The sequence below is a fragment of the Arachis hypogaea genome, chromosome 5, assembly GCF_003086295.3.
Source record: "Arachis hypogaea cultivar Tifrunner chromosome 5, arahy.Tifrunner.gnm2.J5K5, whole genome shotgun sequence".
NCBI classification, from domain to species: Eukaryota; Viridiplantae; Streptophyta; class Magnoliopsida; order Fabales; family Fabaceae; genus Arachis; species Arachis hypogaea.
In genome coordinates, this window is record NC_092040.1 from 5,376,502 (window position 1) to 5,516,454 (window position 139,953).

The following is a 139,953-nucleotide window of genomic DNA, read 5'->3' on the forward strand; positions in this document are numbered from 1 at the left end:
ATAATTCTTGTCTATAATCTCAAAAACCCCAAAATAACTCACAACCAATAACAAGACACTTTATTGTAAATCCTAGGGAGAACGACCCGAGGTTTAAATACTTCGGTTATTAATTTTAGGGGTTTGTACTTGTGACAAACAAATTTTTGCATGAAAGGATTATTGCTTGGTTTAGAAACTATACTTTACAACGAGATTTCATTAGTGAAATTCTAAACCGTCAAAAATCCGATCGTCAATAACATTCTTAATTTCTACAAAAAACATAACAAATTATTAGTCAACTCATTAACAATTACTAACTTACTATCATAAATTATTTTACTCAATCCTTATAAAACTAATTATTCTAAGTTCTAAAATTAATTATTAATCCTTAAAATTATTTATAACTAACTACTAATAAAAGTAATTACTAATACATATATTCCTAATCAAAATTCTCAGCAATATTACAACAACTAGAATAATATCTAATATTAATTACTCATTTACTATCATTTAAACATTTTTTCCTCAATTATAAAAAAATATTAATAATCAGTATATACCATCAATCATTTTCTAACAACATTAATAATAATTAACTTGCTAATAATGATAATTACAATTAAAAAAATTTAAATATTCTCATAATAAAACCTAACGTTTGATGGATGTATGTGTGTGATTGTGGGGGCAAGCGCCCCCACTATAATTTGAAATTTTTTGAGTAGTATATGATAATAATATTTATTTGCTCCCATTAAATTATTAAATTTGACCCCGCAATATTTTTTTATTCAATTTTTGGTACTTCACTTTCAATTTAAGAATTTCATATTAGATGTTATTAGAATTATCAATTCTCATTTTAAATTAAATTTGTGTTTTTTCTTAAAAATCGACTTAAAAGAATATTATTTATCTTTTTTTATATTAGTTTTATCTTTTTTTTTGTAACAACTGTATTAATTGAAAGAAGTTTTATTATGAATCTCAATAAAAATTGGTTTCTAATTTTATGAGAAATAAATTTTTAAATAAGTATTTACTTGTATATATATAAAAATAATACTACACATCCAAGTCTTTTTATGAACTAAGTCTAACCAAGTTAAACAACAAGACTTAGAATAATGCTAGTCATAACTGATTTTTATTATCTTAGACTAACTTGGTTGAATTTGATTAACAAAAAAATATAAATGTATTGCATCATTCTATATAAAAAGAAAGATATTTCGATTGTTATTGTTAAAAAAAAAAAGATTACTTAATTTTTTTAAAATATAAAACCTAAATAATAAAACTCTAAATTATATGTTATTATTTAAATTAATATTTTAGTGTTTTAATTTATAAATTAGATATTTTAAAAACTAATTATATTATATGTACATAAAAAATAACCACCTGTATATATATTGAAATAAAAAATATACATTAAAAATCAATTAAATAATATATGTATTTATATACATATATATAATAATTAATAAAAAATTTGATAACTAATTTTTATGTACACATAATATTTTTATTATAAAAATTATTATTATGTTATATATATATATATATATATATATATTGCCCACACTATTAAAATTTTCTGGATCCGTCACTGCTAACGTGCTTTAATAAAAATAATACTACTAATTATTCAGTATTAACAATTTCTCACAATAACAATAACATTTAATTTCATCCATAACATTTATAGTTAATAATTTTAAACGGATTTTAAAAAAATTAATGTTCTTTTCAAACATGATTATAATAAAAAATAAAAAAAATTACATTCTTTATAAAAAATTTCTATTATTCTGTTTACATTTTAAAATTCAAAAACTAACAAGAATAATAATAATTAATTTCCTAATAATAATATTTATAATTAAAAATTAGTAAAAAATTTCAAAAAATCTAACAAATATTGAAAAATACTAATAATCATTTTATTTATGTTTCTAAATTGCATTTCTAACAACAATCATAATAATTAAATTTCTAACAATAATAATTATAAACATAAAAAAATTTAAAAAATTAAAAAAAATTTACATAATCAGGATCACTGAAAAATAAATAAAATAAAACTCAGATCGATCAACATCTTTAATTTTATGTTTTTTTGGCATGATTTTTTTTTCTTCCAACATGCAAGACTTCACTCAGAAACGGAGAAAGAAAGAAGAAGAAAGTGGGAGTGACATTGAAAATGAAATCTGAAAGTGATTATAATTGGATGGTGAGAGAGTTGCATGGATCTTTGTTTGATTTCAGGGAGAAGTTGGTGCGCGACGCGTCTCTAGGCTGCATCAAATCGGACCGTGCGTTTGGTGAAACGCAACTGTCCGTGTGGGGAACGGGAACTCGCAGGTAGGGGTGGCAAAGCGGGCCGGCCCGCCCCAACCCGCCCTGTCCCGCCTAGGCCCGCCCTATAAACAAGGCAGATTGGCCCATCCCGCCAACTAAAAGGGGTTCAAAATGCTAGGCCGTCCCACTTTATGGCGGATCGGCAGGTCGGCGGCTAGCCCGCTTGACTCTTTTTTTTTTAAATAAAATTCATTAAAATTAACCAAAAAATAATAATTAAAAAATCCAATACAAATAAAAATTAGTCAAATTATAATATATTTTTTATTTTTAACTTCAATAAAATGGTTCAAAATAATATTTGTTAATAGAATTATCTTTATTTTAAAAAATAAGTCACATAATTTGAGCATATATATACGAAATTGTAAAATAAAATAAATAAAGTTAATAACTAAAAGAAGAATAAAAACAAAAAATAAAAAAGTATTTAAAAATTCTATAATTATTAATTTTATAATAGTTATCACTCTTTTATTTAATAAAAAATTTTAAAATCTTTGGCGCCCAGACTGACCCGTCCCGCCCCGCCCCGCCAAAATTCGTCAATTTGGCGGTGCGGGTTTGGCGGATTTTTTTAAGTTGGCGGGCTCCAAATCATAGTCCGACCCGTCCTTTTTAGCGGGTTTAGTGGATCGGCCCGATAGGTTCAATCCGTTTTGCCATCCATACTCGCAGAATCCGAGTTGTGGTTCTACTAACACCACAAAATTGTGAAGCACCTCTCTCCTACGTGTCAGAGTCCAACACCACTCATGCATCCATATGCAAATTAAAAAGCAGAAATTTCGATCGGAAGAAATTACTATTGATATTTGAAATTTTATATATATCACGCAAAAAAATAATTAAAAAATATGAATAATAAATAAATTTTTAAGAAATTAAAAAATATGACAAAAAATAATAAAATAATTTTTTAAAAAATAAATTATTATTTTGATCTTTAACGTTTAGTTTTAATTTGGTATCTAACGTTTTAAACGTCTTACTTCAGCTTTAAAAGATTTTGAATTTCTTATTTTATTATAAAAAAAATAAATATATTTAATATTATCTCATAATTAAATTTAAAATAAATAATTAACATATTAAAAAATTAATAACATTTGATTTTGATAAGTAAGTAAAATTGATTTACCAATAATCACTAATATAAATTTTTTTTCTGAGTCTAGAGTGTTAATAATTGATTAACAGGATTTGATTTTTCTTTTACATGTTATCTAGATTATTTTTTTATGAATAATAGGCTTATTATTGTAATTATCTTTTAGTGAGAGTACATAAAGAGTACATAATATATAAGTATAGTCACCAAAAAAATATATAAAGTGTAATAACTCAACAAATATTTTTTAAAAAAGATTTTTTATTCTCACTAATGAGAACAATTCATTTTTCTCAAAAAAAAAATTACAATGATAAACCTGTTATTAAAAAAAATGAGTTAATGTCCATGAGAGTGAAACATTTCTTTTCACTGCTCTAGACGGTAGATAGTGGAGAAACGTCCCAATTCAGGAACCACTTGGTTCTTTTTAGAATTGAAGCAACAAAAGTCTGAATTCAAAGAAGAACTTTATCGCATTCGTCTCGAGACAGAGGAGCGTAAAGCGCATACTAAGGAAACAGGCACGCTAAGGACTATATCCGGAATGCACTGGCGTTGCCACCGATTTCTACGCGGCCGGACCTAAAGAAGGTGAAGAAAAGAGAAGGAGTCGAGCCGCCGCCGACGACACATTTTTTTAGGATTTTTTTAATTTTTTTATTCAAATCTTTTTTTGTTTAATTCAACTGTACAATATTAGAATCAGAGTTGTATAATCAGTACGGCAAATCTTTCTTTTTTTCTTATTTAATTAAAACTCAGAAGTTGTGAATAAAAAAAATGTTACTTAGATTTTTTAACTAATAATAAGTTTATTATTGTAATTATTTTTTTGAGAAGAATGAGTTTTTTTCATTGTTAAAAAGAATGAAAAATCTCTTTTAAAAAATAATTGTTGAGTTATTGCATCTTATATACTATGTATTATTTATGTACTCTTATTAAAAATAATTACAATGATAAGTCTATTATTGATAAAAAAAAATCTAGGTAACACCAAGCTGTAATGTTGATGGTTTGATGAACTAAAAAGGATTTAAAAAAGAAAAAAAATGAATTCTTCTCATTGTTGTTAAAGAGAATGAAAAATTCTCCTTAAAAAATATTTGTTGAGTTATTATTATGTACTCTTATTAAAAAATTACAATAACAAGCCTATTATTGATAAAAAAATAATCTAAGTAACATTACAAAAAGGGAATTGACAAAAAAATGTATTATAAAAATATTTGGTTATGTTTTTTAATACACAAAAAAATATGATTTAATAATAACGTTGTTAACTTCTACGTTAGTTATTTTATTAACTATTTGTATCAAATTTAATAATAGAATAATATTGAATCGTTTAAAATTTTTGGAACAAAAATAAAATATTTAAAATATTAAAGATTAAATTAAAATTTATTTTAAATGTTAAAGATTAAAATAATATTTTATAAAAAAAATTTAATAATAAACGAATTTTATATTTGACATAATGTATATTTGATTCTAGTTATGGGATTATTTAGATAAATATAAAAAATGAAATAAAATTTAGGAACGACATCATGAGATAAAACGAGACGGATGTGGTAGTTACTTTGGAAGAAGTTAAGTCGACCGTTTTCAGTATGCATTCTTTTAAGGCGCCGGGCCCTGATGGGTTTCAAGCTTTATTCTTTAAAGAATATTGGGAGATTGTTGGTTTTGATGTTTGGACTATGGTTCGTCATGCGTTCTCTGGTTTGGATATGGATCCAAGGATGATGGAAACTCTTGTGGTTCTTATTCCAAAGGTAGAAAACCCGGTTTCCATGAAGGATTTCCGACCAATTAGTCTCTGTAATGTGGTTTACAAAGTTATAACAAAGGTCCTGGTCAATAGACTTCGTCCCCATCTCAAAGAGATTATTGGGCCCCTTCAAGGAGGGTTTATCCCGGGGAGAGGAACCCCAGACAACATCATTGTAGCACAAGAGGTTCTCCATTTCATGAAGAAGACAAAGTCAAAGAAAGGCACCTTGGCCTTTAAGATTGATCTGGAAAAAGCGTACGATAGAGTGGATTGGCGATTCCTAAAACAAACCCTGGTGAGTTTTGGCTTTCCTCCTCCGACAGTCAATCTAATTATGCGTTGTGTCACTGCTTCCTCACTGTCTATCCTCTGGAATGGGGATAGATTAAATAGCTTCACTCCTAGCAGGGGTCTTAGGCAAGGAGATCTTATATCACCGTATGTGTTTGTATTGTGTATGGAGAGACTGTCTTGTTCTATTAATCAGCAAGTTGATAAGGGCTTGTGGAAGCCGGTTGCGGTTTCTAGAGGGGGTCCAAGAATTTCTCATTTGATGTTTGCCGATGATTTACTTCTTTTCTGTAAAGCTGAAAAACAGCAAGTTCAAACTGTAATGGTAGCTTTGAAAAATTTCTGCAGAGCCTCTGGGATGAAGGTTAATGTGGAGAAATCTAAAGCGCTATGCTCTAGGAATGTTTCAGCAACAAGAAAAGAGATTTTCACTGGAGTCTCCTCCATCAGATTTGTCCAGAACTTGGGCAAGTATTTAGGGGTGAACCTTAATCACTCTCGGGTGACACGTGCAACTTTTAATGATGTTCTGGACAAGATTCGGGGAAGGCTAGCCAGCTGGAAAGGGAGATTGCTTAATAAGGCAGGTAGACTCTGTTTGCTCAACTTGGTAGTGACTGCGATTCCTACTTATCGTATGCAAGTATCTCTCTTCCCTAAAGGGGTAACTAATAAGATAGAATCCATGATGCGAAACTTTCTATGGAAGGGTCAAGCTGATGGTAGAGGCCTGAATCTAGTTAACTGGAAAGTGTTGGTCACCCCTAAGAAGTTTGGAGGTCTGGGAATTAGAGATCCTTTTTGTGCCAATATTGCTTTTCTTGAAAAAGTAGTTTGGCAACTTTTTCACCATCCCGATAAGCTATGGGTTCAACTATTGACGGAGAAATACCATTATTCTAAGGATGATTGTCTTAGTCGGTCTCGAGAAAGGGGATCTTATGTTTGGAAGAGTATATGTCGAGTTTGGGATATCCTGAAGGAAGGTTTTATTTGGTGCATTGGGGATTTGGAACAGAACTTTTGGTTTTCTAAATGGAGAAGAGAGGGGCGACTGTGTCAGGAGATGGATTATGTTCACATTTCTGATTCGGATCTCAGGATCTTGGACCTTTGGTCATCTGGACAGTGGAACCTTGAGAATATCTATTCTCCTCTGAATCAATCTCTGCAGAGCAACATTAACTCTTACAACCCAGATGTTCAAGCTGGTTCAGAGGTCGGTTGGTGTTGGACTGGTGCGGTTTCAAAGGTTTATGATGCTCATAGTGGTTATTTGTGGCTCAGTAAGAAGATGTTTAGTTGGGAGGATAGGGGTAATTGGCTTTAGCTTTGGCGTCAACATGTTCCGGAAAAGCACAAATTTTTGGCCTGGCTATGTCTTCGGGAGGCTCTTTCTACTGCTGCATTTCGTTTTAGGAGGGAAATTTCGCACACGGATAGCTACCCACGATGTTTCTCAGGTCAGGAATCGGTATTACATTGTATTCGGGATTGTCCAAAAGCCCAACTTGTTTGGCAAGCTTTAGAAATCTCCGATCAACCAGTGGATTTGATGAGTTGGTTCTTACATAATAGCAAACAGCGCCCCTTTAGATTCTTTTCTGGTCTCTGGTGGATTTGGCGTTCGAGGAATAACGAGATCTTTCATCCTCACGACCATTGGACCACAGACAAGGTGATTGGTATGGCTTTGTCCTTGGAAAAGGAGCTCCGAAATATTTTTGAGTTGCAACGACTGTCTATCACCTCAACCATTAGTGGCTCTTGGATTCCCCCTTTAGTAGGTACCTTTAAAATTAATTGTGATGCTAGCGATCTTAGCAGTGGTGCTCGAGTTGGTTTTGCTTGTGTTAGCAGAGATTGGAAGGGAAGGTGGCAACGAGGCTGTCTGGAAACAATTGAGAGTCGTAGCATTTTGCAAGGAGAGTTGTTTGCTATTTGGAGAGACTTTCTTTTAGCATGGGACTCGGGACAAAGAGACATTATATGTAAGACAGATTGTGTGGAGGCTTTTACTATTGTCAATAATTTACAAGATTGCTCTGGGTTTATTGATCCTTTGGTGTTAAAAATTCGAGATATCATGTCTTAGAAATGGCGTGCTAATCTTCGGTTGATCTTGAGAGATGTAAATACAGTAGCAGACATCATGACAAAGACCGCAATGAGAACCCTTTCTCCCCAAGTGAAGCTTCCGTTGCCTTAAAAAAAATTTGAAAGTTGTATTCAGTGGAACTACTTTTCTTAAGCAATTTCTTGTTTTTTTTTTTTCGTTCTTAGTTTTTGTTTATTTCTCTGAAATAACCAAAAAACTGAGACGGATGTTTTAATACACCCAGCTGGTCCAAATATTAATTACCTACCCGGGCCCATTACCTGCCTAATTACTTGCGGATATTTTTATTGATCTAAATGCAAACTTGTAATATTTTAAAGACTTATGAAAATAAAATACAAATTACTAAAAAAAACATGTTAAGTTTTAAATATAATTAAAGTCATCATATTACAAATTTTAAATGTTCTTAAAAAATTTAAATCCATCAAACTAAACTAATCAAATATAATAATCTATTTTAACATTCATCTTCATCCATGTATGTTTTGGGTCGGTATGAGTAGAACAATCATACCCTCATTTAAATAATTTCATAAAAGTATAACTTGTATTTGTTCAAAAACTGAATCAACAATTGAAAAATCTGTTTCTTTTAAAAAAGAGCAGATTAGATTATATTAAATTTTTTTTCTAATAAAATTTTATCACTAAGTCTCTTTTCCATTTCATTAACTTACATAAAAAACAAATCACTTGGTATAAAATTATAAAATTTTAACGATAAAAATATTTATTTTTTATATTTAAGAAAAAAAGCGTATTAAATTTTAATTTTTAATTTTTTTATATTTTTAATATATCTTATTGTTTTTGTTAATAATTTGAATTTTTGAGTGCCATCTTGATCATTTACCCATTTAAAAGAATAAAAATGTTATTTATACATTAAAATTAGTTACTAAAATCAATTATTAATGTATTTGTGTATAAATATATGTATAATTTAAAATGTGTATTTATATTCTAATTTATATTTTATACTGATGACTGATTTTGGTGACTAATTTTAGTGTACACTTAGTATTACTCTTAAAAGAATAGACTACAAAATATTAAGTAAAGAGAGAAAAAGAGAAATGCTGCACGAAAGCTTAGAGATTGAATCAAACAATTCACTCATTTAATGGCAAACATGGGTTAGCTTTGTGGGGCTAAACAACAAGCAGAAGAGATGATGCTTGAGATCGACTTAGTTGATATCTACAGCTACCTCATCGAAAGACAAGTTACTCACTGTCACTGATACGAATGAATATCATAATGTATTCAGCAATATAGAAAATTAGTAGATGGACCGGTTAAGATTGATGGTCAACGCTGTAATCGAATCGAATAGCCTATTATTTGACTACAAACCCAGGTGAAAGTATCTCGGAGAAATCTAGAGACAATTAAACTATGTCCTTAGCTGTATTTGATTAAAATTTATTTACTTGATGAAATTTTACAGCAATGAAATAATTGTCCAGACCCTCCGCCCCTTAATGGTGATGCCAAAATGAGGTGGTGGCTGGAGCGAGCAGGGCGAATAGAGGCTTTTGCTAAAAGTCTTTTTGTAAAGATGCGTAAATGTCTTTATGCGAAGACATTTACGTGTCGTATTATTATTGGACGTATTAATAAATCTATTATTTTTAAATTTTTTAATAAATTAAAATGAAATCGATTTTTTATTTTTTTTATAACAATAACAATAAACCTAATTTTTTAAGGGATTTAATTGTATTTTTAAACTTTTACGAATTTAAATGTTCGAAAAACAAAAAATTAGGGATATAATTGTTTTTTTATCAACAAATGTAAAGATATTGAGTTTAGATGGTATAATTTGATCGGATGAAATCAGGTCTAATAATTATAATGCAGACAATTGAATTTATTATTGTTGCTATAATAAACCGATTTTGTTCTGATTTATAATAAAAAATAAATTATTAACCGATTTAATAAGGATGTCCAATAATAATATTACATGTGTGTACATTTAAAAAAAATATTTTTAGTGTCTTTATTAAAGTAATTTTTATAAAAAAAATATAAAGGATAAGGATCTAAATTAATTTTAAAAAATTTTATATTCAACAGTTTGATAGTTATAATTTTTTATTTTTTAAAAGTTTTTGAAAATTATTTCATCGATTAGATTAGTTATTCCATTATTGTAAAGAGGACTAATCTATCGTTTTATGATGATATGTTTAGCTAATTTAATTATTTAATAATAAAATTTATTAAAAATTAAAATTATCTGTCTGACATGCATATTAAAAATTAATATTATATAATCAATAAAATTTATTAATTTTAATTAATAAAGATATTTTTATAATAAATTTTAATAATATAAAATAAAATGATATTTTTAATTAACAAAATGTTGACTAATATTAATAAAAAAATAATAGTGTCGAATATTTTTCTATTAAAAATGACAAAATGAACGATAGATAATTTTTGAAAACTTTTAAAACATAAAATTTTTTTAAAATATGTCTAATTTAAAATTTATTGAAGACTTTATAATTATTTACTCAAATGTCTAATTTTATTTTTTTCAGATATCTTTTAGTAAACTTTTTTCTATACCTAACTTGCTCCGGGGTTGCGTCGTATATCGATAATATATTATTTTAATGTTTGTTAGAAATGATATCTTTTTTATATTAGGAAAAGAAAGAAGATTATTCTCTTGTTTTTTTTCGTCTTTCTAAAGAATTCCTTTGAAACCTATTGATTGGTTGAAAAGAAAGAAGATTATACTTTGTCGCTCCTTTTTCAGCTTATCGACATTTCCTTTTCTCGGAGCATGACCAACACAAACTACTGGCTATTCTTCATATATGAATGTTAACTTAGAGTGGAGCTTCAATTACATTCATGGTATCTTTGCATGTTAGGTGGCTATGGATCCACTAGGCTGCTCATTGTTCACATCTTGTGTATAGCTTTGTGCATTATTGATTATTCACTCATTGCTCTTTCTTTCTTTTTTTTTTCTTTTTCTTTTTCCAAAATTTGCAATGTTATCATAAATAATTTCTGTATGAAAAGAAAATGTGTAATGCATTAATATTGGTCATTGGTAAAATTTACGGCTAATTTTTTATATTAGATAAAAAGACGTGTGTTATGTTAATGTTGAGTTATTTTGATTAAATAACTCACAATTTAATATAGGATAAAAATAAGACTATAAGAGAATTTTAGAAAGAACAAATTTCTGAATGATAAAATTGTGATACAAGATTGCATGATGACAAAATTCTTTTCAAATCGTCATTCACGATTTGTGTGCACAATAATTTTCTTTTTAAATTGCGATTCACGAATTTTATTTAACCACTTTTCAATTCAATATGTGTGTATTACACACCTATTAGTCAATAATATACGAGAATTACATCACATTTAGCATTATGTAAAAAATAATTAGCGAGAATTCTGCAGTGACAACAACATTTTCCAACTTGCAAAAAGCATAAAAGATCAATAGAAAGTTTCTTGTAATTAACTTGCGAAATACTTAAAAAAAAAATATTTTTCCTTCTAGAATTTAGACCAATAGTTATTCTTCACAACTTGCAAATTGTGTTAGGTCGTTTCAGCCACTTTTTTAATTTAGATATGAAAGGAGGAATGGTGTAGAACATAGTTATGAAGTGTATGGATACTTTATACAGTTGTGGTGTTAAGAGCAAATTGGAGTTTCCGATTGGTATTTAAAAAATTAAAAAAAATTGTATTACACAAATCGGACCGTCCGATTTGTATTTTAAACAATTAAAAAATTTAATATTAAAATCGGATCATCCGATTTTTATTTTCAAAATAAAAAAAAATTTAAAAGTACAAATCGAATCCTCCGATTTTTCCTCCCACACAAATCGGACCATCTAATTTGTATTCAAAATTTTTTTAACAAAAAAACCGTGCAGTCCGATTTCTTTACGTTATGATTCAGAAAAAATTATCCCATATTCATGTCTAGCACCACCCATTGCTATAGCCATGCACAACACACACAAAATCTGCATATCCAAAAAAATTAGCCAGTTTTAGCAAGTATGAATATACATTTTCTTTTTGCAAGTTAAAAAAAAGGTCTATATGTAAATATTTTACCTAATTGACTCATTTTAGTAAAAAAAAATACTAATTTTGAATTTATATTAAAATGTTTTATCCTTATTTTTTATATGTACTTGTTCTATTATGTTATGTCTATATGATAGAAAGTACTAGTACTTTCTGGCTTGGTGAATTATAACTTATTACTATTGATGGTAAAGTTACCTAATACTAATAATGATTCTGATTGAAGATTGATGGAAGTTGAATAACTAACATTAGTTGAGGATTTTAACAAATTAAAAAGAATGAGAAGTAAGAAAGAAAAATGGAGTGACATGACAAGTTGGAAGGAGAAGTGAAAGGTGGTGGACCAAAGACGGCAATGGACATTGGACAACAACTAACATTGCTGGCAGTATCCATTTGGTTTTGTTGGACCCAATATAAAAAAAAAAAATATTATTTGTATTTTAAAATTCAATTTTTTGGTCAATTTTGTAAGAATTTATTATTATTTAATTAATTTAAATATTCATTTTTATAAAATCAAAAAATTATTTATTATTTATTATTTATTATTTTAAAAATAAATTAAAAGATAATATTTAAAGAATATCTAATTATACTGTGCTCTTAACTCCTAATCCTCGTATCCGCGTATGTCGTTAGTGTGATTCATCCATTTATGAGTAGCTAATATATCTTCGCAATATCATCAATCAACCATGCATTGATAATGCGAGTGTTTTAGGGGAACAAATTATCAAAATATTGGGATGATAGAGGTAGAAATAAGAGTCCAATTCGTATTATTTTATCAGTGTAAATAAAGATGAAATTTATAAAGTTGGTTTCTATGGTAGTATGGTTCAGTTTATATTGCCGTTTGTATGAATTCTAGAAGAAGCCGAAGCACATAGACGTTTTACATGCTATCAACTTCTATTTTCATGAGAAAGAAATTTAAACCAAGATGTATGTATTAACTCCGAACATGCACTGTGTATATTTCTTTTTCCAATGTATAACCAAAGTATTGAAAATAACAAAAAAAATTTGGAGGCAACAAATATATATTATTGAAAAGACAAAATATAGATAAGTGTTTAAATTTTCATAATGATCTCTTGGATTTACTATTTTTTAAATTTAATTTTTTATGTTCTAGTTACATTATAATAATTTTTGAATTAAGTGAAATCGAACTCCAAATTTCATAAATTCAACAAACACATGGATAATTTAAGGCTCTAGAGATTATCTAATTAACTAATCTAATGTGACAAAAAAGTGTCAGAATATTTCTACCTTTATCAAGTCAATGCCAACAAAAATTTAAAAATGATTATAATACCCAAAATTCAATCTAAAAAATTACTATAATGTAACTAAAATATAGAGAATTAGATTAATAAAAGTTATAAATCAAAGAGACCACTATAAAAATTCAATCTATATACATATGAATGGCATCAAATTCTTTTGGGCAGTTGTCCCTCCTTGGTCTGTGATGATTCATCGCTGTTTATATGTGATGTAATTAATTTGTCAATATAATACACAAACAGGACATGTTATTATTTTTTCTTATTTTTATGAATTGTATTATAATATTTGTCATATATTGAATTTTTTTATTTATAGATTTAATTATTTCATTAGTTTTTATAATTTTATCAAATTTACAACTAGATTTTGATATTTTTTTAATTAGATTCTTGTTCTAATTTTTATTTTATAATTAAGTTACTTCTGTACAAAAAATATTAAAATTAATAAAATATTTTTTTAAAAAATATATGGTTAAATATCTAATTACATTTTCATTTGTAAATATCTTCAATTTGTAAAAAAAATATTTTTTTAAATATTTTGTTAAGTCTAATATTTTTTTTATATTAACAAAAACCTAATTAAAAATTTATAAAAAATATAAGAATTTAATTAAAAAATATAAAAATTTAATTATAAATATAATAAAATTATAACTATCAATAAAATAATTAAAGCTTAATTATATTTGAGCCTTTGCATATTTTTCAATTGTTTTCTTTTATGCATTATTATTTTTTTCATATTTATTACATTTTGTATAAGAAATATCCATAAAAACAACAAGAGGAAAATATTGACTATAAGAGTAAAGACATTTCTTTAATATGTACTTTTATAACTTATTCTTTGAAAATATATTTTTATTCAAGTATTCTTAATAATTAAAAATACTTTTTATTAAAAGTCTATTGAAGAATATATAAAAAATTCATTTGTAAACAAAAAATGTTACCAAAAATCAATTCAATCTGACTCTGACTCAACCATGAATCTAACCTATGCAGCAGTATTCTTTACCAAGTTATGTACTATAATTACCCAGTGTGAAGTGCAGATCAGAAGGCAATAATTGAAGCTGATTAAATTAGTGAAAACCAATAAAGTCCAAAAAGCTGAAGAGAATTTAGCAACGCACATGATGTGAGGGTGAGGGAAAGAGTCAAGTAGTCAACGATTGGGCGTAGCAGAGAATCATTATTGATTGGGTTCTCCGGTTTGCCAAGAAAGGAAGCAGAGCAGCGTATGAGAAGGGAAGGGGAAAAAATCTGCATGTCCATTAGAACCACGTGGAAGCAAACAAAACGTTATGTGTGTTAATGTAAGCCACGTAGCGTTACACGCGTTAAAACTCTATCGGCGGCTGCATCGGCCTGAAACGCTGGACATCTCTGCTTATCATTCACTTCTCTTCTCCAAACAAGACACGGTCGTGAATATACCAGCAGTAAAATATTTGTATATGACCAATTTGGTTAGTCACTGGTTCGGTTAAGCAAATACTGGGAGATTCAAATTTCGTCTTATATATACAATAATTTATTGATTAATAATAAATATTTAAATAAAATTTAAATTCATGACGAATTAATTTTTAATTTATAAAAATTAAAAAATATTCAAAAAAATTATTTGTATATGTATTTTCAGTTTAAAATAAAATTTTGCTATTATTATTATCTTTTTAAAGTATATTTTCAAAACATAAAATTACTAAATCTTTTAAATTTTGTGTTCTATACAAAATTTAAGATTTTACTAGGACTAATATTTATAGTTTTATCAATTGTAATAATATAACTCTATAGAAAATAAAATTAGTATTGATTATGTTAATTGAATTTTTTAAAATACTGTTTTAGTTCTTATATTTACACTAAGTCATAATTTCATTATTGAGGTTTGAAATAGTTTATTTTTATAAAAGTATTTTATTTTATTTTTTATTTAAAGTAATATTTTCATTCAAAAATATTTTTTAATATCTTCTTTTAAGTAGTAATAATAAAAAATAATAATTGATATAAAAATGTTTAAAAAAAAGATGTTTTGTTAAGAACAAAATTAAGATTTAATACAAATAGTAAAACTATCATTTAAAAAAAACTAAAAAGGCTTACTTTATATTATTGTCCTTAATATTTTAAAAAAATTTTAATACTATTTATAATATTTAATTCAAGAAAATTATTGTAAAATATTTTTCTAGAAGGAAAAGACCATTTAAAATATTGTTTTACTAATATATTAACTAAAATATATTTAATTTAAAAAATTAAGTGCATCAAATATTTTCAAAAATAAAACTATGCCACCTGAACTATGGATTTGGTAAATTTAACTTGTTAATGTCCTTAATATGTTGCTAATTTTTGAAAATTTTCACTATATAACGGAACTTTAATAAGTGATTTATTGTTGTTTTAATAAACAATTTCATTTTCCAACTTCCAATAACAGCAATGCAGGACAATTATAAATAGTTATCAAATCCCGAGAAGCACTCAGTAGTAAAATGAAAATCATAACTCTCATTTATTTAATTAAACGAATGGCATCATCATTCATCATGTCAGTTTCGGGAGGGGGACCCAAAGCTTCGAATTTTGCAAAAAAAAAAAGAGAAAGGTGGAGTGTGGGGCCCAGATACAATTTGGGGAAGAAAAGGACGAAAGAATCTGGGAAAAAGCAGTGACGTCATTGAAGAGGTGGAGTGAGAAGCAAGCTTTTTTTTTTTTTTTTTGGGACATGAGTGAAAAGCAAGGTTGAAGGGGAAAAGAGAAACCGTGGGTTTTGGTTTTCGGGGCGGGAAAAAAAAAAAACTAGTGCTGCTATTTCTGGCACTTGGGTGGTTTCGTTTTTCTCACTCGCATTTACGGCGCGTGACTAACCTCTGCACTCAATTAAGTAAATAGTACTGCTTTCTAACTCTGTTTAACGGGTCGTTCCAGCCCATTTGAACCCACGTATCAAATGGGTCGGATTTACTATTTATATTTTTATAAATGTGCATGATTGTTAATAGAAAGGAGTTTGTAATGAGGGGAAAAAGTAAGTACTTTATAAATAGTTTTATTTAATCTAGAATTGATTTTTTGTGAAATGGAGAAATATAAATATTTTGTTTATAGTATAATTGATTTTGCATTTATAATTATAAAATTCTGGTTAATTGAAAAATGAAAAATCATCTAAAATATACATAATTTATTTTGGTGCAAAAAAATTATTGTAGTCCCATCCTAAAGGGTTTCTAAACATGCAGTTGGCTCTTTGTTTTTAAAAAAATTTGTAGGATAAGATAGATGTACAACTTAAACTTAACATATTTAAATATAATTTTCGGTCAATATATTAAGTTTTTTTTAAATAAAAAATAAGAAGTCTTAAATCCGCAACTTTTAGATAAGTATGAAGAGTATAAAAAGACTATATTATGGTTTGTTGACAATTAATATATTAAATTATCAATAACTACCTATGATACGCAGATACGGGACACAACACGATACGAGACACACCAACACGCAAATTTTAAAATCTGATAAGATACAGGAACACACATACATATAAAATATAAAGTATTTTTTAGATAAATTGTAATAATATTTTGATATTTTATTGATATTAAAATATAAATTAATTTTTTTAATTTTTTAATTATATTAAGTATTTAAAATATGTTTTGTTTTAATAAGTAATAACATATACTATATCTAAATTTATTTCATAAATATATCTTAAGAATAAGACTGGACACTCTGACACGTGAGGGTATTTAGGTGTGTCTAAGCATGTCCGAAGAAAATTTTTTTATTTTTTATTAAGACAGGATTGGACACAACAGACACGCGTGTCTGACGAGTGTCGGTGAGTGTCGTATATAAAATGTGTCCGACACGCAGACACGGCAACTCAGCGAAGTATCCATGCTTCATAAATAACTACTATTTTAAAATATATGAATAATTAAAGTCAAATTCTATAAAGTTTACCATAAAAACAAAACTCTAGAAAAATTGACTTGCTAATTGTCACTATGTCCCAACATATTTGTTCTTTTATAAATCGAAAATGCTATTTTGATAATTGAGTTCTATAATTCATCCAATAGCTCAAGAACATTCTATATAAATTTGCAGAATTAATTCTTAAATTGGTCCTGAAAAGATCATGCAATTGTTATTTTCATTTTCGAATAATTTTTTTAATCAAATTAGTCTCCAAAAGATTTAACATAAATCGTATTTGTCATTCTGTTAATTGTTTAACCCATTCTGTTAACGTTGTTTTACGTGTAGCATTAAGTGAAATGACACCATTTGTGGTAACAATGAGTTATGCTTAAAATGACGTCGTTTCTTACTTCCTCAGCCTCCATTACTCTTCCCTCAAAAAAGACAAAACAAACACAAAGAAGAGGAAGAATCGATGACCGTAGAAACGGCGGAGGCACCCCTTCATCGGCAACGCTTTACCGACTACGACTGCGCTTGAGCGGCTCGGTCTCTAGGCCACCATTGTTTGGGCGTCCTGGGCTCAGTCTTTTCCTCCCAGTCAAGAGAAACAGAGAGAGAAGACGAAGAATCAACGATCATTGGAATAGCAGAGATGTTGTCATCGACTAAAATCACATTTCATTATAAATTAGTATTACCCACATCCATTGTTTATGATAATTGATTTATTTCTCTAACCTTGTATAAAAACTTTATACTTGATGAGCATAGTCAAATTGATCAAATTACTCCACATATCCATGGATTAAATTAACGAACATAGCCAATTAATCATGGTAGTAGTATTATTTTTTGTTGGGTTTTTTCTCTCCTTTGTGAGGTCCAAGCCCAACTTTTTTAGGGGTGTATTCTTGCATCCTAGTGTCACAACCCTAATTCAAATTTTGGGATCATTTGAGAGAAAGAGAGTAGCCACCAAAGAGAGAAAGAGAAGGGGGAAAACAGAATTCCTGTTTTTGCCCAAAGCAGTAAATTTTAAATGACAATTTCTCAGTTGTTCACCGTTGGATCGGCTTTAAATTTAAACTGCGTGTTTCTATCATTTTGTTCTTCATCTGGTCGGTGGAGATGTTGATTGGAGATTTTCAGTGAGAGAAATTGGCTTCACAAGAGAGAAATTAGGTTTTCCATTTTTACACAGAGCAGCAATTTTGGAACGGCAGTTTCTCATTCTTTTACCGTTGGATCAACGTGAAATTTGGACTGTAGATTCTTCACATCTTGTTCTTCATTCTGAACGGTGAAAATTTTAATTGGAAGTATGTAGAGGGAGAAATTGGCTTCGACAGCAGCTATATTTTTGGGTATATTTCATCTTCTTACTTCTTATTTGTGAGCTTTGATGCTTTGATATTTTGACTGGTTATATACAGGTTTTTGTGCTTTGTTTGAGACTCTCTTGTACCTCATTTGATTATAGTGGAGCTATTTCATTAGTCTGGACGACCCGTGATTTTTACCTCTCACATTGAGGGGGTTTTCCATGTTAAAATCTCGGTGTGTTCTTGTTATTGCTTTACTTGCTATATTTGCTTGTTATAGTTGCTACCATATTGAGTTGTGAGTGCTTCCATATTGTTCTTGTGTTGGATATTTGTGTCGTTTTCGCTGCTAGGCTCTTTCATACGAGAAACTGAGAAACTGCCATTTGAAATTGAGAAACGTAAATTTCAACAGGCTAACGAGATGTCGCATTATGCTAGGGCGGCTGACTTCGAGGTTAGTTGTGTTCTGTTTGTTTAATCTAAGTATGTAGCCTGAAGCAGTTATGCGGTGCCTGAAGCAGCTTCAGCACCTTGTTGTACGACTATTTCCAATCCTTGTATATTTGTGCAATTGCCTTCTGTTTTTTCATCCACACCTTTCTGTAGGATGGTTTGAAATAATAGCTTGCCTGCATCGCACCTTGCAAAACTGGAATACTCACAGAGGGGTTGGACTGAATCAACGGCAATATGACCCTGTAGATTAGACTGCTGTCTAACTGATGATGGTCTTGAGACATGGTGCGTGCTAGACAACTGTGCGCTCCACCAACCCTCCGAACCTCCCTGAACACAACAAAACGGTATTGCTTCAGGCATATCTCAAACCTACTTAATATATAATACAGAAGTATTAAAAAGCACAATTAAAGTTACACTTACCAGTATCCGAGGTTCTGCCAAAAGGCCAACGGAGGCTCCATTGACACCCACTTTCAGCTTGAAGACACTGCACATGGTACTTTAATTGGTCTAATTCGATCATCCGGTACTCCGCACTCCTGTGAATATTATAGTTTTTCACACCCTGAAGCACTGTCTCTCAGTTTTTGAACCTGTGGCCGACCTAAAACTCTACCCGCCGTATGGGTTGTAATTCTCTTCACCCGTATCAAAAAACGGAGTCCTCTCATGCATGGCGTCTAGATCCAGGCTGTGATAGTGACTTGGCACTGCCGATAGCGTCGGAATTGGGTGAGGTGGCAGCAGGACATGGCGCGCCACAGTCTGGGCAAGTGTCTCCGGAACAAACTCATCCTCATCCCCACCATCGGACGAATCACTATCTGCACTGGCCGCCACGTAATCATCTTCCAACTCCTCCTCGCGCTCCTCTGCCTCATTCACTGTAATGGCGACATGAATGGCGACATGAATGGTCCTGTACATAGGTCGAGTGTACGGAACCACCACAACCACTATGTCTCATCTCGGCGAAAAGCTCCATTATATGCTCCACCATGATCCTCCCATGGATGTCGAACATTAGTCGCACATGCTTGTCCCCTTGAAGTTGGAATAGTCGAAACTGGAAGACTACGTTACCCACGGGTGCCAGCAACCTATACGCCACCCTTCCGATCTCCCTCACTTTTATACCACCGAACTTGCTCAATATCAAACTCTTCCAATTCGGCAACGTATTCACACGCTGACCGCGAAACAATATCGGATCCTCACACTCAAATGTCACCCGTTGTCGCTATTTCTCATATGATAATTAGGATAAACAAGCACAATTATGTATGGACTGTTACTGGCCATTAATGCCTTATTTTCGTGAGAAAAACCAGACATAAAAAGGATAGAAAATGTTTGTGAAAAATATCAAAAGTTACACATCCTTTTATAGCTGTCAATTTGTCTTCTATCTATTTCGTTTACACAGTAAACGAGATGGACATTTCATGTATCTCACTTACAGAATTATATATATATTTCGTTTATACTGTAAATGAAATAAGACCGAAAAATTTAAATCGATAAATATTTTTAAAATTATTGATTTTGATAATTATTATATTTATTTTATTTATAAAAATAAAAAATCCGCAAAACAGTCTATTACAACTTCTAATAGTTAAAACATTTTAGTTTAAATTTGTGATATTGATACTACCTAGAAAAAGTGCACATCATCTTTTATTTTAAATATAAAAATCAAATCAAATGAAAACAATTATGTTCTTAGATTGATTACGAGGGTGATCACTTCTAGAGAGTAGAGGTTGTGCCGGTCAATGTCGGGCGTCGAATAGCGCAAAATGTTTCCAAGTCACAATGAAAATGATGACGATGATTTGAGCGAGTTACTACCTGAAAGGTACCTCAACTTTTTAAAAGTGTAATTATTTTTGGGTGTTTTTAAAAGTTTAGTATATTAAACTTCTAATATTTTAGACGCGCTTAAAATTAAGTAAATTAATATATCTAAAGTTTAATATATTAAGATTAATTTATTTGTCAAACGCATGTTATATGTATTATTTATTTAAATAAAATAATTACTTAAATACAAGTTTGTTTACAATATAAGAATACCTTGCTGTTCATTATTTTATTAGTACCTCTCATGAAAAATCCCTTGTTCTATTTTTATATTTATTTATCAACCATGATTTATTTATAATTTGAAATTCTTCGAGCTGAAGTATATTGCCACTTCAATCAGGATTCAAGCCGGTTAATGGTATCACGAGACATTTGTGACGGAGTAGGACGGTTAATGGCATCAGGTGCAAGAATGGTTTGATTATAAATTTTGAGTTAGTTTTGAAATTACAAAAAAATGTTTTATTAGCAGAATACTACAGCCTTCGAGAATTTTTATAAAGTCATGTTAAATTAGTCAAATTTGTAAATAATAAGGTCCATTCCAATAATAACTCTACAAAACGGTTTACGCAAAGTCTAAAGTCTAACATAGCTCAGTTGAAAACACAATCCAACATTGTGTAAGGGAAGGAGGGATGGTTAGTGGTATTAAATTATGAGTTTAGTTAAATATATATTTTAAGGAAACATGTTAAAATATTATTTAATTTTTATAAAAAATATAAATTTAAAAGTAATTAATAATTTTAACATATATCTTTAAAACATGCATTACTTAAAACCCATATATTACAGTAAACTATTAAAATCAATATTAATTTTAAAAAAATATTGTTGAAAATGTCTTCCACTTTCGATAAAAATAAAATATTCTCAAATATTAAGCAAAATAAAACATCTTTAAAATATTTTAAAATATGACAAAAATAATAACTTTTTTTATAAGTGACAAACATAATTAACCTATATATTTGATCTAAGATTTTGTGTAAATATTTAAAAATATATAAAAATAAAATAAAAATTTGATCTCTAGAATTTGTATAAAAATATTATGAACTATAATAAAAAGAATTGCAAAAAAATTTAACTATACATAAAAAATGATAAAATTATCTTTTTTTATTTATATTTAAAAAATTACATTAAAATTTAACTTTAAAATATATTTTGAAAATATATATGTAATATTGGTTTTCTATTACATTATGAAATATTTTTACAGTTAAAAAGAATAAAGATATTTTTATTTTTTTATCAGAAAATTGGGAACGGATTTATCCCTTGTACTATACTACTATTAGTGTAGCATAGTAATTAATATGTAGTACTATACTGCCATAGGAGTATTATTTTGACAGCGACAAAAGTAAAGAAAGGTTATGGTTAGTGGTTGAAAAATTTGAAGTGAGGAGGTGGTCATAAATGGGGGAGGCAGGTGGCCCGTGGACCCAGTAATTTACCATCTGAGAAAACCACACACCAAGACATTTGACATTGGGCGGTGGCTTGTATAACTTGTGACCGTTACACCTACGCGCTTTGCGCGAGTTTGGAGGGGTCACTCTTTCTTTTCTTTCCTTAACTTAACCCACTACGCTTCGACGTGGACAGGAAGGGGGGGACATGTGCGGTTTGGTCGCACCTGGGCCCCTACCACTTCGGACACACTCAAATACTCCTCAACTTGCAAAGATCTTTCCCCTTCTTTCTCTATGGGACTATAACCCCCTCCTACTTTCTCTAAATCACAAAATTGCCACTAACTCAACCACCCCACAAACTCCCTCACAATGGCATTATTGAAATTGTTTCCAATATTAGTGGTAGCTGTCTTCACCCTAGCTACCATTGCAAATACTTTTTTTTTTCATTTGGTAATTTATTTATCATTGCAAAGCCGAATGCTTTTTTTTAAAAAAAATGAGAAGTAAAACTTGAATTTCGAGATTTTTAGATAAAAATAAAAAAATTATATATTCTATTTGAGTTATAATTTGTTGGTATTGCAAATCCAAATGTTGAATAGGCTTAATTAAATTAAAAGTATACTATGTGATTCAAGTGTTAGGCAAATTTTTAAACAAAAAATCTTATGCTCCAAGAGACAAAGACGGATTCTTAACGACAAAGAAGGTAAATAAAAGGTTTCATTTTTGTATATGATTATTGTAAAAGTTTACAGCAAAAAAATAAATAAATTTTTGATTTTTTGATTCATAAATATTTAAGTTTTTAAAAATTTAAAAATATATTTAAATTTTTAATTTTTTTAAAAATTAGACACATCAATTTTTTTGTTAATTTAAATTTATTAGACCTAATAGAAAAATCAAATGTGGTTATTCGTTATTCTGATTTGGCCGATACATAGATGCACATATGAGAGTGTTTTTAAAATAAAATAAATTAAACTCAAAAATTTATATATTAAGATCTTGAGAAGGTGAAAGACTTAAATATATTTTTAAATTTTTAAAAATTTAAATGTCTACACACTAAAAGGTTAATGATCTATTTGTCATTTTCTTCCGTTTATATTAATATTTTTGTTCTTTTAAAGATATTTACTCTTAAATATAGTGATTAATTTTTTTATTATAAATAATTTCATTTTAAGACAATATATTTGTTTAATTATTTTTCTCAATTTTTTTAACACAATTAATATGAAACTTAATTAGTCTTGTTTATGTATAATTAATTAATGAGACATCATAGTTAAAAAATAGATTTATTTTTAATATTAATAATTAAGTTATGAATACATACAAATTGAACTAAAAAAAAAGAATATAATAAATAAATAATTATTTAAAAGATGTTTTTAGTTCAAAACTAGAAAAAAGGATCTTAATAGTTAAGGTGTTTTATGAAAAAAAAAAGAGAGTATAATTATAATTTTCAATCAATGTATTTATAATGTTTTTCATTACAAAAAAAAACACCTAATAAAACCAATATAAAATGGGAATATAATTTAGTTGAAGGGGCAAATGCAGGCATGTATTTTTGGGCCGATGGATTCATGACTAGGACGGATTCTGATAAGTTGAAAAACCAAGGATTGCCGTTGTTTATTATAGCCCCCACTTTTGTATTCCGCATACAATCAACCACACTCTATAACTATCACCCTTTCTTTCTTCTTCCCCCTTCACCACCTACCTTCAACCTCCTTTTCTTAAAAACCACCCTCCCATCACACACTCTTTCTCTTTCTCAAACAAACGCATTTCTCTTTGCGAACATGGCTGCTTCAAATAACCAGAGACATTGTTTCTTTGACGAAGACGATTCTGTGGTTGACACAGAGCCTGGCCATTCAGGTCACAACTACTTCCAATATCAACACACCCTTGTTTCCAGGACTATGGGATACGCTACCTATTACAGAAACCCTGGCGTTAGAGGAGCACCCTTCTCGCTTTCTTCGCCGAGATCTGCCGCCAGATTCTACGATGCAAGATTCGAAGATCACCAACCTCACTTCCTCCATTCTTGTTTCCTCTGCAAGAAGCCACTCGGGGAAAACAGAGACATCTTCATGTACAGGTTAGAATCAAGATTCAAGAATTCCAGATCCCTTTCCCCAATTCCGCAATGGATTTTTGTTATTTTAGATTTAGGGTTTGGATAGTTGGAATCTGATTTTGAAATTTGATGGCAGGGGTGACACTCCTTTCTGTAGCGAAGAGTGCAGGCTAGAACAGATTGAGATAGACGAAGCTAAGGAGAAGAATCGGAACCTTTCTTCTTCCATGAAAGCTTTGAGAAAAAAGGAGCAAAGAAAATCCACATCACCAAACAGGGCTCAAGAGTACTCTTTCCGTACAGGAACGGTTGCTGCCGCTTAGATGAAAAAACCAACCACCTCGATGCAATTTTAGGGTTATCAGAGAGAGAGAGAGAATACACTAAAAAAACAACAGAAAAAAGAGAAAAGTAAAAACAAAAAAAGAAAAAGTAGAAGAGAAGGTGTTTCTTTTTTTTCTTTTTTTTAATTTTGGGGATAGATCTTTCTTTCTTTCATCGAAGAAGGTTCGAGAGAGAAGAGATCCAGTTGTGGAAGTAATTTTTGTTCATCAAGCTGTAAATGTTACGCCTGTTCAGAAGAGTGTGTGTACTGTAACGCTTGCGGGATCCTCTCTCCGAAATGGCTTATTTTCTGGGGATTTTTTTTCTTTTTTGGGGTGGGAAAAGTATACCAAACGTTTTGGTTTTCTGCTACTTTCATGTAATGTATTTACTGTTATGTATGTTGTCTCAAAAATGTTTCATAATTTTAACGAAGAAACTGAATACGAGCTAAATTTCCTTCTTCTTTCTTTTGTTCTCTCTTTAATTTTTATTTGTTCATGATATTGGTTTAGAGAAGAAATTGATAATAATACTAAGAAGAACAGAATCTGATTCTACCGTTTACTAATTACCATGGTTGTTGATGATTGTATTCAGTTCTTTTACTCTCTTTCCCATTTGATATTACATTCGTATTCTGGAGTCACAAAAGAAACACAGCTGCTAAAAATTTCTTTCCATTTCAAAATTAAAACCCAAAGGTAAAAGGTGTGAAGTTCATTCAGCACATCAATCTTGAGACAAGTTCCTATAGCTCAGTACCTCAGTGTACTTTTGGCTTTTTTCGGTTACTAAAATATTTTCTAAATATATATACGATGCTCTGGTCCGTACGGTAAGACATGAAACATGTCTAAGTAGTTGCTGCTGTAGAGTGCTATGAGTTCTCATACCTGTAAGCAATCATCCATCTTCAATTTTATTTTGTTTTCCCCTCAAGAACCACAAAATTAAAGTATGATGAGGTAAAGTAAAAAGTGTAAAACTCCATTTAAGATATCATCTTCAATATTCATGTAATGAAATCCAATTATTCTCGGCTGTATGGGGTGAGCATAGCATCCCATGACCGACGGCGAAAGCAAAGCATACTTTCTTTAATCGCTTATATTAATCAAGATATTTAAGGCAGCTGAAACTGAAAGGCAAAAAGTTATAAACCCGTGACATATTTGGTTAAAATAATGTTAAATGGTTACTTCAACTTTAAAGAAGAATAATAAAAACTCCACATTAGTTACTTCCAAGTTCCAAAATATGTTCGGTGGTGGAGGGCATCTAGAGAACTTAAGAGAAGTGAGTATTAATTGTCATTGACTTATTTCTAATGGTGAAAGGCCAAAACCATAGCTTCATTGTCCAATAACTTAGCTTCCCAAACCCAGTTGCCAGAACCGTTGCTGCCAATTACTTTTCACCATATATTCTGTTGCCATTGGGTATTTTGGAATTAAATGTTCTAGCCCTTATTTGACCTGTCCTATTTTCTTGTCAAGACTTTTTCTCCTGTCTTCATTACCCTTTGGTAAAAATAAAATTTCGGAATATAGCATAGTAGTGAATAAAAGTTACTTCTTTGTTCTGATCAAGAGCCATGAACATTCTTATCATTATTGTTTGGCTACTTGTTATAACGAAAACATCAAGCTTTTGCAAATTTATCCCCAGCAACAGTAGCTGAAATGTGAGCGTGATAGTAATTCAGGAGGGGAAAAAAGTCATAAACTGATAATAGAAAACATGGTGCTAATAAGCTTAAAACATTAGCAAAAACGTCTTTTGCGGCATCAACGTTAACTCTGAGACGCATCGGGCTTTGCAGAAATAAAGCTAGAAATGGACGCTGTTTTGAACCCAGCAGTATTGAAGGGCCTAAATGGCGTTTACCTTGCGAAGAGGCTTTTCCATGATCCACATTTTTCTCTTATTCGTTTTCAAGTGGGTCATCCCTCTTTCCTCAACCCACCCACTCCCCCACCAAAAAAGGCCTTTTAATTTCCTTTTGGTGGAGCGTCTAGTGGGTCTATTTCAATAAATAAACAAATTTGTAGAATGAACGGCCTTGGCCCCGTAAGAGATGGTAATCAACCTCAAATATTGAACACACGGTCTTGGTCTTGCTGCAGTGGTCATCTCTAAAATTTAAATTTTATTTTAGAGAATAAAATATAATTTTTTATCATTAATTTTATAAATGGGATAAAAAATAAACATAAAAAAAAACTATTCAAAAGTAAAAAATCACACTTTATTTTCTAAAGTAAAATTTAAATTTTAGAAAATCCAAATCCCGTATGGTTTGCAACAAGTACACTCGGATTCGAGATTTAACTAAGCCAAATAGCGGATAAAATCTTTAAATACTGTGTGTCTCGTATTGTGTTCCGTGTTTATGTGCAGTTTATATGGAAATAAATCCCCTCCAATGAAAAAAAACCCGTGAAAGAATAAAGTGTGATATTTTACTTTTAATTCTCTAAGTAGGACTAAAATTAAATAAAAGAAAAAAATAATAAAAAATTAAATTACACACTATATAACATCTAATTTTTTTCACTGAAAAGGATCCACTCTCCACTCTCCACTCTCCAGTTTATGCATATGATGATGAAGTAAACCTTTGGTTTTTAGTATCAAATTTAAAATTAAAAATAAATATTGATTAAGAGAAAAAGGTTTTAATTTTTTCATGAATTAAACACATAAAATATCTAGTCACCAAATTTTTTTAAAATTGTTAGTTGATTTTTGTTGAAACTTTTTATTGATAATATTTTTAGCAAATAACATGACCCTTTTAATCTTTTATCCTAATAAGAAAGCTTTCGTCTTAGTTCTTAGTTCTTACTCTACTTTATTTAATACAGATACAGGTAGTGGTAGATAGACGCATCGACGTCATGGTCATGGTTAATATAATAACAGCGTTATACAAACTTCTGGCTACCCACGAAGGCCACGGCATGCAAGGTGGCGAGCTGGCCTGCGTTGCTGGCGTTGTGCCGGTGTCAGTGTTGGGCGCATCGCGCCACGTTCATAATTAATACTACCATCCTTGCATTAGTGTGCCACACCGTTTTTTCTCTTCAGTTTTTTCTATCTTTTGCTTTAAAGATACGTATTCATTTTATAAATTAATTTTTAATAAAAAAATTAATTTTCACTTTTTTTTTTCAAAATTGCAAATACAATCCACCATAATATCTTCTTTTAAACAAGTAATTGCCACTCGTATTAGGTTTTATGGTTTTTAAACATATTCTTTATTGCTAAAGAAGTTTAGAAATTGTCACATCTCACATGTTAAAAGAAAGAGGAATTTAACCTTCTTTGATATTTTGGGGCACCACAATTAATTATAAAACTATATTTGCAGTAAAAAAAGAGCATTAAGTTAGTTTGTATTTCATTCAATATTTTATGATAAAAATAATGTAGATATTTGTGGGTAAGTGCAAATTAAATTATCAATTTTAATTCATTTTATAAATACAGGACTTTTCATCGAGAACCGCCTCGAGGTATTCCGTATTCGCATGTGCTGTAAGCAAATTAAGAATAAAAAAGCTCGCCGTTTCCAGTGCGGTCTGCACCTCAGTATTACGCTTCTGTTCAAATGCCATCTTAGCATAACATGACCTCACGTGGTCAAATGCTCCACGTGCTCAACTCTTAATGGTTAAATAAATTAGTGTAATGTACACCCTCATTTCACAGGATCCACACTCTTGCTGTACCTTCCAGTCCTCATTTTATTATTTTTTTAGATATTTATTTCTTTTTTGATGAAGTATACAATAACGAAGACGTGGCATTAAAGCTCCGTATCACTCATTTCTTGTGCGTTTTTTTTTCTTCTTGCTGCTTCTTCTGATAAACCTCTTCGTCGTCTTCGTCTGTATAACCATCACGATCATCGCTGTAATGAGTACATGATCATCACAGTGGAACAAGATGCTGGAGGATCAGGTAGCGTACCTCTTGCAGAGGTACCTTGGCAATTATGTCAGAGGTCTCAACAAAGAGGCTCTCAAAATCAGTGTCTGGAAAGGTTCGCTAATTCCTCAGTCCTCGTTTTCTTCCTTTCGTTTCTTCTTTTTAATCACTGTTCGATTGCTTCCTGTAACAGTAGTTGCTAATTCTTTTTATTAACTCCACTGCTGAGTTGAGATTAGTGTGAGGCTGAGTTTGTGAGTAAACTGTAGTGGTTGAAATTGATATTGAGAGCACGATGTTTATATTCGATGAATCGAATTCATGTCTTCAATCTGTTGACTGTGCTGGCACAATCGAAGCGATAATGCGCCAGTGATGTATTAGCAACTTTTGTTTGAAATTTTTTTCCCTCTCTGGTGAATGTGAAATTCATGCCGTAGTTTAACTGGATATAGGTGAATGAGCGGTAAAAACGGCAATGAACAAATGATTTTGCGATCAGCAGATGACACTTAGCTACATTGCTTGTTCAATGTTGCTTCTATATTTCTCAGTGTGTTGAGATTTGCGAAAGATGAACACCACTTCACGTTTTATAGCATTTTAGGATAAACTAGCCTTGTTGCTAATTGTGTTCCTTGCCGTAGATATTGGACCAGGTTTTAAGTTGGTCGCACAAAACTTGTTGCTAATTTTGTTACTTGGTCATATTTTTTACTTGCTACTAATTTAGCTGATGTCCTCACACTTGATTTTGTTACATTTATCTATGGTGAATGGAATTATCAACCACTTCTGAAAGAGTGTAAACCAACCTTTAGGAGAAAAAAGAAATGGATATTTCAGTACTTGATTTGCTTTAGTTGTCTTGATCTATTGGTGTGTTGTTCCGAGGTGAATGCACATCTTTGGAGATGATTAAACTGTGGCAACGTAGAAGTAATACACTAATAATATTGTACTATCTTAAGATTTTGAAAGATCCTATGGATATACACGCTTGTCTGCCCTGTCATCAAATTTACTTAAAGCATTCTTGATCTCTTTTGGTCTTTATAACTGGTGACTAAAATATGACACAGGTGATGTGGAGCTGAAGAATATGCAGCTTAAGCCTGAGGCTCTAAATGCTTTAAAATTGCCAGTGAAGGTTAAGGCAGGTTTTCTTGGATCAGTGAAACTGAAGGTTGGTGGTTGGTTAACTGCATCTGATACATATATTTTGAATTGTGATATTGTTGAATGGTCAATACTCCTGTGTTTTTTCTTATGGTTGTAAGTTACTTAACACATGTACACATATTCACATTTTTGCATTTCTTGTTCTTTTCCGTTTGCTTCTGTAGTAAATCTCTTTGATCTAGTATTAGAATAGAGGAAAATAAGAGAGTGGGGAAGAAGTAAATGTCAGGAAAAGGGGGTGGGTCGGGGGGGAGGAGGAGAGAGAGAGAGAGAGCTTAGAAGTTGGAAAATATGAAGAGATAGCTTGTATCTATTTCTCAACTTGGTGCCTTCATCATTTTCGGTTAGGAAATGAAAAGTTGAGATAGCTATGAAGTTCGAAGGCATCTATTTCAATTATTTCCATTGTGAAATTTGTCTTTTTGCAGCTCCCTTTGCTAACATTGTGGTTTAACCATATATTTCATTTAACATTTTTTCCTATGGGTTTTTCAATTATTTATTTATTATTTTTTAAAAAATAAATTTCAAATGTTTTTTTTTCATAGTTACGAGGTTAGATATATTTCCATCCCTATATTTTTCGGTAGGTGTTTGTGCCCTTGACTTGGAGCAATTTCCGTTGGTTCTTTTGCAAGGCTTTTGAAGAATGAGGCATCTATGTGTGTGTGTGTGTGTGTGTGTGTGTGTGTGATATTTTACATTTTACTTCTTTTTATTGCTGTTTATTTTTTATTATTTATATCTATTTTTTGTGTTGAAGGATACTTATAGTTGTATTTGTTAGATATATAATTATTCATGTACCTCTATCTAACGACTTAGCCTTAAGGAGAGATGGTATTGTGACATGATATCAGAGCTTCTATGATTAAAACATCTAGAGTTTAATCCTTGCTCCCATTTTCCTAAATAAAGATAGAGTTTCTTTATAAGTAAAAAAGAGACCTGTACTTATATATGACATTTATTTGTTTCATGACAGTATTGCATGATTTTTTACATTTTCCTTCTTGTTCTTGCTGTTTATTTATTTTTTTTTTTGTATTGGAGGGTACTTTCCATCCTTTTACTTGTAATTCACTTTTTCCCTTCCTATTGGATCAAGTTCCTTGTATCCATATAAAGAGAATCTGGGTTTTTATGCTTATCTTAACTTATGCATAAACTGAGCAGGCTTTTTAAGTAGCACAATCCTTTCGATATAAAGCGATGGTTATATTTATATTTTTGCTTTGTTAAAGGTTCCATGGAGTAGGCTTGGCCAAGATCCAGTTTTGGTATATTTGGATCGCATTTTCTTATTGGCTGAACCTGCAACTCAAGTTGAGGGATGTAGTGAGGATGCTGTCCAAGAAGCTAAAAAGAGCAGAATACAGGTCAGAAGTTTGAATTTGGTCAACAGATAATTTGTTGCTAGACAATTTATTTGCTGAAGAATACTTACCTCTCTTTTGACAAACAGGAGATGGAATTGAAGATATGGGAGAAGTCGCAACAGTTGAAGTCTGAAATGGTATCAGCTTTGTTTCATTTATTTGTTTGTTGTTAATAGCAACTTGTTATTATTGTGAGTTGAAAATTTCACATTATGTGGTGTCCAACCAAAAATATCTTGCCTAAAATAAGTTCAGAGGTAGTGACAGCCATCTTGTAACATTTTAATTCCGCCAAATGTGCCAAAGGACTGTGAAACCAGCACCATCATTGCCACAAAAGTTTTCTTCTCTTGGCCAAAGTCTCTTGAGAATCTGAAATTGTTTAAAAGTTGGATCACACGCCCAGCCCGAGCCTCATAGAAACTGCAAACAAAGTATTCCCTATAAAAGTTGCCAGTCAAGACTGAAAGAAACTTATTTTCTGTTCAGTTACATGCCAAAATTCCGAAGTAGTATTTATATTCCCCCCCTTCTCTTTTAATAAATTTACTATTATTTATGTATTTCATGTCCTACAAGGGTCCATTTCTTTCTCTCTCAGTCTCAGTCTCTTTTTCTTTTTCTCTTTTTTTTTTTTAAATAAAAACATTCTTTAAAAGTCAAGCAATATGTTGTTAACTTTTTTTACTTGTTTAAATTCACAGATTATAAATGCTCAAGAAGTCAAGTTAGTGAATATTGAGAACGAAATACTTTCCAAAACACTCTAAAGAAGCACCTATTACTACATATTGAAATTTATTTTAACTTATTCATAAATTATTTATCAATAATTCTTTTCAAAAAGAACTTAAATAAGTTATTTACTCAAATAGGCCCTTAGTGAATTGGGTATACATTAAGGTTAACTAAGGGATTTTGGGGGAACAAGTGCTTTCATTATAGTTTCCTTGCACATATGCATGCCATATTATTCAGGAATATGTACTCTTAATGCCTCCTTTGGAGCCCTGTGTATGTTACTAAATATGTGCGTGGATGTTTGTGTATGTTCAAGAATAACTTATATTGACTTTTATATCTTGTTTTATTTTGAAGAATACATCATGGTTGGGATCCCTCATCAGCACAATAATTGGAAATTTGAAACTTTCAATTTCCAATATTCACATCAGATATGAAGATTCGGAGAGGTAGAGGAGGGTTTCAAATGTTCTCTTGATGGTAGTTTTAGATGGTACACAGTTTCGTATATCTTTCTTTAGCCTAATATAATCTGCCTTGTAGTAATCCAGGGCACCCATTTGCAGCTGGTGTTATGTTGGACAAACTCTCAGCCATGACGGTAGATGATACTGGGAAAGAGACTTTTATTACAGGAGGGGCACTGGATTGCATTCAAAAGGTTCTAATTTATCTTAATATGAATTGATATCAGCTGTCATGATGAAATCGTTTTGTACTGCTTTATATGCTTGTATCATTCTAGTGTAATGTTTCCTGCAACAAACAGTAGATATCAAGAAGATTTTGTATTTGAAGTTTCCTAGGGGTGAAAATAAGGTTGTTATATTATTGATTCTATGTATAATCTTTTTTATTTGCTTCTTTTAAGGAATTGTGTTACTTACCAAAGAATCATAGTTACCAGAAACCGTAGTTAAATCCAGAATTGCAATATGATTACATTCTTGTTCAAAGGTCCATAATGATTATTTCCTTTCTATAGCTATTATGTTGCTAGTTTTTTTTGGTGTAAAATATATTTTCCTTATTGTTTTGCAGTCTGTTGAGCTTGATCGACTTGCTGTTTATTTTGATTCTGATATTATTCCATGGCATATTAACCAAGCATGGGAAGACTTGCTTCCTTCAGAGTGGTTTCAGGTATGTATTTGGTGGATAGTAAGGGCCGAGGGTTTTCCTTTCTCTTTCTCCCAACCTTCTAAACTTAGTCCTTTTCTGTTTCTGTATATTATGGATGTCAGGAGAGTGTGTGTATACAGTTTAGAAGGTTCATTGGAACTTCTTTGCTTTTTGACAACATTAGTTTCTCATGTGTTGTGATGCTATTGGTCTCTTTAGATGTGTTTCTCTATGAGATATACAGTGTGTTAGGCATGTGTTCTTACCTGGCTCAGTTTACTCGGACGTGCATGTTTTCATTTGCTTCTTTTCTTTTAAAGATACCTTGTCCTCTACAGAAATTGCCCACCTGCATGTGCACACGCAGGGATAATAAGGAATGAACCTTTTTGGAATATTCCGGTAAGTTTGGTTGTGAAAAGATACTATTTTTGTGGAGCAGATTGATGGATAATCCTGCTTGGGATATAGATGCTCTATCTTGATTCTTTAGTCATGCAGATTGTGTTTAGTCCACTTATTAACCAGAAAAGTGGTAGAATCTCACCTAAGGTGGTCTGCTCATGTAGAAGACAAATTGAAAGATTGAAGGATGGCCAAATTTTAGGGATGTTTAAATGGAATGCAATTTATTTGGACATATGAGGACAAAATAGAAGTACAGAAGCTTTAATGTTCTATGGTTTGGGATATTTACCCTTTGGCGTGGGCTATGGAATGAAAGATTGAAGGATGACCAGCTTTTAGGGATATTTATAATTTATTATGCAATGCAATTTATTCGGACTTATATGGATAGAATAGAACTACAGAAGCTTGAATCCATCAGTTATCAACATATCTTTGATATTCAGTATCCTCATCAAATTTTTTCAAAAATTCAGGTATTTAAATTTGGAACTAAAGATGGGAGGCCTGCTGATAATTTATCAAGGAAACATTCATACATTCTGCAACCAGTAACTGGAAAAGCAAAATACTCCAAGCTGCGGCAGAATGAAACTACTGATAGCAAGCAGCCTTTACAGAAGGCAGTTGTCAATTTGGATGATGTTACAATCAGCTTATCTAAGGTTCTATTGATTCTTATTCTTTGCTTTCTTTTGCTTCCAGGGATTGTTAGTGGGGTAATCTATACAGTTCTATCTTTGTAGGATGGTTATAAGGATATTATGAAATTAGCAGACAATTTTGCTGCATTTAATCAACGTCTGAAGTATGCCCATTTTCGTCCACTGGTAGCAGTTAAAGTTGATCCAAAGTCTTGGTGGAAGTATGCTTGTAAAGCTGTATCTGACCAGATGAAGAAAGCGAGGTAATTTACACCCCCCTATTATGTTCACAACCTGATGCAATAGATGTCAAGATACAATTTGTGAATGCTAATTGCTCTAGATAAAATACGGAGCTTGCACAAGTAGCCCACAATTGAGGAGGATAATATGATGTGAAATAACAACAGTGACGAGTAAGATATTACTAGTCCCCATCCTAGAAACAAGTTGATACTCACATCTTTGTTCCATGCATTAGCTATAATATGGCTTCAGAATTCAATCCACGTGCTTAAGATTTTTTAATAAAATTTTTTGTATGATTTTGATTGTTAAATTAGAGAAAACAAGAGAAAAGAAAGGGTAGGAGAGAAAACGAAGGTAGTAATAGCATTGATCTGATCTCAGGATATTTCTGGTCTAAGATGACTTAGATTGTCATGTCCATTTCTTGACCTGAGTTTTTTTTCTAGTTTTTAGTGTATTCTTCAAACCAACCACCTACTTTAGTTTGCTGTTTAAGCTTCAGAATATTTTAGGGACATTCTCAGATTAATATAAGAACTTCATGTGTTGTGATGGGAATTGATCTTTATTTATCATATTTTCAATACACTTGTTTTATTAAGAATATTGTGTTACTGTCAGTGGAAAGATGTCCTGGGAGCAAGTTTTAAGATATGCAAGCTTGCGGAAAAGATATATCTCTCTCTATGCTTCACTGCTCAAATCTGACCCCAGTCAGGTGACAATCAGTGGCAACAAAGAGATCGAAGAACTAGATCGTGAACTTGATATTGACCTTATACTGCAATGGAGGTACTTTAGTTTCAACTTTATCTTAATATTTAATATTGATTACTCATATGGAAAAACATAGTATATACGGTCATTATTAGTTGGCAGGTATAGTGTGATGTTAACCGTCAGTTTGCATTCTGCATACATTTCCTAGGTAACTATAGTATCAGAAGGTAGGCTCAGGTTTTCAAGGTAGATTATATTACATCAATTTGAATCTTTAGCCAGCCGTTATGTCAGAAACTGGTTAAAGAAGTTTGTAATGCTACTTTTATAAAAAATCTTGCGTGTTTGCTGGTGTGAGTGTCTATTAAGCTTCTAGTATCGACTGTGTCTATTTTATTGGCTGAATTGAATGATGCATAGCAACCAATCTTACAACCAGTTTTAGCAAAGTCATGTTACAAAATTATTATGTCATTTCTTGGTTGCTACTTCAATTAAGAAAATCTTTTGTGGAAATTATAATCGCTTTCTTTTCCGACTCTGACACGTTGAGTTCTTGTCTTAGGCTCTGCCTTGATAATTAATAAGTTCACTTTGTAGGCTCTGTATTCAGGTGAAAGTTCCATAATGATTTCTTGTCGTCATTGTCTATTTGGGTTCAACTAAAATTGTAATATATAGTAGACTTTGGAATTGTCTTGTTTCCTGTTCAACTTTGGAAGTATTCCTACTTGATGCAATTTACAGAATGTTGGCTCACAAGTTTGTGGAGAAATCGGCTGAATTGGATCTTAACTTGAGGAAAAAGAAAGCAGGGAAATCTTGGTGGCCATTTGGAGGGTGAATATTTTGTCTTCAAATATTCCATCTCTCATAATGACAAAGATTTTTTTCTTTTTCTTTTTAATATAGTTTTGACAGTATTGCTGATGTGTGATCACATACACTGGCAGGACCAGTGAATCTCCTAAAGAGGGAAGTGAGGAATTTAATTTCACCGAGGAGGATTGGAACCGATTAAATAAAATAATTGGGTACAAGGAAAGTGATGATGGGCAATCTGTGACTAGCAAGGCAGATGTTCTTCACACTTACCTGGTAGTTCACATGAATCATAATGCCTCAAGGCTTATTGGGGAAGCCAAAGAGCCTGTTGCTGAATTATCATGTGAGGATCTCAGTTGCTCTGTAAAGCTTTATCCAGAAACCAAGGTCTTTGACATTAAGTTGGGCTCCTATAAGTTATCATCGCCAAAAGGTCTCCTTGCAGAGGTATGACTTATCCTCCTCTTGTTCTTCTTCCTTTTTATGCCTTTTGTTTTTGCAACTGAATTTTCTCCTTACAATTGATGTTAATTTTGTTGATTTATATTTTATGCTTAACAACACAATTGTGGCATAATAGAGTTAATTTGAGCTGTTAGGGAATCTATCCTAGCTGGCACTTCCTATAACTACCATAACAGCTTCTAGACTCTTCTAGATTTTTTACTCAGCTAGACACTGCCTTAGTCGACACATCTGCTGGCTGCTTAGTTGTGGGAATATGAGCAACCAGTAATTTCCCTTCCATGACCCTCCTTTGTTACAAAGAACAGATTCAACTCCATATATGTCGTTCTATTATGCAAAACCAAGTTGCGAGCTAGCATTATAGTACTGAGGTTGTCACAGTAAACCATTGGTCTTGAAGTGGGAACCTTCAGTAAAGTGAGCCAAGTTTGGACCTAGATGAGTTATGCAGTGAGGTCTATCATGCTTCTATATTCTGCCTTTGTACTTGACCGAGCAACAGTAGGCTGTTTTCTGGACCACCAGGAAATGAGGTTAGGTCCTAGATAGACATAGACCCCTGATGTGGACTGCCGATCATCTACATCTGTAGCCCAGTCAGCATCACAGTACCCTCGCAGATTCAGGTTCATTGGTCAGGGGCTGGTCGGAGCAGAATTCCATGTTCCTGGGTGCGAGTAAGGTACCGGATAATCCTTTTCACAGCCTTCCAGTGCTCTCTTGGGGAGAGGACATAAAATTGGCACACTTTATTCACATTAAATGAAATTTCGGGACTTTTACCAGTAGCATATTGCACGGCTCCTACAACCAATTTTTTCTTCTATACAATAACAAGAAAAAAAAAATTTGTGGTATACTCAATCTTTGTTCTTTGACCTTTCAGAGTGCAACTTCCTGTGACTCGTTAGTTGGTGCCTTCTATTATAAACCTTTTGATGATAAGGTGGACTGGAGCATGGTTGCCAAAGCTTCTCCTTGTTATATGACTGTAAGCTGTGAATATTAATTCCTATTATCATCGATTTGACTATTTTCTTTATATTATATTTTTTAAGTTTTTGGTTTAGTTGTTTACTAATTTGTTGTTAGAATTTTGACAGTATATAAAGGACAGCATCGATCAAATTGTGAAGTTCTTTGAAAGTGATACTGCTGTAAGTCAGACCATAGCACTAGAAACTGCAGCTGCTGTGCAGGTACTATATAACATCGCTGCTATTTTAAAATTGTTTTGGAATAGTGAGAATTATATATTAATTTGAGAGTCCTAGTGCATGAGACAGCGATACTTCATTTGAGTTGTGAGCGTTCTGGTCCAACCAAAAGCATCAAAGTGCTGCCACATTGCATACTTCCATAACCGTTGCCTTCTTTTCTCCAAAGCCTGACCTTAAGAAACCATTTGGATATAAGGATACTCCTAACTTCACAATAGCCTTGGAAAAAAATTGTTTCAAATATACCTCCTCCTGAACAAGTGGTGCATAGTTTCTGAATTTGAGGAGAACATTGCAAAGTCCGGAGATAGATCAATATGAGGAGAAGTAGTTAGCTAACCAATTGTGTTAATCATATCACATTTCTTCTATGGTGGCAAAAGTCTTGCCTTTAGAGGAAACTTTGAAAGTAATATTCGGTTCCAAATTGATTCATCCAAATGTGATATCTGGTGATTTTGTGTGCGATGTAGGAATTGGAAGGATTTACAAATATGTAATTTGAAGGTCCATTGTATACTACGTTATATTTTTTTTTAGATAAACCATGTACTGTGCTTATCATCCCAGTCTCCATAGAAGCATGTGTTTTATTGTTGTTTCTGTTATAGGGATTACATTTAGTCCCTCCTCTCCTGCAATAAATATAAGGCTTAAACCTGCAGAGGGGCGAGGGCAAGTGAGTCCAAAGATGTCCACAGTTTTTGTGTTGTTACTTCATTTTTCATAGTATATCTTACATAGTTGTAAAGGTGGAAAAAGTAGAATTTATTTTAGTCCTGGTGGAGAAAGATGTCGATTTATGTCATTCTTGTTCATGTAAAGAAAATTCTCATTGGGCGGTATATTGTTCCCAGATGACAATTGACGAAGTGAAGCGCACTGCACAGCAACAAATGAATAGGGCGCTGAAGGATCATGCTCGGTTAGTTTCTTTATAGTCTTCTAAATTTGGATTATGCATGTGTGAGATATTGTAAAACTGCCTATATATTTGAGCATGAAATTGCCCTGTATGCTGTTCTTGTTGAAGTATGACAATAGAATATCACTATTTTGATTCTCATCTAGAGCAACTTATACTAGACCCAGTATTACTGAAGGGGTTAATAGGGGAATCTGACGGATGAAATACACAACACTCCAGCTCTCCTAATGATGAAAAGAAAACAGTGATTTATAGGTTTATTGACATAATCCCAACGAGGAATGGAAGGTATTAGTTTGGTATTTTGGAAAATTTGTATATGAGTCTATAATATCATCTGGTACATTTTTTTGGTTAGTGAAATATACTGAAAAATAAAAAGGAATGGAAGGTCCCTTTCGTGGTGATAATGCAACATTGCTGTTGGTTATGTCTTACATTACAATTTAGTACAGTAGCACTTGAATTTAACATTTCTACTGGGATTTTTAATAATGATTGATGTGTGTTCAAGATATTAAGCTGAAGACAGCTAGATGCAAGTTTATTAGCTCTTGGTTTTGAGTTTTACTGGATAGGACAATGGAGACCCTGGATAGTTTTTACACGGTTTTCTAATAGCTCGTTCCATTTCTTTGTTCGCTCCTCAGGTTAAAGGGTTTCTTCATGGAAACCTTTGTGCTAATCTTTATTGTTGGTCATCTGCCAGGTTTTCGTTGAACTTGGATATTGCAGCTCCCAAGATTACTATTCCTACTGATTTTTGTCCCGACAATGTGCATGCTACAAAGCTTTTACTTGACCTAGGAAATTTGATGATTAGTACCCAGGTTGGATATTCTTGATAATTCTTGTAATATGTCATTTTAAATTTTTAGGGTGTTGAATTTGTTTAAGTTGTTAAATGGCATAAGAAATGTTTATGCAGGATGATCATGAACAAGAATCAACTGAGGGGAATATGTACCTGCGATTTGATTTGGTCTTAAGTGATGTATCAGCATTTTTGTTTGATGGTAATTATCACTGGAGCCAAATTTCTCTGAATAATTTAGCCTCTTCTACCAGCAGTGGTTTCTTCCCAATTATTGACAAATGTGGCGTCATCCTACAGCTTCAACAGGTGTTATTCTTTACCTGTTGAAAATTTTGAATTGTTAGTGATGAGTTCTCTCATTATGTTGAGGATTCTAATTTGTTTCTTGTGATCAGATTCGGTTAGAAACTCCATATTATCCTTCAACTCGTGTTGCTGTGAGGCTTCCATCATTGGGCTTCCATTTTTCACCTGCAAGGTATCATCGACTGATGCAAGTGATAAAAATCTTTGAAGGGGAGGATGATGACAGTTCAGAGTTTCTTCGTCCTTGGAATCAGGCGGACCTTGAAGGTTGGTTATCTCTTCTGACATGGAAGGTAATGGTCTCTTGCATCCTGCTTGATTAGATATTGAATTTTTTGTTGTTCATTTAGTTTCATAATCTGATATGCAATATTATTCCTCTTAAACAAAATTGCCATAGGGTGTGGGAATTAGGGAAGCTGTTTGGCAGCGGAGATATTTTTGCTTAGTTGGACCTTTTCTCTATGTACTTGAGAGTCCTGACTCAAGGTCTTACAAGCAGTATGTAAGGTGCATACTCTTCCTCGTATCTTGTTATTAGATTCTCTGTGTACAGTGTAATTTTGTTGATATGTTGGAGCTGATAGTACATCATGCTCTTAGAAAGAAAGAAGAGTAATTGTCTAAAAAATAAAATGCATATATTTGTTTGTATTGTCCATTGCATGTATATTTGTGAAGTGGTTATTATAATTTGTATCTTAAATATTGGTAGTAACCTCTAGATGAAGTTTTGACTAAGCAAGTACCAAATATTACATGAACTATTTCGGCACCTTCAATGGATCAATTTTCCATGGATATGCTATTAGATCAACCACGTAGGGAACAGAAGTTTCAGAAAGTTATTCTTTAATAATACTGTTTTATGAAAACTTGTTCATTTTTAGACAGTAGCAGTTAGGCACTACTGTGTGCTTGTCAACCATTTTTCTTTTTATGACTCAAAATTATTTCGGTTTATATAAAAAAAAGTTTTTACAATGAATAAATTTGAAATGAGTTAAATAAGAACAATTTGAGTAACATATGAATAAAATGAGAAAAAAGTTCACCTTCAAATTTCAAAATAGTAGAGGAAAGAGAGAGAGAAAAAGGGGGGGGGGGTATTGTGTAGGAAAATATGGTAAAGTGTGGAAAGGTGGAAGGAAACCATGAGTCCTGAAAAAACTTGTTGATCGTGGGTTTATGATAAAATAATGTATATTCACTTATTTAACCTTGTGGTCAAGTTGTTTCTCACATTAGAGTCGTTGGATAATTTTTTTTTTGGGGTATAAAAGATAGAGAGAAATACTTGTACCAAAAAGTCAGTTATTCCCCACAATATCCTTTATCTATTGTTATAGATATTGACATAACTACTGCTATTTTGTGCCATGTTAGTTTGGGTTTTCAAGTTGTCAACCCCGGGCCCCACACCCACCCACAGAAAAAAGGGGCAAAAAAGGTGATAGTTTTCATGCATCATATAGCCTCTGGCGTTTAAGCATATTGAGAGAGATTGCCACTTTATTTAAGAGAGTTTTTCCATTGAACTTTTTACTAGATAAAGGTATTCCCTCTGTTGCGCTTGTTGGTCTCTATTAAGTGGATTTGCATGGTGGCTGCAACTCATTCACACAATTGATAAACGAGTTCGGTTGTTTATTTTAATTCTTTATTGTTCTTTTCTTAGCATGTGCTTGAGGATTGTATCTTCATATTTTCTAGTTTCTGTGTATGTTATTAACACTGCCTGTAATCTGATTGCTATAGCCTACGAGGAAAACAGGTATATCAGGTTCCACCAGAATTTGTTGGTAATGCAGAGCGTGTTTTGGCTGTGTGTAGTCCTAAAAGGTCGAACAATAAGGTAATCACTCTTTGCCTAATGTGTATAATCTAGGGATGAAATCATTCTGTTATTTCCAAGGAAGTAATAATAGTAATTAATCATGCGTAGATTGTTGAGGATACGAATGCACTGATTTTACGTTGTGAATCTGAGGATTTAAGGAAAACCTGGCATAGCCGCTTACAGGGGGCTATTTATTATGCATCGGTTTGTTACCCCTTCCCTCTCCCTTTCCAAAATGTTTGCCTTATTTTCCATAGTTTTCAAATATGAATTATTTGTTGCTTCATTATATTTGTGCAGGATTCTGCTCCTATATCTGGTCTGTCCGAAACCTCATCAGATAATGAGGATACTGAATCAGAACATGATAATCAGGGTGTGACTGAGATAGCAATTGCTGAGAGATTGTTTGTAGCAGGTGTTCTTGATGAATTAAAGCTTTGCTTCAGTTATAGCTATCAGGTTAGCTTTTTTGTATCTGGTTAGTTACTTTAGTTTTAAATCTGAATTTCCCATGTCCAAAATGTGCTTCTTTCTGTAGTCTGGTCAGAGCTTAATCAAGGTGCTTTCAAGTGAAGAAAAGCATTTGTTTGAATTTCGGGCTATAGGTGGTAAGGTAAGATACATAGTCTGTTTTTTGCTTAACTTGATTATATATTCTTCTCTTTTGATGTTTTAATATTATAACAGGTAGAGCTTTCTATCAGAGACAATGACATTTTCATTGGGACTATCTTGAAGTCTTTGGAAATAGAAGATTTGGTTTGCCAACGGTCCCAGCCTTGTTATTTGGCTAGATCGTTCATTGGGACTGCGGATGCACATTCATTATTTCATGATACTATGGGGGAGGATGTACAAAGTAGTGAAGTAATCCCCAGTGAAACTGATGATAAGTTTTATGAGGCACCTGAGACATTGACAGATGCTGCTGATTATCTTCTGCAATCACCTGTAGGAACACCGGCGAATGCATCAAGTTCCCATCAGGAAACTAAATATAATTATTCATCATTGGAACCCCCAAAGTTTAGTCGCATTACTGGACTTCTGCCGTGTGATGCTCCTGCTGGTACTATGGAAGTTGAACTTAGTGAAACACTGGAGAGTTTTGTAAAAGCACAAATTGTTATTTATGACCAGAACTCTACTCGGTATAATAGTGTAGATAAGCAGGTGGGTGCCTATGAGTAATGACAAAATGACATTCTGTTTTGTGCGGGTTCATAGCTAATACTTTACATATTTGATTTCAGGTGATAGTGACTTTGGCTACCTTGACATTTTTTTGTCGTAGACCGACGATCCTTGCAATTATGGAGTTTGTTAATTCTATAAACATTGAGGATGAGAACCTTGCAACATCAAGTGACAGCTTGTCAACAACCATTGTAAAAAATGATGTGTCAAGAGATGCAGATGATCTACATGACACTGCTGTTGAGGAACATGCTGTTAAGGGCTTGCTTGGAAAAGGGAAATCTAGAATTATGTTCAATCTGACGTTAAAGATGGCCCAAGCACAAATCTTTTTGATGAAGGAAAATGAAACTAAGCTTGCTTGCTTGTCACAAGAGAGTTTGCTTACAGACATCAAGGTGTTCCCTTCCTCCTTTAGTATTAAAGCAGCGTTGGGAAATTTGAAAATAAGTGATGACAGCCTACCTAACAGTCATTTATATTACTGGGCATGTGATATGAGAAATCCTGGGGGCAGATCTTTTGTGGAGGTGCTTCTTTTCCCTATCTTACAATTTTAAATTTTAGCATGTGCGATCCATGCATGAAGTTTTAAGTGCTATTGTTCACTCTACATAGTTGCATTTGGATAGAAGGGAGTGGTATTATTGGTAGAGGAAGAAAAGATGTCTTATCCGGTCATGGTTTGAGGAGGCTTTTTACTCGGTTTTTCCCCCTTCCTTCCTTTTTTGGTGTTTTGCACATGGTTTCTTTGGAGTTGTGGCAGAATTGCAGATGCACTGGCAGACGATTTTTATTGATTGATCTGTTTAGGGGAGGCATATGAGATATTTTTATAACAAAATACGATTAACTACATAGTAACAAATAAAAATGATGTGCAGCCAAGCCCTTTGGTTTATAGGAAATGGGAAGTTACATTTTTATTAATTGATCTGTTTAGGGGAGGCATAAGAGATATTTTTAAAACAAAATACGATTAACTACATAGTAACAAAGAAAAATGATGTGCAGCCAAGCCCTTTGGTTTATAGGAATGGGAAGTTCCTTCGAACAGCTGCAGGGATGGATTATTATTATTATTATTATTGATAAAAAGAAGAGATTGCACACATTATGAGAGAGAGAGAGACCAAAGGGGTAGAAGGGTCTTTACCAACTTAAGTTAGTTAGGGACTGTTAGGGTGGAATCTATCCTAGCTGGCAACTCCTATAACTGCTCTAACCTAGGCCCTTCTAAATAGACACAAAGGCAAATGATGAGCCTCTACTTTATAATTCACACAATGCTTAGTTTCAGACTTTCAGTATCACGAATTTAGTACTAAATATATGCATGACTGTGCAGTTGGAGTTCATGTCATTCAGTGAAGATGATGAAGACTATGAAGGTTATGATTTTAGCCTCTTTGGTGAGCTTTCTGAAGTGCGGATTGTTTATTTGAATCGATTTGTGCAAGAGGTATTTGATTAATTGTTTTAAGTTCTGTGTACTTTATGGATATCAGGTATAAGATTCTGCGTGTAAAATTTGAACAGGTTGTTGGCTATTTTATCGGTCTTGTTCCTAGTAGCCCAAAAAGTGTCGTCAAAGTAACAGATCAAGTGACAAATTCTGAGAAGTGGTTTTCAGCTGGTGAAATTGAAGGATCACCGGCCGTGAAATTTGATCTTTCTCTCAAGAAACCCATAATTTTAATGCCTCGGAGAACAGACAGCCTCGAGTAAGTTGGAGATTTGGATTTCCATTGTCACTTCTAACTTTTATTGCTAAGTACTAAGTTTTGCATCAATATTGGATCTGACGTAGTTGTCATATAATTGATAGAAGACCACTCACTCTAACAGCATAAGCGGTTGTGGTTTCATTGTTTTAACTTATGTTGGTGAAATTTGTTTGTCACAGTTTTCTGAGGCTTGATATCGTTCATATAACTGTGAAGAACTCTTTTCAGTGGATTGGTGGAGGTAAAAGTGAAATGAATGCAGTACATTTGGAAACTTTGACGGTCCAGGTAAGATTTGTTACTCATAATATGGTTAGAATGGATCATCAATTATCGTGCTGGACGGTTTGAGAATAGTAGTTCCCTTCCTGAAGTGGTCACCTCACGCTTTTTTTGTTGTTGTTGTGACATCCTATAGCTCTTTTAATCAACTGGTTTCTGGCATGCAGGTTGAAGATATCAACTTAAATGTTGGAACTGGAACTGAGATAGGTGAAAGCACAATTCAGGATGTGAATGGTCTATCTGTGATTATTCATAGGTCACTCCGAGATTTACTGCACAAATTTCCGAGTACTGAAGTTATAATCAAGGTGATGCATACTTCTTTCGGAGTGAATGGAACCAGTATAGCTAATCTTTCAAATGTCGATGCCATTATTTCCTTTATTTTCCTCTTTCATTATACTCTAACATTATTGTGTTTCTACAGATTGAAGAGTTGAAAGCAGCAGTATCAAATAAGGAATACCTGATTATTACTGAGTGTGCTGTATCTAATTTTTCTGAGGATGCACATATTCCTCCAGCTCTGAATCAAGATTCCTCCATGACATCAAATGACACCACAGGGGATATTGTCCCTGAGGCTACAAATGGTGTTAATTCGAGGGCTATGAATCTTGAAGCCTCTATTTTGCTGAAAGTGTCTGTGTCCGTAGACCTTGTTGAATTGAGCTTGTATACGGGGGTAACCAGAGATGCATCTCTGGCCACTGTACAGGTGCGTTATTATCTTTTCAAATGGATATGTTTTTAAGTTGCAACTCAGGTTTTTTTTGTTTGTTTTTTTGTTTTGCCTTGTTTTGTTTTCTCTTCAGTTGCAACAGTTCTTTTTTACCCTTTAAATCAGTTTCCATATAAAAGGGCAGTCCGGTACAAAACATCCTGCATTAACCTCGTAAATTCATCACTGTCTATTCTACTACTTGAACCCAAGTGAGAGTATATACAGAAGTAATTTTAAATTATGTTCTGTTTATTTGTTGCTCCTACAATACAGTGGGCCTGTCATAGATTAACCCTTAAATGTAAGGATTAAATTGAAAATTAGTGTCATATAAATTTATTCCAAAAGTATTTTTGTTGCTTCATAGTATGTATTGTGATTAGATCTTGAATTAATGTGTTATACCTCTAAAGCAATGATCCAATGAATAGAAATCGGGGATCATATTGAAGATGTTCATATGTTGAGTGACTACAAATTTTTCTTTTGAGACCTAACTAAAAGTGTAACTATTGTCATGAAACACTTGTCCCAAAAGCTAAGGGTGCGTTTGGTTTGCATTTTTATTTTCTGTTTTCATTTTCAGTGTTTTCTGGATTTTGTGAAGGAAAAAGTGAAAACAATAAAATCCTGTTTTCTGTTTTCACCTCCTATTTTCACTTTTTCCTTCATAAAATCTAGAAAACACTGAAAATGAAAATCGAAAATGAAAACGAACGCACCCTTAGGTAGAGGGGTACATGAATAGTTATATCTACCATGCCCCCACACGCAAGATTCTCTTTTGGGCTTGAAGTGCGAATCTTTTCATGGACCTTTTTGGTCTGTTTTGTTTGCTTTATGCTTAAAGTTCTTTCTTTTGGTAGGTAACAAGGATTGAATTCTACGCATTTTAGTCATAAAAGCTCTGATACTATGTGACGAAACTAATACTGAAAAGCATACTTAGGTATACACGAATGGTTATATCTATAGCTACTGAAATTTATTATTTTTTTGTTTTTTAATTAGAAGAAAGAATCTCACATAGAAGAGAATTGTTTATTTTATTTTATTTTATTTTTTTAAATGTTGTGGCCTCAAATGAATTCCAAATATTTTGTAACTTGATTAATGGTTTGAAGCAATTTTTTGGTTGAGATTACACAAATTAGATTGGTTTGAAGAAATATAGTGAATCAAAGTAGCTACCAAATTAAAAAAAGGGGTAGGATATGAATCCTCCGATGTAAAAATTTCACAATCTTGTAATGTCTTCATTTTCAACACTGATGAAGGTGGGAGGCTGGAAGTGAGTCAAGCGAACTCATGAGCCAGCTCGAACTCGACTTATTAATAACTCGATAAGCTGAACGTGTGAGTTGGTGAGCCGAGCTTGAGCTTGGATTTTAGCTCATAAATTAAATGAGTCGAGTTTGAGGTTGGATAAGCTCAGCTTATTAGCTCGTGAGCTGGTTCGATTATGTATATAATATTAAAAGTATAGATTAAATGCATATAGGATATATATATATATATATATATATATATATATATATATATATATATATATATATATGTTCTTAATTGTTTAAAATTTTATAATCATTTTTTATATATAATTTTGATGTAGGACATAAATAAAAAATTTATAATTGACAGATAGACAATATATTAAATTTATTTTTTTAATGTTTTTTAATATATATAAGTTATAATTTATTGATATAAAATTATCGATTATGTTCCTATTATTTGAGTCAGCTCGTGAGCTTTCGTTGAGCCGAGCTTGAGCTTACGAAATAGGCTCGTTAATGAGCCAAGCTGTGAACTAAGCTTAATTTTCGTGAGCCGAGCTTGAGCTTGGTCCACTTTCAGCCCTAGGTGGGACCATCTAATCAATGATGAAAATACACACACGACAAGTGTCATGTGAAATTTTCACTTGAAGATCCATTCCCAAAAAGAATCAATTCTCATGTGGCTCAGCTCTTCATTTTCTGCTGTGCAGGTTAGTGGTGCATGGCTTCTGTATAAATCTAGTACAGATGGAAAAGGATTCCTCTCTGCAACTCTCCAAGGTTTCAGTGTGTTTGATGATCGTGAGGGTGTTGAAAAAGAATTCCGGTTAGCAATAGGAAAGCCTGAAAATGTTGGAGCCAGTCTTCGAAATGCTTTTTCTCATCAGCAAAACCAGGACTCAGTGAATAGTAGCATAGTCAAAGAGAATGGTTTCCCAGTTCCAACGATGCTAATTGTTGATGTAAAATTTGCTCAGGATTCAACTTTTGTTTCTTTGTGCATACAGAGGCCTCAGTTGCTGGTTGCACTAGATTTTCTTCTTGCTGTAGTTGAGTTCTTTGTTCCAACAGTCGGCAGTATGCTGTCATATGAAGAACACAACATGTCTCACATGCTGGAAGCTGTCATTATGGATCAATCAATCTACATACAACCATGTCCTGAATTCTCCATCTCACCTCAAAAGCCTTTAATAGTTGACAATGAAACTTTTGATCATTTCATTTATGATGGCCATGGTGGAACCTTGTATCTAAAAGATGGACAGGGATTTAATCTCACAGAAGCTAGCTCAGAGGCTTTAATATATGTTGGAAGTGGGAAGAAGTTGCAATTCAAAAATGTTGTTATTAAGGTCAATGGGCTTGTTCCATCAAATTTCCTTTTAAAAGTAAAAAAAAAAAAAAAAATTTTAAAGAATCACTTTATGATTTGAAGATACATGAGTATGCCAAAATAATGACATAACATAACATTGATGAATACTTTGGTTTTGTCTTTGCAGGGTGGACAGTACTTGGATTCTTGTGTTCTTCTTGGAGCAAATAGTAGCTACTCAGTTTCAAAAGAAGACAATGTCTACTTGGAAGATTTTGAAGAAAGTCCTTCTGAAAGGTCTTTGAGAGGGAACATTCTTGATGAACCGTATCAAAGCAATGCAGTTAACAACTCCACAGAATTGATCATTGAGCTTCAGGTTAAGTGTTGCTGTAGTTTAGTATTTGTGCACTCATTTATGCGATTGCGTCCACTTGTGTTTATTAACCATAGCTTTGTGGGCTTAAAGTTTGATATTTACCAACACTTAACAGCAAATTTGATACTTACAGGCCTCAGGGCTCTTTAAAAAGAAGAAAGAATTCAATGAATATAAGTTCAGCTGGAGATGCAGTATAATGTGTTGCTAACTTAAGAGGTGAAAATTGGAGATTATACCTTCTTACTAGACACATGATGTAGGAACTTTAGGTCCATCATATTCATACCAAATATTGGAAAATAGAGGGAGATGCAACAATAAGATAGCAAGGTGGAGGAAATGTTGAGTATTGTTTGTATAGGAAACTGTTATCCAAGCTTAAGAAGGAATTTATATATAAAACTAGCAAATTTGTATGAACCAGGTTGTTGGGAAATAAAAAAAAACAAGAATATAATCTCAATGTTGCAATGAGGATGAACTCGAGATGATAGAATTTGGAATTGTTGTGTTGGAGAAAAGTTGGGATAGCACCTATAACCTATTCTCATTTAGGTCTGTCTAGCGTGGTTTGGTCATGTAATGAGAAGACTTATAAAAGATTTGTATGTCTGATAGTGGGCAATTGTAACAAACCCAATAGGAGCAGGGGAATCAGGAGTGAAGGGAATAGAAGTTTCCAAGATTCCTCCCTTACTTTTTCACTACAGCTGCAAAAATAGAAGGGGTAGGATGGGGAATAACAGAACAGGGAATCAAGTTGTGTAACTAACTTGCCACGTGGATTAGGAGATGAGGGAAGCATGAGAGAGGGATTTTGGGGGAGAGAATGGACAGATTTGGAGTGAGAATGGAATAGGAGTAGGAGAGAGGCTGGCTCTCTAATTGCAGCCCTGCATATCAATTTCTCTGTGTACTTCTGCATTTTCTATATTCAATAAAGTATGGGTTGAGATCATCTTGATCAATCCCTCTTTCTATTTTTGTGTGTGTGTGCTCTGTCAGTGCAGGTACCAGTTCAATAAGTAGTTCAATAACTAATTATAATCATACATGAACCTATAATATAGAACTTAAATTTTAATGTTATGTTCATAAATATGGTATATGATAGGACAAAATGATGTTTGGTCTATGTAATCAGTTCCTTTTATCAGGAAAACTCATAGTTGTTATGTAAAACTAGTTTACTTTTTCTTCCAAGGGAATTGAATGGAAAATCATTTGGTTAAAGAGGATAGCTATCATGCCAATGCCAATGCAATTACTGAAAATAGTAAGCTGCTATACTTAGGGTTAGGTTTTCTTTTTTTTTTTTCCCCCTCTCATTCTTTGTTCTCCCTTTTGGGTTAAAAAAAACTCCAGAAACATGTTTGTATTGAGACTTTTATGCTGAATATCTGTTTGCGCTCTGCTAAGATTTGGTTTATGATGCAGTTGATTATGCAATTTTAAGATTTCAGTAGTGTCTAGTCTTTCGGTTTATAGGACTTTCAGATTTTAAATTGTAAGCGGTGGTTTCTTTCACCCTAATTATTGTGTTGATTTTCCGACTATATGATGCATGATCATTTCTTTATAAGTATGGCACCAAGACTGTCTTATGACAACTCATAAGGGGCAATGGTTGTCATTTCCACGTCCCTCTTTAATTCGCTTGTCTTACTATTTGATTTAGATATCCCATTGCAGGCTGTTGGTCCAGAGCTTACCTTCTATAATACATCAAAAGATGTAGGTGAATTATTAAACCTGTCAAACAAACTCCTACTTGCACAGTTGGATGCATTTTGCAGGTGAACTTCTCTTCTGTTAATTGCATACATATTTTATTACTAATATTCCTTCTACTTTGACCATTTTGGAACATCGGGTGTGTTTATGAAAGCTGAAAGATTAAACTTATTTCACTAATTTTTTGGTATATAGTAATTTATGTGATAAATTAATTGTTGTTTGGACAATATAGCTGAAAATTTTAAAACAATCCCTTTGGCTGTGTGTGGTTCCAGATGTGCAAATATCTGTATTAAATATTAGATAAAATAATGCTCATGATATGCTCTTTATTTTGGATAGAATTACTTTTTGTTGGTTACCTTTTGGTCCCGTTCTCGTCATGTTATTTGACATGCACTTGAAAGAACATAATATAAGAACATTGTGAATTTCACTAATAATCAACCTGCACAAATAACCCACAATGTACAGCAACCTTGCAATTATTTCCCAATAATTGACCAATATTAATTTGCCTTAATTTATAGATAATTAAATCTAATCAATATCTTCATGTAAATAATGGAAATAAATCTGAACAAAATTTACAAGGAAAGAATGTTTGGTAATGTCAATGCTTCTCCTCAATAGGTTGATGGATACCCATGATTCTTAGATTGCAAGTAAATTCTTGAAATTGTTCTGTAGGCAGGCCTTTAGTCAACAGATTTGGCAACTAATTTATTAAAGGAACATGTATTGTGGTTATTAGTGCACTGATCAACTTCTCCTATTGAAATGTGCTTAAGGAGAAGTTGGATGTGGAACCTAGAGGGAGGTGGCAATTCTTGAGGTGGTAAACTGGTAATTCTTGTGTGGGTTTGGGTTTAAGAGGAAGAAAACTAGAAAAGACCTTCAGTACTTCAACCAAGTCTAAGGAAAAATTAACATTTCACGCACACTATTTAAATATATCAATGAAACTCTAAAAATAACAAATAAAATAAGAACAATAATATAGATCAAATGCAATTTTAACATATTTTCTTTAGACAAATTTTAATTATATTTTATTGGTTATTAAATATTTATTGTTTTAAATTACTTTAAAAAACTATCCACTAGCGTAGGCATATTTTTACCAAAATAATTAGAAAAAAAATATACACACAAATTTAAAAATACAATGAGGAAGATAAAAAAAAATGAAAGAAGTGATTTGTTAGTTGTTGTTTGTATATGTGGTATATCATTGGGTGGAGTGCAAATTTTGAGTTGAGGTGGAGTGCAATTTCTTCACTCATTTCCTCTTTACTTTAGACATGATGTGTTATCATATCTCTGATGTTTTCATCATTATTTCTTTGACTCATGATCATTGGTACATATTGTGGGGAACATGAATATGTTTTTCATTTTCAACAACTTATGATAGGTTACGTTCTTTCTTTGAATATGCACTGTGTTTTTGCTTGTCCTTACTTATCCCTGATATTTTGCTTTTTGGGTGCCTCTAAAAGGATTGTTTTGAAGGGTAGCAATACTGAGATGAGTGCAGACATTCTTGGTTTGACTATGGAAAGTAATGGAATCAGGATTTTGGAGCCATTTGACACATCCTTGAAGTATTCAAATGCTTGTGGGAATACCAATATACACTTGTCCATTTCAGATATTTTCATGAATTTCACTTTCAGTATCTTGAGACTATTTCTGGCTGTGGAGGATGATATATTGGCATTTTTAAGGATGACATCAAAGAAAATGACAATGGTTTGCTCACACTTTGACAAAGTTGGAACTATAGAAAGTATGTTTATATTCTCTATTTTGTTTCTACTTTTGGTAAAATTTTTGAGAGCGTGCTTAAGACTAGTCATATTTATTGCATCACGCAGATTCTCGTACTGATCAAACTTACGCTGTTTGGAGGCCTCATGCACCTCCTGGTTTTGCCGTACTTGGTGACTACCTGACACCACTGTCAGTCAAAATTCTTGATTTTTATTTACCTCCATATAGAATTTTTACTTTTCCTCTTCCGTGCTGATTTGAATGTTACTATGGTGTATTTGCATAACAGAGACAAACCACCAACAAAAGGAGTTCTTGCAATAAATACCAATTCAATCACGGTTAAGAAACCTGTTAGTTTCAGATTGATTTGGCCACCTTTACTTTCTATGGGAGGTGCCGAAATAGGCAGTTCTAATTTGTCATGGGAAACTGAGGAGACTTGTTACTGTTCTATTTGGTTCCCTGAAGCTCCCAAAGGTTATGTTGCACTAGGTTGTGTGGTTACTCGTGGAAGCAAACCACCTCCTTTATCTTCTGCTTTCTGCATCCCGTCTTCTTTAGTCTCTCCTTGTCCATTGAGAGATTGTATTGCAATCAGCACCACTGATATGTAAGTGGAATTTATCTTTTGGTGTTTTATTGTAACATACAAGTCCAGATTATACTTCTGTAATATTAAATATTAAATATCAAACATCTTATTTAATGCCAATATTAGTGCCTTGTGCTATGGTATATTTGGTTTATACAATGATTGAGGTGTACACTAGCAAATCCGAGACCAATTAGGTTAGTAAGACACAACTTTACGCAACTGTAATATAGCTTTCAGTTGTTAAAGTTCTTGAGTTTTTGGAATTACTGCTATCTATGCTATATAGCCCAGCCAACCTTGACAAAAGTATAGGAACTACCAAGTATAGACTCCACTATAAGTTGGAGGATGTGATGCATCCTGCCAGAGTTGTCTTTCAGATATCTCTGTAAAATGTAAATACGTGTAATCTACTGTAAATTCAATGTATAAAGATTTTGAAGTTCCACTTCAGTTCTCAAAACTCTTTCAGACACTCACACTTGCACTTTTCTGTCTACTTTCTTTAATTTCTTACCCACTAGACACTTCATCAAAGACTGTATGTCTTGATTGCAGGTTTTCATCCAGTGTGGCATTCTGGCGGGTAGATAATTCTGTTGGCACTTTCTTGCCGGCGGATCCTGTTACTCTTAATTTGATAGGTAAAGCATATGAGTTGCGTTGGGTTAAATATGATTTTCTGAAGCCAGCTCTAGCGGCATCAAGTAGTATGGATTCTCGTGCTTCTTCTGGTAGGCATCAAACCTCACAGCTTGAGCAGTCTTCTGAAGGAAATTCTAATAGGCGCTTTGAGCCTGTTGCTAGCTTTCAGTTAATTTGGTGGAATCAGGGATCACACTCAAGAAAGAGGGTATCGATATGGCGTCCAATTGTTCCTACCGGAATGGTGTATTTTGGTGATATAGCTGTTAGAGGGTGTGTATTTCACTTTTATCTGCTCTTTCATTTAACTTTATGTTTCTTAATCTTGCTCTCTACAAATTATAGAGAACTAATGTGGATCTGCTTTTTAGGTTTGAGCCGCCAAACAACTGTATTGTTTTTCATGAATCTAGTGATGAAAATATTTATAGAAACCCCATCGATTTCCAACTTGTTGGACAAGTAAAAAAGCAGAGGGGAATGGAGAGTATATCATTTTGGCTTCCACAAGCGCCTCCTGGTTTTGTTTCCTTGGGTTGTGTTGCATGCAAAGGAAAACCAAAGCAGAATGAATTAAGCACACTAAGATGCATGCGCAGTGATTTGGTTACAGGAGATACTTTCTTGGAGGAAAGTGTATGGGATACATCCGATGTCAGGCGTGCAAGAGAACCATTTAGTATATGGGCTGTGGGGAATGAGTTGGGGACTTTTATTGTCCGCAGTGGCTTCAAAAGACCCCCAAGAAGATTTGCTTTGAAGCTAGCTGATTCTAGTGTGCCAAGTGGTTCAGATGTTACAGTCATTGATGCTGAAATTGGAACCTTCTCAACAGCACTTTTTGATGACTACGGTGGATTGGTGAGAATAAAAACTCAGTTTGGAGTTATACATATATTTCTTCTCTGAATATTGGTAACTAATAAGCTTGGTTTTGTCTAGGGTTGAAATTTAAATGAATTAATTAAATGGGTGAATTCCTTGCTTTTTGGCTGCAAAAAATATGTTGATTTGATCATTATATGCCCAATTTAAAGAATTGTTTGTTATAGATATGGTTTATGGTAAGATATAGTTGCATTGTGTGATCCTTGAGAAGACCCCACTTAGTGTAAAAATGCTTTTTTGTTGCTGTACAAGATTATGTGAAGTTCTGTTGTCTTTTCTAATCCTTTCTTTTCTGAGTTTCTCTTGGGGTTGCATTAATACATTTTACACAACTCTATTATTTGACATGCCAAGTATCAGTTCACTCATTTTTGTTTGAAAAGAAACTTGACAAGAAACATTTAGAAATTGCTGCAGAAATGGGAAGTGTTGGTCATCTTTCTTCCTCATTTTAGTTGTTATAGACTCGGAGATAAAGATCTGGTTGGACTCTAAGGTCCAAGCTGCTTTCGATAGCAGTTCAGTACTGACCATTTGTCCACACCAACCTGAAATTTTAATGCAAATATTTTCTGGGAGATTTCTTTCTGTGGAAGACTTTGTAATGCATGGATTCTTTGCCATGTCTTAGCTGTCAATTTGTGGTCCTTGATATGACCAATCACTGATTTCTATTATAAAGTTTAATTGTCTTAACCTTTTATAATTTCTCTATTGACTTTGATTCCTTTTCTTTGAATTTGGCAGATGGTTCCTTTGTTCAATATATCTTTGAGTGGCATAACATTTAGTTTGCATGGAAGAACCGAGTATCTGAATTGCACTGTCAGTTTCTCCTTGGCTTCCAGGTCATATAATGATAAGTATGAAGCTTGGGAGCCACTTGTTGAGCCGGTGGATGGATTTTTGAGGTTAATTGTTCTTTGTTCCCAAATTATTCTATTCTTGTGCTTAATGTTGCCTTCATTAAAGTGCATGATAGGGAATTCAAGCAAGCCTTGTGGGTAGGTTAGGCATCTTGATTCTCCCTTTGGCAAGGTGCATAATTTTTTTAAAATTCAAGCCCACCCTTACCTGGGATTTAAGCCCCATTGTGTCCCATTTTTCAATTCCACTTTGCCAAAACCACACCTTGCCTCTACTTTTCCCACTGGACAAACCAGCAATGCCTCTATGTTGTCAAAATTGCTTGTTGAAGTCATTTTATTTATTTATTTGCCAAAAATTACTTTTAGGAAAAAAAATGTCCTTGCTTGTTTTAAAATTATAATTATAAGTAAAATATAGTTCCTGTTTGGTTCTTGTCTAATCAAAAGCTACCTGTAGGTACCAATATGACATCAATGCTCCGGGTGCGGCATCTCAGTTACGTTTAACATCGACTCGAGATCTGAATTTAAATGTTTCAGTTTCTAATGCTAATATGATCATTCAAGCTTATGCTAGCTGGAACAACCTTAGCCATGCTCATGAAAGTTACAAAAATAGAGTAAATTCCCTTTAATCTCTCTCATTTCTGCTGCCCAACTCCCTTGAGCCTGTCTCTATCTTTTTCATTGTACTTCACTTTCTCATTACACTTTTTCATTTGTTTCACCTTTGTGTTAATGTGGTTATCTGACAGGATGCATTTTCTCCAACTTCTGTTGGAAGCTCTATCATTGACACACTCCACCGGAGAAATTATTATATAATCCCACAAAACAAACTTGGGCAGGATATTTTTATCCGTGCTACTGAAGCTAGGGGTCTCCAAAATATAATTAGGATGCCATCTGGGGATATGAAAGCTGTTAAAGTTCCTGTGTCGAAAAATATGTTAGACTCTCACTTGAACGGGCAACTCTGCAGAAAGATTAGAACAATGGTGACTATCATTATAACAGCAGCACAGGTAGGGTTTTGGTTCTTTTAGTATATTATTTATATTTGATTGTGGAATTATAGCAGTGTCCTTTTGAACACCAATACTGCTCTGTTTGTCGTCACTAACTTGCAAATTTTTTTATATTTCTAATGAAGTTTTCCAGAGTGGAAGGTTCAGATTCCCAGCAATATACAGTGGCTGTCCGCCTATCTCCTAACCAGAGCCTCCCCCCTGATGCTTTAGTTCAACAACAGAGTGCACGCACATGTGGAAGAAGGGCTCATCATTTATCAGATTCAAATCTGGAGTTTGTCAAGTGGAATGAGATATTTTTCTTCAAAGTTGATTCTCTGGTATTTAATTGTTATTGTTAGTTGCTCTTATTTATTATTTCTGAAGTTCATGTGTGTTGGGATTCCCGACTCATTCATTTTCATTTCCTAATTGCAAAATTCATTTGGAATATGTAATTTGGGTAATTTTGTGTCTTCAATGCGTGGTCGGACTTTGGTGCTGTTCTAATTAATTTTCGAAATTGTGGCTTGCTTATGGCCAGCAAAGTTTTGTGTCTGTTTCCTTACATAATATGATTCGGTATATGCCCCTTGATTTTGAGTTAGCTTCATGGATGTGGTTTGGAACTTGCTAAGAAGTTGCAACTATTTGCTTTTAACGGCTTGTTACTTACATTATGCTTTGGGAATTCTATGCTTTCCTTGAGAAGTTTTGGTTCCATCAAGTGGAGTAACATTAAAAAGTTGTTACCTTTGTTGGATAAGTAGTTAATTGCATCTTTTCTTGTAAGTGGTTACTTTTGCCGGATGAGTATTTAATTGAATCTTTTCTTGGTAAAGCTTATTTTCTAGTTATTTTCTTTCCTGAATTATTTTCCACGAACGAATGAATTTTGTGTTACCAAACACATGCCATCACTTTTTTTTTTTGTAATATTTTCTATTTTGCATCCATTTGACACCATTCGCTTCTGCTCATTTTTGCAGGATAACTACTCTCTGGAATTAATTGTTACAGATATGAGCAAAGGTAGTTCTTTAAAATTCCAACCAGACCTAAGTGGCATTAAATTTGTTTAAATCGTTGTAAAGTATTTCTCCCAAATTGTTAAGCTATTAGACAATGGCACATAATTTGATTTACTTAAATGTTGTGTGTATATATATTTGGTATTGAAAAGCTCATACCTTCAATACCCCACCCCCCACCCCCCAACCCCCTTTTTCTATTCTTTTGGTTTGTTCATTTTCATATTTGCAGGTGTTCCTGTTGGGTTTTTTTCGGCTTCCTTGAACGAGATAGCAAAAACTATTGAGGACTTCTCATATGTCCATAATTTTGCCAATAAGATGCACTGGATAGATTTATCTGCAGACAACTCCATGGTGAGTGTTGTGTGTGAATTCCCCCCAATCCCCCCCCTTTTTTTTCTTCGATGTACTTATCTCAATGATGTCATGCAGAACTTTCAGGATAATCATTATGAGAAGTCTGTACGAAAATTACAATGTGGTATACTAGTGCACAACTCTGATGTTGAGCATACTAATCAGCCCAATAATTATGATGGCCGTAAATCTGGATTTATTCAAATTAGTCCTAGCAAGGAAGGTCCTTGGACTACTGTGAGGCTAAACTATGCTGCACCTGCCGCTTGTTGGCGGTTAGGTAATGATGTTGTTGCCAGTGAAGTTAGTGTGAAGGATGGTAACAGATATGTGAATATCCGGTCTCTTGTTTCTGTTCGTAACAACACAAATTTTATTCTTGAATTATGCCTTGCACCAAAATCTTCAACAGAAAAGGTGAATTTGCTGAAAGATACAAATAACTCTGAACCTATCCTACCAGAGAAAAACAGAGTTCATACAGATGAGTTTTATGAGACTGAAAAGTTTACTCCAGACGTTGGTTGGGTTAGTTGCTCAGGTTCTCCAGGGCAGCATATGTCAGAAGTGGGAAAATCCCAACAGGTGACTGATTATAGCCTTTCTTTCAATAAGAAACTGTTTCCTAGCAGTTTTCTCCTCCTATTGCATATGAGCGCAACTTCTCCTTCCTTTATCCTGCTGGTCAAACCATAATTAAAATCATCATATAATTCTTGTAACTTTCTTGTGACCTCTCTGTTAAACATTGGAAAAGAAAATGTTCTTGGGAAAATAGAATCCGTGGTATATGGGTTGCTTCACATTAGGTCGCATATCAGTTAGGCATGTAGCTGAAGTGCCCTTTGTAGTTGATTTGCGCAATCCTCTCCCTTTAAATTAGCTTTTGTGGTAATTGGTATTAGTTCCAAATCTAATCATAATTCAAATCCATAGGAAATTTCAAAATAGAATAAACATTAATATAACCCTTATACCAGCCTCTATTAAGGATATTGGTTAGAATTACCCGCCAGTAACTAGCTACATGTTATAACTATATCTATATGTTGATTTTTCTTCCAGTTTTTGTATTTTGGATGGAACAGTTTTCTTGCGTATTGAGCGCAACAAACATTTCAAAGGAAAATGCTTTTAGCTCATAGTGCATAAGGTTTTCATGTTCCAGAATTTGGTGACCTTAAAACAATACAGGACATGGATATGATAAGCCAATGTGAATTTAATGCAGTGAAACATTAAATTGTAAAAAAAATAGTGGCACAACTATGATACATCATATGAAATTAGCATGAAATTAATATGAAACGAAAATCCTAGACTAAGAAGATAGCTGTGCATGTAGAGATATAACTATACATGTGTCAAGTCCTATCAGCTTAAACTTTTGGAAGAAGTGGTTTCATGACAACATGTAGCTCAAGTTATTATAAAATACAAAATATATCCATTTATGTGTCTCTTCCTATCAGCTTAAACTTTTGGAAGAAGTGATTTCATGACAACATGTAGCTCAAGTTATTATAAAATAGAAATGTAATAAAGTAACTATTTATCTGATTATTGAAGTTTATTCATTTACATTGTATAAAATTCAAAGTGTTGAAAGTTTATAAAACCCAATAATTATTTTAAAGTTGGTTTAATTGCTTTGGAGATAAGTTTCATCCCAAATGACTTCAATTGGTGCTTGGGTAACCCTTTCCCTATGAGATTTAAGTCTGTTACAAAGACCAATATATGTTTTAAATTCAGTTTACAAAGACTCAATATTTTGTAGGTCCATATAGTTTCACTTGAGATGACTTCATAGGTATTTGGGTTCTCCTTTCCTTATGAGCTAGTTTCTGGGATTAAGTTAGAGGGCTAATTATTGCCATGTGATTTTGCTGTGGTGGTTGTTCTTTTTTATAGAAGAACATGAGTGTAGCAATTTCATGTGTCCTGTTTTCTTTTCATTCCCTATAATCCAGGTTTTTACTGGAATTGATCTACCACAAGGCTGGGAATGGATTGATGATTGGCATTTGGATACAAAAACTACTATTACTTCAGATGGCTGGATTTATGCCCCTGATGTGGAAAAATTGAGATGGCCTGAATCCTTTGATCCAAATGATTCCCACAATGCTGCGAGGCAGAGGAGATGGCTAAGAAGCAGGAGGCTAATAGCAGATTATTGTGTGCAGGAAATTTCTGTTGGGTTGCTGCAACCCGGAGAAACTCTTCCACTTCCTCTATCTGGCTTGACACAATCTGTACAATATTTCTTGAAGTTAAGACCTTTCACTCCGACGAATCCCAGTGAATACAATTGGAGTTCTGTAGTCAACAAACCTGGTCAACCACAGGATGCTGGTCAGCAGGGGCAATGCTCAAGGTTATGTGTTTCGGCTCTTTCAGAGTCGGAAGAACTATTGTGCTGCAGTGAGATGCATGGAACTTCAGATGGCTCCCACAAGTTGTGGTTCTGTGTAAGCATACAAGCAACTGAGATTGCAAAGGATATGCATTCAGATGCTATTCAGGATTGGTGCTTGGTAGTCAAATCTCCACTACTAATCAGCAATTTTCTTCCCCTTGCTGCTGAATATTCTGTTCTTGAAATGCAACCAAGTGGCCACTTTCTTCCATGCTCGAGAGGAGTATTTTCCTCAGGAAAAACTGTGCATATATACGCTGCTGATATTAGGAACCCTTTGTTTTTATCATTGCTTCCTCAGAGGGGTTGGCTCCCTATACATGTACGGGCTTTTGTTCCTTTTCTTTTCTTTTCTTTTCTTTTTTGTTACATTGCCGTTATGGTATTAATGTTCAACCCTTTTTTTCTCTCTGAGCAGGAAGCTGTTCTTATATCTCACCCTCATGGGATTCCATCAAAAACAGTTAGTTTGAGAAGCTCAATATCTGGAAGGTTGTAAATATTCAATTTGTTTTTCAGATGCTTAGAACATCAGTTATTTAGTGCATCCTTGTTCTTAAAATTCTGAGTTTGACAATATTTTTTATATACACATTTGAGGGGCATATTAATTTACAGCAAACCTGTCTTACATGCCTCTGCTTTACAGGGTTATCCAAATCATTCTGGAACAGAATTATGAAATTGAACACCCCTTGCTGGCTAAAACAATTAGAGTCTATGCTCCTTATTGGTTGGGAGTAGCAAGATGTCCTCCACTCACATTTAGGATTCTGGTCGTGTCGGGAAAAAGACATATGGCAAAGATTACATCTCAGGTTGAGATTAACAAGAAAAATGCATCGATACTTGAAGAAATAACTGAAGAGGAAATATATGATGGCTACACAATTGCATCTGCTCTTAACTTTAATGTGTTGGCTATCTCAGTTGCTATTGCTCACTCAGGAAATGAACATTTTGGACCTGTTAAAGATCTTTCTCCTCTTGGAGATATGGTAATGTATAAATTTAACTGTTTAAGAAACAAGAATTCATTGTAGAGATGTTTCTCATAATTAATTTCTTATATGCATAGGATGGCTCGTTGGATGTATATGCATATGATGCTGATGGCAATTGCTTGCGGCTTTTTGTTTCTACGAAACCATGTCCCTATCAATCTGTTCCAACAAAGGTTGTTACAGATGATCAAACTTATGTACATGTTTCCACATAGTCCAGTTGTTATAATCTTGTATTTGCAATTGTCTGAACAGGTAATATCTGTCCGGCCATTTATGACTTTCACAAACAGGCTTGGACGAGATATATACATCAAGCTGAGCACTGAAGATGAACCAAAGGTCCTGCATGCATCTGACTCAAGGGTATCTTTTGTGTGTCGGGGAAATGGACCTGAAAAACTCCAGGTTGGCTATAGTTCATATTTGATATATTGCAGCAACAGAATTAATACCAATGACTTGTTGCCGGTTCGAAGGCATAAAGGCTATCTCCCCTGATGTGTGTTATGTGTGGGGCAAATTCAGAGTCCAACTCACATCTGTTTTTGCATTGCCCAATAGCTTTTTCTTTATGGAACAATATGTTTAGCATTTTTTATGAATGTTGGGTGTGCCCTGTAACCCTAGACCAATTTCTATTTACTAGGTTTGTTGGGTTCTGTAGTCGAAAATAGGGAAAATATTTGTGGCGATGTGCAGCTTTTGCCACTATTTGGACTATTTTATTGGAGCATAATGCACTCACTTTCATGAAAGATTTTCTGGCAAGCATGTTTTAAGGGATACTATTAGATGCTTAGCATCTAGTTCGTGTAAATCTCACGATCTTTACAGAGTAATTTTCCTGTTGGACTTGTTGAGAGACTATAAAGCTATGCTTTATAGATAAATCTTGTGTTTTTTTGCTTCTGCTTCTGAGAGGGGATTCCTTATCCCCCAATTTCTATTATCCTTCCCCTGATCTAATTTAATTCACATTTCTCTTTGTGGAGGGAAATTGTTACATTTCAAGTTTTGAATTTTTAATGGTATAGTTATGTGTTGTATTATTATGAGTAAATTTGAATTATTGGGATTTTGTTGCTGTTTGAATATGGTTGCATCATTGTAAAAGTAGACTATTTTGTATTACTAACAAAAATAATAGGGCCTAATTAATTTATTATATTAGAGTTGTATAATTGTGGGTGAACATGAGCAAGAACTGCCATACCTTAGTATGTCAAATGAGAGATTATTCAAGGTATACTAACAAAATAAAGCATGGCCATACAGTTCTGCATTATTCGATGACCATTGGTGATTTAGATGTTGTTCTCATCGTATTAGTTATTATCAATTCTTGTCATCCATAATCTATTGTTTAATTCTAATTATACAATTTTGATTATTTCAGGTGAAACTAGAAGACACTGATTGGTCATTCCCTCTCCAAATTCCAAGAGAAGACACACTTTCTCTAGTTTTAAGAACACATGGTGGTACTCTTAAATTTTTGAGAACTGAAATTCGAGGCTATGAAGAAGGATCCCGTTTTGTTGTGGTATTCCGCCTCGGATCAACTGATGGTCCCATCAGGTATGCCACTGGTGTAATAATATATACATCTAGTTAATTGGAATATGTATATATGGCATAATGGCTTTCCTCAAGCTACATAAAGGAACTCACGTAAGGGCATGCTTATGGGTGCATTTAAAAACAGACATGCATGCTACATTTGCTGTCTTTACAAACAAGTTTTTATGGGATATGATTTGCGGTTTGGCCTCTCATGTAGTTTCTTGTCATATGCCCCCCCCCCCCCCCCCAAAAAAAAGCGCGCGCACTTCTCTCTCTATCACTCTCGATATTTCTTGTCATATCTATCTAGATCTGCTTCTTTGTTACAGAATTGAGAATAGAACAACAGACAAGCCACTTAGTATTCGACAGTCAGGATTTGGGGAAGACGCCTGGATTCATTTGCAACCACATTCAACAATAAATTTTTCTTGGGAAGATCCATATGGCGATCTCTTTTTGGATGCTAAGCTTAGTTATGTTGATAGTAGTCCATTATGGAAAGTTGATTTTGGAAGGACCGAATTATCTTCTGCAGAGCTTGGGTTGCAATTTGATATCATTGATGGGGGAGATATAATAACTGCCAGGTTCAGAGATGATAGCATCCTGAAGTCAAGTTCACATGAAGATATAAGAGGTTCAATGGCTGGTGGAAATAGGAGGGTTTCTGGGGTTCAGGTCGATATGCAGAACAGTGCTATACCTTTTGAGATTTTAATCGAATTGGGAGTGGTTGGAATTTCTATGATAGACCATAGACCAAAGGAGCTCTCTTACTTATACTTGGAAAGGGTCGTCTTATCATATTCAACTGGATATGATGGTGGAAGAACAAGCAGGTAACAACACTTGGTTGGTTATGTTAATATTATGAGTTTTTTGGTGTAAGCATGACAAGCTACACAAGAGTGTGCTTGTGTGCTGCATGCATAATCTTGTGTTTGTTCATAAATACTTGTGAATCTTTTACTTATGGTTCTGATTATGCACTTCATTTTAATTTTTATTGGGTAGATAAGATACTTTATTGATTTTGATTAAGAACTAACAATATGACAAAAAATAATTTTGAATATCTGCGGAAAACAAGTTTTAGCTTATGTTTTAGGATTCTGTTGGGAGGATGTAGAACTTCTTTATGAGTAAAGTATTTTGAGTCTCTGAGACCTTTTCCTATCGAAATATTATCTGTCAATTTAAGTGTTACTTGATTATGCTAGGGTTCCTGCTTTATAGGACCTATACCTTTATGTTGCATACCCTGTTACTTTTTAATATTGAATTCTGATCTCTACCTTGTGGTCGGTAGTTCCCTCTGTTTATGACAATCTATCAATTTTATTTGACAAGCTGCGCACTAAGAAACTATAAGGTCATAGTGGTCATATGTAGTTATGTACCGTTGTTCTGTTTTCTATTTCATATTTTGTAAGATTATTATGAATGCTTCATGAAATTGATTGTCAGACACTTCTTTTACAGGTTCAAGCTAATTTTTGGTTATTTGCAACTTGATAATCAGCTTCCTTTAACATTAATGCCTGTGCTCTTGGCACCAGAGCAATCCCCTGATGTGCAACACCCAGTGTTCAAGATGACAATTACTATGCAGAATGAGAATAAAGATGGTATTCAAGTTTACCCATATGTTTACATACGGGTATGTTTTACCTTATTTGATGCTAAAACATGATCTTGGATATTCTAAAATATTTAAATATCGGGCTATCTATTATTCCTTTATATTTGACCGACACTATAGGTAACTGAGAAATGCTGGAGACTTGATATTCATGAACCTATTATCTGGGCTATTGTGGACTTCTACAATAATTTGCAGCTGGATCGATTACCTAAAAGTTCAACTGTCACAGAAGTTGATCCAGAGATACGTTTTGAGTAAGAACCTTACTTCTTTTTTATGTCTTCTTAATTACAAATCTTTGCATTTTTTATTTTTTATTTTTTTCTGCCGAGACTTCCAAGTATATTCTAGCTAGTTATATTTTTTGTTGGACTTCCAATTTCCTTCATCAGCATCAACCAGGCTCAGTGCTGTCCGCTGGCAAAGCATTCATAATCTAATCTTCATTGAAAGGCTATACATCTAAATTTTTCTCTTACAATATTGCAAATTTTGTGTGTGCACTCACGTCTATATATATATATGTATATATATATATATTGCGACATGCGAAGGATGTTTGGTTATTTCAGATGGTTGGACAAACAAAGGCCCTCTTTAATAAGTCACTTGGAATATAATCCATGCAAAATCCTTTTTTTCTGGATTAGTTAAATTGCATCCCTTAGTATTGATTAGCTTATTGTTTTTTTTTTTTTTTACCATGGTTAAAAAGGGCTTTTTCATGAATACCTTCATCAAACAAACTATTCCAAGGTTGCTCTGTACAGCTTATTTAAATCTAATGCCCCTTTTCTTTTGCATGAATCGGATCTTTTATGAAAGGAGGAAAATGCATCTACTGTTTTTGCATTATATATATATATATATATATATATATATATTCTTTCTTTGTTGCCAAAAATAACTCATTGGTTTTGTGGCTTTGTTTGAGTTGGCCTTAATAGAAATTAGAACGTTTGTGTTGGAGTTTGAGGTTTCCTCAGTAGGTAGCATTATGCAAATATGAACAAGGCTTAATAAGCTGTTGTGCCCTGGTTAAGCTTGAGATGGGATAGCTCCTTCTACTCAAAACTAAAAGTGATTGATTTATGCTAGTATTTATATGTTATATGATTTTGGTTGAAAAGAGTGTGATTTTTTTAACTTCATCTTTAATCTTGCAGCCTAATTGACGTTTCAGAAGTAAGGTTGAAGTTGTCCTTGGAGACTGCACCAGGACAACGACCTCATGGTGTCTTAGGCATATGGAGTCCTATACTTTCAGCTGTTGGTAACGCCTTCAAGATCCAGGTAAGCTATCTAATCTAACATAGAGCATTGCCTGATATTGTGATTGTCATTCACACTAGATTCTCCTTGCCCTTCTTTTTTCTTGAAACTGTTGTGTAAAATAGAGATCAATACCAATAAAATTAAAGTGTTAACATGATGTATGCTGTTTTTTTTTAACCCTTGTCTTTTTGGGAGTTATATTTTCTTCCAAGATTGGGCCCTTATAAGTACTATAAAAGAGGTAGCAACATTTGTTCCCATAAATCGTAATGGCCTACTAAACATCACATATATATACATACCACCTTGCATCTCTCTCCTTGATATACTGACACCTCAATATGCTCCTAATTCCTTTTTACATTTTATGTGATCATGTCAAATTTCCTTCCTTTTCTTAAGAGAAGGGGAGCCTCAGAGAAACAATTGAGTTGTCTCCGTGTGATCTCAAGGTCACGGGTTCAAGCTGTGGAAACAACCACTGATGTAATAATGTGGTTAGACTGTGTGAATTACACCTTTTGGGTGCGGCCCTTCCCTGGATCTTGCGTTAACGCAGGATGCTTGTGCACCGGGCTGCCTTTTTTATTTTTACTTAAGAGAGGAAATATGTACTTAGGATAGGATAGTGTGTTCTCCAAAACAAAGGAGGGAAACAAAGATTGAATGATGAACTTGGAAAATGAGCTGTCCAGTCTGCTTCTTTCCTGGAATTAATCCCTTGAGAAGAACATAAGCAAAACTCCAAACAGGAAGAACTTTTTTGGCCACAATGCAAGGATTGTGTCAGCTTGTGGTACTTGCAACATGTTTGTTTCATTGTGAATGCATAATGCATGCACTTGGCTTTTAGTCCAAAAACTTAGTCTACACCACAGTTCATCCTTTCATTATTTAGCTACATTTTCCTCAATCCAACGCCATGGCTTTCAGAGATATGAGGTGACTCTGTAAATTAATAATGATAACACTATTTTCCTCCTTCTTCAGGTACATCTGAGGAGGGTGATGCACAGAGACAGATTCATGAGGAAGAGTTCCATTGTTCCCGCCATTGGAAACCGTGTTTGGAGAGATTTGATTCATAATCCTTTACATTTAATATTTTCTGTTGATGTGCTTGGTATGACAAGTTCAACGTTGGCTTCTCTTAGTAGAGGGTTTGCTGAGCTTTCCACAGATGGACAGTTTCTGCAATTACGGGCAAAGCAGGTAAGCATCTTTATTCTAATTTCTTCTTTCTTATTTTTTTTTATTATCTTAATTTTTTGGTTTTGTAATACCATGCAATCTAATGTTAACTTCCTTGTGACAGGTTAGATCAAGGAGAATCACTGGGGTTGGCGATGGGATTCTTCAAGGAACAGAAGCTCTTGCCCAAGGTGTTGCCTTTGGGGTCTCTGGTGTAGTGAGGAAGCCTGTGGAGAGTGCCCGACAAAATGGTCTCATAGGATTGGCTCATGGGCTTGGGCGTGCCTTTTTAGGTTTTATTGTGCAGCCAGTAAGTGGGGCACTAGATTTTTTCTCATTGACTGTTGATGGAATTGGTGCAAGTTGTTCCAAATGCTTGGAGGTTTTCAACAACAAGACCACCTTCCACAGAATTAGAAATCCTCGGGCTATACGTGCAAACGGAGTACTTACAGAATATTGTGAGAAAGAAGCTACTGGGCAGGTGCGTTAATTAGTTGCTTTACTGTGAGTGTTCTTAACTCCATAACTTCTCTAAATGTGATCTAAATGACCTCAAAAATGAAATTTACTAAGAAAAGGCACCATTAATGTGAACTACATCACCTTGAAAACCATTTCAAGTTTGTGGGTTTATTTTTCTCTCTCTCTCGTGTGTGCGATATTTTTTTTGGGCAGAGTGGTGATCTTCCGCTTTATATTTTTGTTTATATAGCTGCTAATCTCGTGTTTAAGCAGAACTTCTTGAGGAAGTTACATTATCAATACATAAAAAATGAGCTCCCTCCTGTCACCGTAATAGCTGCTAAGGCTTTGATCTGATGATTGAATTTATTGACTACTGTATCAAGACACAAGAAAGAAGTTTCACTAACGAGATACTTGGTAACTGTGATGCAAAACATTGGCCTCGTAGCCTATTTCAAGGTTACAAGAAATAATTTTAGGAGGGCGAGGGTATTTCCTTCCCTTGCAATCATGTAATGTATATGTAGCAACAAATTGGTATGAAGCTTGCTTTCTTTCTTTCTTTCTTTTTTTTCTTTTTGTGAAATTAGAGACGTGTTATGTGAGAAGAAGAGCATCCGGTGTCCACTTACAAGGTGTGCATCAATATGCATATCAAAGTTGAGTCTGGTGTAGATGCCTACCACATCCAATTGCTTTTGTTGTTTATTTTTAAAGCTTCTGTGTCATTAACTGTAAATTTTATGTACTATATATTGTGCAATACTTTATATATGCGTTCTTTCTCATTTTTTGTTTTCTGGATTTTAGATGGTGCTTTACCTTGGAGAGGCAAGTCGGCACTTTGGCTGTACTGAGATTTTCAAGGAACCTTCAAAATTTGCATTGTCTGATTATTATGAAGAACATTTTATTGTTCCCCACCAGAGAATTGTTTTAGTTACCAATAAACGAGTCATTCTGCTGCAGGTTAGTTCAAGGTACTTTATTCATACGGTTTGTTCTCTCATCTAGAGAGTAACTTAATTGATTTTCCCCTTCTATCTAGTGTCTTGCTCCTGACAAGATGGACAAAAGACCGTGTAAAATCATGTTTGATGTGCCTTGGGATGAGTTGATGGCACTGGAATTGGCAAAAGCTGGTAGCAGCCAACCTTCTCACTTAATCCTACACCTGAGACACTTCCGGAGATCTGAAAAGTTTGCTCGAGTGATAAAATGTAATAGTGTGGAAGAATTTGAAGGAATAGAACCCCAAGCTGTTAAAATATGTTCAGTGGTGCGTAGAACATGGAAGGCATATCAAGCTGATATGAAGAGCTTGGTTCTGAAAGTAAGTGATAATACAAACATTCATTTCAGGAAGTGGAATAGAAATTTTGACAGAATTATTTATTCTTACTTCCAGGTTCCTTCAAGCCAAAGGCATGTACATTTTGCCTGGAGTGAAGTGGATAATAGAGAACCTCGTACATCTAACAAAGGCATTATCAGTTCAAGAGATATTTCATCACATAATGCAACATCTGATGATAGACGGTTTGTTAAACACAGCATTACTTTTACAAAAATCTGGAGCAGTGAACAGGAATACAAAACCCGTTGCTCGTTATGCAGAAAACAGGTTCTTTAATATTCTCCTTTACACAATCCTGATATTAATATCTCTCAAGTATGCATTTGTTTAGGAGGTCATAAAACTAAGTAGTGTTTTTTTTTTTTTTTTTTAAGTCTAACAAGCCATCTTATGTTTCAGGTCTCAGAAGATGGTGGAATATGTAGCATTTGGAGGCCTGTGTGTCCTGACGGGTAATGATCCATCTCATTTTCACACATTATTCCCTGTCCCCATCCGTCCTCACCCCCTGAACTGATCAGATTCCCTCACGCTTCCTATGAATTGAAGCAAAAATGAAACGTTCTCTGCCATTTCTATTGATGTAACCGTTCTACAAGCATTAAGGATTCGGATTAAGCCATGTGGAATTATGAAATCCATTTTTGTTACGATAAGCAATGCACAAAAGATGTGCCTTTATGTAAGTATTTGTAATGCAAAATCAATTTTATGTTTCCAGATACACATATATTGGGGATATAGCTCGTGGTGGCATCCATCCTCCAAATGTAGCTGCCATTTACCGCAAGGTTGATGGACATTTTGCTCTCCCGATGGGGTATGACCTGGTAAGACTATAATTAATGAGCCTGGCAATTTTTTTTTCCAGCTAACCAAGATGTTATGAGTGGAAATTTGTGGCCAAATTTTTATGTACAACGAAGTTAAATCAGTTTTCCCTAAATGCTTTTCAACCAATAGCAGATACGTTTTTTCTTAATTTTTAAATTAGTTTCCGTATCAGTTGGTATTTTCTTGCACATTTTCAGACGATACCAGTGGATGTACTATAGTAGAGATGACATTGATTTCAGTGCACTTCTCTATTGTTCTGCATATTTGTAATTTGTCAGTTGAATCAGACACGATCTTATTGTTCAAATGTCATCTTATAAAGAACAATGAGTTTGACTATGTTTTTTGTTCTTCCCACAATGCTTGCACTATGATGGTGGACCGGATCAAATTTGGTATCTATTTACATTTTTCGCCTAACAAAGGATTGATGCCTTCCGCAGGTGTGGCGAAACTGTTCAGAGGATTATGTCAGTCCAGTATCAATTTGGCACCCAAGGGCTCCAGATGGGTTTGTTTCTCCAGGATGTGTTGCTGTTGCTGCTCATATGGAACCAGAGCCTGATCTTGTATACTGTGTTGCCGAGTCATTAGTGGAGGAAACAGAATTTGAAGAGCAGAAGGTTTGGTCTGCACCTGAATCGTATCCATGGGGCTGTCACATTTATCAGGCACAGAGTGATGCATTGCATTTTGTTGCTCTAAGACAAATCAAGGAAGAATCGAACTGGAAGCCCATGAGGGTCCGCGAAGACCCTCTTTGTCCATTACAATCATCATAAACAATTTTTTTGGGTTAAGGTTCTTTCTTGGATTGCCCCTTTCTAAAGAATACAGTATTGTAAGTTGGACGATCGTGGCTGTGTTACTTGTATGGTAGCAACTAGGTAGTGCTTTGCTTGTAAAGGCACTAGTATGCGGGAGCGCAAATGCAATTTCCCTTCTTTGCTAAGGACTGGAGAGCATTGCTATATTGCAAAGACGCGTTTGGTGGTTTATATTTCACCACACAGATATTTCATATTTGATTGTGGCGTCCACCAGTTAGTTATACGGTTTACACACTACACTCGAAAAAGGGCTAGCTCGTGGGGTATGCTTTAGAGATTCATTGCTTGGTGACTCGGTTTGAACATACATGTTGTGAGCTGTTGAAAGATTGTCTTTTATCTATAGGATCAGTTGTAAATGCGCATATCAAATTTATGTATAGTGTTTTCTTGGCTGATTTCATTTTCAGAATTGTAATGTACGATAGCATTTTCATTTTATATAAGTCAATATCTGTACGGTGCTTATGTAGTCCATCTTCGTTTGGTGAGAATTGAGATAAAAAGAAAAGCCCGCAGTTAAAGCCTGCATGATCTCTCTCCATTCGTGAAGATGGTGGCATCCCCAGCGCACTATTATTCAAACAAATAAATGAATGTGGATTATCACATCCCAAAAAAAAAAATGTGAGAAAAAGAAACACACCCACACGTGATGGGAGCTAAAAGCAGCTAAGCTATGGAAACAACTGATAGTGAAGGTATGATAGGTACTAGAAAGAGAGAGAAGATGAAGCTAGATAGAGTGAGATATTTCTCTTTTTTTTTTTTTTTTTTTTTTTTGACAGAGACAGAGTGAGATATCTGTTATTTGATTAGAATGCGAAAGTAATGGATCTAGGTTGGCTAGTAGTCATTATACAGGGGACTAGTGTGTCGATACTCGATAGCTAACTTAACAATAGCCCAACCACTTCTCCACAGTAGAGTGATAACGGCATAATCTCTAACTTACTTTCTCTAATTTTGGCTAATATTGTTAAAGATATAATCATTTTATGTGTCTTTTTTTATCAATTTAAGTTTTTTAAAGAAGTAATTTTATCACATGATATTTTTTTTTACAAAGTCATTTTATGTGTTCATGTGTCTTATAAAAATTTAAAATTTATGTGTCTACGTATTTAATATCGTGTCTTATATTTGTGTCGGTATTCATATATTATAAGTAGGAAAGCTTTGGTCCTGTACGAATTTTAAAATTAGACAGTTATATTTAATTTGTTTTTGTTGGTCGAGGATGGAATCATGGAATGTTTATTTTAGTTTCACATATTGATAATACTACCAATCATTATTACACGACTAAATTGGTTTTTTTTTGTCATAATTTTGTGTCACGGGTGACTAATTGGTTTAGTTAGGAATTTTTCCTTTTAGACAAAAGAAAAATTCAAACACAAGTTTTTAGTTTAATATTGGTTTAAAAAAATTTGCTCTCAAATTTTTTTCTAAATAAATTAGCTGAAAGAGTGAAGACTGATTAAGTTATTTATATTATTAGCCATTTAGCCCTACGTTTCACTTTGAATAAACTATTTGATTACTCTAATTTATATAAAATAGAAGGACAAATCCAATGTTTTGATAATTCTTTACTGTAAGCTAAAATGCAAGCTTTATTAATGATATCATCAGTAATAGAGACTTTGTTCAACTAGATAAAATGACTATGAAGATGCTTCAGTTAGTTATACCTACCTCTGCCTCCATGCAATAATTTTAAATCTACTTGGCGCTACATACAAATGTAGCACGTAGCAAGTGAATAAATTGTTTAGTTAGGTGCAGAGTGAGAAGAAGCAGGACCACAAAGGCAAGCAAACTACCCCAATCCAATTCCAATCCAAGCAATTTCATTAGTCATTATAGCCATATGAATACCTACAAATATAATAGAAGTAAATGGTAAAATTTATTACGAAAAAAATATAAATTTTTTAAATTATTCGTCAAAAGATTTTTTTAATTAAATTTATCTTTTAAAAAATTTAAATTGATTATATTACTCTTTCTATCACTTTTGTTGCTCATAACATTAGAATTTGCTTATATTACACATTAAGGGCTTGTTTGGGTGAGCTTCTAAGAAAAGATCTTTTTTCGAGTTATCTTTTTTTAAAAGATCTTATAGAGAAGTAAAAGTAATTTTATGTTTGGATATCTCATGTAAAAAGGTCTTTTTATCTATCAATTATGTTTGGGTATAACAATATAAAAGTACTTTTTTGTTTATTTATTACATGAAAAACATCTTTTTTTTAAGGAAAAAAGATCTTTTAAAAAAAGATGTAAATTACAGCTTCTCAAAAAAGATCTTTTTTTGATTTTACTAGTGCTTTTACTTTTACTACTAGAAATTTGCCAAACACGTTAAAAAATAAAAAAAGATATTTTTTCATTGAAAAAAGATCTTTTTTTAACAAAATAATGGCGCCCAAACATGCACTAAGTAACATCATAGTAACCTGATGTCCTAATTGGCTATTAATACAATAATTTATGAAATTAAATTAAATCAACTCTAAATTGAGGAATTTTAATACCTCAAGATTATTTTTACTTTGAAATTGATTTGATTTAATTATATAAATTTATTATGTTAGCAGCTAATTAGAACGGTTATATGTATGTTGTGGTCAGTGTAGTGTTATTATTTAATATGTCACATCAACAAATTTTAATATTGTAAATAACGAAAGCGACAAAAAGACTAATATAATTAATTTAAAATATTAAAAAAATTAATTTAAAAAATCTTTAAAAGACAAATATAAAAATTGAGTGGTATTTCAGATTGGGAGAGTATTGGGAACCAGTATTAATTGTGTACAATGTGTATAATAAATTAAAAAAATATAAAATTAAAATTAGATCATTAATTAATTATTTAATTTAAAATTTTAAAATTAAGATTAGTATTTAAATTCATTCACACTATGTACGATTATTTCTAATCTACGTTCAAAATTGACCGTCATCTTCTCCGGTTTTTACCTTGCGTCACTGAATTCCTCCGGCCATACCGAGGCCGCCGCATCCTTCCGCCGACACTGTCCTCACCTCCGCCGGTCAGCCCGATGCGCCTTGCCCTCCGACGCTCAGCCTAACGTTGCTCTTCTTCTTCGGATCCAAGCATGGTTAGCTTTTTCATTATTTGAGTCCTATGCTTCACAAGGTAAATATTTAATGCGTTTCCCGACCGGAGAAGTAATTTTTGGGGGAGAAACTATGCGTTTTTGGGATCTACGTGCTCCCTGGTTAGAACCTCTAAGAGGTCCCAATGGTTTGGACTTGAGTAGACTTAAAAAAGACATACAGCCTTGGCAAGAACGTCGTTCCGCGGAATATATGACTCATGTGACTATTCCTTCAAAATTATGTTTCACCACAATAATAATTTTTTCTATCTATTCATCTTCTTCTTCTATTTTAATGATCAATTTAGGATGGTCATTTTAGTAGGTATACACGGATGATTATTTTATTTTTATGTAGATGATTATTTTGATTGGATTGAGTTTAGTTATATATAATTAAAATATATTAGATGTTCAATTCATTAGGTATGCGGATGATTATTTTTATCCGTAAGTGGATAGTTATTTTTATTAAGGGTGAGTGGCGTGTGGCAAACCAAATAGCGATAGTGAAATGAAATTATTATTGATGAAGGTGGGTGGTTGCCGATTGTAGATAGTTATTTTTTTGAAATAACTAACCGGATTTTTTAAAAATTTAAAATTTAAAATTAGAGAATTTGAAATTTAAAATTTGATGTGAAATAACTGAGTAAGAGTTTTTAAATTTATTATTTCGTAGGTAATTTTTATTTTTAACTCATATTGTACACATTGTACAAATATTTCATTGTCTGTCTACTCTATTGAACTCTTTCAGATTTTGACCTTGACCACTTAGCCAATATGATATAGCAAATTAGCAATACACAGTGGGAAAACATAAAACACATAAATACATAATAGACCAATAAGATTAAAGAGCAATACCACTACCCGAAACGGCATACGTGTTGTGGATAGACCTGAAAATTGAGCACATTCATAAACACACACGCTGCCAAAATTACAGTAAAAACTAAAGGTCCCAATTTGGATGCGACTTCCTCACACACTGAAAGCTAAGCGCCTAAGCCAATAAAAACCAAACCAACGAAACATACCTTACTCACTTCTCAGCTCTGACACAACCCAACCGTACGCCACATCCCATTTCACTCCTTTCTTAAGTTTCTTCCTTTCATTCGATTCGTCTTTTCAGTTTTTCTCTTTTCGCTTTTTCAATTATTTCGCTCCTTTTTTAGTTGTTTTCCTCAGAAGACGAAACGAACATGGCGGAATCGGTGGAGCTTCCGAGCCGGTTGGCAATCCTTCCTTTCAGGAACAAGGTGCTGCTTCCCGGCGCCATCATCAGAATCCGCTGCACTTCTCCAACCAGGTTGGTTCCTCTACCACTTCAGCTCCCTCACATTCATTTCTTTGGTCGCTGAGAAAAATAAAATGAAATTTATGTGATTCAATCGTATTTTGATTCTCCGAGCTCAAAAATCCTTTCTGTGATTTTGCATTACTTAGTCTGTTTCATTAGGTAACTTTGTGCGGAGTTTCCCCTCGCGCTTTTTAGTTGATGTAACCATTGTGTTGTGGATGGACTCTGCTAACTACTGCAATGCGTTTTCCTGTGCCTATATGTTATAGTTTCCGAGTTAAACTTTTTCACTATATGGCGTGCATGTGGATGTGTTCTTGATTGAATATGCAGTGTGAAGCTGGTGGAACAAGAGCTTTGGCAGCGAGAAGAGAAGGGGATGATTGGCATCTTGCCAGTTCGTGATGCTGCTGAAGTTAAGCCAGTGGGTCCCACTATGTCTCAAGGTGATACATTGCTTGGTAGTTTTCTTTTTTCCATTTCTTTTAAAGGAAAAAGGAGCATATTGTCATAATGGTTTTGTTTACTTTCTCTTGTAATCGTAGGTCTTGATTCTCTAGATCAAAGCTCAAAACTTCAAGGTGGTTCATCTGATTCTCATAAACTTGATGCAAAAAATCAGAATGATGTTGTTCATTGGCATAACAGGTATATCTCAAATGAGTTTCTACTATATAACATATATATTCAGACCATATGTAAAATATTTTCATTTGATTGATTTTGATTAAGTTTGTTGACTTTATTCTGTTAAATTAATTGTTCATATTTTATATTTGTACCTTAATTTGATCATGTTACTAGTATGGTCTAAAATAGTAATTTATATCGTGGAATTATGAGAAATTAAATCCTCAGATTGAGGTGAATTTTAATAGACCTTCAATTCCAGGGGGGTAGCTGCTCGAGCATTACACTTATCAAGGGGAGTGGAGAAACCAAGTGGGAGGGTCACGTATATAGTTGTTCTTGAAGGTTTGTGCAGATTCAGCGTCCAAGAACTAAGCACAAGAGGGACATACCATACTGCAAGGATCTCCTCCCTTGAGATGACTAAGACTGGTAAACTATTCTTCCCCGTCGCTTAACATCAGCTACTACATAGGAAATGGATATTTTAAATGGATATTTTATGCTGAGGATATTACTTTCAGACTTTGTTCTCTTGATGTGTCTTTTTCTCATTTCATCTTTGTAGCCATTTAAATCACTAGCATTCAGATAATAATTATAATTATAATATTATGTAGAAGATAAATACATGTAACAATATGTTCCACCCAAGGATATCACCATGAAAAATTGCACTACTGGATGTAAACATTCTAAATTATGGTTTTGTTTTCTTACTATGAACACATAGATCATTGAAGCATGTTGAATATTGAACAAGTAACTGGTATTGGAAAATATGATAGTGCTAGCATGGGTAGGCTATATGTGTCATGGCGAATTGGTTAAAAATTTGATTATTCTTTTAGTATATAGTTGTTGTAGCTAACACCCAATGTTCTCTATGTTTTCCCCTACCTATACCTATATTGATTTGTAAGGGAAAAATAAAAAGAACTTTGAATTATTATTATTATTAATATAACTCCTTTGGTTCATTATCTTTGAAGAAGCTGAGTTGCCTCCATTTTCTAATGTAGAGATGGAACAGGTGGAGCAAGACCCTGATTTCATAATGCTGTCTCGCCAATTTAAAGCGACTGCCATGGAGCTTATTTCTCTTCTAGAGCAGGTAGAAATTTGTAATCCAATAATAAATGGCAACATTGACTAAAGCATGGAAGACTGTTTAGCATTGATCTTTGAAAAGTTCTAGCTTTCAGTTAAGATCATTATATATTTCTAATCCATGATTGCATAAAGTATTTCTTGAATATATAACATGGAATCTCTGGATCTAGATTAGGATAGCTTGTAAATAATATAACTTGTTACTTGACTATTGTATCTTAGCTATGTACTCTCGAGGATATTCTGTGCCTGTTCTGTTTCAATGTCAGATTAGCATTACTTGCTTATATGTATGCTTGTTTATAGAAACAAAAAACTGGTGGAAGGACAAAGGTTCTTTTGGAGACTGTCCCAGTTCACAAGTTGGCTGATATATTTGTTGCTAGCTTTGAGATAAGCTTTGAAGAACAACTGTCTATGTTGGATTCAGTTGATCCTAAAGTGAGGCTTTCAAAAGCAACTGAATTAGTTGATAGGCACTTACAAGTAAGTTACAGGATATATGATGCTTCATATGGATTTGATTTTCCATTGTTTGTCTTTCATTCGGCTTTTGTTCATTGCCAACAGTCTATACGTGTAGCAGAGAAAATTTCACAAAAGGTTGAAGGACAACTGTCAAAATCTCAAAAGGAATTTCTTCTGCGTCAACAGGTTAGCTTTCTCACATCATATCCTAAATACATGGTAAATGCAAGGGTACAGGTGAAATACCGAAAGGGATTTATACCATAACAAAGTTAAATTAAATTAAATCTTTCAAGCTAGAAGCTTCCGATGACAATGACTTCTACGGTGTAAGAGATTTATTCATGTGTAGGAGCTAGTGATACAGGCTATAGCTGGCTGTGAATGGCAGTTTGTGAAAACTTTTAGTGCCTCTATTATCACGTTGTTTAGGCAATCAGCATGTCTTATAGTTTGCTCAAATGGTGATTTTTGTACCTTTTGGATTTCTATAAATTATATACTTATTCCTCTCTGTAGAAAATATTAAGTGGAAATATAGGGAGATAGAAAGAGAGTATATCAATACTATAAGTCCGTAACTTGTTAATAAATATAAATTATATATTAAACGAAGTTACATGTAACAAAGCTCATTAATCGTTATACTAAGGCAATGACTTATCGTTTAGAAGCATAACATGAAAAGATTGTTGTCCTCTAAGGCTGCTAGCTGTAGTTTTTTAGATGATATCGGAATAGCTTTGCCCCCAAGGACTTGGGCGTGTTTGCTTTCTTCTGGCAGCAATTTGATGCAAATGGTGATATATTATTGCCAAGGACTTAAGTCTTTGCTTTTGGTCGATGTTGTCACAATGAAGTATTTTTTGTCTCTATAGTCTTGTTTGAGCTTTTATCTGATTGAACTGCTCTATGCTTTTTGTAATATATATTTTAGATGAGGGCTATAAAAGAGGAACTTGGTGATGATGATGATGATGAGGATGACCTTGAAGCTCTGGAAAGAAAGATGGAAAGTGCAGGAATGCCACAGAATATCTGGAAGCATTCTCACAGAGAATTGAGGTACTTTCAGTTGGAAAAGTAGTTGCAAATGATGATGACTAATCTCAGAGGGAATTTCTCATTATAAATTTCAATTTCAAAAAACTCTAGGATCACCATGGTTCCAAGTATTTTAAAATTTTATGTAGAAAGTCAATTGACTTTAATGTGATGTTATCCCTCAGGAGACTTAAAAAAATGCAGCCCCAGCAACCTGGGTATAGCAGTTCACGGGCTTATCTGGAACTTCTTGCTGATCTGCCATGGCAGAAGGCCAGCAAAGAAATTGAACTTGACTTGAGAGCAGCACAGGAGCGCCTGGACAGAGATCATTATGGTTTAGTCAAGGTCAAGCAACGGATAATTGAGTACTTGGCTGTTCGCAAGGTGCTTTGTTACTCATCCCACCTATAAATAGCTAGTATTCTGTTGCACGGTGCAGTATAATGTATATCTGATTTAAATATTTACATTGCAGCTTAAGCCAGATGCAAGGGGCCCTGTATTGTGCTTTGTTGGACCGCCAGGTGTTGGGAAAACATCATTGGCATCTTCTATTGCTTCAGCTTTGGGCAGAAAATTTGTGCGCATTTCCCTTGGTGGTGTCAAGGATGAAGCTGATATTAGAGGACACAGGAGAACATACATTGGAAGCATGCCTGGGAGGCTCATAGATGGACTAAAGGTTCACAATTCAACTTGAATATTGAATATAGTATCTGTTTTGTGTTGTATGGTATTTGCAATGCTTGGAGGAAGCCATTGATGGCTAGAGGTTTTATAATACACAGAATGCCTGCAAGAGCTTATATGCTTTTGGCCATTCGCTTTTTGGACTCTCCTATATGTATTTCTCTTTAATCCTGGAAAATGTTTTCTTTAAGGAGAGGGAGGCCACTAAGACTGGAAATTCATTCAAAATAATTAGAGAAACATAAATTTGGAAATGTTCATCGAGAGCTTAAGAAGTAGTTTCAACTTGATTTCATGTGGCTAAGTTAATTTATCCTTTCGCGATCGTATGATGTGAGGTTATTTTGAAAAAGCTGCGTGTTTATTTTTCTTCATGTACACATATAAGATACACTTTTAAAGTATAAAATTGGGCCAAAATAGATAAAATTTATCAAATACTATAATTGCTTTTTCCCCTTAGGAATCTCATACTGCTTTTGACATCTGACCTTTAGAGAGTAGCTGTCTGCAATCCTGTCATGCTGCTCGACGAAATTGACAAGACTGGTTCTGATATTCGTGGAGATCCAGCTTCAGCATTGCTAGAAGTTCTTGATCCAGAACAAAATAAAACATTCAATGATCAGTATCCTATAATCTTCATTATATCTTCCCTCTCTTAGTAGTAAGTTTTGCCAATTCATGTAGAAAATCTTTCTCTGGTGGAGAATGGTTTCAGAGTTTTCTTCTTAGTTTTAAATGATGCAGTATCAGTTATCCATTTCCAGATTGGGTTAAATTTTTTTTTCTATCTTTCCATTTCCACCATTACTGGAAAAAAAATCTGTAAGATTAAAATTATTTTTGTAATTGATTATAAGAAAAATAGCCCGCTTTTTTTTATTTTGTATCAGCTGTGAAATTCAATTCATCAAGGATGATTCAGCAATTTTGTATGGGAATTATTATATTAGTCTTTTATATCCTGAGAACAAGTTAATTTCTGTTGTCATAACTATCTTTTATTGCACAATGCAAGTAAATATATAAATAATCCAAGGTTGTTCCTTAAGTGAGATAGCTATTTGAATGTTCCATTTGATCTTTCCAAGGTAATATTTGTGGCTACAGCAAATAGGGCACAGCCGATTCCACCACCTCTCCTTGACAGGATGGAGGTCATTGAGCTTCCTGGATATACAGCTGAGGAAAAGCTAAGCATAGCCATGCGACATTTGATTCCTAGAGTTTTGGAACAGCATGGGTTGAGTTCTGAATTTCTTCAAATTCCAGAGGTATGTTTTGACGTAAATGAAATTTTTGAAACAGTGAGAAAAATGGTTCTCATTCACTGGAAGTACATATATTTTCAGTGCCATCAAAAAAAGAAAGAAGAAAAGAAAGAAATAAAAACCATCAAACGAATAAATTTTCTTTTACCATGTTCCGAAGAAAAATGAGACCTGACACTTCACTTGGGTTTAAATGGTTATATGATGTTCAAAATCCAAAATAATATTATTGTGTCCATTCAATCAGTCCTTCCCAAGTGTGCATAATAGTGGAAACTTAGCTATATTTTTTAATGTCATCATACATTTTCTTAATTGAGCACTGGAAGTATATCTTTAGTAGTCCCAAGGGGCTGCATTCTTTGCTTTCACATTGTCTACTAAACACAGTGGAGCTAACAAAAATATGCTGCATAGTTGTAAAGAGATACTCTATACAGTTTATCTATGAAAGCAATTTTGTTATATAGGATGCTGATCAGCATTATTTTAATGAAGGGGATGGTCAAGCTTGTTATTCATAGATATACTAGGGAAGCTGGTGTACGAAATTTGGAAAGGAATCTCGCTTCCCTTGCTCGTGCTGCTGCTGTAAGAGTAGCAGAGCAAGAACAGTTTGTCCCACTAAACAAAGGGATGGAGGGACTAGCTACACCACTTCTGGAAAACAGACTTGTTGATGGTGCTGAAGTTGAAATGGAAGTTATACCAATGGGTGTCAACAATCAAGACATTTCAAACACATTCAGGATCACCTCTCCGTTGGTTGTTGATGAAGCCATGCTTGAAAAAGTGCTTGGGGTAAATGAAATGAATTTAAGTCCCTACATTTTTGGCATATGATTTGTTTGCTTCTCTAAATGTGGTACTATGTTGTACTGCATTTTTAGAGTGTGGCTCTAATATATTACGTGAACGGGAGCTTTGTATGTGATGTCCTCTTGAAAGGGATCTTATATATGTAATATGCTTAAAGGTGTGTTGCGCCTAATATGCTGATGTCATCAATTGCAGCCTCCAAAGTTTGATGGAAGAGAGGCCGAACAACGTGTGGCAACCCCTGGGGTATCTGTGGGGCTAGTTTGGACTAGTTTTGGTGGAGAAGTTCAGTTTGTGGAGGCTACAGCAATGGTGGGAAAGGGTGAATTGCACCTGACTGGACAACTTGGTGATGTCATCAAAGAATCTGCTCAGATTGCTTTAACATGGGTAATTGTCTATGTCTAATTGATTTTTAGCTCACTTTTCTCATGAATGTGTTTGTTCCTCCTAAATTTTCTCAAATAATATGTTTCATGTTTCATATATTCATAAGCCTTTACATAACCAGATAGGTCTGTAAGAGAATTGGCTCTTAACTGTTATAGGAATCTCCATGACTTAGCAATTTAAAGTGAGATCCAAGCTACCCTTATTCTTGAAACAGAAGTTGAACCGTAGGTTGAAACCTAAGGATTAAGTGTGTTACTAACAAAAATTCTTGAAAGCATTGAATTGTTCCTCCAACAGTTAGGAATAACATTTTCTTCAATCTGTTAGACTGAATTTTGGTCAAGTCAATTCCAGTATGCATGATGCACCTGTTAACACCAAGTGCCACTTCCACTATTATTATACATGTCATAATTTAAGGTTCACTACTTGTTTCATTGATTATTAAGGATTTATTTATAGGTAAGAACAAGAGCAGCTGATCTTAGGCTGGCTGCCACAGAAGGCATTAATCTGTTGGAGGGCCGCGATGTACATATACATTTTCCTGCTGGTGCTGTACCTAAAGACGGGCCTTCAGCTGGTGTGACTTTGGTCACAGCATTGGTATCTCTTTTCAGCCAGAAAAGAATGAGATCAGATACTGCTATGACAGGGGAAATGACATTAAGGGGTCTCGTACTACCTGTTGGTGGTATCAAGGATAAGGTACATTTACTTGTGTCCTATTGACAAGTGTAAACTTTATGAAAGATGTTACTGGTAATGTATAGCGGTAGGTGCAAATACGTGATTTATTCTGCGTTCATCTTTAATGCTACAAAATTTTATTATTAGTGATTCCTTAATTTTTTCACAGATATTAGCTGCACATCGGTATGGTATTAGGAGAGTCATCCTACCTGAGAAGAACTTGAAGGACTTGGCTGAAGTACCATCCTCGGTGCTGAACAACTTGGAGGTAAGTTTGTTTCTACATTTTTGTTCAGCAAGTCTGGGCAATTTTATAGTTGGTGTCAAAATCCGTGTATCCAATCTGACACTTAATAGTGGACAGAAAGAGTAACTAGTATTAAGGTATATATATACACGTATTTGGTGTTAAAAAATTTTCTCCTTTTTGGACTTGAATACATTCTCAGATAGCATAGGCCATGTGCATATTTTTGTATTCAACTATCTTGCTTCACGAGGACCTTAATGACTTCCATATCACTGAAATGAATCATTCATAGTTTCCTTTCTGAACTTTCTAAACAGATACATCTTGCAAAGCGAATGGAAGATGTGTTAGAGCAAGCTTTTGAGGGCGGGTGCCCTTGGAGGCAACACTCAAAATTGTGACAGTATTATCCTTAAGACCTTGACTAGCACGTCCTACATTCAACCATTTGGTCCCACCATGATCTATATGCATTGTCGTTAATATTGCGGCATTGGAGACCGCTCATTTAAATCTATTACGGTGGACGGTGATCGTGTTTGAGCAAAACTTGAGTAAGACACGGCTTGGAAAAGAGCTGCATATTACAGAGACCGACCCCATTTACTGTCGGTGCTCTTTTGTAACTTGTAAGTACTTTTTTCTTTTCTGCGTTCGACTCGCAGTTAACCTACTCCCTTTTTATTCCCACTTTATTCTGTAAATTTTGTTGTATCAATGTAATTTTTATTGTGCATAATCTATTCAGTTTTTTCACCAACCAATGGAGCACTTCTGTATTCTCTCTCTGAGTCAGTTGGTTCACCTACGTGTTACAGAAATCAAATAAACTATGAAAATGGCTAATATACGATATCCTCAATTTCTCACTATGATTTATAGAAATTATTTTCTTAAATTGAAAGATAGAGAAAGCATTCATCTATATGGTCAACTTTTTTTGGTTCGGAATCTATATTATTCGACTTTAGTTTGCACAAGAATAGTCAAATGATGGCAACTCAAAAATGTCTTCATGTGAGACGTAATTGCGTTCGTCAACTGCTTCCCGTATTGTTCTTTTGAATGGGAGCGGCTCTATTTTCATAATGCTGAGATGTTAAAACTTAAAAACATGATGATTCAAAACCTTCAATATATAGGAAAAGGGAGCTTTTATCACATCCGCAACCTCAGTGCACGTTAGGATGTCAGGCTTAATAGGAAATGCTATCCAATCACTGTGATCCTTCATACTATACTATTCCGTATAAAAACACCAGGAAATGGGAAGAAAACTGGTTTTAGAAAAAAAGGTAAAGAACGACAAAAATGGTAGACAAAAGAAAGGTTAGAGTTTCTTCCCTGGGGTATGAGAAAGAGAACCACTTTATATGCTTCTATGGCATTTAATGGCAAAATTTGCAGGAAGAAAAGAAATAAAAAATTAAAACCACCGAAATTTACAATGAAGAAACTGAGATCTTCAGTATTAACCTCGGAAAAAGCAGCCAATGTGGGGAATCCTACGTGCCTTTGTTGTACTCTCTGGTTTTTTACAATGAAGCAAAGCTACAGAACTGTACTTGATTGATTCTCCTGTACATATCTCTGAATGTATTTACACAGCACTGCTCAGAACCACAACGAAACAAAGCCTCCTTCTGAACCAATGGGTTTGTCAAAAAGCTTAACATCCATGTTCACATTCTAATGATTCTTTCCTCCTATTTGCTATCATAAACCAGGTTCATGAGCCCAGAAAGCATCTGGATCCGGACAAAAGAGAGAAAAATCTTGGATTTCTGTATTTGCTATGTGCCAATTGACAAAGCGAGCTTGTATTGACTTGAACAGAAAAAGGATGACCGGCAAAAGCCAGCATTTATCATCTTCCCTGCAAGACAATCCATCCAAACTTGAAAACAAGGACCAACATAAAATTTACTAGAAGCAAAGCAAAAAGCCCATCTAAAAGCAGTTTCTCAGAGGAGTAAATAAATGGTTTTATTTAAGTTTTTCTTTTTTCATCACAAAGCCAGTGCCTTATTTGTGATCACTCAAAACTCCATGAACAAAAAATTATGAGGGGCATCCAGCGGTTATTGGCAAGTGGTGGGCTACTGGAAAGAGATAGATAGAAGCTACAGACCCAAATTACCGTGGATGAGACCTTGGGAATTTGGCATCTCAAATATTGCTCTATGTTGAAATGTCTATAATGGACAAATGAAGATGGCACCAATTTACTCAGACCATGCTTACATCAGTACTGCCATAAGGTTTAGTGATCATTGGTCGTCATGCCAGTGCCTAAAGGTTTATCTCAGGATTATGCTTTATCTAATATAACATGTTATTCATTGGAACCTATATAAATTTTGAAATAGCATCCTTGTTTTCCAGAACTCTAGTCTTTTTATGTTAAATGATTATTCATTATGGACATATATGATTTACAACATCACTCTTCTATGTGTATATGTGTGATATTCTAGTTTGCATGCAGCTTCAACATATAGAAAATAGAAAATAATTATAATAGATAACACGTGATATATTTCACACACAAAATCATTCCAAGGCTTCCTACAAAGAAACAGTTCAAATATTAACAGACTCAAACCAGCCATCATGTTCAAATATGAGTTACTGTAAACATGGATTAGAAGATGCTATTATTCTTTAGGGTTGGCTATTTATTGTACTGCCAGAGGTAATTTAGATAAAAATAAAATATAGGTTGTTTGTAATACATGTCAATGTTGAATAAGATCAAATGGTGCCATTAAGAAGTTGGCACCCTTACCTCTTAGTATTCCGTGTATTTGCCTCATCAGGGTGCTGGAAGTGAGATAATGCATAATGAACAAGGCAACAAACAAAAGCAACTCCCTGCACACAGACACACACACACACAAGTTAGATGAAAGCAGGAAATATTTCTAAATGGTTGCACATGAATATTATATCTTGAAAGGCTAAGAATTCAATTTCTAGAATTTTACAACTGTCTTCCCCTCCACCTATCATGTAGTGGTCATTCGGCCTTGCCACCTTGGCTTGGCAATATCATTTTCTTCCCATTTTTATGGGTCACTGCTGTTTTCTTCCTTATTCTCAGTTTCCTTTTTATTTATTTATTTTGTCCCAAGTTGAGGGGGAAGATCATTACATTAGATTGATTAGAGGTTTTGTTTACAAGTGAAGCTTGCTTGCTGCTGTTCACTTATACACATGCAATAGACAGTTGGCTGAATTGTACAAAGAAAGAACTTACAATATTGGACAGAGAAGTGGCATTCCATAGTGCATATACTCTAGAAAGTGAAGCTCTTCTAGGTTCCTTGCTGAATAAAGCATTCAAACCAGCAGGGAATGGAGAAAGTAGAGACAATGGAAGGATTAACAAAACAGAAAGAAAAGCTGCAAGAGAAATCCAGTAGAACTGAAGCAACATGAGGAGAGTGACAGAAAGATCTGCTAAAAGCATCAAAGAGATCAGCAGCTGCACAGTGTCCTGATAGAGATACTGAGCATTAGATAACATTCAATTTATAGCTGAACAGTGAGATGAAATGCCAAAAAATTTAACTACCTGACGACCAACAGGTCTAGTGTTGCACAACAGCAAAGAAAGTGGGAATAGAAAGTCCCTTTTGAAGTCTAATGATCTCAAGGTAGCATCATTTATTAGGCCCCCATTAATTCCTCCAGTTATCCTTTTAAGAGATAATGAATTGCTGATGTAGGGCCAACTATGCTGCAGTTGCATCAGATTCTTTCCATGAGCCACATTTTTCCTGCCACGAGTATCCAAATAAGAATCCTTTCTAGCTAATAAACATCTAGTATCTAAAGGCAAACCATTAATACTCGCAGTACCAAACTAACTAGAACATTGTCAAGAAATGACGCAACTATAAAAGCTTAAAGAAAAAAGATATCAACGCTTTTTGCATCCCCGAAATGCCTTCTGCCGAGAGAGTTGAACAGTTTTGAAACATTGACAGAGCATAAGCACACAGACATTGTGTTGAACTCAAATATCAATTTAAATTAGCATGGGAGCCAAGGATCAACTCTAAACACTCATTGATACCATAAAAGGATAATGCACCATAAGATTCCAAACTGTTGTGCTACACTTGAGAATAACCACTTAGCACCTTTCTTATCCATCTAATGTTATCAGGTCATATTCCTAAACACAAGCATTATCTAAACTCTCATTTCTATCACTGACGAAATGACAATGGTGATGACTGATTAACAATATAAGCTTTATGGTTTTGAACAGTAAAATTTCCCATCTTCCTTTGAGTAAGCACCATTATTTAGGTACAGTTGGCATTTACTACTAATAACTCATAGCACCAAACTAAATAATTCATCCCGGTGATGTTAATAGGATTGAGTAGAAAAATAAGGGCTGCATACAGCATTAACTTCAGATCATAAATTACCTTATAGCTTCATCAGAACCAACCCAGGTATCAGACTGGTGCAAATCATGTAGGGAATAATCACCTACTGCGACAACAATACCCAGCTGATAGTAACCAGAAGCAGTTGCTTGGAACCATCCTAGCTCAATTTTAACTCCATGGAACTCAAGTTGGGGGTTTGCATGGCTATTTATCCAATCAATAACAGGACCTAGTGCAGTACGAATTGACCCTTGCCTCACTGTCCGTAACTGAGCATTCAGGCCAGCTACCAAGCGATTCCAAACAGTTGCTGGGACATGCTGTGATTATAAAATGTGAGATTCATATATCAGTTACACGTAGAGGTAAATAAAAAACTGAAACAGTAAGATTCAACTTAAGACACCTGGCCAAGGAGGTTGGTCAATAGTGTATCGTTGTGAAGATTATAAGGTGCCATGTAGCTTCCATCCCCACCAAAAATTATGCACATGGGAAATCTCTTTTGTATAATTGATACAATATCTAATCGCTTCTCATCACCACCAAGGAAAAAATCAATGTATGCAACCATTAAATCTGGTGTTCCCCCAACCTGCATCAATGGTTTCTTAAAGACATTAATAAGGATGGAAATTTGAAGCCCACAACTGGAAGGTCATAGATTCCAATACAGTTAGTTATTCATGAAAATAGATGAGTTACACATTAAAGATTCAGATTTATTACATTAACATATATACATGGATAACATTGTTATATATAAATAATATTGTTTTACTTTTGTGAGAAAATAAGGGAGACAATGCAATATGGTAAGCTTGAGAGAACATCACCTGAATTCTCATGATATAGCTATATGAAGGGTTAGCTATATACAACAGTACCTATTACTTCTATAGTTCTATGTTACTCTAAATGATTCACCTCGTCAAAAAGCTACTAGATTATTCCTTCAATATACACTAAAACCCACCAAAGCCCCAACACAAATTCCACGGGCAATGTTCACAACATCAAAGTGATCATCAATCTAACCCCTGAATCCTTTCTATTTCCTCTCACCCCTTATTGTCATGGACTCCACATATGAACACTCAGATAATTTATTACAATTGGATATTTTCCACATAAAACTTCCTAATTTGATATGTTTAGGACTTAAGGGCTTCTGCATTCTTGGATCTGTCTATTTTGTGTCTTCTCGATGCGAAAAATTGTAACAGTAATAAAAGCCACTAAACAGGAACTTCACATAAATTATTCCATGATGTTAAATACTGTGCTAGAGTGCAAATCAAACCTTCATCCCTTTGTACAAAGCTCGTGATCGACAGGAGCGTAGGCATGCATGATCATATTCAGATTTCACATATTCCTGAAGGCGACTAATTTTTACTCTTCGTCGCCAATGTTTCCAGGACCAAGCACAAGGATATGCAATAACTGAAAGTATGCTGTGCACTGATCCCTCCCACCAATCATATGCAGCAACAGAGTTGATCTCATCAATAAATCTATTAAATGCATCTTCATACCTGCATACCAGTTAGGTTAAATCTTAATTTAAATCATAATTATGACATTTTATAATATGATACAAGACTAAATGTTTATGTAATATAAGCTTTTCAAACTAGGGTTCTTCTTTATCTTCTCCTTATATAAAAAATGTTTGATACAGAATTTGTAGTCAGGAGTGTCTCCTGTACATAGACCTTTTTAATCTATATAAAATATTTCATACAAGAAGTTTTTCATGGTAAAATATCAGAACTCCAGAAATACAATAACCTCAACCTAAATAAAAAGGTATTTACTGAAGATCTACAATTCGAACAAAAAATTAGAATTAAGTGTTTGGTTGATGACAAGAAAAAAAATGCAAGAAAAATGTTCATACACTAGCAAAAATACAACTCTACAAGTGATTTGGAATTCATTCATACAACCCGCATACAGAGCAATATGTTATAAAGAATCCATGACAAATGAATATGTAGCTTCTCTTACACAATTTCAATTATAGCATGGGGAGGTGAATAAGGAAGATGCCAAGGTTCTCTGAAAGTATTAGGACCCATGAAGTACATTCTGTGCACATGACTTTGAGTCTCTTCAGCTCTAGCACCACGCACCTAGTTTACAATAAAGGAATATATATATATATATATATATGCATCAGAAAGTTTCAGAGGTGAGTCAAGACTTAAAAACCTCTCCATAAAAAGCTAATTAAACACTGGAATTTTGTTATCAGAATAGTACCTCAGAAAGAGAAAGAAGATACGGAAAACGGTGATGATTATGGTCTATTGAACTTGAACTAGGATATGAACCAGAACCAATCAACTTGATTCTTAAGGTGCTTAGTAGCAGAGCCAGCAGCAACAAAACCAATGATAACATTACTGAAAATGGCCAGGGACCCCCAAAAGTATAAATAAGTTCCTCTAGAGGTGTGTAGCAATTCGGCATTCTGTACTTGTCTGATATACATCTATAGGGACAATCTTTCTGAGTGACTCCCCCTGCAATAAAAAATGATTATCCTAGAAATTTAAGAGATAGCATAGATTTAGGCATCTTAAGGCAAGAAACATATCAAAGATACCTCGTACATATATGTAATTTGCACGATTTGGGAGAAGATCAAGAGGACAGGGAGTGCAAAGAAATTCATCAGAACCATCAACATCTTTGTAAGTACCAACAGGGCATTCCTGAAAATTCGATTGCTTTGTTCAATAAATTGCAGAAAATATATGTCCAGTACTCCAGTGCATAAGAAAGAAGAATTAGATTTGCAGAGAATATATGTCCAGTACTCCAGTGCAAGAAGAATTAAATTGCATGTTCCTACTTTCCTCAGCTCCTTAGTTTCGTTGATATTCTAGTTTTCTCATCTCTTGAAAATACCCTATCCCGGTCCTAATGACTTGTTCTATAATCTAAATAATATTAATTTTTATTTGCTATTCAGACAAAAGAGGTAATTACAAAAAGAAATTAGGCTCACATGTAGTGTAAAGCACCTGAATCCTATAAAAGTAGAGATGTCTAAAACACACATTTAAGTGTTAGTAATTGTGCTCACACAAACCATGTCCATGTAAAGAAAGGCATATGCTGTTAATGAAGTCAACAGATGGCTTTTAGATTACACTGTTTCTGTTAAATAAGAACAGCACTTTATTAGAGTACATTTTAGAATCTGTAGCACACAGACAACCAATCACACTGCCTAACAGAATCTGTTGGTAGAACATATTTTCAGTTATAAACAGCAACCATTTTTTTTTTATTCTCTCTCCCAGTATTGGATTTTGTTCACTTTTCTGATACTATTCATAACAGAAGAGAAAAAGAATGAACAAGAGCAGAGATATCACCCATAAAAAGAGGCATAAGTAAAGAGTTTTAGTAGAGATAACCAGTCTGTTTGCATATTGATTGTTTACTTAATTACAGAAAGTGATATGTATAGATCTCCAAACACAAAATTCAAAAAAAAAAAAAGAAAGAAAGAAAGAAAGAACAAGAAAAATTGAGTGAACAAACCTCACAAAAAATGCCATAAAGGCCTTTAGGACATGCTTTCCCAGTTACTGTACCCTCCTGTCCATAATGGCCACCTTCATTCCCAGCACCTCCACTGTTTAAAATCTTAAAATTTCAGTTGACTCAAATCTAGATAATTTTAGAACAAAGGATGTCTAAACTTAGGTCTTGGTGAAAATGCTTGAGCAGAGTCACAGATTTTATATTTTAAAACCAAAAATAAGTAAAACTAGAAAGTGCTGTCAATAAATCAATAGGAAAAAATGAATAGAAGACTGTTCACTGTTACTGTTCACTGTTATTGTGCAAAGTGGAGTATATGGACTAAGTAGAATTATAACTATTAAAATCATGTCAAGACCATTCATTCTTGATATGACCATACATGACAAACATCCTCAAAATAGAAAATACAATAGTAAAATTATGTTATTGAAATAAAAAACATCCTCAATATGTAATTTTTTATATAATTGAAGAATTCAATGTGAGAAATTAATTATTAGATTGGTGGTAGGTTGGTTGCAAAATTTACTCTCTGGTATTATAAATTATTAAATTAATGTAGCTATGGTGTCAGGTGATATATGTTTCTCTCTATCTTATTACAAACTATGTGAGAGTGACCTCACGTTGGTTACATAGATGTAATTTTCTATGATATTATAAATGTGGCTATATAAATAGATGTCTTTCTCTATATTATTAAAATCTAAATTTAGAATTGACAAGACAATTTTAAAAAGAATTTAAGAACTTAAGTGTCATTAGCTCACTCTTTTATCTATTCTTTTATATAATTTTCATAATTTTATAAAATGAGTGTCATTAGCTCACTCTTTTGTCCATTCTTAAATTCTTAAATCTTAAGTTCATATATTACACATTTAATATGAACTAACATCCTTTATAATATCTTTAGCATTCAATTCGATGCTAAAGTAGCAATCCCTTGTCATTCTGGCTCACTAGTCTCAAAAATTCACAAGTCAAGTTAAATTCAAATAGCATCCAAATCAACTAGAAAATAAAATGCATAGAATATCTAGACATATTTACGTAAGCAAAACTCATTGACTTATTAAAAGTACCCACCCTTCCTTTCATATTTCAAGTAGGTCACATTTTCTGGTGACCATGTACTCAGGCATTCATATTCCCAACATTTCATTACAAGATTCTGGAAAAGATTTAACATGATCCTTGAGCTAAAAAGAACTCAGACAAACCTGTTGTTCATGGTGCCACTAACACTTGCAACAGGAACATACTCTTCCGCTGTACCAATTCTTGACCAATGGAAATGAATTCTCCCTCCACCTCCACCACCGCCACCAAGGGAGCCACCATTACCCCCAACAACAGATAAGGATGAATTCTCCAAAAGTTTGAGTTCCTGAAGGAAAAGAAGTACTGTTCCACCAGAACCTCCACCAAGACCACCAACCAAAGAACCATCACTGCTTGTTATTGCCTTGTTAAAGCTTTGGCCATCAGCTCTCAAGGACCCATATAGGTCAAGCCTCAAAAGTGGCCACTGAATAGATCCAATCACTAGCCAAAAAATCGAATAAAAATTAATACAACTGAAAATTATAAAAATAGATCATTTCCTTTGTATAAGGACCATAAAGTATAAACACAATGATATAGCATTTGCAGCTATCCACATCCACCTCAATAGTCCAAAAACATAAAAAGAGAATCCCTTCTTGAACAATTCAAGTCAAAGGTATTCAAAACTATTTACCAATCATTCCACCTCCAACATGTCCATATGACCCATTAGGGCCCTGAGTTCCACTACCCAATTCACACGGAAAAATAGCATTTCCATACTCATCACCACCAATGCTCACTCTCCCATTGAAATATCCAGACCCTCCTCTTCCACCATGTCCAGCACCACCACCAGCTCCATTCAAAAAGTTTCCCTTTCCAATACCTTCAGTGCAACCTGAAAAAGGTCTCAGTCTAGTCAGAATCCCAAAACTACACTATCTCAGTCTAGTCAGAATCCCAAAACTACACTATCATTATTTTGTAATAAGAAATTTGGAAGAGAAGAAAGCAGCCAAAGAAAGGCTTGAAGAACTTTTCTATTACCTAATTCTGATGCAGTAATCACACCATCAGTGCCAACAATCACAGTTCTTGCCCTGTGAATGTGAACTATGCTTCCTTTCATAATGCCATTTACAAGAAGATCCTCAACACGACAAATCTTCAAAAACACAGAGTAGCACAATAAGATTCTAATTTAACAATACCATTTCCTGTGCAAGACCCGATGACAATAACCATGCCTAACAAAAGGTGCTAATCATTGAAGGAGTAATTTGAATTGATGACTATGATAACAATGATAGAAAGTTCTGATATTCTTACAACGACAGTATACATATATAGATATACACTGAGCATTACAGCATGAGAAAAACTAATACTCTTTTTGAGTATTTATTATAAGCCCTAAGTTTTTCAAATTATATAATCGCATTAAATGCAACATATGTGGGCAAGAAAAAATTGGTTCCAACAATAACTACTCAAAATAAAATCTATTACTTAACAAATCTTACTTGAAGAGAGAAGGATAGTGTATAATTGACATGACAGTCATCAGGTGGAGTTATCAAATCTATTGGGCATCTCTGTGTGTCGCAAAGATGCTTTGTCACCCTGCAAAGGTTGTTTAAAAGATAGAAACAACAAACTGGATTAAGTTTAGAGTTTCTTTGGTTTCACACTTAAATAGCTTGTATGGTAGCTGTTTAATCAATCATTGTGTCTAAGCAGCCATACTTACGTGCCTCTACTAGCATCATCATCCAAAGGGGCTTGAAGTAAAGAACCTGGGCCAACCTGTCACAAGAGAAAGGCTATTAAAATTCCGAAAACAAATATGGGCTACAAAACCGACTGAGCTTCAAACATAGTGCAGAATTTTTCTTCAAACAGAAGCTGAGCTATATAACCAAAATCGACTGAACTTGACAGTAAAGCCTTAAAAAGGGAACAGCAATAGCAGATTCATATTGCATGCAAATACAACAATGTCCACAAAGTCTTTTACTGCAAGAGGGAGTTAGCTACATGGATCAACAACAGCTAAAGGATCCTATTGTAAATCATATAGACAAATCACAATCTAAGTCCTTCTAAATGGTTTCTTTGCAGGCTTTTTTACTTTGTGGGAAAAGAGATTTTATTAGAAGAGAAGAAAAGACTACAAAACAGGATCAGGGGGAAAAAATAACGTAATGCTAAATCGTAAGTAGATAAACCATGCAGCAACAAATGTCAATCCGTTTGTGTATCTGATAATGACACTCCATGAAATAAAGCAAGAGCAGAGCACCAAAGAGAATATTGGGAAAAAAAAAAAGTAAACGTACAGTTGAAAAGGAATTACAAAAACTCTAGCACTCCTTTAATAGGAGCCAGAGAAAGTGATCAAACAGTTGTGGAAATTTCTCTAAAATTACTCAGATTGCAGTATTGCACCAAGATGATATCAACCTCCAGTTTTGGAAAAATAAAATAGATATTCTAAGCATTAGAGTTTGCCTAGTCTCTACCAAGTTTCAAATGCAATTTTTTTTCCTAGCCTAAACTGGAAATGACCCTTCCCCTAACATCATATAGCCTCTACACATATTCACCCTGAATACACTACTGACAGCTCTGCAATTTGTTAGGACTAGTGTCCACTATGATTCACCAAATTCTGCATTGGTTCCTATCATCATTTCAAACAAAATACACCAAAGCACAACATAAACCAAGGAACACCACAAGATCTTAGCATCTTTATGGGAGCCAAAAACATCTTGAATTAGTAAGGAGGAAATGATGCAACAGATCAATTGGGCAACCCTATGACTCTTCAAGATATTAACCTAACTATGGGGCTACTTTCACTTTGATTGACTTTCTTACTGGCAGTTTTACAAGTCATCTCCCAAAATTATCAAACCACCAAAGACAAGATTGTATAATCATTTCAGAATAGGTATCACTCCAACTTTCTCAATAATGTATTCATTCTTATGTTATCTTATATAATATGGCCACTCATACAACATCCTTTCCTCTGTTTTAATTCATTTACACTGTAATAACAAAAATATTTAGTTCCACTAACAGAATAAAGAATTATTAAACCTCATTAATTCAATATATCTCTTTGGTATCAACTCCCTGAAATAAGGGGGATCCCTAAACAATCGTGGAAAACTCTTGTAAGCACACCAAAAACCATAGAAACTACAAGTATAATTTATATCATTACTTACAGTTACATTATAGAAGAGAGACAAGGATATCCGCTGGCCTTTGATTGTATCGCCGTCCCCGGTCAACTGCAGCAGTCCTTGACCATATAAACCCAAATTTGTATTCGAACTAATGACAGAGTTTTGCTGAAAAATAGCAATCACAATCAAAATGAAAGCTCCAGCTGACCAAGAATAAAATATTGATCTATGGACACAAGCAGAACATAACTTTAGATTAAGACCATTATACCCTTAAAACAGCCAGGTTTCTGACTTCAAATACCGAAGCAGTCACAACAGTACTTTCACCACCATCAATTTGGATTGAGGAATTCCACATGAGTAACATCTTAACAGCAACTCTAAATGCTCCAAAAACCTTCATAAAATTAAAGCATTTGTTAAATAATGAGTTAAAAGCAGAGCATAAAGAAATTGGGGACTAAAACAATTCATGTGAACATAGATTAGAAAATGCATAAAAAATCATAACAGAAAAACACTTTGAATTGCAATCTAGTACCTTTATGATAGAATCACTTAATAAAAGCTCTTCTGCAACAAGCTCAAATTCAGAAATTGGATAATCAGATAACCCAAAGGTTAAGCTTGCTCCATAATAAACACTTATTTGGCCGCTAACCTTTAAAAAAGTCAAATAAATACAACATATTGAAATTCAAGTGGCTTACAAAATCCTTCAGATTGGGGGTATTGATTGTATTAATTTTATACCTGAGCTCTGGACCAAACAAGTGGAACCAAAACTTTTCCTTTATTTTCCACATAAACATTTGACCATAAAGAAGGAGTGGTTGAGAAGTCAAGCAATGGGGTTTCAGTCTCTGTTGTGATATTATCATTGCCAACTCTCAAACTTCGTAAATTCGCATTGAAATATGTGCCCGCAGCTCCAGAATTCCCAGGACAGCCAATACTCAAACCTCCTGTTACAACAAATGCATGAACTGAGTAGGAATGCCTTCTTGCTATACAGCTAAAGAGAAAAGCACACGTGCATGTTACATCTGGAACTATTGAAACTATAGATATGACAATGTCAACCAAAAAACTTTTTATCGAAAGAACATATCTCAAAACATCAAATGCCTGATGGTTTCAACAACATCAAAAGTTTCAGATTATGTATGTCTACATGTTAATAAGAATCCCATTAAAGTGAGAACAAAGAAATACAAAGAAGGTGGGGGAAAAAGGGTTCTCCTATAAAAAAACCCAAACGCACACACACAAAAAAGGGCAAACGTCTTCAATCTCTCAACATGTCCAAGGGGGAAAGTATCATGAGCTTTACACCAAATAGATGCTAAGCGTCTAACCCTAAGACTTGTTTTTCAAAGAATCTATCATTAAAGGTGTGTGCATTAAGCTCCAACCAAATAGTCGAAATAGTTGCAAAGATTGCACTGTTCCACATAACTTTTGCCTCTTTACTACTACCAAACCCAATAAACCTAGTCAATAAGACCGTGCATACTGAAAAAACTATTTTTATTTTTTTTAAAAACGCAGATCGTGCATACTGAAAATTTCAGTGAAACTTTTATATGCTTAAAAGAATGCTCCATTTTTTGATATTTTGATTCACATGGATTAATCTAACAATTCAAATCAAGTAGAACATACTGTTTTAACTACCACAAGTAGAAGAATATTGGGACAAACCATGAACAGTAATTATTAAATCTTCTTGTATGCTGTAACAATCAAGTGATACTCTTCCTCCACCGCCTCCACCCCATCCTGTTCCACCAGCAGCACTGATGATACCATATCCCTTCCTATACTCATCCAAACAGTTAAATCCAACAAAAGAGTTACAAGAAAAATAAAGTAGAAATCATAAATTAATTCAATAGTAAACCTTCATATAAGAGAAGACAAACCTACAAAACAGACACAACTTGAAAACCATAAACAAAGGCATGACATTTCGGAAAACATTTAAAATCTGGAAGACAAAGGAACTAACAGTTGCAATTTGTAAATGGCCTAGGGCTATATACGTAAGCAGATCCATATAAAAAAAATTCGACAGCACCATCACCAAAAGCTACAAACCTCTTTGATAATTTTAATTAACAGAATTTTACAAATATCTGCAACTGTCTTACCATCTTGGAACCCTTTAATATGTAACTAGACAACTCATTATCATTGCTACTATTATTAAAACTGAATGAAATTTCGTATAAACGCATTTTGCACTTAAATTAATAGATATAAACATCCATAACAGTCCTTCAGCAGTCATAACATGAAAAAATAGGTATACTGTCAGAGATTGACAAGTAGTTGATACTCACAGCTTTACAGCATGCAATACTATGCTTCCACCAGAGCCACCTCCCCCATCAGACCCACCATCACCACCTTCTACAGTGACAGACCCATTTAGATATAAAGTGTCCTTCACTAGAAGCTTAACACGCCCCCCACCATTCCCTCCATATGGTTTTTGAGTAGATTTTCCACCACCCTTACTCCCATAACTCCATGGATCAGATATTGTAGACCAACCATAAACATCACCGCCCCAGTTTGTGTTATTATTTTTTAAACAAGATGCACCACGCCCACCATGTCCCCCACCACCTCCATCATAGCCAACAGGTGTGCCACTGGTTTGAGCAGGTGGTGACCCACCCAAAGATGATGAGTTTATACAAGAATTGCGTTCCATGGTTAAATTGGCTGCAGATAAAACAACAGAACCAGCAATAATAGAAGCATTTTGACCAAGTTTAATGCTGCCTGACACATTGACTGTTATTGTACACCCTTCTACGGGACATAAAAGTGAAACATGAGAAAGTATCTCCAAATTTCCAACACCAAATATGTTAATATCATGATTCAAAGTATGAGTTGAGCTTAGCAAGCATGTGGTATCAAAAGATCCTACACCTTCTAGGTCCTCACAAGAAACTGATTCAATCAATGAGAATGAAGAAGTTGATGTTTCAGCAAATGCAGAACCACTGAGTTGAGATTTGTATCTTAGAAGTGACCCAGAATAACCCAACCAATCCTCTAAACCAGTACTCCTATTCAAACTCTGTCCTGGATCAAAAGAAAGGCAACATATATGAAGATACCCAAACAGAATACAGCACCAGAGGCACCTATGCATCACAACAGATTGCATCACCACCTAGGCCCAGTATGTATAAAATAGAAATCAGAATGAGTGTAAGCTTCCAAACGGATCAGCAACTATTATAGACATATGTTTTACAGAAAGCTAGATCCATAGGTACTGGCACTCCAGGCAACCACTTTTATGTTGTGTTCTGCAACAAAATGAAAATGAAATATCAATATCAAGCAACTAGACGAACAGAAAGGTTACAGTACTTTTTCCCTTCATGTTTTTACATACAGAAACCATATTCCATGAAAATAAAAATAAAAAATAAAGAAATTAAAAATGAAAACTAAAGTGTGATGTATGTAGAAGCTTCAAAAAATTCCAAAGTTTCACTGAGAAACTTATCCAACGAAGAACTTGGAAGCAAAGAATTACATTAAAATTGTCAAATGGACAAGGGATATCACTATATTGTTCTCAAACCTACTAAGAGCAAGACAAGTCAATTTTATTATTTAATGGCTTAAGAAGCCCCTCTTCTGTGAGGTTTCCTCCACTGTTACTATCATTTATTTAAAATTATTATCATAAAAACATCTTAAATTTCATAGTTTGCCATTGATTAAAAATAAATAAATAAAAGAGATACAGAGAGAGAGAGAGAGAGAGAGAGAGAGAGAGAGAGAAGCATCACATTTCAATTTGATTACTTCCCTAAACAGCATAAAATGAAAAGAGACAACATAACTTCAAACAAATATAAGACTGACTCAAATACAAATTAACCAGGTCAAAGTCACTCTAAATTCTACAACACCTTATCTCAAGTGGGCACCATACTGAAGGTTGAGTCCCGTTGATCTTCTCTGCTAAAAACTGTAATATAGGAGACATATACCTCAAACAAATCATCGTTCTAATCACTCTTGTTTCCGAGTACTTTTAACTCTATCATGATTCATTACCATTATCTAACTTATGAAAGCCGACATAACATCATCATCCTCCTTCGTTACAACATGGATCTGTTAAACTAATTACCTCAAGTTGGCCTATCTTTGTAAGAAGAATCCATCTCCAATTACAACCAGAACCATCACTAGTAAGAATTATATCAAACATGGGACTATAAATTTATATATTAGGCTCTACACGTTGCATTAGTATTTCACATTAAAAATACATCAAAAAATTTTACAACACCAGCAACATGCTACTATTGCTAAGCCTCTGGTCATAAAAATGTATGCATGTTGTGACTATGCCTCCATTTTCAACCGCATCACTTATTCACAATTTAGAGTATCCTACACCGCTCACATTGAAATTCAAGTCCATTAACTACACAGACCACCGAAACTCAATCGATGATGAATCCATTGACTGTAAATCAGAATAAAAAAAATAAAAAATAAAAAACACAACCTCTAAAGCAAGAACGCATGCAATGCAATGCGATCCGAATACCGAACGCAAAATAAATGTAGAATCTAAAGCAATAAACAGCGATCAAACCTAGTGCGCATAGCTACCGATGCTAAATTTAAACGAAGGAAAATTACGAAATAAAAAGGAAAAGAGGAGAATCAGGGAAGAAGAAGTGAACTAACCGCGAGATGAGAGCGAGGAAGAAGATAAAAAGCAAGAGAGAGAGAGAGAGAGAGAGAGAGAGAATTGCAGTGAATCTTTGATTCTAATAGTAGTGAAGTGAAGCTGATTGAGTAAACAATAGTAGTTGTTGTTGATGTCAAAGTCAGGATTCACAAGATGATGGTATGCGTCGTTTCGCTTTAGCTTTTACTTTATGCTTTTCGTAAATTAATACATCAGAGAGAGAGAGAGAGAGAGAGAGTATGTATGTATGTATTTGTATATGTATATGTATATGTATATGTGTGTGTATGTAACTATGTATGGGGAAGGAAGGAAAGGAAAGTCACTCGGAGTCCAAGCTACGTTATTGTAGGAAGCTAGCTGGATTCTGATAGATTCATTAGCGGCTTTTCAGAATGATTGGGCCTCCTTCCTTCTTTCATTTGCCCTCCCTTTTCTCCCTTAATTTCGGGAATGCCCTTCGCCTTTCCCTCTCTCATTTCCGGAATCTGCTATTGATTTATGTATACTCTCACTCTTGTAAGGATTACCTTTATGCAATTTTTGTGATAAATTAACTTAATTTTTTAGGATAAATTTGCTTTTGTAATATAAAGGAAGATACTTCCAATAAGATTTTATAATTTTTCTTTTTTTGTGTCAAAAAAAAAAAGTTAGAAAACACACTAAACACTAAAGACGCAGTCTCACTACAATAATACTGTTAAATTTTTTTAAGGTTCATCTCATTATTGCTATATGTAATTAGATGCTGCATATTTAGCCAAAACATCAACAACTATGTTGATATCTCTTTGAATTAGAGTGATTTTTACTCTCTAATTCCAGTTTAAAATCTCTTTAATTTTAGTCACTAAATCATTATCAGAACTTTGCATTTGGTTGTTCCTATTATTAACAAGAATAAAAGCATCCAAATAATCTGTCTTGCAAGTGACCTCTCTAAACCCAACTTCCTATACTAAAATTAGTCATCTCCAAATTGCAAAAAGCTCGTTTCGAAGAATAATAGCAGATGATAAAGAACCAATACAACCACACAACCAAGAGTCATTATAGTCACGCAATACACACCCAAAACCAGCAGATTCACCAAATTTACTAGCATCACAGTTTACTTTAACCGAAAATTGAGTAGAAGAAGACCAAGCAAGTAGCAAATAAGGAGTAGACACATAATGCATAGATAAGAACTTATAAAGTTCAGATTAGGAAGCATGAATAAGAGCTATAACCTTACCCATTCTCCATAGATTAGCCAGATTAAAAACATCATTGTTAAGATCCCTCCAAATCCACCAAATAGTCGCCGAGAAGAGGAAGGTATTGGAATTCATACCTCTGCGCAACCAACAATCTAACTGCTGACCGTGAACTTCCAAATTCAAACTATGTCAAATAGCTTTACCCTTGGGACACTCATGAAGACAGTGAAAAATCGTTTCAGGTTCAATATTACAGCAAAGGACACAAATCAGAGCTGCCCAAATTTCTATGAAATCAAAAAGCAATTGTGGAAATTGCATCATGAATAATACATAGCCAAATAAAAATTTCATATTTTTCGAGAACTCAGATCTGCCATAACAAGATCAAATAAGGGAGTGTGGTAACTCTCAAGTTTTCACTGTCTATTCTCTCAAAAATTACTGATATTACTCTCAAAATCAGAAATATGAACATATAGCACTTACTTGGACAAAGAACCTTCCATCCTCCATTTTCCAAACCAAAAAAATTGGTTAAGAGGACTACAATATTATATGTGAAATCATCCCTTAAAAAATAAAAGATCTTGAAAATACTCTTCCATACATTATTATTTAATTTAAGTATATTATAAAAATATTATTTTATTTAAATGGGATTAAATAAATAAATTATATTTTAATATAAATATCTTTATAAAAAAATATTTTTAATATTTTTATTGAAATATGTGCCAAACTATATATAGATTTAATTATATATACTTAATTTATTAAATAAATTTTTTAATGTATTTTATGTAAAATTTAGTTTTAATGTAATAATAATTTATACAGTTATCTAATTATATTTTTTTAGATGATTATTCATATATATAGTCAACATTAAAAACTAAGAGATTATTATTTTTATTGACATAATATTATGTAATTAAAAATATTTATAAAATTATTTTATACTAATATTATATTAAAATTAATTTTTTTTATTTGAATTCAGAACATTGAATTTGAATTAAAATCTAAATAATTAGGTTGTCATATTGTACTTAAGATTTCAGGAAAACATAAAAATAATATATCTTTATAAATAATTGTCAAAAATGAACTAAATTCCTTAAATCAAACACCCACTTATATTAACATTTGCTATGTCCACGAATACACAATCTAATGTCCGAAGAAACTTTTACCTAACTTGTATGACGTGTATAGTGGCATGATGAGTTGGTATACTCACAAACTTCTCCAAAATATGAATAGATCCACGAGTTGCGTGGCAATATAAACTGAACGAGACTAAAGTGATAATTTAATCAAAGATGATGGGCATTTTGTTTCGTTTGGCAAGCTGTACAACAAAATCCAAACTACTTAAAATGTTTAATACGTTAATTCCTCTATAGTTTCTTTCATGAAGGGGTCCAGTGTGAAAGCTCCAATTGCAATTGCCATTAGTGTTTATAACAATTCCAATTCAACTAAACCACAGTATGATATATACTCAACGACGTATAACGGCACACGTGTCCTGATTTCTTACTTTGACATTTGTCTAATATTATTTTTGGTGTGGAATAATAAGGCATTCAAAACCAGATAGCATTTTCAAAATTGTTAATCGAGCTTTCAACAATTGAAAAAAGAAAATGATGATGATAGATTGATTGGCATGTTTTTCAAGTTCCCCCTAGGGGGCGGTTGTTCGTAATTTTCCTTTTTTTATATATAATGGTGATGTGTTCAGTGTTGTATTATTTCTTACAACAATCTTACTCACTAACTCATATTAATGTAACACCATATTCCATACTCCTTTTTTTCCGGTATTTATGCACAATATTTTTTAGATTTAGTTATTTTATAGTTTTACAAAATTTTTAATTAGGTTTTTATATATTTTTTTAATTGGTCTTTACACTAATTTTTTTTTAATTGAATCCCTATACTTTTTTTATTTAAGTCTCTGTACTAATTTATTTTAATTAAATTTTTATACAATTAAGTCAATTACTATCAAGAGAGATCTAATTGAAAAAAAATTAATACAAAAATCAAATTGAAAAAATATAAGAATCTAATTAAAAATTTTACAAAACTATAAAGACTAATAAAATAATTAAAAAAATAGTGTTTGGACAAGAATGTTGCATCATACTTTATCTCTCCTTAGACTCGAAAGCAAATCCTTAGAATTTAGAAAAGCCCATTCCTATTTCCTGATAAGCAATTCAAGAATGATAAATGAAATGCCATAGTCAATTCATGGGCCGAAAACAAGAAATAAATTGTTACACTACATTAGTACATTCAGACCCCAGATAATGAAAATGTCATACACACATGACACATGTTAGCCATTGCTTTATGATAAATGCGGTCAACAACTCAATATCCTATGAAAGAGCACAGGAACCAATCTTAACACACTGTACAATAAAGCGTTTATACATATTAACGATTCACATTTCACACGTTTGAATATTTTTTTTAACAATACTACATGACCATCAACAATTTATACATATATTTATAAAAATTGACACATATAAAATACATAATTTACACTTATATTTACTAAAATTTATATACATAAACTAATATAATTTATTTATTAAAAATAATTTAGTATTTATTTTGATTAAATATTGACTAAAATTACTAAAAATTACTAACACTTAAGTTTTTCTGTATTTTTTTAAACAATCTCCAAAAATTAACTATTTCTAATGATACAATATATATGATTTTATAAAATACTTTTTACACCATTAAGTATAAAAAGGGAGAAGAAAAAAGAAAAATATGGCCCTCCAATAAAATACTCCAAAAAGTGACAACCGACAACACAGAAATTATAGCCTAACCACTATTGCATGTATATATCCTATTGTCCTGAAACTGAAAGTGAAACAAAGGAGCGTATAAAATAATTGGTTGTGTGAATACTAGAACAACTGTGAATCATATAAGTTCGATTTTATATACAGTACCAAGTAGGAAAGCCAAGAATATATTATAGTTAGTTAATTCACTTAAATTATAACAAATTATATAATATTTAAATATATGATCAAATTGATTAATAAATATATTAATTTAATTTAATGAGATAGAATAAATAAATTTTAAAAAATAGAAATATACAATTTTATTATTAAGGGAAGAAATTTAATTTAATATAATAATATTAGACATCAGTAGAATGAGGTGAACAATTGTCAACGGTTTATCGGATACAATACAAGTATACAAGACTTGGGGTACTATCCACCTGTCAGGATAGGATCAGATGGATGATTGTGTATAATTTATTCTTCTTGCCTTTTTAGGAACACCCCAAATTAGAAAGATCCCTAACGTTAATTACGAAAGGGAAGGGGTGTCTGCGGTCATGCTTCAAATGGAAAACTACAAGAGCAGCAGTAGCAGGATGGCAGAAGACAACTTTCCAAATTCAAACAAACAAGACCGTACAGTCAATAATAGTTAGAATCATTTACATGGGAGTAAGAGAAATCAGCGTAGGGGGGAAAAACCTAGAAATCCACGAACTAGAAAACGTGTGCGATACCGTCACCGGTCGAGTCCTCACCGGCTCATGGATATGGGACTCGGCTCTAATTCTCTCCCAATGGATGATGAACACAGCTCAATCGCGCTCCCAACCGGAATTCGACCTTACCGGAAAAACCGTTATCGAACTCGGCGCCGGAGCAGCTGGCCTCCCTGGATTGACGGCGGCAATGCTGGGAGCCTCCCGCGTCGTGCTCACCGACATCGAGCCTCTCATCCTTGGTTTGTCTAGAAACGTGGAAGCAAACAACCTGGACCACGTAGTACACGTGAGGAAGCTCGTTTGGGGCACGGACGAGTCGCTCGGCGAGTTTGACGTTGTTCTCATGTCCGATGTTTTCTTCGATCCGGACCAGATGGGTGCGTTGACTAGAACGCTGAAAAGCGCGTGTGGGGATCTTACTAGAATTTGGGCAGCCACCGAGATTCGACCATGGACAGGGAACTGCCTCGCCGCCTTGGCTGATCAGGGTTTTGGGTTAGTGGAGCTTTCCGACCCAGTAAGTGTAGACCTAACTGGGCCTGGCCCAAAACAGCAAAGTACCTCATTTGCCGTTTTCAGTCTCGTGAAGCAGAGTGATGCCGGCCACGTACCACCGGCGTTTTCTGATTTTTGGGGCTAATGCTTTATGTATATAAATAATTTACTTGGGAGACCGGAGTGCCTGGTCTTCGAGAAAGAAAGTTAGATGATGTTCAGGATAACGTTGTTGTATTACTATATGACCAAAAGAAGAAAACATTATTCGAGGAAATCAATTTAATTTCATTTTCTTAGAATAGACTAAACCATACTCAAAACAACTGCTCATATAAACCACTAGATTTTTTCTTTTTGGCGGAAGGGGCAAGGGGAGGGGGGAGTGAGAGAGAGAGAGAGATGGACCTTGAAATGAATAAGTTCTAGGACTGTGTCTTGTCCTTTGAAGGGATTACTTAAAGTAACCCGGTCAACTATGTCTTGCAAACCTAATTTACATGTAAAATAATTATCACAACTTTATATGCCACCGTAAATTCTGAGCGGCAAGCTGCATAGTCAAACATTTTCCAACAATATCATCATTCAATGTTTCAAATTATATCGAGTACATAAATTACATGTTAGGTAGAGCTGAAAGGGTAAACCGCATCAGGGCCTTCTGTACAAAAAACATTCCCTTGGCTGCAGATTGATGCCGTATGCATTATATTACTATGTATCAGTATCTCCGCGACTACATTGTAGATTGTCCCTTCTGCTCCTAGACGGAAGGAAACCCTTTCGACAAAAACCATTCCATGTAATGCTTTCTCGAACAATTTCATTTGAATCCCAAACCAACACAAAATTTCAGTAAGGTAACGGGTTATCTTATCTTTCATTTTTTTCCCGCAGCCTAGGATTTGCTGCTTCTATCGCCATAATGCCCCACAATTCCACCAAGTCAAATCATAGATACCAATCCTTCAATATGGGTCCATGCAGGCAGCGATCCCAGGAAGCCAATCCCTCGGATGTAGCCAGCAAACATATTCCAGCAAAAAAGACAGGCAGAGTTGCTGATAGCAAAGACTGTAACCCATCAAAGCCATATTACGCTCCTTAAGCTGCTCAACCGCTATACTGAATTTTTTGATTTTGGGAACTCTGACCCTGAGGCTGCTGTTGGGAAGCCTGCAAGTTCATTGGCTGTGTGTTGTAATGAGAAAAAGGCTGGGAATAGAGAGAATTCATCTGCAAAGAAGCCAGGAAATTTACCACAAAAAATAATGACCGAGTTCCATGCATCAAAGTATTAAAGAGCTAATCAACTGGTGAAATTAACACGCCCCCTTAAATTTTATAAATATTTATTTGAAACAAAAGCTGAAACTAGAGGAAACCTGTGATTGGAGAGGATTGGCGTTAGCAACACCAAAATGGCTCTGTGTTGCATCATCTTGCAAGGGATCACCAAATCCAGCTTGAGTGAAAAGGCCTTGCGATCCATGGGCCATGTAGTCCTGGGAACCAACAGAAAGGAAAATCAGATCAGGAAGGAGAAAGAAGCAACTGAAGGAGAACAAAGTGAAAGCCCATCATTAGCCACTTCAACAACCTGAGACATAAATTCATTTCCAGAACCAAAACGTGAATATCCGGCTTGAGAGTTTTGGTTCATAAAGTTCCCTGGGAATCCACCTTGCGCTCCTTGAGTAGCATAATCAACAGCATATCCACTTTGAGAAGCCTAAAGGTAATCAATCAAACACACCCAAAAAAAAAAAAAAAGAGGATACATCAGCAAAGAAACTAACAGGAAAGAACAAAGCACCCTGTTCTCTCATTGATGAGCTGAACTTAGGACTTGTACACCTTCCATGTACAAAAATAACTAAAACATTTCCCAAACCTGGGTAGCAAAATCAGCAACATTATAAGGAACATGCGATCCCTGGCTTTTGAAGTCATCACCCAAGAAGTCCTGATGGTAAATTTAAAATGGAATGCAATGAATTCCTATGATAAATTTGAAACAAAGTCAATCTTAAGCCAAATTACTGTTAAGTACCTGAGACATTCCAGGAACAGAAAATTGATCTCGAAATGATTGACCTGTCCCTTGGACTGGCATCTAATATGCACAAGGAAAATAATCAGAAATTGACCCTGAATATTACAATGATAGGGAGCTGACTACATAACACAAGAAGATAAATGAAGAAGGTACATACATTATTGGCAAACCCAGGTTGAGATAACGGACCACCAACAGATGGCTGGCTGTTTGGACTCTCCAAAGCAGGAAAATTATATGTAGATCCAATATTCCCAATAGGCTGTTGCGTTCCTTGGTGAGGAAGACTGCCAACTGGAGCACCAGAATTACCTCTTCCAGCCCCAAAACCCCGACTACCTGGTGATGGTACATGAGGAACTGCCCCAACAGGACCATGTACAGCTCCACGGGATGGAATAGCATATGGCTGAGATTGGGGACCACCATGGAAAGGAGGCAAGGGAACCCTTGGAATAGGATACCCGGCAGGATGCACTCCAGGCTTCTGAGTCCCATTTGGTGGGCCAGGCGGAACATAAGATCCTACATTTGACACAAAAAAGTGATTGAAACACCAAAACAATAGACTTAGGGTATGTTCAGGGTTTTGGTGGGGAGGGAAAGGCTTTGGAGGGTTAAACTTAAATCCCATTCACGAGTTCTATTATTCGGAGGGCGAGGAGCCAAGGATTTTGAAGGTTTTTGTTAGCCCTCATTTTCAAATTTCCCCAAATTGGGGGGTTTTCATTTGATTTTAACTATTTTATCCCTACTAAAAAAAAGGCAGCCCGGTGCACGAGCATCCTGCATTAACGTAGGGTCTAAGGACCGACCGCATCCAAACGGTGTAATAGACAGAGTCTAATTACATCAGTGGATGATTCCACAAGCTTGAACCCATGACCTTGAGGTCACACGGAGACAACTCAACCATTGCTCCAATATGTAAAATTGTAAAAATGTATAACCCCTCTAACATCTAAAACTCACGAACGAAGGGGTCTTAAAATCTTAAGCCCTCCCTTCCCTTCCATTCCCCTCCCCTTCCATCCCCTCCAAAGCCTTCCCTTGCCTTTCCCTCATGACTTGAGAACATACCCTTAAAGAATTTTCTGGCTATGAGTACACAATGGAACTCTAAGACAATCACATAGTGTTAATGATTATAAATCCCATCTAATACAGATAGCAAAAAAAGTTTATTTTAAGGAGGGGAATGGAGGTAAACATATAATGCAGTACATACCCCTTCCACGGCTGCTCCTTCGGTCTGAAGTAGTGCCAGCACCAACAGAACCAAAAGTATCATTAGCCGCAATTCCAGGTCCACCACCATAAAAGAGCCTTCTTTCATTGTAAATCTGAATGAAGGTAAGTTCAACCACAACATTAATATGTAATCATCTCAGAAAAAATACCTCAAAAGATAAGCATCCTGGCACCAGCAGGTATAATAAAAAAACATCGCATTGCATTCCTGTAACACCTACCTTCTTGGGTTTCTGGAATTGAACCATACTCTGCTTCAAGTTATTTAAAGGCCCTTCAACTAAGCATTCATGTTCCTGTTTGAAAAATGGAGCATATACTGTTTAGAAAATAAAAATGGAACTTGAAAGGAGGGGGAGATTGGTATGGAATCACTCCTTATGTTGGAAAACTTAAACAACAACTCATAAGCGGGCTGGTTAAAAAAGAGCACGAGAATCGTGAAGTTTGAACAGAAATTTTATAATACTTCCAGCTCTTGCTTGGAAATAACTATCTATTGAGAAATCAACACCACTGGAAGATACCTTGTAGTGTGTCAATAAGCTATTCCATAGAGGTTGTTTGCTCAGAACTTTAGGGTTTCCCAGAATAACAATACCATATCTTGCTCGTGTCAAAGCAACATTGAGCCTCCTAGGATCATTCAAGAACCCAATGCCCTAAAGAAACAAATATAATTCAATGAGATCCATCAAACGCAATAACAATAACTCCAAAAAATATAAAATAAGATACACATCAAACTTTTTAAAAAGACATCAAGTAACAGAGCAAAGAATGGGTAAACCAACCTGATGTTCATTACTTCTAACACAAGATAGAATTATGTAGTCTTTCTCCCTTCCTTGAAAGGAATCAACACTAGCAACCTGAAAAGAACAAAATTTTTGTAGCAATTGAAGCCCGGTAAGCAATAGAATATAAATCCAGATGGTATCTGTATCAAACCTCAATTTCCTTGTAAAGTTGTTGTCTAAGAGCCCCATTTCTTGACATATAGTTCACAATATAAGCTCTTTGACCCTCATAAGGTGTTATAACACCAATCTGTTTGACATTAAAAAATAAGTAAATTAAAATAAATTTAAAAAAAGAGCAACCATAATAATCCCAACATAAAATCATTAGGGTTAATCCAAGTGCTCTAATTTAGAGTTACCTGACTTGGAACCACACCACTTTTTAAGAAAGTGGTGACAATCTTTTCTACATTTGCAGCTTCGGTCCTATTTAAATAAGACGTTCCACTTGCACTTATCTCTTCTTGACCCATCTGTAAAACGATTATATACTTGGGTTAAAAAATTAATAAATGGAAGAAAAATGCAATGGACAAAATTATGACGAATACCCAAAAAAAGGTAACTAAAATGTTGATTATTGACCAATTGTGAACAAAGAATATTTCTACCAGAAGAACAGAAAACAATACTCACTACACAATACATGCATTTACAGTACCTGAACATAGAAAAACATGGGACGGTTTGGCACAGGCCATGGGAAGTCGATTCCTGACAACTGCCTTTCATTAACAGTAACGCCATTTTGCAGGGTCCCTTCGTAAAAGCTGTTTGAGGGAAATTCAGATAGACATGGATGCATACGGTACTGAACCTGTAAGTTGAAATGATGAAAAGAACTTCAGCGATTGCCCTAACAAAAACAATTAAGTAGCTTGTCTGTATAACTAGGGATAGCACTTCACAACAATTGCAGCAATGAATTGTCTCTTGCAAACTTAGCAATTCATTACCTGTAACCTAATTGGTTTAACACCAAGTAGGACAAGGCGTTCAAAAAGCGACTGCGCTAGCCCAGCACGAGCTGCTTTCTTGCACATAATGACTGGCCCAAGTTGACAATGGTCACCAACAAGAACCACCTATACAGATATTTTGTTACATACATCAACATTCAAGGAAAAAAGAAATGCATTAACAGATATAAACCCCAAATACCTGCTTTGCACCAAGAACCAATGGAATGAGGCACTCAGGTTCTGTTGCTTGAGTAGACTCATCAATAAGTACCTGCCAGAAAAAATTAAAGAAAAGTCAGAATTGAACAAGAATGATGGCAATTATATATAGCAGCAGACATATTCCAACCTGACGGAACCTAAAATTTGCAAGTCGAGGATCCCCAGCACCAACACATGTACAGCATATCACATCAGCACTTTGAGAAATCTCCCTCTCTGTTGCTCGCTTAAGTGCTTTGTATTTTTTCTCATCACTGCTGGAAAGTTCTCCTGTAATAGGATTAAAAAATGGTGGTTAATTTTACTCTCATGCATTACCCACAACACAGAGTTCAAATAGCAGTAGTAACAGCCTGAGGAAAAAGAGAGGGAGCAAGAAATAAAGTAAAAATTCATAATTAGAAGAAAATGTGATCATTAATTGGCTAGAAGTAAACAAAAAGTCAGATTATTTTTATCCAAAGATTAACAATTACACAAATTTATGATAGCTGTCTTTTCTGAATAAAATTTAAGTACAAGCAGCTAGTGCAATATACAATATAGCGTAAAATGCACCAAACTTGGCCACAATTCAACCCAGTATGATAACTAGACAAAACAACCCAAGTTCTGTATAGCTTTTAAGAAACTAAATCCCAAACCTTGTTCATCCTTCAGCTGTTGTAATTTATGAAGTTCACTCTTGTCGGATGTGTCAAGATGCCGAACCTGGCAAAAATCACCATTATCATGTATCATGTAATCATAATTACTTATATGAAACATGAAGGAGGAAAGTATACATACTAAAAATACAATAGCATGAAACTGATCCGGAATATTACAAAACTAACCTGGTAATGAAGTGTTAAATGCTCAACAGGAGAACTTACAGCTTCCCTTGACTTTGCACAAAGCCGAACAACCTTGAATGAAAGAAATGCATGTATTACACATAGGTTCAATTTGTTTATAATAACCAATTCTAATTGGAATATATGGCACCCATACCTTTAACCCAGTAGCACTTATTTTTTCAGCCAGCTGGTCCACAGCAACATTACTAGGTGCACAAACCAAAACCTGAAAATTAAGTTGGCAGGGAAGTGAGGGAAGAAAATAAATGACTAAAACGAACCACGAGAAAAGCATACAATATCCAAAAAGGGAAACAGATCATACCTGTCCCTGACCTTGTTTGGCCATGTGATATACAAGTGCGGCAGAAGTTACAGTCTTCCCAGTTCCAGGGGGACCTTGAATCAAACTAATAGGTCTCTGAAGGACACTTTTAACCGCAAAAACCTAAAAAAAAAAATTAGAAGATCTGTAATTTAGAGTGCACCAACATCCAGCAAAAAATTTGGTGGTGTCAAATCACATACGAAATTTTATGAAAGGGATTCCTCCTTCATAAGGTGCATAATAACATATAACCCCACTAAACTACATATTTGGATCCAAGACAAGTAACAGTGTTAGCGATTGTGAACAGGAAGCCACCAAGCTTGGAGCTTTCTTATGAAAGGAAGAGAGCATGACAGGTTTTTATCAAACCATGATGGATTAAGGTTTCCATGAAGCCTTTCCCTAGTTTTGAAGATATTTTAAGGACGACAGAGAGAGATTGGAAAGTGACATATATTCCATTAATCTTCCCAAGTGCTCAGGTAATTACTTTCAAAATTTTCCCAACAGGTTTTGGAAAACAGACCAAGTTAGTTTTATAACGACAATAATACTTTATTATTCACATAAATATCATTGTTGAGAAAACAATATTTTACATATTATGAATTGCAATGTCTACATATTATTAATAAAATTTAAATCTATTATGTCTACATATTTTCTACTTTATTTTAAAAATAAAAAATAAGGAAAAAAAAGACCACTTTATTTTTCTAAATCAGACATCCAAGGGCAACAGAGATTAGTCAAAACAACAACATACTTGAGATGCATTAAGCTCAGGAAGTCCTGGTGCACCAAAGCGACGAGGCAATGCATTACGCATCATCTGCACCTCAACTTCATGACCCAATAAGTGATGATAAATATACCTACATATTAAACAGCAATTGTGAACACCTGAACAATTATAATTCATAATTGTTGAGACATCATACATAATTACTTATTTTTAAATAAATCAGAACCCTGCCACGACACTATTCAAGTCATACAAAACAAACAATAAATACTGTCAAAATAATATATCAGTAACTCGCACAGTCAAACCTAGCTCCAAGATCATCCAACAGACACACAACACTAAGACACATGTCATGAAAAGTATGGTATAAATCAACAACTCATTACACACCCATTTGTCATCACATTCCAGTTAATAAAGAGATACAGCCCAGTCCTTGCAAGTATATGTAACTGTAAGCATGTTCGATAAATTTTATTTTAAAAAAAAAATATGTTTTTATAGAGACATCGTTGTCGAACAAAAGGTAATGTGTTCAATGAAAATTTCATTCCTGAGCCAAAAAAATTATTCATTCATTTGTGGAGTGTTGCCAAACAAAGGAGAAAGATAAAAATACAAGACAAATATAGAGCAATATAAATCCATAATTAAACCTTACAATGGAACAACTTACCCGCTTACACTTGTCTCATCCACAGCAAAGGTTTTCATAGCTCCCTGCATCCTGTCAAAGCTTGTACTTTTCCAAACAAAATCAACACTGAAACCATGGTTTATATCAACTGGAACCCCCTGCATACATCGAGGACAATAAGCACTCCACACAGACAATGTTCAAAGGCACAATGCAGGTATCAAAAAATAGTACTACACTTACCTGACTAGCACGAAGCTCCAGTGCAACCTCCTCTTGTGCAGTTAGCTTAATCTGAAGACAAAATACAATGCACATTATATATACACAGTATCTATATCTATACATCTATATCCACAATATATAAAGGGGATTCTCTCACTTGGTGTCCAAAATCTTCATTTCCTTAAATATCCTTTAAAAAAAACTTTTTGCACTGTCACTTTATCAAAATTAAACTCTTCTAAATTAACTATTCATAGAAATACAAAGGACCACTCTATAAAAATAATTACCTACATTTTTAACGATAACTCCTCTTCAAAAATAACTATCCACACTTATGAAAATCACTCGTTTTATTTCCAACACCATTTTTTTTATTTTAAGCTAAAAATCTATATCTTATTATCTTTTATTTTTCAAAAATAAAAATGCAAACTAACAGGCAAGGAATTGACTGTTATTTTGTTAATATTATATTATAGCAATTAAAGTAAAGAACACCAAAGAAAAATTATCTAAAAGCAGCTATTGATTTAAAAAGAAAAACTTCAATTATCCATACAAAGAGTGAGGCACAGTACTAAACAACTGGACAGCAATTAAAAAAAAAAACACAGACTACAGTCTTCTTTTGCTTTCAATCAGAAAAGAGATATCATGGGTGTTCAACTGCTCTAAGAATAAGATACAAAAGGATATCAGAAACAGAAAGTAAGGAGTTTTAATCATTTGAAGATATTTCTTCACGCTATTTATTAACCCTTTTTTTAACTAATATTTATAAATTAAAGTAGAGAGAGAGTTGATGTTGAGGTACAAAAAGTAGCCGACAACATTGCTTTAGTTGTAGATACAATAGTTAAAAAGAATTAAAAATAGAATTAAACAGAATGCATACCACATGACCCACTGACTGCCAGGCAGGATGTGCTGCATCACCAGAATAACGCAATCGTAATTCATCACCAGGTACAAGCCGTAACTCATTATCTTCCTACAATATAGCACAAAATTGTTTATATTCCATAGAGAATTAAATTACAAAGAAAAATACTATGAATTGATTAGGAGGGCAAGAAAATAAATATGATATAAAACATAGCAGTAACAGCTGCCAAGTAGGCAAATGATAAAGCACCTTTGGAAAGACAAAGTATGCAACACGCTTCTTGTTAAGACCAATATCCCACCTAATTGTCACGTTGTCCTTGCTTTGAGATTCCTTCATCATCTACATTAACACAGCACATGTAAGACATCAAAACACGTCACAAGAGATGAGGGTATAGCAATGATGGATGTTTACTACAGTTAAGTAACTTAGTAAGTCCCAAAAGTACAATATCTTAGAATGGAGCAAAGGGAAACAAAAAATATTACCTTATCATAATCAGCTTCAAGCTTGATAAGAGGCGCAAATACATTTTGATACTGAGACAAGTCATGCAAAAAAATGTTATACGTTAGAAAGGACTGTCAACAATGAAAGTATCAGTATCCTCACCAATCATCATATTACAAAGATACAAGTTATCACCAAGTCATGCTTGATACATACCTGATATGCATCTTCGTATTTTAAAGCCACGGGCTGAGGTTCATCATCTACACCAGGCTTCTCAAGGTCCTCAAAGGAAGCATCTGGATTTGTCTTCCATAACTCTTCCACCTTATTTATTTGCTGTGCACTTATCTGGCGTGCCCTTAACTGCTCCTGTTCAGATGGGACCTGCAGAAGACCATATTATGTCAAAGATGGGGGGGATAATATGTCATCAAATTAAATGAATTAATACCCAGGGAAGAAAAAGCAACCTTGACAAGCCATTGCAAGAAACACCTATCATCAATCAAGGGGCACCACTGACTAAGGTCCCAATTCATGTCCTTCAAGGCATTGACACTCAAGCAAGGCTCACGACAAAGAAGAACAACTACACTTTCAGTCTTCGCAGAAATAAATCCCAGTAGAAACACATTCCGACACCCACAGTTGTAGCATTCAAGAATTGTTTCCCCCAATGGACTATCTTTGTGCAGACATACCTCCTTGTGTTTTGCCCGAACCTATATGGAGAAAGAAAAGAAGCAGAAAAGCTAAGCAACATTTGTTCACCAAAGAACAATATACACTTGGCCCTCAATTCAACAGCAATATTGGTCAAACATACACATTTCACCAAAACATGATTCATCATTTAAACCTTTCATGACTTGAACAAATCCATGGCCTGAGCTTTATACAAGACTTTCAATTAACTTTGAACTAATAATAACATATTAAGTACTATGAGCAAAGATAATATTTTGTTCACAATAAAAAAAAGATAATATTTTGTTAAAGCAAATATTTTCAGTATTATCTTTCATTCTATATGTGTATATGACTCATACAACAACAACAACGACAACAAAGCCTTATCCCACTAGGAGTATATGACTCTTGCATTATAATAAATCTTTTGCAATATGTTATCAAATCTTATGATTAAATAGTGGTCATAATCAAAACAACCTTATTGTGCGGCAAACAATACACGTCAAATTTTACCATTTACTCATAAGAACAATGCATAAAAAAGAATAGAAAACTATGCTTGCATCTAAGTATGGCACTAGGACTATTAGCAGCCTAAAAGTGCAGAGCAAACACTGCATCAGCAACTGAAACACAACTCCTAAATTAGAAAGAAAGCGACTTAATGTAGCTTTCAAGCATTACAACAATAAATTTGAATTATTGATCTAAATTTACGAGGTTCAAGCAGCCCTAATCACCAGATTTGTTACCAAAATGTTCAACATTATACCTCATAACTAACCATAACTTCTCAATAATTAACTTGATGTCTCGTCAGTAGCCACAGTAAATCTATATAACAGTTACTGTATGTTAATGGCCAAATGTTTATCACCAATATTCATCCATAAATTAAGAAGAATGGTATTTCTTACACCAGGTTCTTAGTTCAGGTCTCAGATTACATGAAAGCTCAACCAAAAAACCACACGTGATGGAGATGGATGTACAAACTCAACTGTGTTCATGATATCCCTTTGAACATATCCGGTGTTGCTAACATATCTTCCTTACGAAGTCATTAAGACTTAACCATGCAACTATTTTCTACATATCAGGAGGGTGTACATTATGCCATACCCAGGCTTCAAACCCACCCACTAGGTAAGAGTTCTAAATTCAGGTGTGGTACATGACCAGAGGTCCATACACCACCTACTTATCCCAGCTCAACTTCTTCATTTACCTCAACATTGGTACATTAGCAAACATGATTGCCCACTATTTATCATATCTAAGACGATTACTGAGTATAGGGATTTCTTCCAAACAAACTCCTTTCCGGCAATCTATACATAACAAAATTTCTCCCTCCTTTCACGCGTAATTTTAAAATAGGCACAAAAAGAACCACAAGTATGCCCTCCAAAACAGAAAGTTTTTCCTAAAATTACCAGCTATAACTAAGTTTCTAAACACTCAAACTGTAACTACAGCACTCTACTACTTCCCTCAATCTCACATTCTCAGATAAGCATACAAATCATACAACTTAAAATCGCCTAACCCTTTCCCACAATCTCTAAAACAGTCCACCGCTAACCCAAAAACAAACAATGATTTAACAACGAAGAAATCAAATAAAATTAAATTAAACAAAAAAAATTGCAATGCCGTGGTAACAACTCACCAGGTGATTGACGATATGAGATCCAGAGGTGTTCCCCCGCGAATTACAGAACCATTTACGACATGAAGGCACGTTACACCTCACAACACAAGCTGGATTAGAGACCCCACAATACCGGCAAGCATGCTCGGTGAAATCCCCTTTGCCATAGTCGAAATTATCATCATCCCCGGTGTCCTCAAAATTCAACCCGCTCATCCCCGCGACCAATGCATCCACCATCTGGCTGTTCCCGCCACTGCTGCTCCCTGACCTCCCCTTAGTGCCACTCCCGGCAGCTGCCGAAACCGGAGAGGCATCCGACTGGTGATCCGACCCAGCTCCTCCCCCTCCGCCACCGCGCTCCGACGTATCGGCAAGCGAATCAGAGGGAGTGGGCCACGCCACGGAGGACCTAATCGGGTCGCGGAACTCCGGGTAGTCGAAATCTTCGCCCTGAGTGTTGAATTCGAGGAAGGTGTACGCGTCGTTGGCGGTGTCTGGTTGCGAAGCGGTGTCGAATAGATTGCTCTGCTGCGAGTCCATGGCGGAATAGGGTTATCGAGTATCGATAATCGGGAAGCGCGCGATCTTAATTGGAATTGATTAGAGTTAGGGTTTTAAGATTGCGCGTTTGCGAAGGGTGAAAGGGGTTATGAATTGTGAATGATTAGGGTTAGGGTTGGGGGGAGAAAGGAACGAAAGAGGAATAGAAATAGAGAGCTTGGTGTGTTGGGGACGGAGACACAAACATGAAAGCACATAATAGTACAAAGGGAGAAAGAGCGTATGCGGCCTACTGTACAGACGTACCCCAAGCAGCATACCAAATACGGGAACACGTGAGTACCACACGCTCTACACTTATCACGTGTTGCTGGATAATTTTTCAAAATAAATTAAAGATAAACTAGTTAAAATAGGATAATAAATCTTTGAAAGATATAAAAATACGACAAAGATAACTAAATATTAAATATATGTTCAAAAAAATATAGTTCAAATTTGATCTAATTTTTTATAAATATTATTAGAAAAATAAAACCATTTTATTTTTAAAAATTTGTAACGTTTTGTCAAGTGAATTTTTTTTAATTTGTTGTGAATGTCCAATTATTTTGAAAAATAAATTATAAACATGGAATTGTTTTCAATTTTTTATGTACACCTTATAAATAATTATTTAAATATTTTTATAAAAATTTAAATCAAATGTATTAATTATTTTTATGATATTTTAAATTATTTAAAAATTTATTTATCCTTTAATTAAATTTTTAAATATTATTTTTATCAACAATATAAATTTGTAAATATTATTTTAGTAAAAAATTAATTATCAACAAGCATGCAAGTAAAGTCTCTATTATCTAAATCAGAAGATGGATACTAATTAGCAAACAACCTAAAGTATTTGATGGAACTTCATAAGAGGGTTCATCCAATGGAATTATGCAAAATATTTATTAAATTATTCCGTTTCACTATTTTATATTTTTATATATATTTATTGTCAACAGATATTTTATATAATTTTTAATAACCCCTCCATTAATAAAGAGTTTTGAAATAAAACAACAATATTAGTTTCTACTTAATTACTAGAACCAGCATACACATGACTTGAATAGAAACTCGTAGGTATTAATTAAAAACTTAGTATTATACATTGTTTGATTGAGCTGTCAAAAATATTTGTTACTGTTATAAAATAAATAATTAAAAAAGAGAAAATAAAAATAAAGAGATATAAATAAATAACTCTAGCATACAACCTAATTAATATCTCTAATATATGTAGTAATGTATAAAATAGAGAAAATAAATGATATGGTATAAAGAGAGAGGAAACTAATAGAGAGAGAATTTATATTGTATAAGAAAAGAGTATAGTATTGTTGTTTCTGTGTATAATTCACATGCCATACTATCCTAATTTATACATATAAAGATTTTATTTTCAACTCTCAATTAAGTTGAATTCATCTTTAAAAAGATGATTTATTCAATTAACAGTCTAAGTCATAAATGGGCATCTATGTGTTTTTTCTTATTACAACATTGCTCTTTAAATAACCATTTAAGATTATACTTTATTAAAATTTTACTAAAGAAAATTCAATGAAAAAAAAATTAATGAAGAAAAAAGAGTACAAAATCCTTTGTGATAGGAACTACCTCATTAAAAATCTTATTAAGAAAAATCCAATGGAAAAAAACCTGACCAAGAAAAAAAAGAGTACAATCTTCCCCTCTTGTCGACATTATTTAATATCTCGAAATCAGCGCATCCCAATCAGCTGTACCAATCTTTCAAAAAATAATTTTGGAAGTGACTTTGTAAATAGATCTGCCAGATTATCACTTGAGCGGATCTATTGGACATCAATTGTCCCTTGATTTTGAAGATCATGAGTGAAGATGAATTTGGGAGAAATATATTTTGTTCTATCACCTTTGATGTATTCACCCTTAAGTTGAGTAATGCATGATGTATTATCTTCAAATAGGACAGTTGGAGCTATCTTATGATCAATTAATCCACATAATAACAGAATATATTGGATCAGACTCCTGAGCCAAAAACACCCGCAACTTGCTTTATGCATCGCTTGTATTTCAACATGATTAGAGGAGGTTGCTGCTATCGTCTGTTTCGTAGACCTTCATGATATAGCTGTACCACCATATGTGAAAAGGTATCCTGTTTGAGATTTTCTTTTGTGTGGATTAGACAAGGATCCTGCATCTGCATAGCCAACTAGTGGTGACTTAGATCCATAGGGTTAAAACAATCTCATAGCAACCGTTCCATAAATATATCGAAAATTTTGTTTGATTCCATTCTAATATCCTCTGGTTGGAGAGGAATTATACCTTACTAGTAAATTTACTACAAATGATATGTCAGATCGTGTATTATTAGCAAGGTACATTATTACTCCAATAGCACTAAGATATGATACTTTAGGACCAAGGATATCTTCATTTTCTTCTTTAGGACGAAATTGATTATTTTCCACATCCAAAAATCTTACGATTATTGGGGTACTTAATGGATGCGACTTATCCATATAAAATCTCTTCAAGATCTTTTCTGTGTATGTTGTTTAATGAATAAAGATCCATTTTTGTATGCTCGATTTGCAGGCCGAGACAAAATTTAGTCTTTCCAAGAGTTTTCATCTCAAACTCTTCTTTTAAAGTTTTGATAATTGTTGGAATCTCTTCAGGAGTTCCAATGATATTTAAATTATCAACGTACACAGCAATTATAATAAATTCAGATGCAGAAAACACAGGGCAGATATCATCATTCTTAAATCTATTTTTTTATTGATACTCAATAAGACGATTATACCACATTCGTCCAGATTGCTATAGACCATATAACGATATTTGCAATTTGACTGAGTATAATCCTTGTGAATATTCAATGGATGATATAGATATCTTTAATCCTTCAGGGACTTTCATATAGATATCACAATCTAATGAGCCGTATAAGTAGGTTGTTACCACATCTATTAAATGCATATATAGTTTATGATATGCGGATAAACTAACCAAATAACGCAATGTTATTACATCCACTATAGTGGAATATGTTTCTTTATAATATATACCAGGCCTTTGTGAAAAATCTTGTGCCACAAGTCGAGTTTTGTAGCGTACAACTTCATTTTTGTCATTTCGTTTTCTCACAAATACATATCTATATCCAACAAGTTTTACATCTTTTGGTGTACGAACTACAGGTTCAAAGACATTACGTTTTACAAGTAAGACTAACTCAACTTTCATAGCTTATTCCCATTTTGGCAAATCATTCCTTTGTCGATATTCTTCGACTGTTCTTGGCTCAAGATCCTTACTTTCATGCATGATATTTAATGCCACATTATATGCAAATATTTCATCGACAATTATCTTATTTCGGTCCCATTTTTTTCCTATAAAAACATAATTTATCGAGATATCGTCATTTTCACAATTTTTAGGCACCTGAACATCTTCTGACATTAAAATTATATAAGAATTTTGGATAATTGCAAATGTCTTTACTATGTCTTTTTCAACAAATATAGTATTTACCTCTTTTCTTTTTTTGAAGATTTTTGTCTTTGGCACCGATAGACCTGCCACGTTTCTGTCGTGAATTTGTTTCGGTGGCTATTTGTCCGACTGGGACCTCAATTCGAATTGGATCATTTTCAACTGGTATATAGGATTTGGTTATCCTCTTTGTATCAGAAAATGCATCAGGCAATTCATTTGTCATTCTTTGCAAATGTATAATCTTTTGAACTTCTAGTTCACATTGTCTTAATCGAGGATCTAAATGCATCAAGTATGATGCATTCCAATTATGTTTCTTTTCATGAAGCTTATTCTCTCCCCTTAATGTTGGAAATTTTGATTCATCAAAATGACAATCCGTAAATCGAGTTTTAAATATATCTCTAGTTTGTATCTCCAGATACCTCACTATAGAGGGAGAATTATATTCAACATGTATCCCCAATTTTTTTTGGGGTCCCATTTTGGTGCGAGAATGTGGTGCAATGAGAATATATATCGCACACCCGAATATTTTTAAATAAAAAATATTTGGCTGCTGGCCAAAAGCTAATTGCATAAGAAAAAAATGATGGTAACTTGTTGGCCTCAAACGAATAAGTGCTGCGACATGTAAAATAGTATGCCTCCAAGTCGAGGTTGGGAGATTTGTTCTCATAAGAAAGGATCTAACAATTAATTGGAGGTTTTTAATAAGTGATTCTGCTAACCCATTTTGTGTGTGAACATGAGCTACTGGATGTTCAACGCTTATTTCGTTAGCCATGTAATAAGTATCAAAAGTTTAGAAAGTAAATTCACCAGCATTATCAAGATGAAGTGCTTTGATTGAATTTTCTGAAAAATGTGCTTTTAATCGAATAATTTGAGCAAATAATCTCGCAAATGTCATGTTGCGAGAAGATAATAAGCACACATGTGACCATATCGAAGATGCGTCTATTAGAATCATAAAATATCTAAAAGATCCACATGGTGGATGAATAGGTCCACGTATATCGTCTTGAATCCTTTCTAGGAATTAAGGGAACTCAAATCCAATCTTTACTGGTGATGACCTTAAAATTAGCTTTCCCAGAGAACATGCAACACAACAAAATTCACTAGATTTAAGAATCTTCTGGTTCTTTAGTGAATGTCCATGAGAGTTTTCAATAATTCTCTATATCATGGTTGTTCCTGAATGACCCAATCGATTATGCCAAGTTATGAATTCATTTGAGCTAATAAACTTCTAGTTTACAATGGCATGTGATTTAATGGCACTAATTTTGGTATAATATAACCCAAATAAGAGTGAGGGTAACTTTTTTTAATATAATATTTTTATTTAAATCATTTTTATAAAAATAAAACTTAACAATAAGTTTCTTACATTATTTATTTACATGAATACATAACAATCTCACATATTAAACTATCCCATTATTGATCAAATGATCAATATTTCCTTCAGGATCCTCAAAGAAATCAGATACATCATAATGAGTGGTGTAATTTTCAGCATCATTTGAAACAAAATTTGTTTACTTTCCTTTCTCATCATTTTTCAAAGATACTTGACAAAGATCAATTAGGTGCCTTGGTATACGACAGGTGCATGACCAATGGCCCTTTCCACCACAACGGAAATATTTATCCTCTGTTGATTTATTTTACCCAGTGTTTTTTTTATCCCACTTCTGGTGAGATCACTCGTGAACATAATTCTTCTCCCTTCCATAATTTTTCTTGTTACTAAAACCTTGCCATTTACCTCTTTTGGGGTAATGATTTGTCACATTTACTTCAGGAAATGGGGCGGTGCCAACTTGGCGTGCTTCATGATTTTTTAAAAGCAACCCATTGTTGCGTTTAACAACAAGAAGGTAAGAAATTAACTCAAAATATTTTTTAAATTCTTTTTCTCGATACTATTGCTGCAGGAGCACATTCGAGGCATAGAAGGTCAAAAAAGTTTTCTCTAACATATCATTATCAGTTATCTTTTCCCCACATAATTTCATTCGTGAGGTGATTCGAAATATTGCTGAATTATATTCATTTATGGATTTAAAATCATGTAGATGCAAGTGCGTCCATTCATATCGGGCTTGAGAAAGTATCACTGTCTTTTGATGATTATACCTTTCTTCAAGATTTTTTTCACATGCACGATCTTTTAATGTGAGATATTCATTTTTTAATCCTTCGTGAAGATGACGACGAAGGAAGATCATGACTTTGGCTTTATTATTCTGGGATGCATTATTTTCAACCTTAATGGTATCTCTAAGATCCATTGAATCAAGATGGATTTCAGCATCTAGTATCCATGATAAATAGTTATTTCCTGATATATCAAGAGCATTAAATTTAAGATGAGAGAATTTCGACATAATGAAAATTTATTACTTGAATCTCCCTAAATTTTGATCAGAGTCTCATGTTGATAGCGTGTTATAAAATAAATAATTAAAAAAGAAAAAATAAAAATAAAGCGATGTAAATAAATAACTCTAGCATTCAACCCAATTAATATTTCTAATATATGTAGTAATATATAAAAGAGAGAGGAAAAATAAATGATATTGTATAAAGAGGGAGGAAACTAATAAAGAGAGAGTTTATATTGTATAAGAGAAGAGTATGGTATTATTATTTTTGTGTATAATTCACATGGCACACTATCCCTATTTATATCTGTAAGAGAATTTCATTTTCAACTCTCAATTAATTTAAATTTATATTTGAAAAGATAATTTATTCAGTTAACCGCCTAAATTATAAATGGACATCCATGTGTTTGTTCTTGTCACAACAGTTACCAAGGTAAGAAGACCCGATTAAAACAGGTATAGGTCCGATTTGCCTTAGTAGAACGAGAAGGAATGAAAGATAGTTTCTCGCAGACGAGATTGTCCTCGGTATAGGTGCTAGAAATAAGAATAGTGACAGAGGCGATTCTAGTCTCAAGAAGTTGGGAGGGTTAAATTGAAAATTTGATTCTTGCAAAGAGGATGGATGCAGCGTAGTAAAGAGAAGGTTGAACAGAGAGAAAGGTCAAAGAAGGAGGTTGGAGGAGGTGGTGGTTGCTTAACGACTTTCTTCTTGTGACACTAAATCTAAGGAAGTTGGCTTCCGACGTTGAGAATAATATTGTACCTGTCGAGAATAATGGGTAGAATCACTATAAGTGCCATTGAGTATCAATGTAGATCTCAAGTTATAGGAAGAAGAAAGAAGAGCCTTGGTGTTTCCCAATGAGAACATAAGCAAAGAAGATAACATTTTTGCGGTTGTGTTGGTGGAGAGAATGTGCGGTTAATGGAAATGACATTGAGAATGATGAGTTTGTGGTAGTAGTATGTAAGTTGAGTTGTGCAGAGCTAAGCTAAAATGATAGCAGATACGATGGCAATGAAAGAAATGGAATAAGAGAAGCATGTTGAAGCGTGGTAACATAAGCATAGCCATTGATGGAGGAGTTAATAAAAAATTATACAAAATATTTATTGACAATGAATATATATAAAATAGTAATAAATTGGGATAATTTTGTAAATATTTGCATATCTCCGTTTCATAAAACTCTCTTATAAAGCTCCATCGAATACTTTGCCAGCAAACAAATCCTATCAAAATAAAAAGAGAATAAAATAGTTAAAAGCTAAGGTAAAAAAACGTAGTCAAACTAGCTGAAAATAATTCGTAGATTCTCCAAAGTTAAAAACGTTAAGTGTATCTCCCATAACCACATTTCTATATAAATCAAATAAGTTATATTCGATTTAAAGAGGTTGATAATAAATCAAACGAGTGTATTTTAATTGATGCATAGTTTGTGGCAGCTAGTAATTCAAGTGAGGTTGTTTCGAATTGTTGGGTTTGGTCGTCCATAATAAATTGACACAGTGAACTTCAATTTATATGTAAACGTGCTTCAAGGTAAATCGATTTACCCTCATTCGATTTACACACAAATTTCTGCATATATAATTTGAATTCACTTAATTTGAATTATATTGCACTAAACAATTTTTTTTCAAAAATTTTAAAATAATTCATTATAATATTACTAGTTATGTGTTAAAAAAATAATTGAAATACCTTATACTAAACTATTATTTTAGGAACTACATCATATTTCTTTACAAAAAATTAACTTTTAAGATATTAATTAATACAATAGTGTGTATAGTTATATATTATACATATAAAATTACCTATTAATATTCAATAGACGATTTGGTTGAATATTAGCAAATAAGATATAATAAATATGAATATTATGGAGATAATTAGTATTAAATTTCTAAATTACCTTTAAATTAAACGAAAATATTATTCATATATAAGGTTATCTGGTTCTAAAGAAAGCAGGACCTTAAAAACAAATCTTACTTAAAAAAATAAACTTACCTAAAAATCTCACTTTTAGTAGCAAAATTAAAGATATTAAATTTCTAATAAAAAAATTAAAGATATTTGTAGTAAAATTCATATTGTCTATTAATATTATGTATTATTTATGTACTCTTGCTATAATTAATTATCATCAATGTTAAACTAATAAAAAATTAATCTAAGTAACGAATGATTTAAAATTTTGGATTTTTTTAATTTAAATAATTTTGTCAATCAAATTTTATTACTTGAGATGATGCAATAAATTGATGATAATATATATGAATTGTTTGAGTCTGATTTGTTACTGTATTGCTATATTGAGTAATCCAGAAATCTTTTATTTTACTTTTTTTTGTGACTTAGCTATGCTTAAAATAGTTTGATGACCGGGTCCAATTTTTAGGAAAAACAATGCCCTTTTTCCTACCAGATCAGGAGTTTGTGCAGTGCTTCGGCCACACCGCTACCGTTGTGGCGAAGCTGACACCTACATCCACAGCCTTCTCCAACCACTCAGACGCCTTCATCAGAATGAAGTCCTAAAAGAATAGTTGCAGGAGCTTGAGGGAAAACCGAAAGAGAAAGAAGAATCTAAGAGTTCCGATGCCCCAAGTCAAAGGGATTAGAATCCAAAGTAGAGGAAGAGCCCTGGTGTGATTCGTGGAAGACCTCCTATTCGTCAAGGTTTCCAAGGTAGTGGGAGGCCTAGGAAGTGGCCGCGGACTTATGATGATTAGGTGTTGGATCTTAAAAGGTATAATCTTTTTGGAGTTGCATATTTGAGTTTGTTGCTGTTGTGGATGTTGTGAAGTTGTTTAATTGTTTTGCCTGAATCTGCTAAATGTGTGTTTTTGGTGGACTTTGTTTTGTGATTGGATGTAATTTTTCTTGCCCCTACCATGTAATGCATGTTAATTTTCCTTGTCCAGGATCTCTTTAACTCAGGTTGGTAGCTTTATTGTGATGGCCAAATTGTATGTGTGATATTTGTTCCTGTATGTTAGTTGCTTCAGAAGTGATAGAAATGATAGAATGATGATATACAATTTGTTAGGTTAGTTAAATCTGATATGAGCTTACTATTTGCATCGAGTTTGCATCCCTATTATTATCTTTTAACCTTGTGATTGCTTGGATTTCCGGGGAATGCAGAATGAACTGAGAAATGTTAAGTTTCTTTGGTTTGGAAGGGGATCAGAGTACACTAATTTTTGTGGAGTTGAGGCGCCTTCAAGTCCCGGCTTCTGAAATTGCAGCCGACATTCGAGTAGTTGTCTGAATTTCCACGGCTAGTAGTACTACTGTTGTGTTGATATGTTTAGATATTGTTCATAATATATTTTAGGAATCTCTCTTTGGGTATCTCATATATGCTTTTGTAACATTGACGGTTGTGCATAGCTTTTCTTAATTCTGAATATTTTTTTTTTGCCTTGGCCCAATGCCAAACAAACCAGGAAACTGGGTTGGGTCAGGAAACAACATAACCTTAAGCTACTGATGTAACACCCGATCCCTCTCTTCTTCCCTCTCGCTCTCCGACACTTGATTTCCGTCAGCTGCACAGCCGTTACCGTCGCCGGTCCGGCGTCGATCCCAGAGGCTGAGCTAGCACCGTTTCTCCCCGCCCCGCTGCCTCAGATCGTCAGTTCTGCTATGGCCTATTCCATCTCTCTTGCTGCTACAACTGATTTTCACCGCCGCCGTCTGATGCATTTGTCCGTGGGTGAAGCCGTTTCTTCCGGATCTCTGCCATTAATCTTCGTCGCCAGCAAAGCTCCGGTTGGCTCCTAATCCACGCCGAACTTCTCTTTCCCTGCTTGACATCCTTGCCCAGGTGTGTTAGTGTTATTCACGGAGACGTTTGTCCTTCCCGGTGAAGTCGTATTAGCACCGTTGACAACTGAGAGAGGGTTTATAGTTCCCAAATTTGGCATCAGGTCTCTCTGTCACATTGATTCCCCAAAATTCATATTTCCTTGCCTTTGAATTATGGAATGCAATGTGTTTTGAGTCTTGCCCATTAAATGGCTTCGATTGGAGCATCCATTCTGGTTTGAAGCTTCCCTCCTCAATTGTTCTGCTATCTCTGGTGGGGGCTTCCATCTCCAATTTTCCTCTAATTGGCCTGTCAGGAAACATTTCACCACTCTATCTGCAACTTTATTTCCCTCTCTAGGGATCCACGTGAAGCCACAATTGGAAAGACTCTCAGCCAGAAGAAAAATATCTCGAAGAATCGATTTCACCTATCTTATATAAGTTTTTTATTTCACTGCTTGCACAAGAGGTAAATTATCTGATTCTATTAAGATTTGCTCCAAATTAAGATTTGTAGCTAAAATTAGTGCCCTTCTTATTGCTTCTGCTTCTGCAGCCAGGCTGGAATGAGCTCTGATTCTCATTGATTCTCTTTTTAACAGTCTCCTGGAATTGTCTCGAATCACAATTGTAGTTGCTCCCTCTGTCATCGATCTACTATACGCAGCATCTATGTTAGCCTTCAGCCAGTCCCTCGGTGGAGGTCTCCAAGTAATGCTCTTTCTGCTTATACTCCTGTTATGGTTTTGCCTGAGCTACTCCTTTTTTTGCATTGCTTTCCTGATTTCTGATTCTAGGATTTTAGCTCTGATGATGGTAGCATTGGGGTTGGGGATAGTGTTTTGGAATATAGTCTGGTTTCTCGTTTTCCAAATCTCCCAGCTTAGCACTCCAATTCTTCCAATCAGATCCTCTGCCTCTTCCTTTCCTTGTCCTCTAATTTTCCTGCACATTTCAAGCAGCCATTTTGCGAAAGTCTTGACTGTCTCTGGTGTTGGTAAACATTTACTCTGTTCTTCAAACCACATGCTCTAGTCCACGGGCATAGAAGAATTGCATGTTCCGTGGTCTTTATTCCTTCCCTGCAAATTCGACAGATAGGAGTATTAGTTATTTTCTTTTTAAATAAGTTATTATATACTGGTATTATATCATGCGCAGCTTTCCATAAAAACATTCTTATCTTCGACGAAACATTCATTCCCTATATCTCTTTCCAAAGATCCATCATATTTGTGCTTGTTGACGGTCCCGCTCTCTCGCTGACCTGTTTTTCCTTCTTTACCACATGATATCCTGTCTTAACAGTGTAACCCCCATCCCATCTAAAAGGCCATATTAGTCTGTCCTTGCTCCTCAATAGACTTATGGGTGTTTGCAAAATTTTGTTGCTTATGTTCTCCGTAAATAATTCTATTATTCTTCCTTGTTTCCATCCTTCTCCTTGGATGATGAGCTTGTTTACTTTGTCCACTGAGTAATTTCTGCTCAAAAGGATTTTACTCATGCCCATAACCCAGTTGTCTTCCCATATCTTTACTTTTGAGCCCTTTTCAATACTCCATCTCCCATTCCTTTTTAAGAAATCCCTGCCCTGGATAAGATCTTTCCAAGCCCATGATCCCCCACTCCCGATGTCTGCTTCCCAAAAATCACTATCCTCAAAATATATTTGCTTTTAGAATTGTTACTCATATTGCATTTGGATTTTCATTCACTCTCCATGCTTGCTTGGCTAGATATGCTAAATTCTGACACTGTAAGTCCCTAAAACCTAACCCACGATCCCTCTTGCTTTTGCAAACCTTTCTCAAGCTTTTCCAGTGTATTCCCTTCTCTCTCTTGGTATCTGCCCACCAAAATCTTGCAACTTTTGATCCTATTCTTTGGCAAAAGTTTTTGGGCAGCAAGACAATGCTCATAGCATAACTGGGTAGGTATGGCTTGAATAACTGCTTTAATCAAAGTCTCCTCCCTTGCCTAGTTGAGTAGTCGCTCTTTCCACCCTTCAATTTTATTGTCTATCCTTTCTTCTAGCCATGCCAACACTTTGTTTTTCGATTTTCCCCAATGTGCCAGTAATCCGAGATATTTCCCAGAATTTTCCAAGTTTGCATGCCCATAATCTCTTCTATATTGACCCTTGTCTGAATCCGTACCTGCTGTCCAAATATTATGCCCGATTTCTCTAAATTTATCTTCTGTCCCGATGCATCCGTGTATCTGTTCAGAATTAAGATGCTTTGATAAAGTTCTCTTCTTTGGCTTCCGTAAAAAGAATGCAATCGTCTGCAAACAGAAGGTGGGTGATAACTGGTACTGTTAGAGCAAGTTTAACGCCTGAAATACGTCCTTCCCTTTGTGCTTCCTCCATAAGTGTTGTGAAAACCTCTGCCACCATAATGAAAAGTTATGGCGATATAGGATCACCTTGTCTTAGACCTCTTTGAGGTTTTATCCTTTTAGACAGCTTACCATTTATTTTAAATTTATAACTTGCACTTTTGACACACTCCATTACTAATTGTATCCAGCTCTGCTCAAAACCAAAGGAATGTAAAATTTTTTCCAAAAAATCCCACTCTAATCTATCATAAGCCTTGTTCATGTCCAATTTTACAGCTAAGTTTTGGGAGCCAAACCTGCCTTTTTTGTTTAAATTGTGGAAGGCCTCCTGAATAATAACAAGGTTGTCTTCTATGAATCTTCCTCCCACGAAAGCGCTTTGGGTAGGGGAGTTAATTTATCAAGAAACTTTTTTAATATAAGGACAATGATTTTCGTCACGCTCTTGTAAATGTAATTACAGCAGCTGATAGGTCTTAATTGGCTAAGGCATTCTAGTTGTTTAACTTTGGGAATCAGGACCACCGTAGTCTCTTCCATGTCCTCTGGCATTCTCCTGCTAGCAAAAATTTCCTTAATAACATCACAGGCCTCTCTACTGATGATATCTCAGTGCTTTTGAAAGAATAAACCATTAAGACCATCTGGACCAGGCGCTTCCAGGCTTTCCATACTGAAGGCTGCATCCCTTATCTCCTTATCTGACACTTCCTTTAGAAGCTCCCTGTTCATTTCTATCGTGACCCTTTTCGGGATAATTCAGGTGCATTCCCCTACTTTGCTCCTTGTGGTTGTGGCAAATAGATTAGTGAAGTGTCTCTCCACTAATTCCATGATGTCCTTGCTCCCTGTGATCCAGTTTTCCTCTACGTCCTTCAATCTTTCGATCTTATTCAAGTCTCTTCTTTGAATTGTCGTTGCATGGAAGTAGGAGGTATTTTTGTCCCCAAACTTTAGCCATTTTAATTTTGCTTTTTTGGCCCCAGTACTTTTCTTCTTTCTTCCAAAGCGGTGATATTTTTACGTTCAGATCCTTGATCCTTTTCTGCTGCTGTTCTGAAAATTCCTGATTCTGAAGTTTTGAGATTTCTTCCTTAAGTTAGTTAATTTTCTTATCTGCTCTAGTGAAAGTTCTTTTGCTCCATTGCTCCAATTCCTTCTTGCAACTCTTGAATTTTTCTTGTAGTTTTTTTTCCATTTATTCCTTTTTATTCTCATGCTTTTTCCATCCTTGCTTGATGATCTTCTCACAATCTTCGTGATCTTCCCAATATGCTTCATACTTGAAATGTCGTTCGAATTTCTCTCTCAGTTCCAGCCTTAAAACCAAAGGACAATGACAAGATCCTATCATCGGGAGGGCTGTGAGGGTTGCATTCTGATATAATCTCCTCCACTCCCAGTTGACAAGAACCCTGTCAAGCATTTCTCTTGTAACGAAGCCATTCCTAGGATTGCTAAACCACGTGAATTTTTCTCCCTTAAGATCAATGTCCATCATTCTATTACCATTCACAAAATTCCTAAACTCTTCCACCTGCTCTCTTGGCTTTGGGTGTAAGCCCACCTTTTCTTCCTGATTCAAAATATCATTAAAATCCCCAATGAACAATTGTGGTTCATTTTGATTCTGATTTTGAGCTACTTGATAAACCCCATTTGTAGGGTTTATCTTGTATTGAGTTTTGGAGATTTTATCAACTTTTACCCACATTTATTCAATAAAATAGCATGGTTTTATAACTTCTCCCTTAATTGTGCTTAAGAGTGAAAACAAACTTTTTAGGATTCAAAGTAGCTAAATTTAATTCACCTTGATTCCATTAGATGCCTTGATATGTTTGTTAAGTGATTTAAGGTTTAGGAGGCAAAGATTGGATCAAGGGAATGAAGAAAGAAAGCATGAAAAGTTGGAGAACTCATGAAGAAATGAAAGAACCGGAAAGCTATCAAGCCGACCTCTTCGCACTTAAACGACCATAACTTGAGCTACAAAGGTCCAAATGATGCGGTTCCAGTTGGGTTGGAAAGCTAACATCTGGGGCTTCGAAATGATATAAGATTTGCCATAGTTGCATCACGCATAGGGGCGCGCATGCGCACGGTACGCGGACGCGCCGATGGTGGCACATGACCCACTTAATGCAACACGTGGCCAGCGATTTTAGAAGCATTGTGGGCCCAATCCAACTCATTTCTAATGCTATTTAAGCCAATGATTGAAGAGGAATCAACTTACTTTTGATCATTAGTCATAGTTTAGTTTTAGAAGTAGTTAGAGTTAGAGAGAGAAGCTCTCTTTTCTCTCTAGAATTAGGATTAAGAATTAGGGTTATATTAGGATCTCATAGTTCTAGGTTTAATTCAAGTCTCCTTCTACTTCTACCTTCAATTGATGATTGCTACACTTTGGTTCTTCTCTCTATCCCTATTCTCTTGTTGTAATTTCTCTTATTTTGTTTCTAGGTTTTGTAATTGAGATACTCTTGTTCTCTTTGTTTTCTTTTAATAATGCAATTTGAGGTAATTTATGATAATTGTGATTTCCTTAATTGTTGCTGTTAATTCATTGTATTCAATTGTAGTTAGAATTCATACTTGTTGTGATTTACTATACTTTTCTTTGGTGCCTTCCAAGTGTTTGATTAAATGCTTGGAAGAATGTTAGACTAGAATTTTATGTTCTTGGCTTGAGAAGGTAACTTAGGATTTCTTGAGTCACTAGTGTCCAATTGATTGATAGTTGATAGCCCTTAACTCTAGCCCTCATTAATCCAATTAGTGGAAAGCTAGGATTTATGGAATAGGATTGATATAACTCACTTGACTTTCTTTTGTTAATTGATTTAAGGATGACTAAGTGGGATTAATCCTTGCAACTACCATACTTGTGGCTAGTGATAATGATGAAGACCCTTGACAACCAAACCTTGCCAAGACCATTTTGTTAATAAAGTTTTCTTACCATTTACTATTCATATTTCTCATCCAAAACCCCAAAATAAACAAGTCCATAACCAATAACGAGAACACTACCCTGCAAGTCCTTTGAGAGACGACCCGAGGTTTAAATACTTCGGTTTATAGATTTTAGGGGTTTGTACTTGTGACAAACAAATTTTTGTATGAGAGGATTATTGTTGGTTTAGAGACTATACTTCAACAAGATTTCATTTGTGAAATTCTAAACCGTCAAAAATCCAATCATCACTACTAAATCCTTCCATTGCTTCCTTCTCTACCAAAAATTAGGGTCTCCATACACAAAACCAAGGTTCTGAAAACCGAACCGGTTATCGAACCGCTCTAGCTACTGGTTGACTGGTTCATAGGTTCAATCGGTTCGACCGTAGTTGAACCGAAAAAACCGTTTTATAATAAAATAATAAATAAAATATAAATAAACACATTAAAACATAATTATAGTCTAATATAAATCTTAAAATATCATCCCAATTAAAAGTTACATAAATCAGAATATTATGATCTCATTCAAATACAAACTCAAAAGTCAAATAACAAAAACAACCAATCAAACATAAACATGCCAACATCCAACTATTCAAGTTTGATAGAAATTTTCACTTACAATAGAAAGCATCAAAGCTGTTGATGGTAATACAGCAGTTCCTCCTAGAACATAAAGACCCACAGAATCAATACTTCTTGCAACTTGCTTGCATTGAATTCCCTGGTATTTTCAGAAGACTCAAAACAAAAATATTAGTGTAACACCCCAAGAATAAACAAACACATAAGCATAATTACAAAATCATAGGACTTGGCACAAACATAATGGTGAAAATCCATAAATCAGGGGCAGTAATGCACATCTGACTAGAACCAAAATAAATCTTCCACGTATTTTGTATTTAATCTTTCTAGGAATATCTAGCCTTTTCTAAATAAAGTTGGCAAGCAACAATTGTCATAAACCACAGGTCATTCAGACCAAAAAAGAAGCACCACTATAATCAAATAAGGATACAAGAGAATCTCAAATAATTGCATAAATCATGCTTACAGTAAGTTAAAACAACCAAGCACCAATGCATATAAATCTGAACCAAAAAGATGAAAACTTACCTGAGAGAGTTATAGCCAAGGATGGAGCTGACCGTGGTTCCAAGAATGAAGAACAAAATGAGAAAGCAAAACAAGAATCATCGTGCATCTATGCACTAAAAGAGATTTCAGTGGAAGTGCAGGATGAAGATACAACTGAATTTGTGAAGGATGATGGGAAAAAAACCTTGACAATTTCAGTGGGATTGCTCGATGAAGAAGTAACATTAGAGTTCGAATCTATGAAGCATGATGAAGATATGGTCATAATACTACTAAGTTATAAAGAAAAAGATTTCAATATACATAATACACTCACTTTACATGGCAATAACCTCTTTAATTAAGTCCAAAAGATCAAATATTCTATCACAATACTTCTTGAATAATTTGAATTCCACCGCAGCTTAATATATGTACAGAACATTTACTCTTGGTATTAGAATAGCATATTATAGGCATCTAATAATATTAACTTTATCCAATGATTCAATCTATGGTTAAAAATGATTACACAGCAATAACTTCATCCTTCTATTTTGAAAGCTTATACACCTCATGCATGCTGTCCTACAAGAATCTTGCAACACAACAACTCTGTGAACTCTTTCCACAAATTAAGCTATCACTTACTTTTTCTCTGTGGAAAATAGCAAAAATAAAATTAGAGGAATAGAAAAATGTACCTACAACAACAAAAGCTTTTCAATCATAAGTGCCACTACTCTAACTTTCTCCATCATGTCCTTGCTTTTCAATAACATTAAGCCAAAATCAGAAAACACGGTATCTGGTTCCCAACACCTTAATCCAGCTTAATTACCACCTCAAATGATCTTAGAATTACATGAAGATATGTAGCCAACGTATAGGATTACATCTTGATATGTACATAAGCCACCTGCAGAAGATAGTAAAAACTAAAAACATTAAAAAAGTACATTTAATTCATCCATTTGTTTAATACATCTAAAAACAAATCTCAAATGTTGGATACATGGAAAAAGGATATTCCCTGTGTTTCAATTTTTGTTTTATGGTAATTGTTATCATCCTCTTTAAATGTGATTTTCTTTTGAAACATATGAGTTAACAAGTATTACCTATAGCAAAGATTGTTTCCGAGAGACACCGAGGGAGACAGAGCAGCAGACGGTGGCTTTGAAGGTCGCGATGGCTGCTGCTTCGAAGGTTGCGCGATGGAGGCTTCGAAGGTTGCGCGACGGAGGCTTCGAAGGTTGCACTCGCTGCTGCGCGATGGAGGTGAAGTGACCGAGCACGAGGCGGTGGCTGTCCGAAGGAACGACGACGGCGACGGCACGAGACGGTGACTGGACGGAGGTGAGCTCGATGAGATTGAGGAGCCCTCCCCCTGACTGAGTGTGTGCGAGACTGAGAGGAGTAGATGACTGAGGAGCTCGATTAGGGCTTGGCTGTGTAATAGTTAGGGATTTTTGGGATTGAAACGGCAACGTTTAGTTGCCTTCTCTAAAAACCGGTCGGGTCACGGTAAATATCAAGATTCATATTTTTATTCCATAAAATACTTAGACCTCCGGACAAGCCCCGGAGTTCTACACAAAAGGATTTATCAAAACGGAGTTCTCTCTTTAACTTCCTGATTTTACATTCCTTAGCTCTTGTTTCCATAAGAAAAATTATGGCGACTTGCTCTTTTTGCAAAGATCTTTTAATTCGGAAACTATTGTGGTTGCCTCCACACCCCGACAGTTCCAACTTACTATACTCATGGCTGGGGTTGGGCATGTATAGGTGATGAGCGGATAATTTATACGCTTTTTGGCATTGTTTTTAGGTAGTTTTTAGTAAGTTTAAGCTACTTTTAGGGATGTTTTCATTAGTTTTTATGTTAAATTCATATTTCTGGACTTTACTATGAGTTTGTGTATTTTTCTGTGATTTCAGGTAAATTCTGACTAAAATTGAGGGATTTGAGCAAAACTCTGAAGAAGGCTGACAAAAGGACTGCTGATGCTGTTGGAATCTGACCTCCCTGCACTCGAAATGGATTTTCTGGAGCTACAGAACTCCAATTGGCGCGCTCTCAATGGCGTTGGAAAGTAGACATCCAGAGCTTTCCAGCAATATATAATAGTCCATACTTTATTCGAAGAATCACGACGTAACTTGGCGTTGAACGCCAAGTTCATGCTGCTGTCTGGAGTTAAACGCCAGAAAAACGTCATGATTCGGAGTTGAACGCCCAAAACACGTCATAACTCGAAGTTCAACTCCAAGAGAAGCCTCAGCTCATGGATTGATCAAGCTCAGCCCAAACATACACCAAGTGGGCCCCGGAAGTGGATTTATGCATCAATTACTTACTCATGTAAACCCTAGTAGCTAGTCTAGTATAAATAGGACATTTAACTATTGTATTAGACATCTTTGGTCTCAGTTTTGTTTTATTCTTCATCCTAAGAGACTATTGATCACGTTAGGGGGGGCTGGCCATTCGGCCATGCCTGAACCTTTTGCTTATGTATTTTCAACGGTGGAGTTTCTGCACACCATAGATTAAGGGTGTGGAGCTCTGCTGTACCTCAAGTATTAATGAAGTTCTATTTTCTTTTATCCAAATCTCTCTTATTCTTATTCCAAGATATTCATTCGTACCCAAGAAAATGATGAATGTGATGATAAGTAACCCTCATTATCATTCTCACTTATGAAACGCGCGTGATTGACAACCACTTCCGTTCTACATGCAACAGAGCTTGAATGCGTATCTCTTAGATTCCCCAACAGAATCTTCGTGGTATAAGCTAGATAGATGGCGGCATTTATGAGGATCCGGAAAGTCTCACCTTGTCTGTGGTATTCCGAGTAGGATCCTGGGAATCCGGAAAGTCTAACCTTGTCTGTGGTATTCCGAGTAGGATTCCGGTAATGAATGACTGTGACGTGCTTCAAACTTGCAAGTGCTGGGCGTTAGTGACAGACGCAAAAGAATCAAGGGATTCTATTCCAGTAGGAGCGGGAACCAACCAGTTATTAGCCGTACTGTGACAGAGTGCGTGAGCATTAGTTTTCACTGCGAGGATGGGATGTAGCCATCAACCATGGGTGATGCCTCCAGACGATTAGCCGTGCGAGTGACAGCCGCATAGGATCATTTTCCCGAGAGGATTGAAAGTAGTCACAGCTGATGGTGAACCCCTATACAAAGCTTGCCATGGAAAGGAGTAAGAAGGATTGAGTAGAAGCAGTAGGAGAGCAGGCGTCCTTGAGCCATGCAGCATCTCCATTCGCTTATCTGAAATTCTCATCAATGAATCTGCATAAGTCTTCTATCTCGTTTATTATTTCTATTTTCTTATTTATATTTTTGAAAACCCATAAACCATTTTAATCTGCCTAACTGAGATTTGCAAGGTGACCATAGCTTGCTTCATACCAACAATCTCTGTGGGATCGACCCTTACTCACGTAAGGTTTATTACTTGGACGACCCAGTACACTTGCTGGTTAGTTGAACGGAGTTGTGAGCTTCTCTAACAATGCCTGAAACTCTTTTATCAGAATTTCGTCCACCAAGTTTTTGGCGCCGTTGCCGAGGATTGTTCGAGTATGGACAACTGACGGTTCATCTTGTTGCTCAGATTAGGTAATTTTCTTTTCAAAAATCTTTTTCAAAAATTTTTCTTTTATTTTTCGTTTTTCAAAAAAAATGTTTTCGAAAAAATTTAATAAAAATACAAAAAAATCATAAAATCATAAAAACCAAAAATATTTTGTGTTTCTTGTTTGAGTCTTGTGTTAATTTTAAAGTTTGGTGTCAATTGCATGCTTTAAAAATTTTTCTTGCATTTTTTTTCGAAATTCCCATGCATTCATAGTGTTCTTCATGATCTTCAAGTTGTTCTTGATGAGTCCTCTTGTTTGATCTTGATGATTTATTGTTTTGTGTTGTTTGTTGTTTTTCATGTGAATTTTTGCATTCATATTTTCCATGCATTAAAAAAAAAATTTCTATGTTTGGTGTCTTGCATGTTTTCTTTGCATAAAAATTTTTTCAAAATTATGTTCTTGATGTTCATCATGATCTTCAAAGTGTTCTTGGTGTTCATCTTGACATTCATAGCATTCTTGCATGCATCTTGTGTCTTGATCCAAAATTTTCATGTTTTGGGTCATTTTTGTGTTTTTCTTTAAAAATTCAAAAAAAAAATCAAAAAAATATCTTTTCCTTATTTTCCTCCAAATTTTCGAAATTTTGGGTTGACTTGGTCAAAAATTTTTAAAATTAGTTGTTTCTTACAAGTCAAGTCAAAAATTTCAATTTTAAAAATCTTATCTTTTCAAAATCTTTTTCAAAAATCATATCTTTTTCATTTTTTTTCGAAAATTTCAAAAATTATTTTTCAAAATATTTTCAAAATCTTTTTCTTATCTTTTTATCAAATTTTCGAAAATTAAGCTAACAATTAATGTGATTGGTTCAAAAATTTGAAGTTTGTTACTTTCTTGTTAAGAAAGGTTCAATCTTTAAGTTCTAGAATCTTATCTTGTAGTTTCTTGTTAGTTAAGTCAATTTTAAAATTAAATCCTTTTATCTTTTATCTTATCTTTTTCAAAAATTTTATCTTTTTCAAAATTTGATTTCAAAATATCTTATCTAACTTCTTATCCTCTTATCTTTTTCAAAATTTGATTTCAAATCTTTTTCAATCAACTAACTAACTTTTTGTTTGTTTCTTATCTTTTTCAAAACCACCTAACTACTTTTCCCTCTCTAATTTTCGAAAATTCTCCCTCTCTTTTTCAAAAATTCTTTTTGTTTTAAATTTTAATTTTAATTATATTTTGTCTTTGATTTTCTAAAATTACTAACCTCTTTTTCAAAAATTATTTTCGAAATCTTCCTTCTCTTTTCTTCTTCTATTTAATTATTTAATTACTAACACTTCTCTTCACCTCTCTTCATCCAAAAATCCGAATCCCCATCTCCATTCTTCTAACCCCTTTCTTCTTCTACTAACATAAGGGAATCTCTATACTGTGACATAGAGGATTCCTCTTTCTTTTCTTGTTTTCTTCTCTTTCATATGAGCAGGAACAGGGAAAAGGGCACTCTTGTTGAAGTTGATCCAGAACCTGAAAGGACTCTGAAGAGAAAATTAAGAGAAGCTAAATTACAACAATCCAGAAATAACCTTTCAGAAATTTTCGAACAAGAGAAGGAGATGGCAGCCGAAAATAATAATAATAATAATGCAAGGAGAATGCTTGGTGACTTCACAAAGCCAACGTCCAAGTTTGATGGAAGAAGCATCTCCATTCCTGCCATTGGAGCCAATAATTTTGAGCTGAAACCTCAGCTAGTTGCTTTAATGCAACAAAACTGCAAGTTTTATGGACTTCCATCTGAAGATCCTTATCAGTTCTTAACTGAGTTCTTGCAGATCTGTGAGACTGTAAAGACGAATGGAGTTGATCCTGAAGTCTACAGACTCATGCTTTTCCCTTTTACTGTAAGAGACAGAGCTAGAATATGGTTGGATTCACAACCTAAGGATAGCCTGGACTCCTGGGATAAGCTGGTCACTGCCTTCTTGGATAAATTCTTTCCTCCTCAAAAGCTGAGCAAGCTGAGAGTGGATGTTCAAACCTTCAAACAAAAAGATGGTGAATCCCTCTATGAAGCTTGGGAAAGATATAAGCAGTTGACCAAAAGATGTCCATCTGACATGTTTTCAGAATGGACCCTATTAGATATATTCTATTATGGTCTCTCTGAATTTTCGAAAATGTCACTGGACCATTCTGCAGGTGGATCTATTCACCTGAAGAAAACGCCTGAAGAGGCTCAAGAACTCATTGACATGGTTGCAAACAACCAATTCATGTATACCTCTGAGAGGAATTCCGTGAATAATGGGATACCTCAGAAGAAAGGAATTCTTGAAATTGATGCTCTGAATGCCATATTGGCTCAGAATAAAATGTTGACTCAACAGGTCAACATAATCTCTCAAAATCTGAATGGATTGCAACATGCATCCAACAGTACTAGAGAGGCAGCTTCTGAAGAAGCTTATGATCCTGAAAACCCTGCTATGGCAGAGGTTAATTACATGGGTGAACCTTATGGAAACACCTATAACCCATCATGGAGAAATCATCCAAATTTCTCCTGGAAGGATCAACAAAAGCCTCAACAAGGCTTTAACAATGGTGGACGCAATAGGCTAACCAATAGTAAGCCATATCCATCATCTTCTCAGCAACAGACAGAGAACTCTGAACAAAACACTTCTAATTTAGCCAATATAGTCTCTGATCTGTCAAAGGCCACTTTCAGTTTCATGAATGAAACAAGATCCTCCATTAGAAATTTGGAGGCACAAGTAGGCCAGCTGAGTAAGAAAGTTATTGAAACTCCTCCCAGTATTCTCCCAAGCAATACAGAAGAGAATCCAAAAGGAGAGTGCAAGGCCATTGATTTAATCAAAGTGGCCGAATGCACTAGGGAGGAGGAGGACGAAAATCCTAGTGAGGAAGACCTCCTGGGACGTCCTTCAAGCAAGAAGGAGTTTCCTATTAAGGATCCAGAGGAATCTGAGGCTCATCTAGAGACCATAGAGATTCCACTAAATCTCCTTCTGCCATTCATGAGCTCTGAAGACTATTCTTCCTCTGAAGAGGATGAAGATGTGACTGGAGAGCAAGTTGCTCAATATTTAGGAGCTATCATGAAGCTGAATGCCAAGTTGTTTGGTAATGAGACTTGGGAAAGTGAATCTCCCTTGCTCATTAGTGAACTAGATACTTGGATTCAGAAAACTCTACCTCAAAAGAAACAAGATCCTGGCAAGTTCTTAATACCTTGTACCATTGGCACCATGAGTTTTGAAAAAGCTCTATGTGATCTGGGGTTAGGGATAAATCTTATGCCACTCTCTGTAATGGAGAAGCTGGGGATCATTGAGGTACAACCTGCCTTGTTCTCATTGCAATTGGCAGATAAGTCAATAAGACAAACTTATGGAATAGTAGAGGACGTGCTAGTAAAGGTTGAAGGCCTTTACATCCCTGCTGATTTCATAATCCTAGACACTAGGAAGGAAGATGACGAATGCATCATCCTAGGAAGACCTTTCCTAGCCACAGCAGAAGCTGTGATAGATGTCAACAGAGGTGAGTTAGTCCTTCAATTGAATGGGGACTACCTTGTGTTTAAGGCACATGGCCATCCCTCTGTGACAAAAGAGAGTAAGCATGAAGAGCTTCTCTCAGTTCAAGGTCAAGAAGAGCCCACACAGTCAAACTCTAAGTTTGGTGTTGTGAGGCCACAACCAAACTCTAAGTTTGGTGTTCAAACTCCATATCCAAACTCTAAGTTTGGTGTGGGGACTACACACTAAAATTGACCTGATCATCTTGTGGCTCCATGAGAGCCACTGTCAAGCTATTGACATTAAAGAAGCGCTTGTTGGGAGGCAACCCAATTTTATTTATCTAATTTTATTTTATTTTGTTTCTTTGTTATTTTTGTGTTTAATTAGGTACATGATCATGGGGAGTCACGAAAAAGTCAAAAAAAAATTAAAAACAGAGTCAAAAACAGAAAAAAAAATTGTTCACCCTGGAGGCAGCGCAGACTGGCGTTCAACGCCAGTAAGATGCATCTGG

General features: G+C 34.2%; 5 protein-coding genes and 1 non-coding gene across 9 annotated transcripts; 3 read left to right on the top strand and 3 right to left on the bottom strand.

The window, feature by feature from the left end:
• Positions 1 to 23,577: 23,577 nt before the first annotated feature.
• Positions 23,578 to 24,999, top strand: LOC112800395 (uncharacterized). Its single transcript, XM_025842652.3, has 2 exons — positions 23,578 to 24,241; positions 24,357 to 24,999. The coding sequence occupies exons 1-2, from the start codon at positions 23,691 to 23,693 to the stop codon at positions 24,541 to 24,543; spliced, it is 738 nt and encodes a 245-aa protein (XP_025698437.2). The 5' UTR covers positions 23,578 to 23,690; the 3' UTR covers positions 24,544 to 24,999.
• A 3,332-nt stretch (positions 25,000 to 28,331) lies between these two features.
• Positions 28,332 to 70,238, top strand: LOC112800396 (uncharacterized). 2 transcript variants are annotated; one of them, XM_029298211.2, is made up of 63 exons: positions 28,332 to 28,598; positions 29,566 to 29,669; positions 30,910 to 31,044; positions 31,131 to 31,181; positions 32,143 to 32,237; positions 32,340 to 32,449; positions 32,830 to 32,931; positions 33,795 to 33,983; positions 34,065 to 34,225; positions 34,833 to 35,003; positions 35,679 to 35,771; positions 35,885 to 36,203; positions 37,111 to 37,215; positions 37,328 to 37,423; positions 38,302 to 38,369; positions 39,082 to 39,202; positions 39,301 to 39,495; positions 39,585 to 39,788; positions 39,896 to 40,005; positions 41,254 to 41,350; positions 41,441 to 41,539; positions 41,636 to 41,797; positions 41,877 to 41,951; positions 42,026 to 42,511; positions 42,592 to 43,065; positions 43,884 to 43,997; positions 44,075 to 44,259; positions 44,442 to 44,550; positions 44,712 to 44,855; positions 44,975 to 45,265; positions 47,262 to 47,906; positions 48,057 to 48,248; positions 49,944 to 50,047; positions 51,491 to 51,780; positions 51,869 to 51,953; positions 52,054 to 52,377; positions 52,921 to 53,280; positions 53,379 to 53,868; positions 54,643 to 54,806; positions 55,222 to 55,384; positions 55,520 to 55,789; positions 55,918 to 56,115; positions 56,764 to 56,806; positions 57,038 to 57,162; positions 57,241 to 57,750; positions 59,139 to 59,909; positions 60,006 to 60,079; positions 60,237 to 60,585; positions 60,666 to 60,764; positions 60,847 to 60,999; positions 61,991 to 62,172; positions 62,487 to 62,999; positions 63,643 to 63,820; positions 63,923 to 64,059; positions 64,972 to 65,098; positions 66,071 to 66,292; positions 66,396 to 66,755; positions 67,550 to 67,708; positions 67,788 to 68,072; positions 68,148 to 68,363; positions 68,496 to 68,548; positions 68,818 to 68,926; positions 69,377 to 70,238. In XM_029298211.2, exons 5-63 carry the CDS (start codon positions 32,222 to 32,224, stop codon positions 69,713 to 69,715), a joined length of 12,585 nt encoding a protein of 4,194 aa, XP_029154044.1. In that variant the 5' UTR covers positions 28,332 to 28,598; positions 29,566 to 29,669; positions 30,910 to 31,044; positions 31,131 to 31,181; positions 32,143 to 32,221; the 3' UTR covers positions 69,716 to 70,238. The 2 variants fall into 2 exon arrangements, with proteins under 2 accessions (XP_029154044.1, XP_025698438.1); XM_025842653.3 differs by having other exon boundaries at positions 28,352 to 28,598; positions 32,332 to 32,449.
• Positions 70,239 to 73,764: 3,526 nt separating this feature from the next.
• LOC112800398 (lon protease homolog 2, peroxisomal-like) lies at positions 73,765 to 82,349 on the top strand. The gene is made up of 18 exons (XM_072236631.1): positions 73,765 to 73,980; positions 74,088 to 74,221; positions 74,546 to 74,658; positions 74,758 to 74,860; positions 75,105 to 75,274; positions 75,865 to 75,956; positions 76,262 to 76,441; positions 76,526 to 76,609; positions 77,361 to 77,488; positions 77,653 to 77,854; positions 77,946 to 78,152; positions 78,658 to 78,788; positions 79,224 to 79,437; positions 79,933 to 80,235; positions 80,449 to 80,643; positions 81,109 to 81,354; positions 81,506 to 81,607; positions 81,907 to 82,349. The coding sequence occupies exons 2-18, from the start codon at positions 74,115 to 74,117 to the stop codon at positions 81,988 to 81,990; spliced, it is 2,661 nt and encodes an 886-aa protein (XP_072092732.1). The 5' UTR covers positions 73,765 to 73,980; positions 74,088 to 74,114; the 3' UTR covers positions 81,991 to 82,349.
• Positions 82,350 to 82,941: 592 nt separating this feature from the next.
• On the bottom strand, positions 82,942 to 100,291 carry LOC112800397 (uncharacterized). 3 transcript variants are annotated; one of them, XM_072236630.1, is made up of 24 exons: positions 100,260 to 100,291; positions 99,806 to 99,974; positions 96,167 to 97,153; positions 95,526 to 95,641; positions 94,575 to 94,786; positions 94,363 to 94,482; positions 94,090 to 94,218; positions 93,858 to 93,983; positions 92,369 to 92,424; positions 92,142 to 92,241; positions 91,666 to 91,783; positions 91,310 to 91,516; positions 90,789 to 91,113; positions 89,560 to 89,653; positions 88,613 to 88,721; positions 88,267 to 88,529; positions 88,012 to 88,136; positions 87,302 to 87,536; positions 86,405 to 86,593; positions 86,035 to 86,318; positions 85,167 to 85,371; positions 84,849 to 85,088; positions 84,378 to 84,463; positions 82,942 to 83,465 (listed from the first exon to the last, which is right to left on the bottom strand). In XM_072236630.1, the coding sequence occupies exons 3-24, from the start codon at positions 97,006 to 97,008 to the stop codon at positions 83,306 to 83,308; spliced, it is 4,341 nt and encodes a 1,446-aa protein (XP_072092731.1). In that variant the 5' UTR covers positions 97,009 to 97,153; positions 99,806 to 99,974; positions 100,260 to 100,291; the 3' UTR covers positions 82,942 to 83,305. The 3 variants fall into 3 exon arrangements, with proteins under 3 accessions (XP_072092731.1, XP_025698439.1, XP_025698440.1); XM_025842654.3 differs by lacking the exons at positions 99,806 to 99,974; positions 100,260 to 100,291 and adding an exon at positions 98,562 to 99,036; XM_025842655.3 differs by lacking the exons at positions 99,806 to 99,974; positions 100,260 to 100,291 and adding an exon at positions 97,769 to 98,905.
• A 3,951-nt stretch (positions 100,292 to 104,242) lies between these two features.
• On the bottom strand, positions 104,243 to 116,487 carry LOC112800400 (regulator of nonsense transcripts 1 homolog). Its single transcript, XM_025842657.3, has 29 exons — positions 115,618 to 116,487; positions 113,723 to 113,974; positions 113,466 to 113,636; positions 113,288 to 113,338; positions 113,046 to 113,138; positions 112,806 to 112,901; positions 111,926 to 111,976; positions 111,722 to 111,840; positions 111,064 to 111,172; positions 110,292 to 110,414; positions 110,121 to 110,192; positions 109,964 to 110,035; positions 109,772 to 109,838; positions 109,255 to 109,397; positions 109,105 to 109,176; positions 108,900 to 109,028; positions 108,605 to 108,760; positions 108,303 to 108,416; positions 108,092 to 108,190; positions 107,935 to 108,012; positions 107,668 to 107,802; positions 107,362 to 107,436; positions 107,118 to 107,232; positions 106,047 to 106,414; positions 105,884 to 105,946; positions 105,725 to 105,796; positions 105,431 to 105,562; positions 105,216 to 105,335; positions 104,243 to 105,066 (listed from the first exon to the last, which is right to left on the bottom strand). Exons 1-29 carry the CDS (start codon positions 116,140 to 116,142, stop codon positions 104,944 to 104,946), a joined length of 3,795 nt encoding a protein of 1,264 aa, XP_025698442.1. The 5' UTR covers positions 116,143 to 116,487; the 3' UTR covers positions 104,243 to 104,943.
• A 21,419-nt stretch (positions 116,488 to 137,906) lies between these two features.
• On the bottom strand, positions 137,907 to 138,010 carry LOC112804300 (small nucleolar RNA R71). Its single transcript, XR_003202914.1, has one exon. It is a non-coding gene; the product is annotated as a small nucleolar RNA R71 (small nucleolar RNA).
• Positions 138,011 to 139,953: the final 1,943 nt, after the last annotated feature.

What these genes read in the sequence shown, in the direction of transcription:
- LOC112800395 (XM_025842652.3), top strand. Translation starts at nt 23,691, where the DNA reads ATGTATTTTTGGGCCGATGGATTCATGACTAGGACGGATTCTGATAAG. An exon ending in AGAGACATCTTCATGTACAG is followed by an intron (nt 24,242 to 24,356) that starts GTTAGAATCAAG and finishes ATTTGATGGCAG; the next exon opens with GGGTGACACTCCTTTCTGTA.
- LOC112800396 (XM_025842653.3), top strand. Translation starts at nt 28,502, where the DNA reads ATGCTGGAGGATCAGGTAGCGTACCTCTTGCAGAGGTACCTTGGCAAT. An exon ending in AGAAGCTCAATATCTGGAAG is followed by an intron (nt 60,080 to 60,236) that starts GTTGTAAATATT and finishes TCTGCTTTACAG; the next exon opens with GGTTATCCAAATCATTCTGG. An exon ending in ACCCATATGTTTACATACGG is followed by an intron (nt 63,821 to 63,922) that starts GTATGTTTTACC and finishes CCGACACTATAG; the next exon opens with GTAACTGAGAAATGCTGGAG.
- LOC112800398 (XM_072236631.1), top strand. Translation starts at nt 74,115, where the DNA reads ATGGCGGAATCGGTGGAGCTTCCGAGCCGGTTGGCAATCCTTCCTTTC. An exon ending in AGTACTTGGCTGTTCGCAAG is followed by an intron (nt 77,855 to 77,945) that starts GTGCTTTGTTAC and finishes TTTACATTGCAG; the next exon opens with CTTAAGCCAGATGCAAGGGG. An exon ending in AATAAAACATTCAATGATCA is followed by an intron (nt 78,789 to 79,223) that starts GTATCCTATAAT and finishes TAAGTGAGATAG; the next exon opens with CTATTTGAATGTTCCATTTG.
- LOC112800397 (XM_072236630.1), bottom strand. Translation starts at nt 97,008, where the DNA reads ATGCAATCTGTTGTGATGCATAGGTGCCTCTGGTGCTGTATTCTGTTT. An exon ending in GATGATGCTAGTAGAGGCAC is followed by an intron (nt 92,242 to 92,368) that starts GTAAGTATGGCT and finishes CAACCTTTGCAG; the next exon opens with GGTGACAAAGCATCTTTGCG. An exon ending in AATACACGGAATACTAAGAG is followed by an intron (nt 83,466 to 84,377) that starts GTAAGGGTGCCA and finishes ATTGTCTTGCAG; the next exon opens with GGAAGATGATAAATGCTGGC.
- LOC112800400 (XM_025842657.3), bottom strand. Translation starts at nt 116,142, where the DNA reads ATGGACTCGCAGCAGAGCAATCTATTCGACACCGCTTCGCAACCAGAC. An exon ending in ATTTAACACTTCATTACCAG is followed by an intron (nt 109,839 to 109,963) that starts GTTAGTTTTGTA and finishes GATTTTTGCCAG; the next exon opens with GTTCGGCATCTTGACACATC. An exon ending in CCATGTTTTTCTATGTTCAG is followed by an intron (nt 108,417 to 108,604) that starts GTACTGTAAATG and finishes ATCGTTTTACAG; the next exon opens with ATGGGTCAAGAAGAGATAAG.